The 141,525-nt window shown below is 54.9% G+C and overlaps 1 protein-coding gene across 1 annotated transcript; it reads left to right on the top strand.

Annotated features, from left to right (window-relative positions):
- Nucleotides 1-23,645: 23,645 nt before the first annotated feature.
- On the top strand, nt 23,646-133,397 carry Cacng2 (calcium voltage-gated channel auxiliary subunit gamma 2). Its single transcript, XM_046429557.2, has 4 exons — nt 23,646-24,520; nt 116,898-116,981; nt 131,663-131,803; nt 132,837-133,397. The coding sequence occupies exons 1-4, from the start codon at nt 24,310-24,312 to the stop codon at nt 133,370-133,372; spliced, it is 972 nt and encodes a 323-aa protein (XP_046285513.1). The 5' UTR covers nt 23,646-24,309; the 3' UTR covers nt 133,373-133,397.
- Nucleotides 133,398-141,525: the final 8,128 nt, after the last annotated feature.

The raw sequence follows: 141,525 nt of genomic DNA, 5'->3' as shown, positions 1-141,525 counted from the left end.
AGTGACATCCCGCAGACTGAGGAGCTTAAACAATAGGTATTTATTCTCTCAGGGGTCGGAAGTCAGATCACCGTGTGGCAGGGGCGGCTCCATCTGAGCCTCTCTCCTGGGCTTACGGATGACCATCTTCTCCCTGTCTTCACATGGTGTCCCCCAAGTGTGTCAGCGTCCTAACCTCTCCTTGTGAGGACACCAGCCATTATACTAGGGCCACCCCTGAAGACCATTAATCACCCCTTTAAAGACCTGGCTCCAAGTGAAGTCACATTCTGGGGTATTGGCTTCACGTGTGGATTTAGACGTGCGTCATCGTGAATCTTTGAGGGACAACTGTGATGGTGTGTGTTCCAATAGATTCCCACCCCCATAGGTGACCTTGCCACTCCTCCATCAAGAAAGGGGGTCTATGTCCCCTCCTCTTGACCCTGGATGGACCTGTGCTGTAGGCCATGGAAGGCAACACGGCCTCTTAGAGGCCAGCCCAGCCGCCATACTTGTTCTGCATCCTTTCCATCGGCTCTTTCTGGAATTCGTCGCCCTGTCCTGGTCCCTCCCTGGGCTCTGACTGGTGGTCCCCACCCTGTGAACCCTCCCCCTCTCTGCCCCTCCCTCTTGTCCGCACCCTTCTTTCTGGGCAGGAGCCTCCTCCCGGCCTGGCCTGACTCCTCCTCATCTCTCCTCTGCTGGCCGCTTGCCTTCCTCAAACTGGGTCTCAGTGCTGTCACCGCGGCAGGACACGCTGGAGGGCGGAGGCTCCCGGGCCCAGGGGCCGTTTTATTTTTACAACGTCCTTGGATGGGTGAGGAGTGTGCGGGTGGGGTTACAGCTGGGTGGGAGGGACCAGGACGGCGAATAGCACTTGCCATTAATATAGGTCAGTAGCTGCGCTGAGTCCCCGACGGTCCCTGGGCGGGGAGAGCCTTGTCACCTGGGCCATTTCTGCAGAGGTGGCTGCCACACCCGCTCAGGGAGGCTGCTCAGAGGGACCAAGCGGGGCTCCCTCCCCCTGCACCCAGGGTCTTCAGGGACCCGGCCCCACCCCCACTGGCAGTGGAGGAGGCCACCTGTCACCCCACCCTGCAGGATTTGCCTCTAGCCCTGTCCTGCCACGTGTCCTCCTGCAGACTCAGTTCTCCGGATCTCGCATCCTCATCCGAAAAATGGGAGAAGTGTCCCCAAGAAAAGGGCAAGGACATTCCCAAAGCAGGAGAGGACAGGGTTGTTGAGTGTGCTCGCTGCTCTAGGCGCCTCCGGACGCTGTCACCTCTGCCCTCCCCACAGCAGCCCTGGGCTCCCATTTCACAAAGAAGGAAACTAAGGCTGAGGCGTCTGTGACTCGGGATCTGACAGGCTCTGCAGGTCCCCGGGGAGCCACCGCACAGAGTGCAGGGGACCTGATTGACAGAGGAGGCAGGAAGGCGCAGGTCGGCAGGAGGAGCAGGTGTGGCTCAGGGAAGGCGCATGTGCAAAGGCCCTGGAGCAGGGAAGAGCACCCAGGGCGAAGGCGGCCCCCTGGGGCTTCAGGCAGACTGTGCTGTGCTCTGGCTTCTGCTCTCTCTGCAGGGAGGAGGCCGCAGAAGAGCAGCAACCAACAGGAGGAGCCCCGCAGGGACGGCTCAGCAGGGACGCCGCCCGCCGAGGCTTAGCCAAAGCCCCTGGGCCGCCCCTGGGCCGGGGAGAGCCGTGCGACTGTGCCCATTGACAGATGAGGAAGTGAGTCCTGAAGAGCCGCCATGGCTGTCCACAGGTCACGTCCAGCCGTCCAGCGAGCACTGGTCTCTGGAGTGTGCGCCCGGGTGTCCCCCGGTCCCTGCGCGCCCCTCTCCCCTCGGGTCCTCGGAGGGCTACAGACGTGGGCCGGGGCGGGCTCCGAGGTCACGCCCAGGCCCTGGGGTCAGTGGCAGGAGGAGTGGGTGCCGTGCTCTGGCCTCAGGTCTGTGGAGGACGATCCCACCCTTCAGCTGCCCTCCAGGAGATGCCCGTCCATCCCCAGCCACAGGCCACCCTGAGAGCACCCGGCCGCCTCCCACTCCCGGTTTCCACCGACGGCAGGAGTTTCCTGGGCCCGAGGAACGTGGTGGTGGAGGCTGGTGCTGCCCGTGGGCGGCGTCCTGGTCACGGAAGCATTGCCACTGTCCCTGCTCCCACGGCACCTCACCCCTGGCTGGGGGCAGGGGCATGTTCCCCTCGGGGCTCAGGGCTGGGGGAGGACCGGGGCGCTGGCCTGGCCCTGGGCTCGGCTTCCCAGAGTGCGGGGGACCTGGGTCTGCTGGCCCCTGTTGTACTCAGTGTCACAGAGGCAGCTGGTGCCTGGCCCCGAGGTGCCCAGGAGGGTCAGGCAGCAGCAGCAGAGGAGGGGGAGGGCCGGGGCGGGAGGAGAGGCCCTCGGGAGCAGCTACACCTTTCATCTCAGGCTGCCTCAAATCCTATTTGAAAACGGAGAATAAATAAATGATCAAATAATAAGACGATGTTCCTTCCCGCCAGCCGGTGACCTTGAAAGGGTCTTCATTGCGGTCTCTGCTCTCGGCTGGCTGTGTCAGACTTCGGTCATCCCCGGCTAACAAACACCACCTGGACAACTGCCACAAGCCAGGCCCCGGCAGCTCAGGAGACAGGGCATGAGCCCAGCCTCTGCCCTCAGGAGCTCACAGTCGCCCCCCTGAGATGGTGGGACACGCAGACCCAGGAACACCATTGGGAAGTCACTTGGGGCAGGGAAGCAGGGGTTAAGCATTCCCTACAACTGAGGGGGTGAGAGTGTCTTCGAGGGTCTCCAGGAAGGGATGACACCTACCCAACACTCAAGAGCCCACCAGGCATGTGCAAAGGCCCTGAGGTACGACAGACTAGGGGTCTGAAAGAGCTTGGTGTCGGTGGAGCATACAGTTGAGAATGAAACAAGATGAACCTAGAAGTGGGGACAGGAGCCAAGTCAGCCTCCCCTACCCCAGGATCGCTCGGCTTCCTGGAGACTTGAACAGCACTTTGTCAGTGGGAGGCACCGATGATGCCCTCCTGCGCCCAGCATCAGGGAGAGATCTGAGGATCAGAGCTCAGCCACCAGACTCATCTGCAATGTGCATCATGTGCAAGGCGGGGATTTAGGGACCTGGGACGTGCGGTGAACAGAACGGGCAAAGGGCTTCGCCCCAAGAGCTGAAGGGCCGGATCCCACAGCAAACAGAATCGCCAGCCCTGGGGCCCATTCTCCCAGAGCCAGCCCTTTGGGAACCCGCAGGGTGGCAGAGGGCAGCCCTGCAACAGAACCACGTGGGCCTGGTGAGGAGCCCGGGCGCGGGGCTGCCGTCTTCCTGGGAAGCAGACTTGAAGGGGGGGAGCGAGCGTGTGCACGTCAGGGGAAGGTGGGACTAGCCAGTGCCAAGGCCCTGAGGCTGTGGTGAGCCTGGGGTGGCGGGAGGGTGAGTGGGCCTGCGGGAACAGTGGGCACAGGACGGCCATGGAACAGGGGGCCAGGTCAGGAGGGCCTGGAGCCCCCCAGCCCTGAAGTGGACGTGGGAGGATGCAGGGCGGAGCAGGGCGTGCTGAGAGGGGGTCTCAGGTGTCCACAGGCCCCCAGGTCGGGTGTCAAGAGGGGTGCACGAGACGCATCCTGGGGCACAGGGACAGATGGGACTAAGAGAGAAACTTCGTGGATCCCTGGCTAGCATTCCTGAGGACGTCCCCACTTGTCCCCGAGGATCCAGGCATGCCCAGGAAGAGGGCGAAGGCCCACCAGGAGGACCGAGGCCTCTGTGCTGGGGCGCGTCCTCGGGGCTCCTTGCCACCCACCTGCAGGAGCCATGGGGAGCACGAGGCACCAAGTGGAACCCAGCACATTCCCTGCTCCCCCGCACGTCCCCCGGCTGCAACTGACTCAGGCACCGGCCCCCCAGGAGCGCCGGGATGGCCACGGACTGTCCCCATTACCATAAAGGGCGGGCACATGGAGGTGCTAACAAAGACAGCTGTCACTCTAAGTAACAACGCTGGGGACGATGGGGACAGAATCGGAGGGATGGGACGTCATCCCTTCCAGGCCAAGGCCAGGGCTGCCGAGACAGACCAGAGAGGACAGTCCTGATGACGGCCAGGTCACCTGCTTGGCACAGGCCTCGTCTGAGGGCTTGTCATGGAGCTACAGGACAGGGGACACCACGCAGGGGGCAGTGGCCCATTTTCACCAACACAGCCACCCTGCCAGCCCGGGGCCTGCCGCTACTGCGACGTGGTCAGCTGGGGCCCGCTGTGTGAGCGCCCGTCTGATGGGACATGAGCACCTGCCTCTTAGGAGCCCAACCAAGATGGGTCCTCTCAGGCCACCTGGGGCTCCAACAGGTCTGGGAGGGCGGACGGGTGGCACGCCCCCGCCAGGGCCCCCAGGAAGACAGGCGCAGAGGACAGTCCTGGTGACGGCCACGGCACCTGCCCGGCGCAGCTTGTTCCAAGGCTCGTTCCCCTTGCGCAGGGCAGGGGGCTCCCACGGGGCGGAGTGGCTCACGGCTGCGAGTCGGGGTCCCACAGGGTCATTTGAGGGGAAGCAGGGGACCCACCGCGGGTGACTGAAGCAAAGAAAACGGGGACCAGGGGTCTAATAGAAGGTGTGGCTCAGTTTGCTGAGTCGGCAGGACAGCTGGACACCAGGGTCGGCCACGGGCAGGAAGGACGGCGCCTCCTCGGCCAAGAGGGACCGTCGTCTATGTCGCAGCCTGCGCGTCTCCGTTTGGGAGGTCACCAAATCTCTCTGCTCTAGATGTCACGTCCAGGACAGGGGGCTCCTGAGCGGAGTTGGTCAGGGAGGACAGGTCACCTCCGTGACACTGTCTCAAAGACTGGACCCGAGGGACAGGATAAAACTGCCCTCCAAGAAACCAGGGTGCTGTGGCCAGAGGGTGAGGGATGGCTCTGGGGGCCCAGGGAGCAGGCCTGGAAGGCTGTCCCCACTGGGCCCACTCCTCGGTCCTGCCCCTGCAGCAGGGGCAGCTGCCGATGAGCCATTTTCTGTCTCCGCCTCGGTCTCCTCACCTGTCGAGGGAGGTGAGGGAGTTCTGTGGGCCCTGGAGGTGACTCTAGACACCTCCCTCAGCGCCTCACCAGGCTGGGGCTCAGCAATAGGGCCCCAGGGAGCTGAAGGGACATGAAGCTGGGGTCCTGGGGCTTCACCCCCACCCCGGGATTTCAGAGGCAAGAACCCACCTTCTCCAAGCAGCTCCACCTCCTGGAGCCCTAGCACCCCTCAGACCCCGGGGACGAGGGAACCGAGCTGGCCACTGCGTGTACAGGGAGACTGCAGTCTGTGCCTGCTGCCTGCCTAGAGGTGGCCCTCACCCCCCCCACACCCCCTGTCCCCCCTGTCCCCAACCCCAGAAGCAGGCCTCTGAGCAGCCTGAGCCATGGAACCTGCTGGGCCTCCAGGAGCTGGGTCAGGGCGATGCCAGGTGTGTGGAGAGGCCACCGTGGGTGGCAGGCAGACCGCCTGCCGTGACGAGGACCTGCAGGTTTCAAGGCCCCAGCCCACTCCCAAATCTGGGGCCTGGGAGCCCGAGCTGTGAGGTGGATGCCACCCGCCCAGGAAAACCGAGGGCAGAGCTGCACCTGGAGCTCTCGAGGACACGCGGCACGGGCACAGGGACACGCACACAGGCCAGCTCACGCCCAGAGCGGGGAGCCAGCCGGGTGGCAGGAGAGGCTGCCGCTTCACGAGGAGTCAGACGGAGCCAAATGACCACACGTTCTCCTTCAGTAACCAGAAGTGCCCGGAAGCTTCCAGAATCGGCCTGAGGTGCCCTGATGGAAGCTACTGCCAGCAACCAAGGCCCGAGAGAGTGCGTGGGGCAGGAAGGAGACCAGGAGGGCGGCCTTCCCCTGCCACCTCCCGAGCCCAGGCTCCTCCCCGTGGCCGTCCCCGGGTTTGGGGTGGGAGCTCGCCCGGCCTCCTCGCAGGACACAGAGGACCCTCTGGATTTGGGAGTCTGAGCCATGCTGCGCTGGCCTCCTCCCTCACCCAGGACGGGGGCTGGGACAAGGCTCCACGTGGGAGGCCCAGCTGAGTGACCTGGGACAAGTCACGTCCCTCTCAGACCCGCGGTCCTCACCTGCCCTGCCACCCTAACACCCGGCTCAGCAAATCTGAAGGAAGAGGTGAAAGACCACCTGGGAAAGGTCCCCGCACGTGGCCAGGCCACAGACATGTGACCTGTCACCTCTGGAAATCATCATGTCTCCAGTCACCGTCTCCACACCAGGAAGCAGGTCTGTGCTGCGGAAGCCGGCCACCCAGTCACGGGCCACAGGAGGCCACTGGAAGGGACAGGGCCGGGCCTCCCCTCGGGCTGATAGGGGTTTGTTGAGCACCTATTTGGTGCCGGGCTCCCGCCGGCTTCTCCGTCCGGGGACCCCGAGGTAACAAGTCCTGCCTTCCACTTGCAGAGGGGGCTGGGGGGGTGGCAGCCCACGCCCAGCAGTGCCCCCTGCTCCCGGTGCCAGCGGGCAGGCTGAGCCCCGGCTGGATGGCTGCCCCCGCGGTGCCAGGCGGGCGGCCCCTCTGATCACCGCAGGACGAGCCTCCACTCACTGGCCTCCATCCTGCCTGTGAATCAACAGTCTCTGCCCCCAGCCCTGAGTTTCCACTTCTCCATCAGCTCATTGAACGGTGGCAGCGTTCCCAGGCCCTGTTCAGGGAGGCTGGGTCTTCTGCAGGACACAAGTGACAGCGTGGAGGTGGGGCCAGGGACGGGCAGGGTCAGGACGGCATCGCCCCCATGGCCACCAGGAGGCAAGGACGGGCCGGTGGTGCCTCAGCCCACGTCCTCCTCCCTAAGCCCAAAGTGGGAACCCGTGAGCCCTGGCGGAGGCTTTGGGCCGTGTGAGCCGTGACGCGGGAGGCCCAGGAGGGTCATGCTGGAGAACAGGGGGCTGTGATTCACCCCGCCAGGCACACGGCGTTGCAGGGCCAGGAAGTGGTGCCTCTCTCGAAGCCAGGGGAATGCCGGGTGGGGAAGGTGACAGGCTGCTCCCGGCTGGCCCAGGACATCGGGGCACCCTTGGGCCTCCAGAGCCTCAACCTCAGGCTGTTATTCAATGAGATGGTGACCATGTCCATGGCTTCGTGCCGTTTGCTCCACTGAGTGTCTTGTGAGCCGGGCAACACCCTGACTGCACAGCACTGTCCTCTCCATGCACCAGACCCGGGGAGCAAGGCCACCTTCCCAAGGTCATACCACTGGGCTGCAGTGACCCAGGACCAGAGCCCGAGGGAGACTTCGTCCCCTCTGGTGGGGGCGGGGATGGAGCGCCGTGTCCAGCACACGGAAGTGGCCTCCCTCCACCTCCTCCAGCACCTGGCTTGGCAGGTGGAGAGGCCCAGGGCCCAGAGGAGCCTCGCACGGGGCTCAGGCTCAGCTGACCACAGCGCCCCAGTCTCCCTGAGCATTTAACAGACGATTCAACCATTTCAACACAGAGCCTATTTGTGTGAGGCATTGCCAGAAACCCCCCGCACTCCGCTGTTTGATATATATATATATATTTTTTTTTTTTTTGACAATCCCCTCGGGCTGTCCAAACCCACCAAGATGTCCTAAGGCCAAAGGGGCTGAGAGTTGCAAAGACATGGGCTCTTTTTTAAGATTCTCTAACTTCTAATTGCTGTGTGGCCCTGGGTGAAGTCCAGACTTCTCTGAGCCTCAGTTTTCTCAACCATCAAATAAGGTAGTAGACTCTCCTGTCCTCCCAGGTGTCTGTCCACTCTGGCTTTCAGGGAGCCCAGTCAGTTGTGTCCTGGGCTATAGGACTGAGGAATGCAAGCCTGAGTGGTTTTTAAAAATGTGTGTCCGCCCCTGGGTAGCTTTGGATTATCTTGGAAACAGAAGTAGAGCACCCGATCCTGCAGAGAGGGACACTGAGTTTTCAAGGCATGAGGTCTTTTGCCCCAGGCCCCACAACTGGAATCCTGACCCGGGCTCCAGTTTGGAGCTCCTTCCTGACCCTCTGAGAACAGGCCCTGCCCCCCCCCACAGTGTCCATGGAGGGTGATAGGCCAGTGGAGACCACCTGCCTTAACCCGCAGCCTGCCGCCCAGCCTGCCCCCAGACCCAGCCTCCTCCCTCCGCCCCAGAGGCAGGTCTGGAACAGCCGAGCTTGTCCCGACGAAACTGAGTCTGTGGGGTCCGCTATGCAGCAGCACTGAGGCCCACAGTCGCTGCTGTCAGTCCCCACTTACATTATCAAATGCTGAGGCCCAGGAGACCCAGAGACGCGCCTGTGCACCCAGCTGGCTAGAGACCCAGCAAAGACGAGCCCCCAGCAGCAGGTGGGGATGTCAGAGGAGATGCCAGACGCTCCCTAGTGAAACAAGCCGAAGAAGCAAAGTTCGGTTTATGCTCAAAGTTGCTACAGATTGGATCTTGATGACCCTCCAAAGGCCTGTGTGTTGAAGGACAGTGCCCAGCCCCTGGCCCTGGTGAGACGAAGGTCTACAAGAGGATTAGGGGACTCAGCCCTTCCCGACTGCCTTGAGGGGACAGCCTCATCTGCCACAGGCCTGAAGCAATGGGTCCAAGTGGCCATGGACCAAAACTTCTGAAACCGTGAGCCAAAATAAACCTTTCCTCCTTTAAGTTGATTATCTCTGGTATTTTGTTACAGTAACACAAAGCTGACCAACATAAATGCCAACAGAAGACAGCAACTCCAAGGCAGAGCCGGGCATGTTGGGCAACTCCCAAGGTTGACCTCGTTAGAGTTTAAACACTCTTCCCAAAGAAGGGGTGTTCTCTTGGAAGTGGGCTCCACAGAGGAGTTCAAGGCACAACCGGCCAGCCTGGGCCACAACCAACATGTCTAGGCATCACAGAGGGAGTGACAGCCCTCTGTTAAGATGTCACTGGTGAGATGCATCCTGCCTGGCTCCTGGGGGAAGAGGAGGCCTTGGGCCGGGGCAAGGGGAGGAGGCTGCTGACACAGAGTGGCCATGCAGAGGGGACAGCCTGGATTCCTTTATTGAAAGAACTTTGTGGACATCATCTGTGACCCTCCAGGTCTCTTCTGGGGCCCGGCTGAGCCAACAGACATCAAGGCCCAGAAGAGGGTGGGGGTTCCAGAGGTGAAGCGAGAAGAGTGGTTTTCGGAGTCAAGAGGAACCCAGGCCTCTGCAGGCCCCGGACGGGGTGGAGCTGAGGACACTGTAGCTCCCTGAATGCGGGCCCTGGACAGTCCTCTGAGCCGTGGGGAAATTGAACCCAGGGCCCCAGGCTGGCTGGGCAGAGCCAGACGAGCAAGCCTTCATCTGAGAGCGCCGGAGCTTTGCTGGGGCGGCTTCCCTGTGGCGAACCCCAGCACCCGGGCAGCGCGGAGACGTTTGGCCAACGGTGGAAGCGCCCTGACGACAACGGGAAGCCGACCCCGCTTTCCCAGCCACACGGCCCTGGGGCGGGGCTTTTGCTCTTGCTGTGCTTCTGGAAGATTCTTTGCCCTTCAAGCCCCGTGGTTCCGCACGTGCGGTCGCCTCCTCTGGCCCAGGATGTTCACTGCTGCGGTTTCCGACACCCGCGGCCACGCGGTCAGCACAGCAGTATTTTGAGGGAGAAAGAGACCGCGTCCACACAGGGCTTGCCATGGCGCGTTGTTACAGTGTCCTGTTTTGTCACGTCACTGCTGCTCGTCTCTCATCACGCCTGGTTGATACACTGAACCTCGTCATAGGTGTGTAGCTGGCAGGAGACCCGGGATATGCGGGGTCTGCACTGCCCGCTGTTTCAGGCAACCCCCAAGGTCTTGGATTGTGTGCCCATGGAGAGGGGCCTGCTCCTCTGTCTCCTCCACGTCCGCTGCAAGCTCCTACTCACCTCCAATGCCCAGCTCAGAGCTGCCCACAGAGGAAAATGAGTGGCCGTCCACGCCCAGCCCCTCGCTCCGCCTCGGCATATCCAGCAGAGGAGGAAAGGATTCATCCGGGGAAGCAGGGCCAAAGACCTAGCGAAGTTTTTGTTCTCTAAACCTGAAACCTAACGTCTGGACCTTCTGCCACACCTTCAGCCGTCCTGCCAGCCCAAAAGCTGCTTCCCTGGCACCCAGCTCCGTCACCCCCTGGGCCCCCTGAAGCCCTGAACTAGGTGGTCCAGCCCCAAGGAGGTGTGGCAGTCAGAGCCCCAATTCAGCCACCGGAAGCCGCAGAAGAGCGCAAGCTGCTTAGCCATATTTCTCAGACCCCACAGAGAGGGCCGCGACCTGCAGCGGCATTTCTTAAAACTCACCGCCTGTTCCCATCTGCCTCCCTCACCGCCCCTGGAGTTCCTCCGACTCCTTGAAACATCCCCCCCGCCCGACTCCAAGGGCAGGCCCCTTGTCCATGCCCCTCCCTCCCTGTGTTCTTGGTTCTGCACCCCCAGGCTTCCCAAAACTCGAGTCAAGAATCAGCAAACCTGCCGGGCGCGGTGGCCCACACCTGTCATCCCAGCGCCTCGGGAGGCTGAGGCAGGAGGATCGCGAGTTCAAAGCCAGCCTCAGCAAGGGTGAGGCCCTAAGCAACTGAGGGAGACCCTGTGTCTAAAATAAAATACAGAATAGGGCTGGGGGTGTGGCTCAGTGATTGAGTGGCCCTGAGTGCAATCCCTGGTACCAAAAAGAAAGCGGCACAGGGTGGGGGTGGAGAATCAGCAAACCCTGAGTAGCGGAGAGCAGGGCTGTCTGTTCCTGAACAAATGTGTTCTTTCTGGCGGCTGCTAGAGCAAGGTCTACTTGAGCCTCTCCCTTTAACACAACCTGGGCGATTCTTTGCTTCACTAAGGAGCGTCTGGAATCTTCTTCACCCATACTCCCCCCTCGTCCTTTTCCTCCTCCATGTAGGTTCCAGGCAGATTGTACCATCAAGGGGACCCAGTCACTGCGCATGCCCCAAACCGCCCTCATCCCCGACATCCACACTCTCCACTTGAGTCTCTTGGCCCCGTCTCCACGTTTCCACCTCACCCACGTGCTTGTGGCTCGGGTACGGTCCCTATAAATGTGCCTGGGCATCAGGAGAGCAATGGTGCTCAGGGACAGTTTAGCTACGGAATCCATGAACTTGACCTTGTCAGTAACTTACTCAGGACAAACACAGACCTGCAGGATCCGTGTGGCACATTATGCACCCGCCGTACAGGTGTGACCAAGCCCTGGAGACTCTGCTCTGGGGATGCTCTTCTGGAATTTGGACTGCTTGGCACGGTCACTGCAACTCCTCCGAGGTCAGCATGGCGGGGCCCCCCCACCGTCGCACACACGGCTGTGTCTACACCGGCTCCCGGGACCCGCTAACCAGCCAGCCAGCACTGCCAGTGAGCCTGGCATTTCATAAGCAGCATAGATCAACTGGAAAAGTGAATTACCCTTGGTTAGTGACTAATAATAAGATAATAACTTTATAGCCATTCAAAAGAAGTGTGTAGGAGCTGGAGACAATGTGGCAAGAGCCAAAAAATTGAATTAAGTTATGCAAAAAGAAAAAGAAACATCAAAAGCGGGTGAGTTTGCAAGAGGCAAAGACCCGTCATGTGGCGTCAGAACTGAATTCATCACAGATGAAGTTGCGCCGCAGAGCGCGGGAAACTGCGCTTCAGTGATCTCTGAGCCTCTAAATCCAATAAACGTCATGAAGTGACGGAGACATCTTAGTTCACTTGTTTAAACCTCGAACACCTTCCTGTGTCGTGCAGGGAGAGCTGGGACGTCCACACGGCTCACGCCTCTCTGTCCTCGTCCACGTGCTCCGCCCGCTGGGCTTTTGATCTCAGGGCTCTTGCACATACCGGTTCCTCTGCCTGAAGGACGCCCCCAGACCCACACAGCCGCCTCATCTTCACACAGGTCTCAGCTCCTGGGAGGGGACTTCTCTGATCACCCTCACCTTCCGCCCCACCTTCTCCCATGTCCTAGTCCCTTTCCTGTTGCTATAACAGAATAACCAAGACCAGGGAATTTGTAAAGGAAAGAGGTTTTGCTCGTGTACAGTTCCAGAGGCTGGGAAGTTCAGGATCTGGAGACTGCCTCTGGTGAGGGGCTCGTGCAGAAGTTGGAAGGACAAGTGGGTGCAGGCACAAGAGGAAAAGAGGGGCTCAGACCCCATGCGAGTGAACCTGTCCCCCTGAGAACACCATTCATCCATTCATGAGGGCCCCACCCCAGGACCCAGCACCTTCCACCAAGACCCACCTTCCAGTGCCGTGGCCCTGAGGAATTCAGGCTGCAACCTAGCCAGGCACGGTGGTCCACACCTGTAACCCCAGTGCCTCGGGAGGCTGAGGCAGGAGGATGGCAAGTTCAAAGCCAGCCTCAGTGGTGGTGAGGCGCTAAGCAACTCAGTGAGACCCTGTCTCTAAATAAAGTACGAAAACGGGCTGGGGAGGGGCTCGGTGGCCGAGTGACCCTGAGTTCAATCCCGGTAACTCTCAGGGACACCCCCACACCATGGTATCCCTCGGCTATAGTCCTGCCCTGTGTCCTTCATGGCCTTTCTCCAGGTGACACCACTCTCTCCTGAGCCACTCTCCACCTAGAGCTCATGGGGATGAGAGGTAGAGGCCCAAGACAGCCGAGGTCCATGGCGCTGGAGCCCCCGCCACTGACCGTGGCCTGCGGGTCCCGGATCCCGGGGCCTGTCCTATCTGCCGGGCAGGAATGACAGTTCCCACCCACGCGGCTCTGCTGAGGACTGGGCGGATCCGGGGCGCAGGGCAAGGGGGGCTGTGCTTGTGCGCATTTTAAGAACTTTTTTATTATGGAATATTTCAAACACAGACCACAGCAGAGGAAGCAGGATCCTAAGTCCCCTCCAACCCTCCTCGGAGCTTCCACAGTTACTGAATCAACCACACGCTGCGCCCGTGTCCCCACCCCAGGCCACTTAGAGGCAAATTGCTACTTCCTAGATCTGCATCCCTAGCATTTCACCAGGGACTAGAGGGGACTGTTTCAATACGTCACCACAACATCATTATCACACCAAGAATAATTAACACAGGACCACTGTCACACCCTGACAGCGAGCCTCTGTCTGCCTGGGCCACCCTGTACCCCTGACCCCAGCTCAAGGCCTAGCCCAGGACAGGTCTCCATAAATAAGTGTCCTGTAAGAACGTGGGTCATCTCTCTGCCTCGGGCCTCACATGTGACAACCCTCTAAGGTCTCAGGCCTCTGAAGCGTCCTCCATGCGGGTCCGTGCTCTGTAGACCTTTTCATGCTAACTCCATTATTAATATAGTCCCGGGTGGAGGCATAGAGGGACAGGGGAGGGGAAAGGCTGGCGTCACTGTTCCAGAAACCTCCACTGACAACTGAAGGCTTGACCCCGTCTTAGGCCCTGGGATCAGCAATAACTAAGATCCTCTTGAAGAAAATAACCTAAAGTTCACGCAGAAAAAAGAAGAACGTGGACTTCTAGATCATAAGGAAAAGAATTTGGGGAAGAGCTTGGATGAGGACGTGTTGAGGCGTCCCCAGCCACTAAGAGCTGAGTTGGAAGTGGCACACAGACCAGGGAACAGACAGAGCGCTCAGAGCTGGATCCGAGGATGCTTGAGAACTCGTTCTGTGGCAGAGATCACATTTCGATTCAGTTGGAAAAGGAGCAATCATTTTATTGATGGTGCCAGTACAAGAAGCTATCTTGAAAGAAAAGTTGAAACCTCATCTTACATCAGATGTATAAATAAACCCAGATGGATTGAAGAGTCAACAGTCAAAGAAATTAAAGCAAGAAATATCTTGAAAGACCAATCTCTGGCATTTTTGTAAAAAAAAATCATATTTAAAAGGCATATTTTATTGCACAAAAATGACTTCTGTGACAACAGATACTGTTCACAAAGTCAGTATAAAAACAGATGATTGGAGTGTAAAACCATTTGCAAGGCAGGTGTCAAACAAAAGGTTAATATTTACATATGCAAAGCTGCTACAAAAGAATAAATGGACAAAAAGGTCCATTTATTTGCCTCCTAGTTGGGCAAAGGTAATGGGCGACATGGCACAAATACTGGTCAACCAACATGAGAAGAGGCACCAACTCACTGGTTGTAAAGGCTACTGAAGTTATAGTTACTATGAGGTTTCCTTTTGTCCCCATCGGACAAGCAAAAATTAAAAATAATGCTGACACCTATTGCTGGAGTTGATGCAGGGAAACAGTAGGCTTGTGAATCGCTGGAGAAACTCAGAGTGTCACAACACTCTGGGAAAGCAATCTGGCAACAGCAGCTAAAATCAAAAGTACATATGCCCTTCAACGGAGCAGTCCCACTCCTGGGAATGTATCCCACCAAAACCAAACTCCAACTGGAAAGATGCGTGTTCGAGGGTGTTGACTGCAGCACTGTTTAGAGCAGAGGGGGGAAAATACAGGAAACGAAGGGACGAAGCTATCACCGCACGTCCTCGCCGTGAAATATGAAGCTGCCACTCAGAGACTCGGTCAGAGCTACTGCAACCAACTTGGAGGGTTTCCCGGGTGCCGAGGTCCGAGTGAGTCCGATAGGCTGTGGGGAGCTGCTCCCAGAACCCCACTTTGTAAAACAACGGCAGGAGAAAGGGGTGTGGCAGGACCTCGATGTGGGGTGCCGGGGAGAAGCTAGGCATGGCAGGCAGGGGGACATGAGGGGTGAGCTTGGGGCCACAGGCAGGGCGCGGGGGCTGTGCAGCCACGGGCTGGAGGCGGGGAAGGTGCCACCTCCGACCTCCCCAAGCACCTGCGCTGCCTCCAGGTGCTGGGTCAGATCCACCCACCTGCCCGATGAAGAAACTGAGCCCTGAGAGGGGGACACAGCGTCCATCCCTGAGGTCGCTGGGACAGTGACCCAGTCTTTGGGCTCCAGACCCCGCTCTCTTTCCACTATGTCACTGGCTGCGGCGTCTGTAGGGGACACACTCCCCTGGGCAGCAGGACCGGGCCTGGGTGCAGCCCGGGGCAGACTGGCGAGGAGGCCAGGGCTCCTACCTGCTGTCACAGAGTCACCGGAAGGAGAGGAGCAGGCGACCCCCATCGTGAATTGGCCGGGACTTGGCCGAGCTGTAAGTTGTGGCTCTACCATCTGCTGGCCGTTTAGCTCGGCATGGTCACTCCCCAAGTCTCTGTGTCCCCGGGTTTAGGCAGCATTAAAGGAGAAACTATCCAGCACCCAGAAGGCGATCCATTAACATGAAGCTCCATGGCGCACGCGCCTCAGGACTGGAATCTTGACTATCACAAACTAGCTGTGTGACCTTGGGCACACTGTTTAACCTCTCTGTGCTTTAGGTTCTCCATCTGTAAAATGAGCGAGATGATGGACTCTCCCTCGGGGCTGCTGTGAAGATCCAGTGAGTTCATACGTGGTGAAGCGTTCCTGGCACAGTCTGTGCCCCGAGAATGCCCTGGTACCTGGTCAATAAGGTTCTCCTATCGTTAAAGAGAATGTGAGGTCATCACCAATTTTTTCTCTCCCTCCTCCCAGCCACTCCGACCCCATTATGAGTGACGGGCGGAGGCCTGCTCTGTGTCAAGCTCTACACCTGGTGAGCAGGGGCTGGCCCCAGCCTCTCGGGAACTATTTGCAGCTCAAGGGAGGGACGGAGACCTCGCCAGGCCCTGGAGCGGGGGCGGGCGCTCCCCTTGGAGCACCTGGAAGCTCTGTGCATCCCCAGGTAGCAGTGGCTCTGCCACCAGTGGGCACATTCTGGCACCTGTGTGTCACGGGAAGCCACCTCAGGAAAGAGGACCAGACCTCCCAACCCAGCAGGGACCAGGAGTCGGGTCCTCGTCCACCCGCTACGGCTGTTCCTTCTCAGGCCTGGTGGAGACAGGAGGCTGGGCTGGTCCCCCCATGGGTGCTCAGAACTGATGATAATGACCACTCCTGCAGGTCAGCTGGGGTGTGGGGCTGGCCACACTCGGCAGACCTGGCCCTGAAGCACCCCACGTGAAAACTCACCAGGGAAAGCCCTCGTCCAGGCCCCGTCATGGCAGCCCCCAACACGGCCACCACACCCATTTGACAGATGGACAGACTGAGGCACTGAGAAGTGGAATAGCCCATCCCCATCTCTACTGTCTTGGGAGAGAGGGGCAGACATCACTATGTATGATGTCCAGGGCCCTGGGCCCTCCCACCACCTGGGCCCAGGAGGAGATGACGGTCCCCCGCACACTGGCCTTTGGGTCCACATCTCCACAGGAGGCCAGTGCCTCCTGCACTGTGTCCAGGGCTGGAGGAGGGACTCTGCCAGGCTCAGGACTCTTTGCTACTGAACCTTCAGCCTGGAAGCCTTTGGGCAGGGCAGGTGGCCCTGGAGAGCAGGAGCAGGCAGTGGGTTTGCCCTTCAGTTGGAGGGGATGGCGAAGGTCACCTCCTCCACGCAGCCCTCCCTGCTGTGCCCCGACCTCCTGCAGCAGTCCTTGGACCTGCTGATGGCAGACTTGGTTTGTTTCTCTCTGTGTCGATGGCACAGAGCTTGGCACACAGCAGGCGCTGGGCTGGATTCGAGTCCCCCCGACCAGGTCTCACACAGAGCACTGGCCACCGCCACCCTCCAGCGCCTTAGAGACAGAATCGTCACAGACTCCCTGAGCTTCCATGGTCGCCACTGAACAATCCATCATGCAGGCGATTTAGCGTCTCCTCCCTCTCAAGTCCTGGAGGCAGAGATGCCGCCCGTGACTTCAGCACATAGTAGGTGCTCAACATATTTTAGTTCCACACCCCATATCTTTGGACCCACTGGTCACCGTGCCCAGAAGATCCTCCCCTGGCCTTCTCTGCCTCCTTGGCCTGGGCTCACCCATAAAACCCCAGCTCGGCTGTCACCAGTCCTTCCTGAGCCCCCAGTGGTGTCCCCTGGCCTCCAGGTGCACTCCGCCATGGCCTCCCGCCACCCCCCACGCTGGGCTGAGCTCCCTTGCTGTCCCTCTCCACATCCTTCTCACTTTTGCATTTTATTCCTGTCACATAGCCCCCGAGAGCAGCTCGACATGCAGCTAATATTTACTCAGGCTTACTGTGGAGTAGTCGCTGGAAGTATGTGTCCCACGTCACTTTATTTAATTATCAGAACAGCACCTCAAGGTAGGTGACGCTACCCCCATTGTCAACAGCCTCCCTTGAGGTCACCTCCTGGGGCCACACTGCCTGGGTGCACCAGGGCTGGACCCTGATCCCCAGGGTCCCCTCCCCAGCCTGTGTGTCACCGAGCCCCGCACCCCGGGGGTCGCCACCTTGTTGATGTGCTGGAACGCACACGGAGGGGTCCCCTCTGTCACCTCCTATGTGACACTCTCCAGGCCCCACGTTGCCCAGGGACCTCCAGAGCCTCAAAGAGGCTGGTCTGGCTGGAGGACAGAAAGGGAGGAGGGGGGCTGTGGGTACCGAGCTGGCCCCAGGCCGTCGGGACCGTCTCTGTCCCCCCTCAAGTTGCTCTCCCGGGGCTGCTGCTGGCTTCGCTCGCCCCGCCCGCTTGGGTTTCTTCTCCCCTTCCAGCCAGGGGACCCTCTCCTCCTGCCCTTCTCCCCTCAATGTCCTCTACGTGACATGGAAGGTGGTGTTTTCTGCTCTGGAACCTGGTCCTTCATCTTCTATCATCACTTTCATGGGGCAGCTGGTTCCTGCAGAAACCCGCACCAGCCCGCTGGGCAGCGTGTGGCCACGCAGAGCTGACGGGAGGTGGCAGCCCTGGGGGGACAGTGACTTCTCTGCAGGAATTCTTGACACTCTGCCCGTGGGGCTTTGCTACCTGTTCGCACCTGGCTCAGAGCTAGCCACTCCCCCCCAAAACAGGGCACCCTTCCTGGGCTGGGCCAGCCCTGCTCTATGGTCCACGCCCCTTGCCACACACACCGGGGGCTTCCTGAGGCTTCTCGGGCTGCGTCAAGGAGGGAGACCCACATCTCCCACCATCTCCTTCCTCCTGGCCTGTGGCTGAAAGCCCCACTCAGACCTCTGTGCCCCAGAGGTTCCAGGATGGGGCTGAGCGCTCTGTACACGGCCGATTAGGGCCTTTCCTACTGCACCCGCCTCCCTCAGCCGATGATGGCCGGCTCCTCTGACTTCCACTTGCTGACGCAGGCCTCCCTTTGCTTCATCCCAACGATCTGATTCGTGCATTCAGAAAACACCCACAGAGCCCCTGTGGTGTGCCAGGAACTCTCCAGGTACTGGGGTCCCTGCAGTGAACGAGAGAGAGCTCTGACATCCCCGGGGAGGCAGGTGGGTGTGAGAGACTTCAGATAATCCACAAGAGAACATCAGGCTTCAACCAGCGCCACAGAGAAAACTCAGCAGGCCAATGCCACCTAGAGCGACCACTGCAGTTGTGTGGGCAGAGATGCCCTTCTGGAAGCCATACCGACACCAAACTCATTGATGAGCTCACAAGGACTGCACTGGGGCAGGGAAATGGCACAAACAAAGGAACAAACAAGGCACCATTCCCACATTTACAGTTGAGTAAGTTGAGTCCAGAGAGGTCAAATCGCTGCCTAAGGTCACACTGTGAGTGAGCGGCCAAGCTGGATTCAAACCCAGGTGCACATCCCTCCACAAGCTTTTACCCTTCCCTCATTGCTACGGCCCAGGCAAAAGCCACCAAGCAGTAAGGCCAATGCCCGCCCCACAGCCACAGGCCCAGCAGTCTCTCTGGCCTCAGCTCAGCCTCCCTTCCATCTCCTCCAGCCGTTCCAGATCCTCAAGGCTCCCCATGTACAGCTCCATGCCTCTGCATCTGCAGGGCACACCTATTCACTGTTCATTCATTCATCAAAAACATACCACAGACCTACTATGTGCCAGACAAGCTCAGACATCAAAGAGCAGCTCCAAAGACAGGGAAAAGTGCCACAAGAGGAAAGCACAAGTTCCCCAGGAGCACACAGCGGGGACTGTCAGCCTCCCACAGCTCTCTCCCAGGCTGGCCAGAGGGTCCTGGATTAGCTGTCTGCTTGTCGCCCTCCACGATGTGGGTATTTTGACCGCATTTGCATCCCCAGCACCTCAGCCCAATGCCTGGCCCAGAGAAAACATGCATTTGGGCTTTTATAGCAGTAAAGTAATCCATTTTTATTAAGCACCTATTATGTGCCAGGCATTGTTCTGAGGGCTGGAAATATGAATGAAGCAGACCAAAATCTCTGCCTTCAAGATGCTTGCATTCTAGGGGCACCAGAATGCAATGGCATGAATTAGATCCATTCCTAATTACTTAGCTAGCACCCCGAAAGTGAGAGACAGGAACAGGGCAGGAAGGGGACAGCATGTGGCAGACACTGGCTAAATGACCAAAGCAGAGTCCTTGGCTCTTTCCGGCTCCCTGCAGCGCCCACGTGCCGGCCTACGCCTTCCTCACAGTTGCTCAGCCCGCCTGGATCGATTCTTCCTAAACGCCTCTGACCACCCCCCTCCCCCTCCCCACTGCCCACACCGGCCCCAGGCCTGACCCTCTGGAGCGTGGAGACACAGCACCCGCCTGACAGCCTCCCTGCCTCCGGGTTTGGTTCTCAAGCCTCCGATCCCCACCCGCCTCCCCCAGGTTACCCCAGCCTCCACTCTACGGCCTCCAGGTGCTTAGTCTAGAACATTCTCATCCTCTTCTCAGGATCCACCTGACTTAGTATTTTGTCCCCAAACTGCCAGTCATCTTTCCCACACCTCTGAGCCTTTGCACCGGCAGCTCTCCCAGCCTGGAGCCCCCTCCCGCCCACCTACCCAACCCCCCTTGACCTGGCTACCTCTTCCTCATTCCCACGCGGCAGATTAAATGTCCCCTCCTAAAAAAAAAAAAAAAAAGATGTCCTCCCCACCGCGGTTGGTGTGGCCCCACAACATCCCGCACCGGTTCCGTCTCCTGGGCGTGGACTCCCAACTCTCTGCCCCTCCTGCTCCTCTGCAGAGCCTGGAGGCAGTGATCATGTCTGCCCTATCACCCTCTTGGGCATTGACACACAGTAGGTGCTCAATTCTCTGAATGAATAATGAATAAAAGGATCAACTTTGGACTTGGTGCTAACAGAACTTGAAACCCTGCAGTGTTCATATCTCTGCGGTTGCAGGACTTGATGTATGACCTTGGGATTTGGGATGTGACCTCACCGAGCCTTTGTTTATTCAGCTATAGGAAAAGTCATTACCGAGCGTTTGCAGGATGGTTTGAGAGTCAAGTGTGAACATCTGTGTGAAAATGCCTGGCACCTGGAAGTCACTCCATAAATGCTTGCAAATCTGTGGGTGCAAAGTAAACAGCCCTTTGTAACGTGGAGAGCTTGTCTCCGGGGCCAGGGCACGGCCGTCAAGACAGGCTCTTGAGTCAGGCTGCTGGACAAGGCTCCCCACTCCTCCGGTCACTAACAACACAACCATGTGCCAGATACGTGAACCCTTATGCAACTCAGTTTTCTCATCTGTAAAATGGGAATGATGAGAGTACCTTCCTCACAGGACTGCTGTGGGGTCCAACTCAGGTGAGGGCCTGGCGACTGCCCGTGCCCACTGAACACTAGCTGGTGTCATCGCTACCCACATGGAGCACTGACCACCGCATCCTGACACCCTTATCCATGCTGCTCCTCGATAGGCAAAAAGGCCAATTTCCAGAGGGGTTAAGTGAGGGCCCAAGGTCAAACAGGAAACGGCAGACTTGTGCTTCAAGGCCAGGTCCGCTGCGCCCAAATCCCCTGTTATTTCCACTCCATCAGAGAAGCGGCTCAAAATAGGCCTGTGGCATTTCGGCTAATTTCCTCTAAGCCCTTCCCAAGTAACGAACCGTGGGCTCACAAAGCTGCTCCCCCAGAGCATCCGTTCAGCAGCACTAAGTACGTGTGCCTGGCGGGTCCCAACCTTCTGACGGGCCCATGCCAAGCCAAGTCTTCCCGGGTGGCCTTGCCTTCTCTGCAGAAGGGACCTACAGGGGACAGCTGGATGGGGAGGGGGAGGTGCATGGCACCAGCGTTCCATCAAAGAAACTGAAGACGCTCTGCATGTAAAGTGGGGGGAAGAGGAAAGCTGCCCTTGCTGAGCATCCGCATGTGCCGAAGCCATCACTGTCTTCTACCACCCGGTCCTCACTGTCACCAGCCAGCTTCCACTGGGACCAGCCCTGCGTTAGGGCCCAAAGATGAGATAGAGAACGAGACCCAGACTTGACCTCCAAGGTAATGAGGGACCACACACCCCCAATAAAGAGCCGCAGACATGATCACAGAGGTCTCAACGGGTGGCCGTGATGGGAAGCCGGGAGCCGTTTCAGAACGGGGTGGGCAGGTTCTACGGTACCCATTTCACACACAGTGAGACTGAAGCTCCGGAGGGCCAACTTGTTGGGAGCCCTGCGGGCACCGAGCAGCGGGGTGAAGCTGTGCTCCAGGGCCTGCCCGGTCTCCAGAAGTCTCTGATCTCTCCCTGCAGGCAGCTGAAGAGCTGTCCCCCCCGCCCCCGTGCTTTTCTCAATGATGATCTGGCCAGAAGATTAATCAAATGCTGCTAAAGCTGCAGCCACCATCGGTGGCTTGGGGCGAGCTGTTTCTACAGACAAATGGAGGTTTCAGAGCTCCTGGTTCCTTTTAAGCAGAAGGTTCAGGGGTAGGGGATGAGAAGAAGGGCCCTACCCCCAGTGTGAAGGGACTTCCTGATGGTCAAAGGCATCCAAGGTGACAGGCATGAGTGAGGGCGAGCCTCCCAGGCCATGTGACCTCACCCAAGGCTCTCTCCACCCCCCAAACAGCCCAGGGGACCTCAGAGGCCTGGGTGCCTGCCCCTCCTGTTTTCCTCAAGGACAGCAACCAAGGAAAATGGCCCACTGGGGCCACTGGTGAACTGCTAGGTCCCCTGCCTGGTGGGATCCGCAGACCAGCCCCTCCCCTCCCAGCTCCCAGCTCGTCCTCACAGGACAGAAACCAAATTGGAGCAATCTTTACCCTCAGCCTGCAGGCACTGGGCAGAGCTGAGAGAGTCCCGGTTCTTGTCTCCTCTTCCTGTACCAGAAGCAAAGCCTTCCCAGGAGGAGGGTGGAAGAAAGGAAAGTTCTGTGCAAGGTGGAGAAACAGGTAGTTTTTCCACACTGAAAAGAACGCACGGGCCCTACCTGCCAATCGGCTTGGAGTCAGGCAAAGGGCTTTCCACGCTGAAGAATCGGATTTTAATTCAGTCATTTTATTCATCTACTCTTCCATAACCACCAGACCACTGAGAACTTATCAGGCAAATGATCTCAACACAAAAAGTGGGGAGAAAGGAAAGAAAATAGGGAAGGGTTGAGCTTTGAGATGGAAACATCTCGAACCCTCCCCCAACTGACCCATCAAACTCACGGCTTCTCTCCAAGCTCCCCCCACCAAAAATAAATAAATAAATAAAAGGCACGCACCCACGTCACACCCCATGTGCTCTCATTCACTTAACTATGAAACTGATGGGGGGGGGGATGTCATCACCAGCAGCAGGAATTAGTGTGCTGCTTTTTCCCAGGGTCACATCAGAGGAAAGTTGCACATAGAGAAACAAGCGGTGATGCTGGAGACCAACCCAGGGACACGATTCCGCTGAGCAGGGGGAGGGGCGCTGAGGTGCTCAGCTGTTCTAGCAGCGAGATGCTTTCTCTCTTCCAAGCCCCGTTTATGAATGACAGAGGAAACTCGGAAAGATACGCATCTCGCCCACTCCCCCTGCAAACATGTTTATCCTCGAAATGAAAATCATGGCCCAAGCCCCAGTTACCAGTCACCCTTTCGCACCCTGATCCATGAATAATCTTTCCAAAATGTCTGCTCGTAGAAGCAAGATTCGGGATTTCACGGAAAACTGCCGAGAGACACAGACAGTACAATGCGCACCCCCCGATCGCCGGGGAAAGACAAAGAGGGGAGAGGGGACCGACCAAGAGGAGGTGCATCTACCAAGCCCATAAACCCAAACAGGTCCACCGAAAAGCCGCGAGGACAGAGGCTCTAGAACAACACGGGGCGCGGGTCGGTAATTACCATGCGGGTCCCATTGCCACCACTTCCAGGCAGAGGAACGGCTGGCTGAAGTTTGGTGCCCGTCTGCTGGTGCTGGGAGGGTTGTATTTGAAGCTCTGGGCACGTAGGGATGGCATGAGAAGGAGGCTGAGCTGGAAGGAACACCAAGGGGGGAGGGCAGGGAGAGTGCGAGCGAGGGAGAGGGAGAGGGAGCGAGCGATCTCTGGCTACGCCTTCCTCTGAGCTCCGGGAGCCCGGGAAGCGCTCATTCGAGGCCGGGGGAGAGGAGCAGGAGCAGGCGCGCGGCCCCGCTCGGCCCTGGCCCGGCTGCCCCGCGGGAGGGAGGACTCGGGCCGGCGCCCCCCTCCTGGCCGGCCGCCCTCGGGCCGCGGAGCGCGGCGCGCGCAGGGAGCTGTCCAGTTCAGCACCGCGGGGAATGCAGTAGGTGGCCGCGCCTCCGCCGGGGGCCGCGCGGGCAGCGAGGGGGCAGGCGGCGGCCCATCCTGCAGCAAGACGCCGGCTCCCCGGCTTCCAGGAGCTTTGCAGATAGGGGGAGGGAAGCCCGCCTCGACTCTCCGGGAGAAACCCCCTCCCTCCCCCACTTCGCCAACACTGCCCCCGCCACCAACAACAATACCCGCCGCCGCTGCTCGTCCTGCCGCCGCCGCCGCCGCCGCGCCTGCCCGCCCTGCCGCCGCCGCCGCCGCCCGGGCCGAGCCATGGAAGGCGAGACCCCCGCACCTGTGCCGCTGAGACCAAGGGCTTACCGAATACTGGGCAGCCGGGTCTGAAACGCCAGCGCCCGGGACCCCCCAAGGAAGAGAACTGGCGAAGCCAAGGATTTTCATGGCGCAGGCCGCAGAGCCGAGAACCAAGAGCGAAGGTTGCATCTGGGCTCTTCGGATCTCTAACTGTCCAGGTCCCGACCATGAGAGATGGTGTTGAGCCCTCGGCCGCTGCCTGGTTCACTGTGGAAGCCATCTCCAAATTAGCTATCACATATGGAAACTGGAGACCAGAATTTTAGGAAAAGAGATTAAGGCATCTCACTTGGGGGGGTGGGGGGTGTCTTTTTATTTTTATTTTTTCTTTTTTTTTTTAATCACTGCAACTGGAACAGTTTCTGATCTCAAAAGGCAAGCCTCTCTTCCCGTGTGATCTTTATAATTTACACTCTTCCGTGAGCTTTCTTACCTTCCTTTTTTTTTAATCTCTCCACACTCAATTCACACATCTATCCATTTTATTATTAGTGGAATTATCTTTAATTTTTTTTTTTTTGGCGTTGGTACTCACACCCTCACACACACTCTCCTGAGAACCCGAAGTCGGTTGGGTGTTTATATAATGAAGAATTATGGGGCTGTTTGATCGAGGTGTTCAGATGCTTTTAACCACCGTTGGTGCTTTCGCTGCCTTCAGCCTGATGACTATAGCTGTGGGGACGGACTATTGGCTGTACTCCAGGGGGGTTTGCAAGACGAAAAGTGTCAGTGAGAATGAAACCAGCAAAAAGAACGAGGAAGTTATGACCCATTCTGGGTTATGGAGAACCTGCTGCTTAGAAGGTATTTGATTTCTCATTTCCTCCTCCCCCGCCCCTCCCCTCCCCATTCCCCCTCCCCACCCTCCTCCAAATAAGTCCCCTTTACATTCCACCATTTTCTTACTTCCCTCCCTTCCACCACGGATCAAGGTTGGTCGGGTTAGTTTCAGAGGAAAGAAAATCAATAAGCAAAAACCGTACTCCACTCTCTCCCCTCCACCGCCCCCTTCCCCGACCTCTTCATTGGCACCATCCATGATATGATGGAAACCAGAGAATGTCTTTAAAAGTCAAATGGGCTCTGCCTGCACCGGAATCATTAGGATTTGCTTTGGGTTTAGCCCTCCATCTATGAGGAGGGGAAATAATTGCTTCCCTCAGTGATGCTCATCTGCTGGCAATGAAGAATTCAAAAACGTCCTCCTTCTCCTCTCCCCTGACTCTCCGAAAGTCTCAGACGCATCGCCCTCTTTAAATCTCTTTCTTTTTTAAAAAGAAAAAAACCTGCTATTTCTAAGAATCCTTATTTGGTAAATCCTAATTATTCCAGGATCTCAGGCTGAGTTCAAGAGCATTTCGTAATGTCTATGAGCCACACAGATCGTTCGAGGCGGCTGGCTGCGTGTGCATGTGTGTGTGTTAACGTTTACAAAGTCTAAAAATACATACGTCTCTCACAGGAAACAAGCCCAAGTTCTAATAAACAGCAATTCACTTGCGGGTTAGGCTGAGGACCAATTCCCTTTCACACAGAGTGACATGTCTGTCATCCAGCAGCGAGTGGAGTCAGCATTGTGCAGGGAGGGAGGGGGAGGGAGGGAGGGAGGCGCGGGCATGGGGAGGTTGAGGGGAATGGGGGAGCAGTGAGGCCAGGGAGGGGGTCAGTAGTTGGCACTGACCACTGAGGCGTGTGTGCAGGGTTCTGTCGGCCAGGGGGGCCCTCATGGTGTTGAGGCTGTGAGGCCAGGGTGTGCATGAAGGCGTGTGCCGTGGGACACACAGAAAAAACTCTGCGGGTCATACGAGCTGCATTTAGCAACAGACTTTCATGTGAGCGAGGGCATTTGCATAGCTGTATGTCTGTGTGCATGAGCCACCCATAGGGAGACGTGCACCAAGGTGCATATGTGTCTGCGTGGAAAGCGGGGTTTATGTGCTCTGCTTCTGATGTGAACCAAGACCGGAGGCCGGGTCTGGGAAGCAGGCACCGCAGGATTGTTTGCTAAGCTGGACATGGGATGGCGATGCAGGGAGGGAGGCCAGGAGGTGGGGGAGAAGAGGGAGAATCGGACGGCAGAGGCAGAAACTAATGTGGCCCCAGGGTCTGACCCAAACTGAGCCAAAGCTGCTCTTTGGGAAATGGTTACGTCTGGGAGAGAGCACAAATTCCATGTCCCCTTCCCAACATTCTTGGTGCGAATGGTTGAGTGACGGCTGAACATGTTTTGAATAGCTAAGTGACTTCATTGAGCCATGGTCTGTTTGACGCATACTGCATTTGGTGCCCTCTCTCCATCCAAGCCGCTGCCTTTAACATATTCTGCAGAGGACCTCTATGCTGAATGCCACACGCTCTCCCAGCCAGAGTCGGTTTCAGGAAATTAATAGGGACTGTTTTAAACACACTCATACACACCCCACCTTACCAAAGGAAAAGCCTACATACCGCTGGTCGTCGGCAGTGAAAAGACTGTTTTCCTCTTAATGAAACATTCATGGCAGACTTTTATTCCCGAAGAGAAGGGAAGGGAAGTCAACAAGGAGTGCTTTAGGGAAGTGATCTTAGCGCCGATTTGCCTCTCTTGGATTTTAGTTAGATGGATGGAGATAGGTGGGCAAGATATTAGAGGAAAGACAGGATATTATTTTAGGTGAAATATCATCAGATATTGGTGACTTGGTATAAACAGACTTTTTAAAATCAGGGTTTTATTTACAAATGCTCAACACTGTGATCTTTGAAACATCTTCTAATTCCCAGAAATCGAGGGGTCTAGAGGTGGCTGTGGGCCACTTGTGCATTGTAAGGCTTAAGTATGTTCATTGAAATTCTGTCTGGTTGGCGTCCGATCTCCAAATGTGCTGGCCACCCACTTTAACTCGCTCCAAACCGCACCCCCTCCTCCAGCCTGGACCAGCTGAAGGGTTAGAGTCGCAATCCTTCCCAAAGGTCTTGTGATGCTCACAGAAGCTGTGGGTTTGGCACTGTCCAGTGGTCTTCCCGGGTGCCCAGCCCCAGGCACTTGCCTCCAGGTGGCGAGGGGCGGGCTGGCCAGGTCTCTTTAGGGCTGATATTTCCTGTCCACGTGGATCCAAGGCCTGCCCAAGGAGGGCTGGTGCTCAGGGCCCAGTTCACCTGGCCCTTATTTTCCAAAGCTTCTGTCTGTATTTGGGGCTTTGCGGGCCTGGGACCATCTTAGGAAACTGGATCGTGGCCACTCGGTGAGTCATATTTTCAGGCTGCAATGATTTCCAAAGATTGTAAGTTCACTTATTTCCAGAAGTTGGCGTAGACGATTCTTGGAGATGGTTGGTGTGATTGCTTTTCGGACCAAGCATTCAAGACAGAGCCGGCCTCTGGGGAGGTCAAGTTACCAGCACTTCGGGTTCTCCGACCTGTGATTTTTTGTAGGTAACTAGACTTGCCAAAAAGGTCCCTCCATGGCCTCTTTAATTATGTGTTCTGCCCACACCTGAGAAGTTGTGAATGGATTTCAAATCATCTCTCCGAGACGCTGCTAATAACTGCAGATGAAAAACAAGCCCGTCTCCCTCTGATCTCTTTACCCTTTGGCTCCTACCAGGGCTTTGTTTTTATCTCCCAAGATGATATTTTCATTCACCTCTGGATGAAAATAAGAATTAGGAAATATTTCCTTGCTTCTGTTGCTGCTTTTGAAGTTCATTAGTCTACAGAAGAATCAGAAGGGACACGGCCACCTGTTAGGACAAACGGGGGGGGGAGGGGACAAGAATCAAGAGAAAACAACCTTGGCCCTTACCTTTCCCCCTGCAGAGTAGATACTGAAATGTGAGCATGAACTTGAACTTCCAGCAGGCGGTGTCCTGAGTGGGACTTGAGGAAGGGGGTGAGGCTGGGGGCAGGTGTACATGGGTACAAAGGGGCTGCCGAGGGACAGGAGGAGTTCTCAGACTTTTCAAGAATGCTGCAGTAGGCGTCTAGGTGGGGGGACGTATCGGTGTTTCAGGGAGGAGCTTGGTGCAATCCACAAGAGGACACTGGGACCGGCTGCTCCGAGGGAGCCGTCTCTGGGCCTGTGGTGGCTTGCTGATCAGGGCATTAACCTCTGTTAACCCCTAAAGGAAACTTGGTGTCCAGGGGACAGCAGGTTCACTCGGTTAACTCTCCTGGCCCCTCTCCCCTCTGCCCTGCAGAGGAGGAGCTGGTCACTGGGCAGCAGGGTCCGGAACAGGAACACACCTCCGGGGCCCTGTTCTCTCCTGCCCCTTTGCCTTATGGTCTGAGGGGCAGCAGGAATCATGCTGCCCGTCCAGGCTGACTGGGTCCCTCTGCCCACTTCTCTAGCTCCTGTTCCCTCGGCACTGCCACCGTGTCCCCTTCACAGCTGCTGCTCACAGAGGACCTGACAGCCATTCTAGGTCCTCCCTCTCGTCGAGCAAGCAGTGTCTCCGTCGTCCCGCACGCTCTTTCCCAAGTTCATAGCTGCACAGCCCTGGAGCAGCCTGCACGGGGTGGAGTGTTCTAGACTCTGCTCGGCCCTGGCTCTGCCGCTCCGCAGGGGGAAAGGAAACGGCCTTGGTGTAGGAGAGCCGGCAGCCTCTCCCGGACACTCTGGCCTCCAAGCGTGGACGAGCTTACAGATGGCCCTGCTGGGCCTCCACGCGGCGTGCGAACTGCTTCATGATCCCTGAGCTAATGGGACTTTCTTTAGCAACTCCACACACAGTAGGTGCATCAGAAATAGTGATCAATGGATGGGCTCAGAAATTCTTTTAATTACTGAAATGAATGCAAACATCAAGTGAGAGAGAGAGGGAGAAAGGAGGGAGAAAGAGAGAGAGGGGAGGGAAGAAGTCAGAATGATTTGTTTGTTCTTCCTGGAACATCTTTTATTTAAAAAAATAATAATAATGAGTCATGAGACTATTATTACAAAATAAGAAAATTCAAAAGGAGCTAGCCACCGGTGCTTCACGGATCCTAACTGGTTAAAGTGGGACCAATTATTCAAGGAAAGTTAAAGAACGCCCAGCCTCCGCAGCAAGGAAGACAGCACTAGCCCATCATCCTCCCGTTTCTGCTTTTACACTCACCAAAGCTGGGTTTCATCTCATCAGTACCAGACGCCTCTGGGCAGAGAGCAGGCATTGTCACGGACCAGGCTTATTTAGCTTTTCCAGAACCTTCTATGTCCTAGTGAACCTCCCATCTAATTCTCAGGACCCTGAAACTTTCCCCAGGCCTGTCTGGTTCTAAGTGGCATTTCCCATACAGCCAGGTGGGCACCCCACCCTTCTCACCCCCACCTTGGCCCGACCTGCCCCTTACTTACCTGTGGGTCCCAGGGTTGGCTCCCAGGCCGGCCCTCGCTGCCTCTCCACGTGTGAGTGGGCTGCCGGCTGAGGTCGCAGGCCCAAAGTGTCTGAGCCAGACTTTATGGGGCCCTTGGGACCCCGGACTGTATTTCCCTGGAGACTTCGAGGGCTCTGCGCCATCCACCTGGCCGGTGACTGGGATTCTGCTCTGGGTGCACCCCCCCTGCACCCCATCCCCCAGCTGCCATCTCGAGCACCGGCACCTTTCGGGGTGATGCCCTCTGTCCTAACTCCTCTGTCCCGCGAGCTGAGGCCCAGAGGCTGAGGGAGGCAGCACCCAATCCCTCCCACCGAGCTCAGGTGAACACACCCTCCGCCCCTTCATTTTCTGCCCTTCAGTCTGGACCCGGCCTCAGTGTGAACGATCCGTTGGTTTGGGGTTGGCAAGTGTTTTTAAAACAGCAAATGTACATCCCCGTAACTCATGGAAGTGTGCAGAGAATGTCCTGGGGCGTAGTTGAAGGGATGTCCCAGCCCCACAGACCCGGGCTCACCTGAGGCACCGTAGCCTCTGAGCCATGTGACGTGGGACAGCTGGACCTCTCCAGGCCTTGGTCTCCTTTTCTATTAAAAGAGAGGAAGTATCCTAGTCTCCTCCCAGGGTGGCTGGTGGTTTAGGGATCAGATGAATAGATGTCCTCGCTTCCTGTCCCCAACCATCTTATTTGAAATTGCTCTCAATCCCCCAACCACCCCTCCTACATCTCCTTACCCATTCTGGTGTCTAGCAGGCACCTACCACCTCCTCAGCCTCTACCTTTGCTCATCGAGCCTGTCTCTCACCACTAGACACCAGCCCTGTGAGAGCCAGGTTTTTCCTTTCCTGCCCATGGCTGGGGTCCCAGCATTCATGACATTGCAAGATGGAAACCACCTTTGTTGGTGACCAAGCACATGCCCACTGCCTGCCACAGGGCGTCGTTCAGAAATGGTGGCCCCTCTGGTGCTCAGGGAGGGTTCTTTGAGTGAGAAATGGTGGAAAGATTTCTTTTTTTTTCCCTGATATTCTGAAAAGTAGCAGAGCTCAACACAGGGGAGAGAGGGAACATGGAGGGGAGAGAGAGCTCAGCACACAAGGGGCCAGAATAAAGAGTGACAAATATAGAATGTGCTTGGAGAGAAAACAAGGGCCCGGGGAGGAAGAGCTGGGGGTCCAGGTGTCCCCCCAGGGCAGATCCCGGCCACGCTGTCCTTCCCCACCCAGGGCCTCCACAGACTCTCAGGGACGTCCTCCCAGGACTGTCCACCTTCTGATGGTGACAGTGGGGAGAGAAAAGACCTAGGCAGACTGAGATTTTTTAATGTATCAAAATTCAATGACTCTTTTTAGCTTCAAATACCTTTTTTGCCCCTAAAGCCAAATTCACATGAAACCCGCCCGCGAGTTTCCGCCTGGTTTCAAGCTGCCATCCGGCAAGGCCTGTCCCGCGCTCAAGGAGTCGCAAGTGCTAGGCCAGGGACGGAGACGTCACAGGCAGCAGCGTGGTTCAGGGGCCACTGACTCGGGACCCCAGAGCCTGCTGGAGGCCACAGACCCCGGCTCCAACGTGTCTCCTGCGCTTGTGAAGTGAACTGTGGCCGACACAGCACGGGCTGGGAGGGGCTGGGAGGGGGTGGCATTGGGTTAGGGTCTTCCCTGAGGAGGAGGGACGGGCATGGAGAGCTGGAGGGCCGCCTGGAGTTAACGGTGACAGAGAAAGAAAGAATGTTCCAAGTGGGGGGACATCCAGTGCAGAAGTGAGACCAGTGGTGGGAAGCCAGGCGCTGGAGCCGGGTGTCCTCGGCTGGGGCTGGATGGTGGGACGGGGATGTGAACGTGATCTGAACCCCCGAGACCTTGTTAGTCTTGGTTTCTTTTAAGACCTTGTTAGTCTTGCTGAAGGCTTAGACTTTCTGTCTCTGGCTTCTGGTGTCTAGCTGTGTGACCTTGGACTACTTAATTCAGTCTCTGTGCCTTCCTCTCACCATCTATTCACTGGGGATGGTAACGCCTGTCTGCAGGTTGCTTTGGGGGTAGGACAGCCCTTCTGTCGCCTTTGCCTGGCGCTCTCCTCTTGCGCCCCAGGCTGAATGCAGGGATCTTTCTGCCTCCCAGCTTCCCGGGGCCACCGTGCAGAGGGTGGGACAAGGGACTCCACTGAATTCACTGAATTTCCTTTCACTAAGTGCAAAGAGTGGGGGCGAGGACGGGGACCTGGTGCCAACTCTGGGAAACACAGGAAGGCAGTGGCGACCGCTCCCCACCTCCGGGACCCTGGGAGGGAGCCCAGCGGGGATCCTAAGAGCAGGCTGGGGACCTTCCTCGTCCTCCTCTGCGACCTGTGGCCTCTCCTTATCACCCTCCCACGAATTCCAAGGGTCCCTGGCTCCTTTTACAGCCAGATAGGATCTTGGAGATTTGAGCAGGAATCTGGATGAAGCTCAGTTACAACCTGGAGACTTTTTTCTTTTAATATTTACTTTTTAGTTGACATTGGACGCAGTACCTTTATTTTATTCATTTATTTTTATGTGGTGCTGAGGATCGAACCCAGGGCCTCACAGGCGAGAGCTCCTCCGCTGGGCCACACCCTCAGCCCCATCACCTGGAGACTTTTTGAAAATAGGAACGGGGTGGAGAAGGGCCCTGGCTCCTTCTCCTGGGTGCAGAAGTGGCCGTCTCCTCCCTGTTCCGTCACCTCTGGGTTCTGAGGCACCGCTGATCATAAAATTAAGATCTACCTAAAAACAGCCTGGGGGGGGGGCAGGTTTAATGTTCACGTTGATTACAAGACACATCCTGATTTCAGAAACCTTGAAATTTAAACTACGGGTCTTAGAACAGAAGGAAGATGGAAAGCCCATTGCGGGCAGGGAGACCCCAGGCAGGTGCAGAGGGAGCCCCGGGGTCTCTCCAGCTTGCTGGGGCCCAGCCTCGGCCTCGGGAAGCAGCCTGGGGCAGAGGAACCTGGTTTACCCGCAAGTCTCCTACAGGGGCAGGGTGACGGGGCTCTCTGCTCAACAGCGTGTCCCTGAGCGCTGCCAGGTGCTGTGAGTAGAAGGCTCAGCCCCCGTCCTGGAGGAACTCAGCTGTGGAGGAGCTCTACCAGTGGACAGAGACGTCGGCCAGCACACCCCGAAACCGGCACAGAGGGCTCTGGGGACTGGGGGCACAGAGATTGGGGAACGTGGTACAGGGAATCCGGTTCTGAAGGGTGCAGAGTGTGGATGAGCAGGCTCAGGAAAGGAGGGGCACTTCAGACCGAGGAGTGGCATGCCCCGTCACACAGGAGCCCAGGAGGAAGCCCTGGAAGGCAGAAGGCTGAGGAGGGCCGGGAGGTGACAGGGGACAGGGAGCGCGCACAGAGCAGTTCTGCATTTCAGCGTGGAAGACAGGGAAGCCCAGAGGGTGGTGAGCCAGGAGGGCCACACCGGGCTTTCCCATTCTCCAGGATGAGAGATTTCCTGGGCAGGCGCTGGACACAGAGAGCAGGCCGCCCGGGGAACTGGGTGGCTTCATGTGAGTTACAGTAAACAGAGGGTCAGGAGAGGGGAGGAGGTAAGAGTGGTCAACCACAGGAGCCCATCCAGACCCCCCCCCAGTCTAACTAGCTTTACTGAACTACTACTATATGACAGGTGCTTCGGCTACCAACACGCACGCAGACAGCCAGTGCCCGGACGCCCCTCCCTCAGGAGGCCTCCTGACCACCTTAGCTGCAGCAGGCCTCAATCCTGTGGCCCTCTTTTCATTTTTTCTTTGATTTTTCATTTTCTTGTCTTCTTTCTGAGCATCCGCTTGCTCAGATTCGAGTCCCCTGTAGGACTGCATGCTCCACGAGGGCAGGACCTGTCTGCCCAGCTACCACGGTCCCCAAAGCCTGGTCTAGAACCCGGCATGGACAGAGTGCTCAGGGATGTGACAGTAAAGGCCAGGGGGCTCCCAGTCTAGCCCAGGGGACTGACCAGCTTGGGAAGGGAACCTCCCTGCCACCTCTGACCAGCCTCTTTTCCCGCTCGGCTGGGACAGCCACCGTCTGCAGAGCCCGTGAGACCAGCAGGGCTTCCCCCGGGCATCCTGCAGGGCCCCCAGGCCACCGCCTTGCCCTAAAGCTTCAGGAAGTAGCCAGGCTGGTCTCCTGGACACCAGGCCCGTTCCCCTGGATGAAACCCTGGTGGGTGGCCGCCTGGCCCAGGGACTGGCTTCACAGCCTGGTGTGGCTGAGGGGCGCCACCCTTGCTCCTGACACTCGGTTGGTCTTCCAGCTGCTACGGAGGTGCCGAGGCCTCACCCTCCGGGGGCCTGGACCCTTGCTTCACCTCCACAGTCACCCACAGCTCAGGACCCAGCGGGCCTCACTTGGGCCACGGCCAGGCAGAGCTCCCTGGAGACCTGAGTCCTGGCCCCAGACCCTCCTGCAGCCCGGCTTTGCCCCATGGCACTTCCCCCTGGCTGTCCCTGCTTACAGTGTCACTTACTCCCATGTCACCTCTCCCCCGCCCTGGGCTCTGTCTTCCCCTCCTGAGGGCAGGTCTCATCCTTTATCCTTGTTGAATTTTCCCTAAGATTGAAAACTCTCCCACCCCCATTTCTTTTTTTCTTTTTTGTTTCTTGTTTTTGTTTTTTTTCTTTTTTCCTGCGGTGCTGGGGATTGAACCCAGGGCCTCGAGCCTGCGAGGCCAGCACTCTACCAGCTGAGCTGTATCCCCAGCCCACCCCCATTTCTTTTTGCCCTACAGGACGGCCATTCTGCAGTGCTTGGTGGTAGTGACAAGGAGAAGAGTCACTCACTGAGTCCTTCTTTTGTGCTAAGTGCTGGTTTAGGTGCTTTCCAGAGGTTAGCGCTCATCTAATCTCCACATTTCCTCAGATACCCATTGTCTCCATCTGAAGGGGATCAGAAAAGTTAACCATCATGCCCAAGGTCACACAGCAAAGTGACAAAGCTGGAATTCCAACCCAGGTCTTTCAAATCCCAGAACCTGAATAAGGCTTCTGTTACACTGATTATGTTTACAATTCTTCCTTGAACCCCAAATCTCTAAACACTTTTTTTTTTGCGTAGTTGAGGGTGTGCTGGGTGGAAGTCACTGTTTCTACTCCTGTGCACGATGAACTAGTCGACAGTTAGAAGGTTCAATTGGGACATGCTCCTTGCCCAGGGGGAGGGGGACATCAGAGGGGTGGACAGATTTTCTCATTGCTCCTAACACAGAGGGGGACCTCACAACCTAGGGACATTTGCAGCTTGTGGGTGGGGGTGAACCTTGCTGCTCTCCTGCCTGCTGCCCAGGGGAGGACCCGCCATGCCACTCTGACCCACGGTCCAGTCCCGGGGTGTGCACAGCAGCTCACACTCTCCCCAGCCCCCTCCCCAGCACCCTGCGCTCCACCCCAGCCAGGCCCCTCCTGTCAGCTCCGCCTCCAACAGCTGGGTCCCAGCCCTGCTCACCAGCTCTGTGCCTGGGGCAGGACTCGGACCTTCCAGGTCCATCTCTCACCTGGGAAGGGGGCGAACCCTGCATCTCCCTGGGAGTGGGCACGAGGTGCTGCAGGCTGCTGCCTGCGCCTGGTGCTGGCTGGTGCCACGGTTATTATTTGCCCTCCTCGCGGGTGCAAAGAGCGGTGGGGAGGGAGTTGTGCGGGGCCCTCGAATGCTCATCAGCTCCAGAACTTTCCTGCCAAAGACGCTGTAACCCCGGGCCCAGGCCTGCTGGGCAGCAAGAAGGGGAGCTGGGCACAGATGTCCCTTCGGTGCAGGCCTGCATGTCCCCGAGTCCCCACACTCCAGAGCGTCCTGAGTGGCTGCTTGGCTGGGTGGCCTTTGCCTGGCTCCGTGGGCGTCTGAGTTTGCAAACTCGACTCTGCGCCGGTGGCAAATTGAAGGCAGAGTCTTTGTCTCGACAGCTGAAAGTGTCACTAGAGCCACACCAGGCTGCAGGGGCTGGTGTCACGGAGGAAGGCAGGAAGCCGGGCAGCCGTAGATAAGTGCCCATGTCCACCCTCCTCCGCGGGGTGAGCCTCCTCCACTCCCCTCCTGGGTGTCCCCCGAGCTGGCACTTCAGACAGACGAGTCTCGCCTCTTGGGTCTCTCGGGAGCTGCTCTTCCAGAGGGTGACATTTTCTAACCTTGACCCCAGCCTGGGAAGAGCTCCCTGTTGTACCGACCAACCCCCTGCCAGGCGCCGTTCAATAACCAAATGCCAGGTGCCTGGGAGGCAGTCCACGCGGCCACTATCCCCGGAAGTGGGGGACTTGCTGGGGGACCCTGGGCTTCAGAGAGAAGGGGGAACTCAAGGGTTTCTGAGTAGGAGAACATTGCCCAGCAATGGCCCAGGAGACACTCGAACCTCAAGACACACCGCGTGGTCGGGGAGAGCGCCCAGGTCCAAGCTGAAAGCTGGCGGCTCTGTGCTGCGTCCTGGGTCATAGATGGGCCAGTCCCCGGGGGGACGGCCGCCCCCTCCAGCCTCTCCTCCCTGTTTGATTTTTCTCATTATGTTTATGTTCTCTGGATCCGTCTGTCTTCGGTACCTAGTAACCAGGGCTGAGATCAGCACCTGGGACATAGTAGGTGCTGCATAAATGTTTGCTAGGTGTCAACAGATGTGCCCCAGATCTGAAGGAGTCAGTGAGCGGGAATATTGGCAAAAGCACATGTGAGGCCACATAGAGCGGTGCACACCCGTAATCCCAGCGACTCCAGAGGCCGGGGGAGGAGGATCCCAAGTTCAAGGCCAGCCTCAGCAACTTAGTGAGACCCTGCCTCAAAATAAAACAGAGAAAGGGCTGAGGATGCAGCTCAGTGGTAGAACACACACACACACTCACACTCACACACACACACACACACACACAGGCCAAGGAAGAGGAAAGTCAGGAAAGGGATCCTAAAGGAAGCGCCGTAGGCAGTGGGCTCTGCAGGGCGAATAGGAGTTTGCCAAACAGGACAGAAAAGGCCCTAAGCAGAGGAGGAGAATGGCACCGCCCAAAGCTGCCCAGAGGGTGGGGTCAAGGAGGGCGTGCAGTTCTGGCCCTGGGCAGCAGACTCCCCAGGGACCTTGCTGGCCGATGCTGACTCAGGACCGGGCGGATGCTGAGGTGCTGCGTTCCCAGCTCCCGGGTGGGGCTGGTGTCGAGAAGCCAGGCTGCGGGGCACGGCCAGCGGGGCCTGGGGACGTGGACCTAAATCCCACGCAGCCTCTGGCGAGCGGCCTGTTTCTTGGCCTCGACCCTGAGGACAAGGACCTCCCTCCCAGGCCCAGCCCGTCGCACCAGCGCCTCAGCTTCCCTCTCCCTGGCGGGCAGGGGTGGACCAGAGGTGCGAGAGGAAGGAGGCCTTTCCCCACGACGGCCGGCCAGCCACCGCTCGGGGGCTGCTGTCAGTGTCCCTTACCAGGAGGGAGGGGGAGGGGGCTCTCCTCCGAGCACTGCTGGACCCAGGGACGGTCGCTTAGTGACGTCCAGCAAGGCAAACGTAGGCGCTTGCGGTTCTGGAGGTCAGAGGTCCCAGCGGGGCCCTGGGCTGCAGTCGGGGTGTCAGGGCCGTGTGCTCTCTGGGGTCTCTCAGGAGAACCTGCCTGCGTGGCGGGGGGGCTCCATTACCTTCACAACCAGCCACCTGCCCAAGCCAGCGGCCTCCAGTCCTCTCAGCCTCCCCTCCATGCCCAGGGGCCCTCGAGGTTACACGGGCCCCCCAAGATCACCCAGGATGATCTGGCTCAAGGTCAGACGACGACGAGAGGGCTGATTCCATCTGTGACCGTCACTCACCTTTGCTGTAGAGCATGACCCAGGCACTGGTTACAGCGACTGGGATGTGGCCATCCCTCTCCTCCCACGGGGAGCGGGTTCTTCAATAGCTCCCGAATGCTGCAGCACACCTGGAGGGAATCAGAGCTTGCATCAGGAAAGATTAGACATGACTAACAGTAACAGAAAAATAGAATTGGCAGTGGCTTAAATACGACGAGAGATTCATTCTCTTTCGAGTAAATGGATCTGGAGGTGTGTAGTATAAGGCTGGTCTTGGGGACCCACCAACTGGTCAGCAGTGCAGACTTCTGCAGTATCCGGCTCCACCACCTCTACAGTGTAGCCTTCAACCTCACAGTGCAGCATGGCTGCCAGAGTTCCAGTCACTGCCTTCACATCTCACACATCAAGGTAGAGGATGGCACAGAAGGACAAGGGCAAAGGGCACCTGTCACCTGGCTCCTAAGGAGGCTTCCTGGAAGACATCACGCAACATTTTTACTTTAGTCCAAGGGCCACAGGTTTCCAACATGACCCTACCCTAGCTACAGCCTTTATTCCAGGTGACCACATGCCCATGAAACACTGGAGAGTCTGTGGCTACAGGGAAGGAACGCAGGGAGGGAACTAGCCGAGGGTCCACAGAGCTCCCCTCGCCCAGCCCTTCATCTGACCCTCCGAGACCTCGAGGCCCAGGAGGGAAAGGGCCGGCCATGCCACCGAGGAGCCAAGAGCCCAAGTGCCCAGCCCTGGGCAGCTGGTGGCACAGAGCCTGCGCGGGGACTTTGCCACTCCACCACACCCTGGGGGTCACTCTGGACCACAGGGTCTGTTGCGGCCTCTCTGGGGGCAGATGAAAGCCCCACCTTCGGGAGGCCCTGTCCTCCTGAGGCTCCTCAGCCTCCTTCCTCCTGCGCCTCTGTTGCTTCTGCCCTTGGTGAGCTCGAGGCTCCTCCGTGTGTCCACAGAGTCATCGACTGCAGGGGCCCGTCCATGCCGAGGGGCAGCAGGTCTGGCACTGAGCAGAGAAGGCCTCTCCCTTTCCCTCTGTGACGGGGGACGTCTCCTTGGAGATGAGGCTTTCTATCTGAAGCGGGTTGTGACAGGGACTTTCGATCGCCTGGACTCTCTGCGGGGTTTGTTTTGACTTGGGACAGGGTGGACGGCAGTGCAGAGCCGGGGGCAGGAGCAGCGCCGCCTTCTCCTGTCAGCAGCAAAACCCAAGCGCAGCCGCCGGGCACCCACTGCCCCCAGGCACCAACCCGCGTGGAGAGCTGGGTGCTGCCTTGAACTTCCTCTGTGGCTTCAACCAGGCGAGAAAGCTCCGGAGACAGGGATGTGTCAGATGGGCCTCTTCCCCTGCCTGTCACGGTGCCAGGCACACGGCGGGCACATGGTCCTCCAGTGGGGGACCAGCCGGGGTGAGGTAGCCAGGCGGCATCTGGCATGCAGTAGGTGCTCAGCAGAAGTTTTTTGATGAAAGGAAGAAGGAGTGGAGGGAAGGAAGGGAGAGAGGACCGGAGATGGCCGGGAGACCCAGCTGGTCTGGGCCCCGGCTTCCCGGGAACCAGCGGAAGCTCAGAGCTCGGGCAGCTTCCCGGCCGCGGTCCTGGAACAGCAGAAGCCTCCCCCGCGGTCTGCAGGAGGACAAGGACCTGCCCTGGTGCCTGCTTCACAGAGCACTGAGCCTCTGTGGCTTCTGACGGGCCTCCGTGGCCGGGGCCTGGCACCAGGGCTGCAAGCCGAGCCAGAGGGGTGGGGGGACAATGGGAGGGGCACAGGGCGGCCGTACCTGGCCACCCTGTCTCACTGGGTGGCCTTCAGGTCTTGGGAGGTCAAGAGCCCCTAAGGATGGCAGAGGCTGCCCCGGGGCAGGAGGCCTGGGCCCCAGGGCCTCTCAGAGCAGATGAACAGGCCACTAGAGCCCAGAGGGTCTGTGACAGTTGGTTGGAGCTGGGGCAAGTGGCAGCATGATTCAGGGAGGGCCTGCCTCCCCCTAGGCAGGGACAGTCACCCCTGCCCCACAGATGCACGGCCCAGGGAGCACCCTCTGCCCACAGAGGACACAGAAATGCCAGGCCGGGAGGAAAGGGGTGTGCACTGAGTGACCAGGAGCAGCCTCAAAGCCTGTGGCTGGGACCCAGGCGAAAATCACCCCAGGGCCACACCCACAGCTGCCTGGGACCAATAGATTTTCCCTGGAACCCAACCACTTCCTGGCCTAGTTTCTCTCTGCATTGATTGGGCGGCACCAACCCAGCGGAAAGAGCAGGTCTGAGCCTCAGGCGGGCCTGGGTTTGGATCCAGACGTCCTGAGCCCCAGGCAGGACGCTCCTGAGCCTCGGACTCCTGTCTGCCAGGGAACGGAGAATCGCAGCACTCACCAAGAGTGTGCTAGAAAATCCACTTATGTCAGGGGCTCGCGGAGCAGAGGCCGCGGAGACGGTGGATGTGTTAAAGCCAGACTTGCCTCCCGCCAGTCCTGGGGACCCGGGGAGTGTTCCCACGTGTCCAGACGCTGCCCCTTCTGCTGCTCCCGAACACCTTCTCCACGCACCCAGCTTTGGCCTCCACCTGAGTCGCAGTGTCCCAGGAATCCCGGACCCCATACCCTAGGGATATTTTTAACACACATTTAAGACATTCAGCTTCAGTGTGATCAAACGTCCATCCCAGCACCCCTTAAATTCATCCCGGACACACAGCGGCCACTTCAACAGCTCATTATGACTCCCAGGACACCCCTGCGCAGAGGGGAGAACGGTGGCCTTCTATTCCTACCACGGGGCAGCTTTTCCCTTTAGGTGGTAAAAGGGCTCTGGGGGAGAAAGGGCAAAGGTCAGAGGCCAACCCACAGAATCGCCTGGACTCCAAGAGCCTTCCTGAGGCATGGGGGACACTTGGGGCACAGGTACCCCGCGACCTGTTCTTCAAGGAGAAAGGACAGTGGTGCAGGCGGCTGCCCTGGGAGAGATGGTGGTGTCCTCTGGTGTGTGCTGGGGGCTTTCCCCTCGGCCTCCTGCAGCACCCTTAGGTGATGTCCCCTTCTCAAGACTCCTTCGGGGCAAGGGGAATCAGCTTTTTTCTCTCCAACCCAGCGGTAAAGGGATTTCTTTGCCCACCTGTGAGTCTTTGAAATACAGATGATTCCCCCTAGTCTGAGAAGTACAGTCACCCCGGGCATCCTCAGGAGACTGGCCCCTGTGGACATAACCAAATAAGCAGAGCCACTCAACTCCCCTCCGTGAGATGGCACAGTATGTGCACATCACACGCACAGCCTCCCGTCTCTAGACCTCTTACAATACCTGGACCACGTCGATGCTCTGTGAGCAGTTGTCGTACTGTGTCGTTACAACTAGAGACAGGAAAAGGGTCTGCCGTGTTCAGTACAGACACAATTTTTTTTTAAAAAAAGAAATAGTTTTGATCCACGCATGGCCCACTAAGATGGCCCGCCAACAGCTTTGGCTTAAAAGAGACTTCAGAACTTCTCAGCAATGACGGCACCACGGCGGGAGAGCAAGAGCGGCCATCTAGCAATCACAGTAGAAAGCACTCAGAGAAACCAGGGCTTGGGAACGTGCCTCCAAGTCTAATAACGATGGTCCAGGTGACCAGAATCCAGGTGTCGAGTCCAGAGGGGCACAGGTTACCCCTTCCCTAGCCAGGCTTTGCCACTTCGACCCGTGGGCCTGTCCCCACCCGTTATGTGTGCAGCGAGTGCTGGACCTGGGCCTCGGGCTTCACCCCAGGAGTCTCCATCCTAAAGATCCAGCACAGTCTTGTTAGACCCTCGCCCGCTGAGAGGAGGCGTCGTTATGTCTTACACAGTCGAACGGATCAACACATTACTAAGCAGATAAACTAATTTCTGGACACTAATGTGGGGCCTGGAAATAAATCACAGAGTCTCCTGTCTAGCAACAGTGAGGGACCAAGCTGGGGTGCAGGATGACCCCCAGGAGGAGCAGAGAGCCCTGTGCCCTCCTCTGGGAGAGGCCTGGGCTGCCGCAGGCTGGTTGGCCCCCAGGACCCCCTCTGGGCAGCAGGCGTGGGGAAGCGCGTGTTCTCGAAATGAAGCTGATGGGATTTTAATAGGCAGACAGATGGCCTGGGAAAAACGGGAGATTTTTTTAAATGAGGGAAAACACTCCACTTTCCTTCCATTAAAACAAAGTGAGAGCCACCCAGGCCGGGAAGCTCTATCACCATCATTTGTATTGTCAGTTTGGATGTCTTCTTTTTAATAATTGCACGTGGAGCCTTGATACTCAACTAGGGCAGTGTTTTAAAAGAATTAGAGGCGGGAACTGTCTGTGAACTCTCCATGTGATTCTTATTATTTTGTCTTCATCTGATTTTACAGTTTCATAAATGATCCTAAATAGCGTTCCTTAATTCCTCCCCGTGCACACGGTTTCCACTAATTCAATTCCTTAGTGACTGTCGTGCCCAGATCTTCGGTTCTATACCACTGGTCCTGGAGCAGCAGCACCTTCTGACAGTCTTTATCAAGAGAGCTGGGAAGAAGGGGGGAATGCAAGGAGAAAGGGGGAGACAGAGAAGGAAAGGGAGGGAAGGACATCTAGGCAGGGTCCTCCTGGGGGCCAAGAGTTTCACTTAATCCTCGCTGCAATCGTGCAATATCTGCTTTAGGATCCCCAGTTGGTAGATGAGGAAACCGAGAGGGGGGGAGAGATTCAGTAACCAGGGCAGGGGTGAGTGGGTCTCAGGTGCCCTCTTCTCACTTTCTTTGCTCCATCTCGAGCTCTGAGCCCAGCATCTTCTCCTCCAGTCATCAGCCAGATGTGGGAACCGCCCATCCATTCCTGCAATTAGTAAAAGAACAGCCCGTGACGTGGGAACCCTGCAGAGGAGGGGAGAGCAGGTCTCCCAGGAAGTGTCCAAGTGCCCTGCACACACCTCCCTTGGAGACCTAATTTCATCTGATTCCCATGTAGCCCCAGGTGGCAGGGATTCCCACTGCAGAAGCAAGACCAAAAGAGCTTAAGTGACCTTCTCAGGTTAAGTCACCAGTGGAGCTGGAATTTAAATCCTGGTCCACCCAATGGTGAGCACAGTGACCCATTTATTTCAGCTTCAGTGTCACGGATTTTAATAAAAAACAAAAGGAAGGAGTGGGAGAGATTAGGGGTGTGGCCTGAGAAGAGGTTTAGAATAAAGATGAGTGTCCAAAGGGCCGTGGACCCAAGTCCTTTCCTGTCTGAATGCTGACGCTCAACTTTAATTCAGCAACGTCAGGTGCAGATCACGGTGTGGCAGCCCAGGTGCTGGCTCGAGATCTGCATTTGCTGTGTTGTTTTTTAAAACCTTTGACTCTGAGTAAAGAGATAAACTCCTGAACGTAGGTGCCCTTCTCCAGGCGGTTTCCAGAGGAGAGGTCTGGTCTCTACGAGGCATTTGGAAGCACCCTCTGTACCCTAAAGTGCTGCACCCGTCACTTTGAACCCTCAGTGCTGATCCAGCTGAAATGGGTCAATGAGAACTTGAGAACTTGAAAGGAAACAACAGATAGATACATAGATAGATGACAGGTAGGTAGGAAAACGGATCTTTAGTATCTAACATAAAGAAAACAAAATTCTTATATAAAGATAGGGATTTTCTAGTTTTTATTTTATTCTTTTTAAAGGATAAATAAAGAAGTTGACAGGAAGAAAGTAATTTGAGGGGTAAAAGTCAGGATCAGAATTGCTCAGATAGGATGACCAAGATGAAGCTGGGGATGAAGCTGGAGGTGGAGGTGGAGGTGGAGGTGAAGCTGGAGGTGGAGGTGGAGGTGGAGGTGGAGCTGAGGCTGGAGGTGGAGGTGGAGGTGAAGCTGGAGCTGGAGGTGGAGGTGGAGCTGGAGGTAGAGGTGGAGGTGGAGGTGGAGGTGGAGGTGGAGCTGGAGGTGGAGGTGGAGCTGGAGGTGGAGGTGGAGGTGAAGGTGGAGCTGGAGATAGAGGTGGAGCTGGAGGTGGAGGTGGAGGTGGAGCTGGAGCTGGAGGTGGAGCTAGAGGTAGAGGTGGAGGTGGAGGTGAAGCTGGAGGTGGAGGTGGAGGTGGAGCTGGAGGTGGAGGTGGAGGTGGAGGTAGAGGTGGAGGTGGAGGTGGAGGTGAAGCTGGAGGTGGAGGTGGAGGTGGAGCTGGAGGTGGAGGTGGAGGTGGAGGTGGAGCTGGAGGTGGAGCTGGAGGTGGAGCTAGAGGTAGAGGTGGAGGTGGAGGTGGAGGTGGAGGTGAAGCTGGAGGTGGAGGTGGAGGTGGAGGTGGAGGTGGAGGTGGAGGTGGAGGTAGAGGTGGAGGTGGAGGTGGAGGTGGAGGTGGAGGTGAAGCTGGAGGTGGAGGTGGAGGTGGAGCTGGAGCTGGAGGTGGAGGTGGAGGTGGAGGTGGAGGTGGAGGTAGAGGTGGAGGTGGAGGTGGAGGTGGAGGTGGAGGTGAAGCTGGAGCTGGAGGTGGAGGTGGAGGTGAAGCTGGAGGTGGAGGTGGAGGTGGAGGTGAAGCTGGAGGTGGAGGTGGAGCTAGAGGTAGAGGTGGAGGTGGAGGTGAAGCTGGAGCTGGAGGTGGAGGTGGAGGTGGAGGTGGAGGTGAAGCTGGAGGTGGAGGTGGAGCTGGAGGTGAAGGTGGAGCTGGAGATAGAGGTGGAGCTGGAGGTGGAGGTGGAGGTGGAGGTGGAGGTAGAGGTGGAGGTGGAGGTGAAGCTGGAGCTGGAGGTGGAGGTGGAGGTGGAGCTGGAGGTGGAGGTGGAGGTGGAGGTGAAGCTGGAGGTGGAGGTGGAGCTAGAGGTAGAGGTGGAGGTGGAGGTGAAGCTGGAGCTGGAGGTGGAGGTGGAGGTGGAGGTGGAGGTGAAGCTGGAGGTGGAGGTGGAGCTGGAGGTGAAGGTGGAGCTGGAGATAGAGGTGGAGCTGGAGGTGGAGGTGGAGGTGGAGGTGGAGGTGGAGGTGGAGGTGGAGGTGGAGGTGGAGGTGGAGGTGGAGGTGGAGGTGGAGGTGGAGCTGGAGGTGGAGGTGGAGGTGAAGGTGGAGCTGGAGATAGAGGTGGAGCTGGAGGTGGAGGTGGAGGTAGAGGTGGAGGTGGAGGTAGAGCTGGAGGTGGAGGTGGAGGTGGAGGTGGAGGTGGAGGTGAAGCTGGAGGTGGAGGTGGAGGTGGAGGTGGAGGTGGAGGTGAAGCTGGAGGTGGAGGTGGAGGTGGAGGTGAAGGTGGAGGTGGAGGTGAAGCTGGAGGTGGAGGTGGAGGTGGAGGTGGAGGTGGAGGTGGAGGTAGAGGTGGAGGTGGAGGTGAAGCTGGAGCTGGAGGTGGAGGTGGAGGTGGAGGTGGAGCTGGAGGTGGAGGTGGAGGTGGAGGTGAAGCTGGAGGTGGAGGTGGAGCTAGAGGTAGAGGTGGAGGTGGAGGTGAAGCTGGAGCTGGAGGTGGAGGTGGAGGTGGAGGTGGAGGTGAAGCTGGAGGTGGAGGTGGAGCTGGAGGTGAAGGTGGAGCTGGAGATAGAGGTGGAGCTGGAGGTGGAGGTGGAGGTGGAGGTGGAGGTAGAGGTGGAGGTGGAGGTGAAGCTGGAGCTGGAGGTGGAGGTGGAGGTGGAGGTGGAGCTGGAGGTGGAGGTGGAGGTGAAGGTGGAGCTGGAGATAGAGGTGGAGCTGGAGGTGGAGGTGGAGGTAGAGGTGGAGGTGGAGGTAGAGCTGGAGGTGGAGGTGGAGGTGGAGGTGGAGGTGGAGGTGAAGCTGGAGGTGGAGGTGGAGGTGGAGGTGGAGGTGGAGGTGAAGCTGGAGGTGGAGGTGGAGGTGGAGGTGAAGGTGGAGGTGGAGGTGAAGCTGGAGGTGGAGGTGGAGGTGGAGGTAGAGGTGGAGGTGGAGGTAGAGGTGGAGGTGAAGCTGGAGGTGGAGGTGGAGGTGGAGGTAAAGCTGGAGCTGGAGGTGGAGGTGAAGGTAGAGGTAGAGGTGGAGGTGGAGGTAGAGGTGGAGGTGAAGCTGGAGGTGGAGGTGGAGGTGGAGGTGAAGCTGGAGGTGGAGGTGGTGGTGGAGGTGGAGGTGGAGGTGAAGCTGGAGGTGGAGGTGGAGGTGAAGCTGGAGGTGGAGGTGAAGCTGGAGCTGGAGGTGGAGGTGGAGCTGGAGGTGGAGGTGGAGGTGGAGGTGGAGGTGGAGCTGGAGGTGGAGGTGGAGGTGGAGGTGGAGGTGGAGGTGAAGCTGGAGGTGGAGGTGGAGGTGGAGGTGGAGGTGGAGGTGAAGCTGGAGGTGGAGGTGAAGCTGGAGGTGGAGGTGGAGGTGGAGGTGGAGGTGAAGCTGGAGGTGGAGGTAGAGGTGGAGGTGGAGGTGGAGGTGGAGGTGGAGGTGGAGATGGAGGTGAAGCTGGAGGTAGAGGTGGAGGTGGAGCTGGAGGTGGAGGTGAAGGTGGAGGTAGAGGTGGAGGTGGAGGTGGAGGTGGAGGTGAAGCTGGAGGTGGAGGTGGAGGTGGAGGTGGAGGTGGAGGTGGAGGTGAAGGTGGAGGTGGAGGTGGAGGTGGAGGTGAAGCTGGAGGTGGAGGTGGAGGTGGAGGTGAAGGTGGAGCTGGAGGTGGAGGTGGAGGTGGAGCTGGAGATAGAGGTGGAGGTGGAGGTGAAGCTGGAGGTAGAGGTGGAGGTGGAGCTGGAGGTGGAGGTGAAGGTGGAGGTAGAGGTGGAGGTGGAGGTGGAGGTGGAGGTGGAGGTGAAGCTGGAGGTGGAGGTAGAGGTGGAGGTGGAGGTGGAGGTGGAGGTGAAGGTGGAGGTGGAGGTGGAGGTGGAGGTGAAGCTGGAGGTGGAGGTGGAGGTGGAGGTGGAGGTGGAGGTGGAGGTGAAGCTGGAGGTGGAGGTAGAGGTGGAGGTGGAGGTGGAGGTGGAGGTGGAGGTGGAGGTGGAGGTGAAGCTGGAGGTGGAGGTGGAGGTGGAGGTGGAGGTGGAGGTGGAGGTGAAGGTGGAGGTGGAGGTGGAGGTGGAGGTGAAGCTGGAGGTGGAGGTAGAGGTGGAGGTGAAGGTGGAGGTGGAGGTGGAGGTGGAGGTGGAGGTGGAGGTGAAGCTGGAGGTGGAGGTAGAGGTAGAGGTGGAGGTGAAGCTGGAGGTGGAGGTAGAGGTGGAGGTGGAGGTGGATGTGGAGGTGGAGGTGAAGGTGGAGGTGGAGGTGGAGGTGGAGGTGGAGGTGAAGCTGGAGGTGGAGGTGGAGGTGGAGATGGAGGTGAAGCTGGAGGTAGAGGTGGAGGTGGAGCTGGAGGTGGAGGTGAAGGTGGAGGTAGAGGTGGAGGTGGAGGTAGAGGTGGAGCTGGAGTTGGAGGTGGTGGTGGAGATGGAGGTGGAGGTGGAGGTGAAGCTGGAGGTGGAGGTGGAGGTGAAGCTGGAGGTGGAGGTGGAGGTGGAGATGGAGGTGAAGCTGGAGGTAGAGGTGGAGGTGGAGCTGGAGGTGGAGGTGAAGGTGGAGGTAGAGGTGGAGGTGGAGGTAGAGGTGGAGCTGGAGTTGGAGATGGAGGTGGAGGTGGAGGTGGAGGTGGAGCTGGAGATAGAGGTGGAGGTGGAGGTGGAGGTGGAGGTGGAGGTGGAGGTGGAGGTGGAGGTGAAGCTGGAGGTAGAGGTGAAGGTGGAGGTGGAGGTGGAGGTGGAGGTGAAGGTGGAGGTGGAGGTGGAGGTGGAGGTGGAGGTGGAGGTGAAGCTGGAGGTGGAGGTGGAGGTGGAGGTGAAGCTGGAGGTAGAGGTGAAGGTGGAGGTGGAGGTGGAGGTGGAGGTGGTAGTGGAGGTGGAGGTGGAGGTGGAGGTGGAGGTGGAGCTGGAGATAGAGGTGGAGGTGGAGGTGGAGGTGGAGGTGGAGGTGAAGCTGGAGGTGGAGGTGGAGCTGGAGGTGGAGGTGGAGGTGGAGCTGGAGGTGGAGGTGGAGGTGGAGGTGGAGGTGAAGCTGGAGGTAGAGGTGAAGGTGGAGGTGGAGGTGGAGGTGGAGGTGAAGCTGGAGGTGGAGGTGGAGCTGGAGGTAGAGGTGGAGGTGGTGGTGAAGGTGGAGGTGGTGGTGGAGCTGGAGGTGGAGGTGGAGGTGGAGGTGGAGGTGGAGGTGGAGGTGGAGGTGCAGGTGGAGGTAGAGGTGGAGGTGGAGGTGGAGCTGGATGTGGAGGTGGAGGTGAAACTGGAGGTGGAGGTCGAGGTGAAGCTGGAGGTGGAGGTGGAGGTGAAGCTGGAGGTGGAGGTGGAGGTGGAGGTGGAGGTGAAGCTGGAGGTGGAGGTAGATATAGTAATGGGGATGGAGGTGAAAGTGGTGGTGGAGGTGATGTTGGAGGGGAAAGTGGAGTTGGAAGTAAAGGGGGAGCTGGAGGTGAAGATGGAGGTGAAGATGGAGGTGCAGGTGGATGTAGTAATGGGGATGGAGGTGGAAGTGGTGGTGGAGGTGATGGTGGAGCTGGAGGTGAAGCTGGAAGTAAAGGTAGAGGGGGAGGTGAAGCTGGAGGTGGAGGTGGAGGTGGTGGTGACACGGACCGTGATGAGGCTGGTGACAATTCCAATGACAACAGGGATTCTCATGGTAACTCACGTTTGGAACAATTCTTTGCTGTGCCCCAAACCTCTAACTTGCATTTCTTCACATCAGAAGAAAAACACGATTTTCCCAGACAACCACTGTTTCAATCTGGTGTCGCCCATGCAGCCGCGTTCAGGGGAGGGAGGACTGTAGGTGCTCCCTGCACCACCCCCTGGGCAGGAGAGAGGGATGAGTGGACTGCTAGGGAAACCAGGGTCCTGCTACCTACGCCCCTCCATCTTCCCACATCCGATTGTCCCCACCCCAAGGTCATTCACCCAAATCAGTCCCAAAAACTGACAGTGCTTAATGCCCTTGTCATCTGAAATACACAAATAATTACAGTCCATTTCTGGTGGATAAATAAAATTACCACTGCCATCATTGAAACATATTTACTTTTTAATTAGGCAGCAGCCAAGTAGGAGGCACCTGCGGGAAGCCATCTCCCATCACCTCCCGGGGAGTCACACTGTGGTGGCCAGCGGACTGGGTGGCCTCCACACCCCTGACAGGCTGCTGTTCTGCCTCGGAATAAACACATCACTTTTTTAAAAAAGAGAATCCAAAATGCTGACAGATAGGCTGCCAACGAAATGGCTTCTTTAAAAATAACCTGATAACTGAACAGAAGATGCGGCCGCCCAGCTGCGCGCTCGGGCCTCGCCAGGTGCCTCAATCATCGCGGTGCGGGCCTGGCTGGGGCTGTGATCAGGATGTGGCTGTGTCGAGGGCTGGGTGCGCCTGCAGTGACCCCAGCACGTCCTTGGGAAGGGGACGGCGGTGAGGTGGATGATCCTCTGATCCTCACTGGGGAGGGAGAAGCGGGAGGCCAGGGTCAAAGCCCGGACGCACCTGTCGGGGGAGAGGGGGTGGCTCACAGGTGCACGGTTCCTCACAGCGTTTGGGGAAGGGCCTGGTTCCATTGCGGGGACGAGGAGGAACAGGTGCGAGTGAGCAGCCTGGGGGCAGAAACGAGGTCAGGTCTGTAGTGTGGGGGCTGTGGGGGGAACTCGTGGGGGAAGGATGGAGGCAAAGTGGGTCACGTCTTTGTGGAAATGATGAGAGAATTGGGTCAGAACTGTGGGGGAGAAGGCTTGAGAATTGGGTCGAGTCTTTGGATAGAAGGGGGAAGTGGGTCAAATATGGACGCGTGTGGAAGGGGACAGGGGAAGGTGATCTTGAGAGTGGGCTGCTTGCCTGACATCAGAGGGCAGCGCGAGCGGCTTTGGTCCCCACAGGGGCTCCACAAGGAGCTGCCGGGTTCCGGCCCTTTCCTCCTGATTCCGTCGACCTGCTGGCTCAGGTCATATTAGAGTTCAAGTCCATGTCCCTACTCCTACCCCAAGTTGCGTGACATAAATCTCAGGCAGGACAGGGTGTGCTTCACTCTCCTGGCACTCCGCAAGCCAACCCAAATTGGCATTTGAGGAGGTCACGATTCCATAACTTTATGTGGCCTCATTTTACGCAGGCTGTCAGTCCAGCCAGAGGTCCACCCGCTGTGGTCCCAGCAGACCAACCAATTCAGCACTGTTTCTCTCCCCTCTCTGACCGCCAGCATGGCTGGGCGACTTGGAGCCTCAAAATACATGTTGTCAATAAGAGCCAAAAAATAAGTTCATTTTCACGCCTTCCAAACTGGCTTTGTTCAGATCCGCGCCACCACAACAATACTCAAAATTACACTTAAAAGGAGTGTATGGTCCTTAATCAGCTCCTATTGGCCACCCAGCTGAATGGAAGGACTCTCAAAGCAGACACAGAATGCGCGATTGACAGATGTGCTAAACCCACAGAACTTCGGCAGCAGCTGGGGTCAGCACGTGCCAGCGCACATCTCTCTGGGGATTTCAGCCCGTGTGGGTTAAAGAGGATTTCTATGAGAGCATATGCTCATGACCTCCCGGCTCCTCTTGAGACCTATGTATGGAGTTATAATGAATCTGATCAGATAAAGCCACATTGATTAAATGTGCATTTGGGCTTCTTCCGAGAATGCCCTTCTACTGACATGAATCACAGTAATTAATGAGATCAACGCGTACTTGGCATCTGGGGTGTGTGGCCCTCTCTGAGAAGCACATGAGACAGTGCGGTTTAGGAAACCCACGTCGTTTCTTGCACACCGAAGAATGCCTCCGTCTCCTTGGAGAGGAAATGATCAACCAAAACAGCAACGCGCCTTATTCTCCAGGTGACATTGGTTAATGTGCTGGAATTACTGGGATATATGCTGGTAAATAGACTTTCAGATCAAGTAATTGGCTCTGGCTTTTTCTAGACTCTCAGAATCTTTGAATGTAGAAGAATCTGGTAGACGCAAAAACCTTCTCCAGGAAATGCAGGGAGAGGGGCACTAAGCAGGCATCATTGCCTCTGCAATTCAAATCAGACCTTCATTTCCTTCCACAGAGTTATTTTGAGCCATTCATTATTATCTTCCCTCTGAAGCGGGGGCTGTTTGATACTGTAAGATTTTGAGAATCAAAGAGAGTAAAAAGAACACTGAAGAATTATTCTTGCTGCAATTTCAGATGAATTTGGTGCTGACAAAAGATTTTTTCAACACACACACTTTGTATTAGAAGCAGGAGAGAGAGAGAGAGAGAGAGAGAGAGAGAGAGAGAGAGAGAGAAACAGTTCCTCAGGCAGCTCAGGGAGATTTGATCCCTGCCATTTTTCCAGGGCATTCTTGGAGGCCAGACCTGCAGATGTTCCCAGGCGGTGGGGTGGACTAAACAGCCCCAGATGTGGAGGAAGAGAATCTGGGCTGGAGGCTTTCTGTGTCTTCCACTTCTGAGCTCTGTGACCTTGGCTGAGGCTCTTAACCTCTCTGAGCCTTCCTTTCATCCTCCACAAAATAGAGGCAGCAGATAACACCTCACACTTCAACAGCAAGGTGCAGCTCACAGCCCGGGGAGGAAGGCAGTTTATGCTGACTCAATGCTCCATGGCCGGTCGGCCAGTGCTCCACAGGGAGGTTCCAACAATCCAGTGAGTTCAAATAGAAGTCAGCTGAGGAGCTTAGGCAGAGCTTTAGCCTCTCTGAGCCTCACATTTCTCGTCTGCAAAATGAACGATGTTGCTTTTCAGTGAGATCCTCAGTGGAGACATCTGCCCAATGCACAGGAGGATTCCAGACCTGGTAGCCACTTGCCTGTGTCCCAGGTGGTAAATAGAGCTCCCCTAAAGACAGTCCCCACCAGAGAAGCCGATTCTGCCTCCAAGTTTCTGGCGAATCTCAGTAGTCATTAAGGAAAGGTTAAAAGTGTCATCACAGGCGGGGCACGATCGGGTGTCTGTGGACACTCCTGTTGGGACAGCAACATAGCCTACAGCTGGCCTCGCCAGCAGGGAGTGGGGAGCCCTCGCTGGGTGTGGAGGAGCTGGTGCACCCCACCACTTACCAGCCCTGTGTCTCTGCACCTCCAAGTTAGGAGTGGCACCAGGATGCCACTCAGCAGTCCCGACAGAGCCCTCAAGGACCCGCCGTACCACAGGCTGCTCCTGCCCTCTTGCTATTACTGATAGGCACTGTTGGGCGGGGGGCGGGGCGGGGGGTAAAGAAGAGCAAACCCAGATTTTTTTTTCCTTCCTCCTTCCCAAATATCTCCCCACAGAAAGTGAAAGGGGAGGGAACATCGAGTCCCAGTAACAAGGAGACGGGTTGAAGGCAGGAGGAGGGTACAGCACAGGGCACTTAGGAGCCAGGACACTGCCCGGGCAGGCCAGGCCTTCAAGGCACAGGATGGCGTGGAAATGCAACCTGGCCGGCAGGCCCACAGTGATAGAACCCAATTCCAGGACGTCATCTTGGAAGTCCTCCAGGCTGGCGGGAAAAGTCAACACAAAAGGAGAACTATGTGTAGGGCAGGGTGGACGTCAGTCCCTTGTGGCTTAGAAAATGACCAGAGGCCACCTGTTGAGTCAGGAAAGAAGAGGGGAGGGACTAATATTTCTCGGTGATGACCCGCCTTGTGTATTACCTCATTTCATCTTGCCAACTTCATGAATACTAAGAGCCAGGATTTAATGAGCACTTATTATGCGCCAGCTGTTCTAAACAACTTATTTGTATTATCTCATTTGGATCCTCACAATGACCCTTTGGGCAGCTCCTATAATCAATAAAGTCAAAACTGAGGCTCAGGGATGTTTAGCCACTTGTTCAAGGACACACAGCCAATTAGCAGAAAGCTGGGGTTTCAGTCAGGCTCAGAGCCCACACTGAGCCCCTTCCTCTCCTGCAGTGTGGCGCAGCGGGTGACAACATGGTCCCCGACTCACACTGCCTGTGTTCAGCCCAGCTCTCTCAGTGGTCTCCAGTAGGCCTCAGTTTCCTCGCTGTAAGAGGGAGTGTAAGAATTCTCGTCTCTGGCAATAGTTAAATTAAGAGAACATGAAGTGAATTTGCCCCCAGTTCCATGCTGAGGGTGGGGGAGCAGGGAGAGGTGAATAGTCGCCCCAAATTTCCCACTCCCAGTGGTCACCCCTCTCCCTGGGGAGAGGCAAATAGAGCAAGATGGCGGCCTGGGTTTGAGCCGCTGTGTGGCCCCTGAGCCAGGACGGTCCCCTGCAGGCAGCAGCTGCAGGGAGGACGTCCAGTGGGCCACCTAGGGCTGGTTGGCCAAGCTTGGTCACCCCAGGCCTGTCTTGCCATCATGATGGCTGCCAGCTGCCCTAAGCCCCCAGTGATCCTGTGCAATAGACGGAGGTGACGCAGGCCCCGTGACCAGGTGGCTCTGGCCCTCCCTTCCCCACTCGCACTCCTACCTGTCTAGAGAATTTTCACTCCAGGAAGAACAAGCGTTGTAAACTGTGAAGTGCTCTCCACGAGAGGTGGAGGCCCCACACAGAGGCTGGAACTTGTGCAGAGAGGCCAAAGCCCTCCTCCCCAGCCTGTGGTCACCTGCTCTGACTCTCGTGGCAGTGGTGGTGGCGGGAGGTGGCTGGCTCCCATTTGCTCTCTCCCACGACGGCGATCCACACCTTCTTGACTCTGCCCCTCCCCCAGAGCCTCCCGGTGCCCGCGGTTGCCTCCGTGTTTCCTTCCCCTGGAGCGACCCCATCCACAGAGACCCATCTCCACATCAGAAAAGAGGGCACTGTGTGTGTCCTGGGGGCTTCCCCGTGGGCAGGCCGCTGTCCACATAAAGCTCTTACCGAGTTCTGACATGAGGAGGGTCCAGAGGCCTGGCTTGCAGACTCTTCCACCCCCTCCTGGCCCCCTGCCACTCAGACGGATGGACTGGCCCTTTCCCTTCTCTGGACCCCTCCTGCCCACATCGAGTCTGTTCTCCCAGAGACTCTTCCCTCTCTCCCATGCGTGTCTCTGAAGGCCCATGGGGTGTCCAGCCGGAACTTAGGGATACAAACTCAGCATGGTGGGCGCCGTCCCCAGCCCTGGCCTCCAGCCCTCAAGTCTGCTTCCTAAACGTCCATGCGCACAGGGCATCTGGGTCTGGAGAGAGCACAGATGGGGTTCAGGAGGTCCAGGGTGGGCATCACGACGGGGAGCCCACACCGAGAAGAGTCTCGTCTAGACAATGACAGGGACCACGGGAGCCGGAGAAGGACTGGCCGAGTGAACTGGGAACTGGAAGAGAACTGCTCCCAGGTTCAAGGTCACCCCAGAACAGGCGGGGCGGGGAGTCTAGCACCCCAAGACCCAGCTACATAGAGTGGCCACTCTGCAGAGCCGAGCTGGCCGGGGGTCAGGAAAACTTGCTGCCTGAAGTTCCTCAGTCCACACCACCCTGGCCTTCCCCCCACCCTGCCGAAGGTGGCCCACCTGGCCCGTACCTGGCTCTCTCCATCGCACGTCACTGTGACCGCCCGGTGCCCCAAGCTCTGCGTTTACCTGATCTCTCCTGCTCTGGTTCCCCAGAAATGTTTGACCCTGTTTGAGAATGTGACCCGATTCTCTCTTCCCATCACTCCTAATCTGCCCTCTTTTTATTGATTGATTGATTGATTGATTTTTTGGTGCTGGGGATTGGACCCTGCAGTGCTTAACCACTGAGCCACATCCCCAGCCCTTTTTTATATTTTTAATTTTGAGATGGGGGTCTTGCTAAGTTGCTGAGGCTGGCCTTGAACTTGGGATCCTCCTGCCTGGGCCTCCCAAGCTGCTGGGATTATGGGTGTGGCCACTGCGCCTGGCTCTAATCTGCCCTCTTGACTGCCTTCTATTGAAGTGGTCCGTCTTATCCCGCCTATCCTCATTCCATCCCTAAACTCTTAGTCACGGGAATATATCACTTCTCTCTTTAAGGGCCGCTGCTTTGCCCAAATAGAAGGAGAGGCTGAAGCACCCTTTGCTCTGGGTCCCCAATGGACCTGGAAGGGTAACGGTGACAGGCCCAGGCAGGGGCTCTGCCAGACCTCCCAGCCGGCAGCTTCGGCCCAGGCCTGTCACTGAGAAGCCAGGCGCCTCCCGACCAGGTCCCGGAACCGCGGTCAGGCCACTCCCTTTGTCAGTAGATACCTGGGGTGCAGGAGATCTTGAGCACCCCAGAAGCGGCCCACCGAGGATTCAGGGCTCTGCAGAAGGTTGGAGGCCTGAGGGCCCTGGGGGTGTCCGTGTGGGCCTGTCTCTATTGCACTGGGGACTGTCACAGCCCGTAATCACCCGTCCGTCACAGCCCATCAAGCCAAGGCCAATGGGAAGCAATAGGCTCACAGAAGGGCATGAGTTATCGAGGCCAATCAGCTGTCGATGGGGAACCACTGTGGGGTCAAATTCAAGGGGAACACAGAGTGGCATTTTTCAGGCTGCTTGGACATTGTCAGTTTAATTTTTACTTATTTATTTCTGACCTTACAGAAAATGCATTACCACAAGGTCAAAACATTTCTCTCTATATATATAATTTTGGAACTTCAGAAATAGAGAGAGAGAAAGCCACTGAGTAAAGACTGTAGGTTTGGACCTGGCCTGCGGTTCCAGCTGCTCTGCCCTTTGGGCAAATGACTTGCGCACTCCAAGTTTAACAGTTTGTCAGTTGAAAGGAGGGGGACTGGGGAATGACATTGATCAAATCACATACATGCAGGAGAGTGTCACGATGAACCCACATTATGTACGGTCCTAATGCAGCGATTGAGAAAGATTGTATCAGTTTCCCCTTCAGAAAAATTCCGTATAATGAGGCCTTTCCTGCAAGGGCGTTGGGGACATTAAACAAATTGCAAGTGAAGTCTGAGACAAAGACTCAATTATCTGGCTACAATGATAATCATTATTTTCATAACGACCCAGCAAGATTGTCACATTATAAAGACAATAGCTTAAAAACAGACCCCTCCACACTAGCCAACAGTGACAAGATGCTCAGCTGTATCTATGTTTACATTTTAGATTTATTTGTAACTGACATCTTAATTTGTTAAGTCAAATATTGGAATTATGCAGCTGTGGGTTTGGGAAGGTGACCCGGCCAGGTCCACTGGTCTCCCCTTGATTCTCTTCCACATCTGCCCGAAACCAGCAGTCCGTCGGCAGCTAGCCCAGCGGCCAGAGCTATCTCGGAACCTGGTACACAGGGGGTGATTGATACATGATTGCTGTCGATGTTTTGAATGAATGAAGTTTGCGAGCAGAATCTTATGGTTAGATGGATGCTCTGTGGAACCTGAGAGACAGACAGAGAGGGGCCGCGAGAGGGAGAGAAACTTGACCCCTGCATTCAAATAATCTATCATCTAAGTATGGGAAAGAAGAAGCCTCTGGAGCACACACACACCCGTGCAAATCCGTGCTCGTGTAAATGTGGCCGCCAGATGTTCAAGCGGGCAGCTTGGACTTGGGGTGCGCCAGGATTCAGGGAGAACCTCCTCGCAGAGTCTGGGCCTAGCCAGTACCAGGGTGTGGGGATCAGACCCAGGTGGGCAGGCGGCAGGGGGGCGATGTTGTGGTTCATTTCTGTGTCCCCTGGCCTGGGCTAAGGGACTCCCAGAGAGCTGCAAAGACGTCCCTTCTGGATGTGTCTGTGAGGTGGTTTCTGGAAGAGACTAGCATCTGAATCAGCAGATGGAGGAAGGTCTGCCCGCTTCAGTGTAGGTGAGCTCCCTGTCCACAGGGGGCCCAGAGGGCGAAAAGCTGGGGAGACGTCCCTGGCTCTCTCCTGGGTGGACCTGGGACACCCATCTCCTGCCCTGGGACCTGGGGCTGCTGGTACTCAGGCTTCAGACTCAGACCAAGACTCGGCCTCCGCTCTCCTGCTCAGACCAGGTCCTCCCACGGCTGCAAACGCAGATTGGCAGCTCGTGGGACTTTGCAGCCCCATAATCCCATGAGCATTCCCATAACAATCTCCTCTCATAGCTGTGTGCGCCCGTGTGTCCCCGTCCCGTCATTCTGTTTCTCTGGGGACGCCGACGGATGCCAGTGGGCAAGAGCCCGGGAGGAGACGGGCCCCTGGTCACCTGGAGCGCCCGCCTGTCCTGGGATCCAGGGAGCTGGAGGCCCCCCTCGGACCTGGGGCTGAAGCTTCATCTGCTGAGGGTGGCGGAGGGTCCAGGGGGTCGCTGTGGCGCAGGTGCCCAGAGCCACGCGGGCCGCAGGCAGGCCAGGCAGGCGCCGTCGGAGGCGGTGGCGACCCCAGAGGAGCTGGATGAGCTGCTCCAGGAGGCCGAGTGTAGCAAGGCCAAAAACCAAGATAATTACCAGATATTTAGGCCAGGGAGACTGATGAGCATCGCTCCGTGGGGCACACTTAACGACACCCAGTGACCTAATTTCTCGAAAGAGAACCGCAGATCCTTGCTTTATACCTCCCTGTCCAGAGGCCACGGGGGCAGAAGGGAGCAGCCCCTCCCCCGCCCCCTGACACCACAGTTGTCACCAGGGGAACAAACAGCCTTCCAGGGTCCTGCAGGGACCTAATACGTCCCCACTGTCTGGACATGACAATCGCAGGTCATGAGAGCCCCTCCCGCTGGCCTGCTCTCCTTTATTTTATTTCTATTTTCTTATTGTCATTATCTTTAGGAGTCAGGACCTCGAGAGACCCCCCTGCCTCAGCCTCTCGAGAGGCAGGGTCCTCAGGTTCACGCCACAAGCCCAGCTCCTGTTCCCCTTGATCCCCTCCACACTGGGCCAGCCTGAGGTGGTCAAGAAGATAAGGCCCCGACAGTCCAGTGGGCAGACTGGCCACATAAGCCATCCTGAGTGATAGGTGACGAGGGGATGGGACCGAAATCCAGCAAGGGGCTCTGTGGGGGCAGGAGCAGGGGAATGGAGCATCCAGGCCAACAGAGGGCTCGGGGAGTTCTCCCCAGGATGGGACTGAATTTGCAATCCAGTCCCACGTCACACACGCAGGAAGGAGGTGGCCGCGCAGAGGAGGAGGGCGAGGACCAGAGGGGCAGGGGCCTGGTCCTCCGGTCCATGGGCAGCATGGGGCTGGGGGCGACAGCCATGGTGCAGAAAACCAGGGGGGCCCAGCCAGACGAGGGCAATGAGGCTTCCTAGGACAGTGGAGAGCCCTCGTGGGATTTGGGGGTGTCTTCCTCAAGGTTTTATCGTAGCAAATACAAAGAATGTAAAATTCACCCCCTCAACCACCCCTGAGTGTCTAGGTCAGGCGCATTAGAGAGCTTCATGTGTAGCTTTCACCTTCATCTCCAGAACTCTGTAGAACTAAAACTCTACACCACTAAACACCAACTCCCCCTCCCCCTCCCCAGCCTTTGGCCACCATTTTGCTTCCTGCCTCTGTGAATGTGACAATTGTAGGCACTTCATAGAAGGGGAATCACACTGTATTTATCTTTTAGTATCTGGCATAATGTCATCCAGGTCCACCCATGTTGTAGCGTGGGATGGGATTCCTCCCTTTTCAATGCTGACTAATATTCCACTGTGTATGGACATATCACATTTTGCTTAGATGTTCCTCTTTTGAAGGACACTTGGGTTGCTTTGGGGTTTTAGCCATTGTGAATAATGCATTGTGAATAATGCTGCTGAGAACACAGGTATAGAGATATCTTTCTGAGACTCTTTTGATTCTTCTAGAAACACAAAATGAAATGGTTAACTCATATAGTAATTCTACTTTAAATCCTTTGAATAACAGCACATTGTTTCCCCCAGTGGCTGTACCACTTTACATTCACACTAATTGTATAAAACACAGGGTTCCAATTTCCCCCTTCCTTGCCAACACTTGTTACTTTCTGTTTTTTCAACAGAAGCTATCCTAAGGGGTGTGCGGTGATATCTCATTGTGGTTTTGACTTGCATTTCTCTGATGTTAATGACGTCCAACATCTTTCCTGTGCTTATTGGCTATTTATGTATCTTCCTTGGAGACATGCCTGTTCAAGTCCTTTGCTCATTTTTGAAATGAGTTTATTTTTCATACTCATGGAAATTAAAAAAGGGGAGTAGTATGAGCCAATTTAAAATAATGGCAGCTGCTCCCATTAATTGAGCATCTACTATACTCCTATACTCCAGGCACTGAAATAAGTGCTTGGTGCACACTGGCTCACGGATTTGGATGCTCCCGACACCCCTGAGTCTGGCACGACTTTGGTCCTCACTTAGAGAAGAGGAGGAAGCCAAGTGGATAAGTAAGCTGCCCAGCAGAGAAACAGTCTTCCAATCCAGGCAGCTTGGCTTGGTTAGAAGCCCATCAACAGGCTCTATTTTGCTAGAAAAATCCCTCTGGCTGCATGTGAGGGTGACCCGGGAGTGATAATCTGGAGGCTTGGAGAGGAGAGGGGAGGCGTTGGAAAAATCCAGTGGCCTGCCAAGTCCTCTCTACCACCGGCCACCAACTCTTCTTCCTTTTAACAAGACTCTTTCCTCGACCTCCCTCCCCCATCCTGGTGTCCTTCACGCAGGATCTTCCGGCCTCACCAGCACCCTGTGGGTGCCAGACTGGCCTTTCATGGGAGCCAGGGCCACTCTCCCAGGGCCCCAGGCATCCCTCATCCGAGCCAAGTTACAAAACCAGGGATCGATTTCTTCTGGGTCTGTTCTCTTTGCATTTCGGCCTTGAACACATGCTTTTCTACCTGGAAATTCCTGTCTTAATTTTGCTTCCTGGTTCTGTCCACACTAGAGACGAGGCTTCTCGGAGAGAACTCTGTTTTATGACCCTGTAGTCTAGCAGCCCTAATGGAATCAGGCAGTGTCTTCGAGCCGGTCCCCCTCCCCGGATGCACCATCCCTCTCAGCTTGGGGCGTGGGGTTGGCTTTGAGCAGTGAGTAGAAAGAAAGTCGGCCTCACATCTCCTTCAGATCCCAGGTCCGCGTCCTAGCATGAGGCCCTGGACGGGCTGTTCTCCCTGCAACTCCAGAGGGAGGGAACAGGGAGGGGGACAGGGAGGGTGGCGTCCTGTCCACTTTAATCACGTTGCTTTCAAGCAGGGCCTCCGTGAGATCAGCCCCCGTGACTGGCCTGGCACCCGGGAGTGCGGAGTAGATGATCAATAAGCACTTTGAGTGGATAATGAATGAGCCACCACTGAACACTTCCTCAGCCTCGGGCCTGTGCGCGAGACCCTGCGATCTGGGCATGTTGTCCTTCCTGTAAAGCCGTTAGTGCTATGGCCCTCGCCCTCACCTACCTTACAAGTGCTGGGGCACCGCGTCAGTGGACAGCGAGCTGCTGACAGCAAGTTCTAGATTTTCCTGGCCACTCTCCTGCATGTCCAGCCTCCAGGAAAGAGACCGAAAGAGGCCCTCAGCCAGGCAGGGGGAGGAGGGCGCCGCGAATGGGAAGCTGGGCCCTGGTGACCCAGGGTTCTCCTCAGTGAACTCAGGTGGGACCCCTCCCAGGCATGATCTGTGCTTGTCCCTGAGACCTCCAACCGCCAGCCGGGTCCCTTCTGAGCCTCTTCAGGGCATCAGTGCCCTTGGTTGGAAGCGGGCCCACGTGACCGAGGCTGTGTCCTGAATTTCCCTGCCTTCCAGCCCCCCCGCAGATGGGAGCCGGGTTAGGGCGGCCTTGTTCTTGCCCAGGACACAGCAGGTCCCCGTGACGCGCGGCCCTGCTCCACTCTGAGGGGCCTGAGGACGCGGAGGACTCGCAGGCCATGTCAGCCCTTTGGTCGCCTGCCTCTGGCAGCGTGTGGGAGAGGCCCCCTCGCGACGCGTTAATACGGATTAAAGGTCCCTTCAGTCCCTGTGATCTTCGCCGTGTCACAGGGAAAGAGCCGTTTCTCTGGTCTCCTCTCTGTCGCTTATTAATATTACAGGGTTTTGCTCTAAAAAGCAGAGGTGCAGTGGGTCCTCCGAGGGCTCTGACTCCAATATCGCTTTGTCATTTCTTGCTTATGCTTGCAGCAGTCACCCGAGATCCAACCTCCCCGAGTCTGGGAGGGACAGCCCTTGCCTCTGGGCAGCCCTTGGTGTAAATCAAAGACGCTCAGGGGCCCCAAGGAAGCCTGGGCTCATCAAGAGCAGCGCAGCCCGGGTGATCAGGATCAAGGGGGGAAGCACCCGCCAGGGCACTCTGGATTTTCTGGGCACGTCTTATGCCAGGACTGGGACGGGCCCCGGCGGCCACACGTGGGCAGGCTGTCCTCTCAACAGGCTCCTGCTCTGAATGAGAATAGGTCTTAAACCATGGCGGAGGGTGGGAGCCCGGGAGACTTCATTGAGCGCTTTTTGCTTCTGTTTAACTATTGCTTTTACGTGTCATGAGAGCTCCGGATTCATTCAGCAATGAGTGTTGCAATCCCTACCTGCAGGGCCCTGGGGGTCAGAGATAAGTAAGCAGGAGAGCATTGCCCGGCGCCCCACGGACAGCGGGAAGCCCTGGGGTAGGACAGAGTTCAAATCCCAGCTCCTCAGCTGAGGGCGGAGACACACAGGGCAGAGTGGGAGGATGAATTGCAGATGCGTTGGCAAAGGACCTAGCACTGTGCCTGGGAGACAGAGCAGGGTCTGTGTGTTCCACCTTGACTGCTCCGCCGTGCATGCTGGGTACAGGCGCGACCGGGCTAAAGCGTCCAGGAGGGAAGGCTCCCTGGAGAAGGAGGTGCCTGGGGCACAGAAGATACACCCCTTGAGTTAGGCAGAGGCCAGGAGGGGGACGCTCCAGGCCAGGGAAGCACACAGGTGAGTTTGAGGTTCGGTCACTGTCCCTGTGCGGGTGGGTGGAGAGAAGGTAGCAGAGGCCGACCCTGGATGAACGGGCAGGTGACTGACCTCTCCATGCCTCCTTTTCCTCACCTGCCAAGTGAGGTTGTGACAGCTGTAACCACTTGTCCAGGTGACTTAGACAGCACCTGGTCTGGGGGGAGTGGGAGCTATGCTAATCTCTAGGCTCCCAAGTCACCTGCGAGACGTGACGGTGGCCCCCTTCTCCAGGTGAAGAAACTGAGGCTGGAAACGCTAAGGAACTTGCCTGAGGCCCCACGAGCAGCAAGGGTGGGAGCAGCCCACAGTCCGCGTGTCCAGGCCCCTCAGGCCGCCCCGACTTTAACCCCACAGGTTTTTGCTCTATGACAAGTTCTGGACCAGAGTCCCCACAGCTGGGGACTGTCAATCCCCGTATCCCTTTCATAGGTGACATACAGAAGAGCTAGTTACAGAACAACTCTGTCTTCCACGGTGGACACTGTGGTCTCTGACAAGACCCTGGACATGGAGCAAGGCAGGACCCTCCCTTGGGAACAGAACTCTGACTTCAGTGGCAGGCCTCGGCCCACGCAAGCCCCCTGCCCCGTGGCCCACCCAGGACGCCTTTGAGAAGGTGCCTTATCAACGCCGTTCTGTGATGTGGATGAGGGCACGAGACGCGTGGCTCGGCCAGGAAGGGGAAGTGCGAGAGCCAGCCCACACTCTGTCCCCTTCACCAGCCTGAGGAGTAAATAGGTCTCGGTCTAAAATGCGTCCTCAGGAACCTGATGCTTAAGTTTGGCCCAGTGGCCTGTGCAAGGGACCAAAGGGCCACACTTAGGCCAGCAATGCATCCGCCCCCATGCCATTTCCTGACCTGCGGGGACAGGGCATGTCTGCTCCCCTGCGGTGCCCACCGGGGCCGATTTCACAGTCCTGGGGCTGATGAGAGGACACGTCGCCCAGGGAAGGCTGAGCCCAGGGGGCGTGCACATGCTGCTGTGATCCCCAACAAGGTGGTCAGAGGCACTGACAGCTCGCTCTCACCAAGCACCGCGCTGGGCACCTGACTCTGTCTCATTTCATCTTCCTAAAGGTCCTTGCCAGTGTCACTTCCATTTTCCAGATTTGAAACTGAGGCCAGAGAGAGTCAGTGACCTCCCCGAAACCCCGTGGCTGATAAGCTGGGCAGAGGCCATGATGTGGCCACGCTCAGCGAGCAGGGAGTCGGCAGGGACTTGGTGCAGGACGGGCCCAGGCCATCCCACCCCACGCCCACGTGTGCCCCAGGCACCCTGTGGGGGACACCCCCGAAGTGGGTGGCCCTGTGGCCCCCACACCAGCCCCGCCAGACACACATGCGGCCCTCCTCTCACCCGGGCAGGGAGGGGACCCAGGCTGGCGGGAGGAAGGAGGCCACCGTGCTGAAGTAGGTGACAGGGCCACGTGCTCCACCCAGCTTGGATGGTGCTGGCAACGGCTCCGGAGCAGCGTGGGGTTCCCTTGTGATTCTCCCAGGCGGGAAGTGAGAATGGGCTGGAAGGAACCCAGCACCCCAAGCACCTGGAGGAGAGCGACTCTGGAATGTGACAGATGCCCTGTGCGCAGGGGGGGCACGGCCGTGAAAGCCACCGCAGGGTCACGGCCCGGCACGCGACGGGCCTCGGGCAGGGCGGGGGCTCCCGTTCCGTCTGGAAAGGAATTGAGCAGATATCTGCTGAGCAGCCCCTGGGTTGTGCCAAGGCCCGTCACGAGCACTGGGGACAGGAGATGACTCAGGCAATCCCTGCCCTGCAGGAGCTCTCGGGAGTAATGACACAAACATGCAACTCACACAAGAGAGCAGCCGGGCCCACACTGGGGACAGAGCGTGGCCTGGGAGGCTGAGGCTTCTGCAGGTACCAACAGCAGAGTCATGACGGGAGCGTCCCCATCTGTTCCCAGAGGAGGCTGGGCAGTCAGACGAGCGGGGAGGTAGCAGGCCACTGGGCCACTGTCCTCCTGCAGCTCCAGTGGCCGGGAGCCAGGGCAGATGAGTCAGGGCTTCTGGGGGACGCACACTCAGGCTGCCCGCTGCAGGTGGGCCGAGGGGCCTCCTAGGGGGCGGCATGGGAGTGGGACGGCGCAGGGTTCCATCTGCTGCTCGGATCCTAGCAGGTGGCAAGGCCGGCCTCAGCACCCAGGCTCTCCATCTCACACACGACCTTTGCTCCTTCGCCATCCCAGCCCTGCTGTCCCCTCCCTCTTCCAGGTCCTGCTTTCTCCCCCACCCCTTCCGGTCCTACCTCAGGTGCTGCCACTCAGCCAGGTTGACAGGAAGGAACGAGGGTGGGGGAATCAGGGAGACACTGCGCATGCTCACCAGCTGAGCCATCTTGGGCAGGTGCCTTGACCTCTCTGAGCCTCAGTTTCCCCATTTGTAAGGTGGAGAGGGGAATTGGCCTCCGTGAGGTGAAGCATGTCAAACACGCAGTGTTCATTGCACAGATGGCCCCGAACTGAGGTCAGCTGCCTGCCCCCTCGCCTCCTCCTCCCTGAGAAATAACATCAGGTTGGCCATGGGGGGTCCGGCCGCCCTCTTCCCCTCCCCTGCCCCCTCATGGCCCACCCCAGCCTTCGTGATGATTAGGAATCTCCCAGAGGCCTGGCCTGTCCTCATGGGAAGCGGTGCTGTCCCCGCCTGTGCTGTCTGGACTCCGTGTGTAAAGTAGACCTCCTCCCCGCTACGCTGCCCACACGCCCCTCCCCTCTGCCGGCACCTTGTATTCTAACCCTGCAAACCCCTTCCCTCCCTGGGACCTGGCTGTCCCCACCCTTCCCACAGGGACTCCATCTCCTCCACCTCTACACGGAGCCTGTGCGGCCCGCACCTCCCAGCCCCGCCTCACTCACCCCTTCCCGTCCCCGGCCCGCCAGGTCCACCCGCTGAGAAGTCCCAGCTTTGTTACTTTTCCCTTGTGCAGGACCCCCAGAGCCTGGGCGCTCCAGGAGGGTGGGAAGACCCCTGCTGTGGTCACTGGGCAGGGCGCAGAGGCGGGCAGTGGGTCCCAGGTCCACACCTAGAAGCCACGGGTTGGTCCAGAACTCTCCATCTGGCTTCCGAGCCTCATTTTCCACATCTAGAAAGTGGGACTAAGGGCAACCCTGCAGGAGCTATGTTGAAGGTCTCTCACCGTGAAGCACCCAGCAGGTGGTGAGCGCTCCTGTCTGTCCCTCATAACCACCTCCAAGTCCGCCCTTCAGGGCCCACCACTCTCCTGGCCTTTGGCGAGGGCACAACTGTGACTTAGCGTGAAGATTCAGTGTGCCCTGGCCTTCGGGCTTGGAAGGCACAGTTCAGGGCCCGTCTTCCTCCAAAACAAGGTCAGGCTACTTCCCCTGCGCCTGCCCACTCCAAGTCCACAGGCCATTCTTCACCTGTTTGCCCCAGTGGCCTTATAAGGTCTTGTCCATTATCTGTCTCCCCGGATTTGTTCCTTAAGGAGTCCCACAAACCACACAGCAGCCCTAACGCAAGCGGGTGTGCGCTGTGCTACTTCAAGGCCACACTCCATGTCTGCCAAGTCCGTAGGCACATCCCCCAAATGGAGTCTGGGCCACCCCGGGTCAGGGCTCTCCTCAGGCCCTCAGAGCAGCCTGGAGGCGGATGTGGGCTTGAGGTCGGCTGTGTGCAAAGCCTCAGGGATGATACCAGGAGCACCTCAGGAGCCTCCACAGCCTGACTCCCAGGGCCAGGCCCTGTGCCAGGCCCACGTTCTGGAACCAGAAGCCTCCTCTCCCTGGGTCACGGCAGGAGAAATGCGCAAACCTCAGGACCTCCTCACCACACCACTGTCCACTCAGGCCAATTCACTGTCCCCAGTTAAAAAGAATTAATAGCTGGGCGAGGTGGCGCAGGCCTGTAATCCCAGTGGCTAGGGAAGCTGAGGCAGGAGGATCACAGTTCAAAGCCAGCCTCAGCAACTTATCGAGACCCTGTCTCAAAATAAAAAATATAAAAAGGAATGTGGCTCAGTGGTTAAGCCCCCGTGGATTTAACCCTTGGTACAAATAATAATGATAATAATGACAATTTATAAAAATGAAAATGGTACAGGTTAAAGAATTGTAAGAATTGAGAGTAAATCCTTGAGATTTAGGAAGGGAAGCTTTAAGATAAATCCTCGGTTCAGAGGACACTTCACCACATAAAGGCCGCTCCAGCCCCCGGGACCTGTAGCTGGCTCCAGAGCAGCCCTCACGCCGCCCTCCCCCCCACACCCGCTCCCTGTGAGGCTCCCAAGGCCCCTCTGTCCTGGCTCTGGGGGTGCAGCGTGTCTTCCAGGTCTGAGGCGCTTTCCTTCAAGGCGAGCTTCCCCGTCCTCCCAAGTCCACCCAGGAAACATCCTCCACAGGGTTTCTCCTTCCGTTGACTGCAGACTGGTCCCTCTCCCTTTGGTCCCTTGTCCTTCCACATCCAAAGCCCCCGACCTCTCCTGAAGAAGGAAAAAAGGCAAGACATGTCATTACTCCTCAACAGCTGAGCCCCAGATGTTCCGTCCTCACCGGATCCTCTCGACGCCGTCCCAACAGACATTAGGAGCAGAATCACAGGCCCCGCGAAGCCACCACCCAATGCCCGAGAGTCCCCAGTGTTGACACCACGAATCACCACGGAGCGTTAGGAAAAGAGCTAATAATAATAATAATAATAATAATAATAATAATAATAAGTTCTTACTGCTCTGGGGCCAGAGCAACAGGGGTGAGCTGGGTGCACGGAGGCTAGTGTCCCCGGAGAAGGGCAGTAGGGACCAGCTTGGAAAGACTGGCATTTTGCTCTGGGCATGGCGGGAGCCACTGGAGGACATGAGGAGAGGGAGGTCATGATCTAGCTGGGGGATGGACAACAGGCCACAGGGACTGGGGTGGAAGCGAGAGCCCAAGTACAGGCCACTCCAACAGCCTGGGTACGAGAGGGTGCAGCCTGCCCTTGGGGTGGCGGAGGAGGGCCTGAGGAGCGGTCAGGTTGGGTTTGCATGTTGAGGGTAGAGCCAACAGGATTTGTTTGTGGCTTGGTTGTGGGTCATTAGGGAAGGACAGAAACCAAAGATGAGTGTGACTTTAGGGACCCACTTAGCATGTGTCATCCACAAACTTGCCAGTGCTCAGTCTTTCCCTTCCCTGAATCATTTATAAGAAAGATAACTACAGGAGCCGAATACAATTTCCTGGGAACATTCATTTCCTAACTTACGCGGTTCCCAGAAGCAGTGAAGCAGTCTCGCTGTGGGACGTCTCCAGAAGCCCTGGGTAGAACCTGGCTAAAGAAACCTGTTCGAGTCCTAATCCCACCCTCGGTAGCTCATTCATTCATTCAACAAACATTGACTGGGTCCTTGTTCGGGCCAGCCACCGTGGTCTTAGTCCTGGGATGAATCGAGAAAGAGCAACAAAACACCTTTGATCCTATTCTACAGAACCTTGTGGCCAAGGAAGAGCGATGAACCTCTAAATAGGCAAATTGCCACAGGACGGACGGTGTGGCATGGTGTGGGGACATCCAGAAGCTAGAAGGGCTGGAGGGTGGAGGGAGGCTTCACCAGCGAGGTGACACCTGGTCCAACTCCATTTCTCAACCAGGACCTCGGGTGGGACAAGAGCTATTGTGCATCTGCTGAAGGCTGACCTTGTGTAACCCTAACACAACGTACAGCTCCAAGTGGCTCCGTTGGTCACATACTAAGAGGCCAGTCAAAGAGTAAGGAGGAAGCACTTCCAGGCCAGACTCTACTTTCGATCCTTAAAACAAGGTTCAAAAGGACCCCATTCATGGCCCACAGAAGCATGTCTCCCTTCCGGGGTCCCCCTCCACCAGTGTGGGGATTCCCCAGCCGTCCCCAGTGTCCTGTTGCCATCCGTCCCGACCACAGCTCCCCGCAGTCGTGACGCTGTCTGTTTCCTCCTCATCTGTCCCCGTTGGTCCTCCCTCTTCTCTTCTCAGCCCTTTTCCTGGTTCCACACAACAGCCATCCAGAGACCAGCTTGGCCAAAACTAAGTCAGGATGGGGTCGCGTTAGGATGGGGAAGAGACGGGTCACGTCCAGGGTCATGTGGTGACACTAGGTTGCCTACCATGGAAAAGAATCTCAGTAGCCAGAACTTCTGGAAGATCCTCTTGAAACTCTTGTCCACAAAGATCCCTCTGACATCCTAACGGGGGTGACTGAAATCGAAGCATTTCCCAGAGGCTGACATTGGGCTGTGTCTCTTGCTGGACTGGCACATGGGGCTCCTGACCTTGAAAGGCTCGCCTCTCCCAGGGTCTCTCCAATCGCTGCAACCGTGAGCAGCGTGAACTGCGAGAGCCGGGCTTGAAAAGAAGAAAGGGTACAGACAGAATGGGCATGTGCCTCTGCCCCGAGTCCTGCTCCAGTAGGTGGAGACCAGCAGACGAGGTCTTCCCAAGAGAAAGAGGGACTCTCCCTGACCTCTCCCTGCCCCTGAGCATATGGGAAAGCTCACTGATGGGAGGCAGGTATGAATTCTGTCCACAGTTCTTGTATGTAGGACCTTATTTATTCTCAAAAGAATTAAATTCAACTCTGAAAATGTGCCCCCCCTCCAGTGCACATGTGTGTGTGTGTGCGCACACACACACACACACTTCTTATTGGGGTAGCCAAGAAAAATAACCTAACCTTTATCGGGTTCTTGGAGCCTCTTTCTCTTCCCATTTCGTGTAAGAATCCTGGCCATCTTACAACAAAACCCTAGAGAGGAGCCTGTAGTCTTGAGACCATCTCCTGCCGATGTCCTCCTGGTCCTGAAGCGGGGTAGCGCCACTCCTTCTGCAAGCTTGGCCACAGGGAGCCGAGCTAGGGTACCCCACAGAGCCCAGCACCTTTAGGGTGTGCAGAGACCTCTGGCCTCTCCAGATGGCTCTCCCTGACCTCTCCCTGCCCCCCCCCAAGTCCTTCTTATTTTAGATAATCTCCCTCTTTTGTCACCATGGTCAAGGCTGGACATCAGAGCCCCTGTGCCCAGAGTGGCCGGGTAGCAGATGAAGGAAGGAGCATTCCATGTGGACAGCGGGAGCCCAGGCCCCGGTGGGCAGCCCCATCCACTCCCACAACTCACACTGCAGGCTAAGGCGGCTGGATGCTTCCATTTTTCAAAAGAAGCAAAAGATTCAAAGTTTTATGTGAATCCTCCCACTTTTTCAATGTTAGCAACTCATCCAAATTAAAAAACAAGAAATATCATGTGGGCCAACTCTGTATTTGCCAAACAAAACATCTCTGGTGGTGCACGCAGCCCAGGCCCTTCAGCTTGGAGACTGTCCTCTGACACCTGGTCCTTTACATCTTGGTCTTTCTGCCCTCATGCCACTAAAGTACCTGCCTGCCTGGGGGCAGAGGTTGGTAAATAACCATCAAGGCAAAGGTGAGGCCTAAATTAACTGCTCAGCAGGGGGGCTGCCCCACGGGCTCAACCAAGCAGCAGTACCCAGCACCTTATGTGCTTGGTGGCCACTTGCTGAATAATGGCTCAAAGATCTCAGAGTTGCTGTCCTGCCCTCTGACCTTAGAGTCCCACAGGCAAGAAGTGTCAATCAAAATGACACCTGGTAACCACGCAGGGAAGAGGCGCAGGAGCTGCTATACAGACGAACCGAGGGCGATTTAGTTCTGGGGGTCAGGAGAGGGGCTGAGGTTGAGAGTGAGCAAGAATCAGAGGCTGCAAACAGTGTCTGAAAACAGGACAGGCAGGTCACATGCGAAAACCACAAAATACGCTGGTCAAGTCTGCAGGAGGCCAGAGGGGGCTGGGCTGCAGAGAGGGGGCGGGAGGTGGCAGAAGGGCCAGCTGGGCAGGCCTTGAAGCCTCCTTCAGGACCGTGACCTTCATCCTGGGCTCTGCAGATAGGAGGCTGGGGCTGTGGGAGATGGCTGAATGGGCAAACGGGGGACATTCAGGAGGCAGGTGATGAGGAGGCACCAAGTAGCTCCTCCGAGGTGGTGAGAAGACGGGGAGTGGGGGGAGCAGGTTGAAACGCACTTGAGAACCTTCTGGAGGGCCAGGAGGAGGGGGCAGACCCAGGTGATGACCGTATTAACCCCTAAATTAACATGTCCCAAAGGGACGGAGGAACAGACCCAGGGGACGAGGAATCACTGATAATACCTGGGAGAGGGAGGAACTAAAGCAAACTCCAGGGGAGCTGCGAGGGGGCGGGGGGGGGCAGGGGCTGGAGGCGGAGCAAAGCAGGAAAGGGGGTGACGGAGACATGTCACATGGGCCAGGACCTTGGGTGAGGCGGGAGCCCCAGAGGCTTTCAGGAGGCCTGGCCTGACTCAGGGCCGACCTCAGCTGGGCCGAGAGCTGGGGGCGGGGACCAGAGCAGCCGCACAAGGGCAGGTTAGGCCACTGCCGCCTGCGGGCAGGAGCTGGGCGGCTTGGGCCCTGTGCTGCAGGGAGGTGGTGGCTCCAGATTCGGGGCACATTCTGGAAGCGGAGCTGACAGGATTTGCTGGCTGCCTGGGAAGGAGCGGGCGTGGACTGGGGAGGAGTCAGGGTGACCGAGTCTCGCTGCCCCTGCAGCTGCTCTTCCCTGGGAGGGAGAGGCCAGGGTGGGGGGCGCCCAGGAGCTCATCTGAGCACATGTGACATGTGAGATGCCCGAGGGAAGATGTCCAGTGGGGAAGATGGAAATGAGCGTGGGGCCCGCAGGTCCTGCAGGGCTGGGATATGCCCGGCCTGTGAATAAGGAAAGACGGGCGCGGAGGCCCATCTGATCTCCTTCTGGAAGGTGGCACAGCCACAGGGGGAAAAAGGCCAGCTGCAGGAAGACCCTGGGGAGGGCGAGTCAGGGAGGCAGGGCCAGGAGTAGGGCGGGCCCATTGGAGAAAAGGGACAGATGGGGACAAGGCTTGCTGGTGGTGGGATGTGAGCGGGGGAGGGCATGGGGGGCCATCTACTGAGATGGCAAAGGGAAAATGGAAACGTCAAGCAGGTGAAGGAACGCTGTCGGGTAAGGCCAAGTGGGGACAAGGTGGGGACAGCAGGAGGAGAGAGGTTGGGAGTTCAAGGCAGAGAGAAGCTCATGTTCCCAGGGTAGACACACTTGGGACACTCTGAGGAGGGTGGCGCTGGCCTGGGCGACCTGAGGGTCAGGCAGCGGGGCAAGCTGGAGGCAGCAGGAGCTCAGTCACGTCAGGGACAGCAGCAGGTGTCGAGGACCCGCCAGGCTGATGGAGTCCGGCTTGTTCATTTCACTGATGAAGAGTCAGCAGGGCAGACACGTCACACAGCCTGTCTGTGGCTAGACTCTGGGCCTCTGGGACACTCGCCACAGGCTGATGGGATCGTTTCATAAAGGGCTGAACTTAACAGTGGGGGAAGGACAATGGCGTCGTTTCTCGGGTTGTAACCCAGCGTTTCCCGTGGCAGAGCTGGGGGATGCTGTTGACCGGCACGTGCCTGCTCCGTGGCTGGAATGCAGAGGTTTGGGCATAAGGGCCCTTGGTGCTTGCTTCAGTAGACAAAGATCTTAGTTCTTCCTCAGGGTCATTCACTGATGCAACAGTATTTTTAAATGTCTGTTTTGTGCCTGACATGCCTAAGGGATTAGAGTGGGAAGCTATGGCCCAGTTCCTGCCTGTGTTCATGGAACTTACACACATTCACACACACACACACAGAGTACAAACTGTGCTAAACATTGTGAAGAAAACACATGGAGAGCCAGAAGAGTGTAACGAGAGGCTTAACACCCTGGAGGAAGACACTGGCATGGTAACTCAGTGAAAGATGAGTGGATAGAGTGGTCCCGGCTGAAGGAACATCATATGCAAAGGTCCAGGGGCAGGAAAGCAAGTTGAGATAATTAAAGGCCCCCCCAAAAAAGAAACCTGGAGTTGAAGTCATCAGATTTGCATTGTAAAAGACCCCTCTGTCTATAGTGCAAACAGTGAAATAAGAATAAATTAGAGGGGTTGAGGATGGACCTCTGAGGAGGCCACTACTGCTATCCAGGTGAGAGAAGGAGGTAGCCTAGACTAGGTGAGGACAGAGGGAAAGCAGTAGAAGGTTTTAAGAGGGTCATCAAGAGGCCTGACACAGCTAAGTAAATGTTGGAATCCATCAGAGTTTAACAAGATATGTCAGGGTCATTGTCTTATTGATGGGGTGCGGTATGACCAGCCCACGAGGAGCAAAAACCCCCCCGGAGTCGCTGTGAGCTGACGGCAACCAGATGATTGGAGTAAAGAGTATCACTGCCTGTCCCCTGCCATCAGACCACCACACCACCACAGGAAGAAAATGTAAAATAGGGGTCCCCACCCAGGATAAGCAAGCTCCACTCATCCATTCATTCTCTCCTTATTCACTATCACATGAGAAACCTCATCCCATGTGAGAGATGGTGGGAGAGAGCATCAGAGGCTGCGTCTGGGAAGGGTGGGGCAGCCGACACGGACCCCCAGCCGAATCAAGAGCATCCATCTAGAAAATCCAGGTGCTGTGTGGTGTGGCTGGAGCTCCCAAGAGCTGGTGGGAGATTCAAAGACGGCCATTATCCCAGGTCTGGGTTTTACTGTTATTTGTATAAAAGAGGCAAGTGTCTGCTCAACTTGACAGACTAAAATAGGCTTCTTAGATGTTCAGGGATTTTAAAAACAAACATAGCTTGATTGCAAATCAATTTTTTGTGCAGCTCTCGATAAAACCAGGCTGAGAATCTGCTGGCGGTAGCAGTGATTGCATTCTGATCTCACATCAACTCTGGCTCCACGGAGCAATCGGAGAGGCTGGCCTTTCTCCTCTGTGTGGGGCTACATTTTAATTCCAGCACACAGTGTTTCCAGAATGCCAGGATCAGTGTCATTATTTCAAACCTGGGCTGAAAAACAGGCATGTTAAAGGAAAGAGGCTAAGTCTCATCCAATAGTGGTCCAGCAGACCCGGAAGATAGGCGTTTCCCTACAGAACTGGGGAAAGTAGATAGTAAGAGAAAACAAAACTAAAAAATAAAAGAAATGTGTAACCACAGAAGATATTTCCCAAACGTAGGATTCTACTAATCATTTTTTAATAAAATCTGTCCTTTTTTTTTTTTTAGCAGCAAAGTACTGGGGATTGAACTCAGGGGCACTCGACCACTGAGCCACATCCCGAGCCCTATTTTGTATAGACAGGGTCCCACTGAGTTGCTTATCGCCTCACTTTTGCTGAGACTGGTTTTGAACTCGCAATCCTCCTGTCTCAGCCTCCCAAGCTGCTGAGATTACAGGCGTGTGCCACCGTGTCCAGCTCTAGTAATCATTTTGCACAAATTTTTACAAAATTAAGCTAAGCCAAGATTTTTGGTGGTTTTTTAGGTAGAGGAGTTCAAATATCCTTTTAATTATTTCTAGACCTACCTTCCTTTGTCTCTGCTTTGAATTTTGATTTTTGACCTCAAGTTGCTAATTTTTTGTATAAATTAATAGATGGGTTCTAGCCAAACACATCGAGTCTGTGTAGGAAATTTCATACTGAAATATGCATTTGGGCTTTTGAGGCTGGGTTGTACATGGCTGTCGTCGTAATGTTTCTTTTCACATTTGTTTGTGGGAATCAGAGTGGAATGAAGGGGAGGGCGGAGAGTAAAAGAAAAAACCTTCAGGAGATCCCTGTATCTCTGGAGATACAATGTCTCCAGAAAGTGATTTAACATCCATAAATGCCAACTTACAGGATGTCATCCATTACCATCCAGGAAGAAAACATATTCTCCCTCTTTCCTGCCCAATGAGTAAACTTTGAACACAATTACAAACACATGCAATAATAATACATCCACCTGCATTTCTATCGCAACTTGCACTAGAAGATTTCTCAGTTGCTTTGCAAACAATAATTAATTAGACCCTCTGACATCCCTGAGAGGGAGCTGAGATGTGGGTGACACCAACTTGCTGTCACCTCTGGGGTTGTTGAACAGCTGTTGTTTAAAGACTGCACAGCACACAGAATTCAAAATTCTAGAACATGATTGAAAGACTTAGGATACTGAGAGGCAACAGAAGATTGGACGTGGGGCAGGCTTCTGTCTCAGCATGTAAATGTGATAGAGGGGGAGAAGAGGGAGCTTCTATTTTCTATGTCACCGGCCATCGCTCACCCCCTCGGGCTCAATTTACCCTGTGACATGACATAATTCTTCTGGGCTCATCATCCTGGAGCTGACCCCATTACCAAGTGATTTTTCCTTAAGGAATGTAACCAAATTTTTTTAGATATTTACTTATAGGTGGACACATATCTTTTTTATTTTATTTTATTTTATTTTATGCAGTGCTGAGGATCAAACCCAGGGCTTCACGAACGCTAGGCGAGCACTCTACCTCTGACCACAATCCCAGCCCCATGTAGCCAAATTTTTTAACAAACACACAAATATATAGGACCTATTGTTTCCCAGGCACCATTAAAGTGCTCAGTAACTTGTAACTCATTTGATGCCCTTATCGACTCTTTTCGGAATGGTATTGTTATTATTGTTGCCTATTATAGTTATTATTATTGTCTATTATTATTATTATTATTATTATTTCCCTTTTACAGGTGAGGAAAGTGAGGCCTAGATGCATTAAAGTCACTCGGCTACACTACCTCCCCGGGTTCCATTACTGTTAATAAATTTGAAAGCTTGCAAATTGGTACCTGGCCTCCACTTGGCCACGCAGGTTGTTTCCCTCTTCAACCTGCTAGAATGCTAACCTGGTTACTAGGAGCAGAAAGCAAGGGTCAGGAGCCAATCTGAAAAGATAGGGGGTTGGGAGAGCGCCATCTGCTTCAGCACCCTGGACAGCACCCGTGGCCGAGTGGCCCAGCACCAGGGCGGCCCTGAGGGTCCCAATCAGGATCCATCTGACCTGGAGGGAGGCTGAGGACAAGGGGAGCCGGCCTGGCAGGGACTGTTCCCACTCCTTCCTTTTACTAAGGCTGTGCCCGTATGACTGTGGGATTTTCAGGCCCACTTAGGCCAGGACAGCTCCAGCTTTCCCACTGTACTTTCCCACGCCATTGGGATGCCATCGGCCTAAAATCTGACCAGCTTTGTACTGTGTGCTTAGTGCCCCCACTGGATAGGGATGGGCCTCTCTCTTATTATTTTTCCCCAGGTCCCTGGCAGGAGACTGTCTTCCAGGACAATTAGGCTTTCACCCAGGGACCATGAGGGCACTTTCTGGGTTCGCCCTGCAACAGTCCTGGAGAACATGCCACGGAGCACAGGCTCTGAGATCAGACCACCAACAATCCCTCCAGCTCAGCCACTGTTCAGATGTGACCTTGAGCAAGGCGCTTAACCTTTTTAAAGACCTGGTTTATTTCTGTGTGTAAAATAGGGCCACCAATGGTAACTGAACCATGAGATTGCTTTAAGGCTTAAATAAGGTAATATGATTGGATAGCACAACTTATCCTGAGAAAAATCAGGGGAGGCAGTGATATCACCTTATGAACACGAAGACTCGTGCTCCTGCCCTTTCTGCCCCTCTGCTTTGACCATCAGCAAGCTTTGGGCCAAAGCTCAACTTGGCATTATCGACCCCTTGGTGTCTGCGCTGTGGCCTGCCCCCCCGAGTGCCTGCCTTCTCCTGTAGCCCAGCCTTCTCTCCTGATGGCTGATCCTTTGATCCTGACTCTTGTGACTTTTGTTGCCTGTGTCATTTCAGGTCACTGCCTGAGATGGAGAGACAGATGCAAAGCATTAGAATCCAGTCCCAAGTCAGGAAAAGTTCTGTCTGTCTTCTTTGTTGCTGTCCCCAAATGACTAGGGCAGCACAAGGCATGTGAGAAAGGGCCATGGGAAGTATTTATTGTAAAGTCTAAAAGTTGAGGAGAAGGAGGAGGAAAATAGATGGCAGAAAGACAGGTGTAGATAGAGGAAAGAGGAATAGAGGAAGAGAACAAGGGTAGAAGAGAGGGGGAAGGAAGGAAGGGAGGAAAGGGGAGGAGGAGAGGGAGGGAGACCTCTCTTGCCAGTTCTTTCTGAGTTCTGACCACACTCCTGTCTCACAGCTCACTTTGCAAAGGTCGCCCTGGACACCCCATCTCCCTTCTGACAGCTGCCCATCAATGATGCTCAGAAGAATCCCTTTCCTTGGACTCGCTCCACGCTCTCACCCAGTACCTTTGGGCAGGTGCCCAGCAAGCTGGCCACCCCTCTCCACTCATCACCCGTGACAGTGCGACCCTTTCTGGCAGGAGGGTGGCAGTGGCAGTTTCTGAGCCGGATGCCTCGAGGGCAGTCTGTCTTGCCCCTGTTCTCCGAGGACAGGAGCTGAGGCGTCGGGGTAGAGGCTGGCAGGAGCCATTCCGGTTTTCAGGATAAGCAATCTGGAGCTCTCAGCTGCGCCCACCCCTTCCCTAAAGATCTCACAGGGTTTCACCATGTGGTGGGAAGAGAGTAGCACGATTAGTGGGAGCCAAAGCATGGCCCTGTGACTCAGAGCCAGCGTGGGGGCGGAGCTGCGCCACATCCGACAAGGAGGTTCCCCGGGAGGGCTGGAGCCTTCCCTGTGACACAGCCAAAGGCGTGGACGCTGCTGGGTATCAGTGACAAATTATTAGGCAATATGACTGCCCTGGTGGGGGGCGGGGGTAGCTGGGCAAAGACTGGTCACACCCCATCCAGAACGTGGCAGTGATCGCGGCTCCCAGCCCTCTCCAGCTGTCTTCAGCTCCAACGGCTCTTGGGTTGGAGTGTGTGCTGTGTGCTGAGGAAGAGAGACCTGGGAAAGGTGCCCCCACGTGCCCCCTTGGTCCCCACCGGTCTGTCTGTCAGCCTCGGTCTTAAGATTTTAACACCCGCCCGAGTCAGAGTCAGCCTCCTTGGGATTTCTGGAAGGAGTCCAGTCTCGCCTCCTCTCTCTCCCAGCAGGGGCGGCACAAACAGCAATTGCAAGCAGCTGGGAGCGGGGCCTCCTCCCCCTGCTGGAGACCTTGCGGCTCTGGTCTGGTCATGAGAATCCCGCATCTGAAGTCTCCCTGGGAATAAACACACATTTCTGATACCTCTCAAGATTAAGCCAATGAAATAAAAATTCATTTTTGAGACATAAACCGTACATGGCCAGGATTTTCCAGGGAAGCTTGGCACTTCGGTGGTGGCACAGAGGCCCTTGGGTTGACAGTAATTTGCTGCAGTGAGCCAGGCAGACGTGAGCCACTCAATAGACAAGACATCATCAAACGCCACATCTGAGTTCTGTTCATAGCATTAGAATGAAAGGGTAAAGCGATCCCACCGCCTGGAGGATCGGGGACCCCAGGCACACACAGACCGGGCCAGAGACAAAGCTGCTCAGGAGCAGTCGGTCTTCCAACCGGCTCCTCCCTTCTACAGGAAACCCAGTGAATTAAATCAACCTGTCGCCCCTCCCAAGGGGGTGTGTTTTTTCAAAGTATTGACAACGAGGGACTTAAAACACAATTATAGAACACCCATCCCCGGAGCAGGCACGTTTCACCAACATTGTTAATCCCGACAGCACACTGTGTGTGTTCATTCATTGGAAAATATTTGTGACTGTCTACTCTGAGCCCAGAACAGTTCTAGGTACTAGAAATCAGCAGATTCAAAGAGACACAGACCCTCCCGCCTGAGCTCTACAGACAGAGGAGAGAAGGAGGCATCCGCAAACGCATACATGTTTGTCAGGTGATAAGCACTCTGCAGAAAAATAAACCAGGGCGAGGGGACAGAGAGTGACAGGAAGGGGACACCATACAAGACAAGGTGGCCAGGTAGGGCGTCTCACAGGGGATCATGGTTGAGCAGCGTCCCCCAAGGAAATGAGTGAGCAAGCCATCGTAATACCTGGGGAGAGCATTTCTGGTGGAAGGAATGGCCGTGCAAAGGCCCTGAGAGCACCCGGTTGTATCAAGGAGGTGAGTGGAAGGGAGCACAGGGAATGAAGGGAGAAGTGGAGGGGACAGGGACAGAGAAGACATGGAGGAGACACAGAAGTACACACAGGCTGGTGAGGACTCTGGAAATGACACTGAGGGACGTCAGGAGCCATTCAATGTCCAAGCAAAAGAGTGACGTGGGTGGCTTGGGTTTCCAAAGCTGCGCTGGCTGTGCCACTCAATGCTCCGAGGCCAGGGCGGGGGCTGAGACCCCACCCCCAGGGGGAAACACTGAGGCAGGGACAGGGATCGAGGCTAACCAAGGCCCGCAGAGCTGACAGCCTGCTCTGCAGCGGCCCTGGCTCTGTCCTCTGCCACAGCTTGGTGGCTCTTCTGTCCCCATGGGATGAAAGCCACCGGTGCTCAGGGAAGGAATGTCACTCCTGAGGGAGCAGGAAGTGGGTTCCCGGAGGCTGGGTTTTCCTGGCTCCTTAATCTCACTCCAACCCTTCTACAGAAAGAGCGTCACCAGCAGTGGGACGACTGTCAACCCTCACCAGCTGGCCCATGGTGCCCAGTCTTGCAAGGGTTCCCACTGGGTCCTGCAGCCACCCTAACCCGGCTGTGACCCGGTTCTCCTGCACAAGCTCCTCAAAAGCTGCCCGTCCTGGCTGTGCCACACGGGGCGGGCACACTGACACTCACGTGACTGGCACCCACTTCAACTGGCACTGACGTGAACAAGGGGGCCGCGGAGAGCCCATGCGGGGGTGGGCAGCCTCTGCTCAACGTGCTACGGTGCCTCCTCCCGGGTGGAAGCAGCCGAGAGGGCCTGCGGCTCCCCATCCATCTTGAGCAGCCAAGCACACCCTCAGAGTATGCAGCAGCCTGTCCGTCCTGGGCACCAGATTCCCAGATGCAGGGAGAGAACGGAGCTGTCATTAACAAAACCACGGCTGCCAACTCCCGATTGGATTTGATGGATGACAGGGACATCCCCAACCTTTCATCCTTCGCAGCTTCGAGGAAGAAAGGGTGACCAGAGGCACAGGCTTATATGGGAAGGAACAGGAACGAGATCTGGAGAGAAGGAGAGGGCAAAGGGATCAGGGTCCCCAAAAGACACGCCGGACCATTCTGGAAAGGAGAGGAGTGCCTGTCCCTGGAGGCAGAGAGAAAAACGGGGAGGACAGAGTCTCAGAACACCACAGTCCCAGATCCCACACACAAGTCCCCGAAGGCCTGCCCTTCCCGCTCCGCCTGCCTCAGTTGGGGGCTCACCCACCTTCATGCCCCACTCAAGGAATAAGTAAGAAAACTACAGTGTCTTCTCTCCACAGAGTGCTGCTTTCACAACCTTCTCATTCCGTCAGCATCAAGTTGACCCTGAAAGATGAGTATCATCGTTTTCATTGTATGGATGAGATGCCCAGAGCTCAGAGAAGTGAGGTGACTGGCTCAAGGTCACACAGTGCAGCCCTGGAGGGTCAGTGTCGGAACCTGGGGTGACCAGCTTTGCCCTACCTATTTCCATGTCTCCCCCGCCCGCCCCACCCGAGTTACTGGAGGGCTGGGGCGCCCTCACCCACTCTGCCTCCTCACACCCAGTCGGTACTTAGTAAACACCCATGCAATGCGTCACGGAGGAACACGGAGCCAGGCTCTATAAACACACGCAAAACACGCTCACACACACTTACCCCGACACAGTGAACACGGCAGACCTTGAGAGCCACTTATTCCCTTGGCGAACTTACCAAGTGCTTTGAGTAAAAACCCACTGTGTGCAGGGCAGACAGAGGTGAGGTGCTGGGGATCCACCTGATCTGTCACCTTGAGCTGATCATAATACAGGGGAGAAGAAAGACCAAAAAGAAACAGCCAGTCATGTCGCAAAGGAAGGGATCGTTGCGCGTCATTGAAGGGCGACGGGGGCTGGGGGTGGAGTTCAGAGGTCAGGCACCTGCTTAGCCGTGCAAAGCCCGGGATTCTCTCCCCAGAAACAAACAAACAAAAAAATGACGACATAGGTAAAATATAGGATACAGAGGAGCAGGGTATGATTCAACAGCAAGCCCAGAACATTCTTTGAGGAAGAAATATTTCAGGTTGAACAGAAATCATCCAGGTGAAAACTGGTGGGGAGTATTGCAGGCAGAGGTAACAGCATATCGCTGAGGCCCTGAGGTAGGACCAAGAAACTAGAGACTTCCGGAAAGTACCAGAAGACAGGTGTGCTTAGAGCTAAAGTGGGGGAGATGGAAGGACAGGCCCAGAGGCATGGGCAGCAGATGCAGAGCCTCGTTAAACATGGAGCACTCGGGCCTAATACACTGGGGAGCCTTCAAGGGCATGAGGCAGGGAAGGGCCCCAGTTGGGTCTGTTCCTGCTTAGGGACATGGGAAGCCATGGAGGAAACACGAGGCAGGGACACTAGCTCCAGGGTAGTGTCGGGAAATGCCCAGTTTTGAGATCTCTTTTGGAAACAGGGTATTAAGTACATACTGTGACGATGGCTCAGCCACATCCACCAGTGGACCTGGGATCAGATAAAGACTGTGGGGACTGAGAATGGAGAGATCCTAACCCACCGTCTATCTTCAGGACAAAGTGGCTTTAGGCAGGTCCCCCAGCCTCTTGGAGTCTTTCCTCATCTAGAAATAAGCTTCAGAGAATCGGCCTCCCTGGCCATGTGGGTGACGATGTGGCACATCGTCAGCCTCCCCCAACAAGCCAGCATCCTCTGCCACCACCGGGTCCCTGCAGGCCCGCTTCCCCTCTGCTCTCTGCGCCACTGGGCTCTCTCTCCCGCCTCAGGACACACTTTAAAAGAAAATTAACTCCTATGACTGCGCCAAAGAGGAAATGCAGAGTGACCTGCTGCCACCTGCCAACCTCGCACCGCTAATACTTGTCTCTGGCCACAGCCTCTCGTCACCTTAGCGGTAACTCAATTACCAGTCCCCAGGAACCTCCAGGCAGGGCGTCTTTCCCATGGGTCTCACTGCTTTCCCGAGAAGCCCAGGTGCAGGTCAACGTCTCAGCTCTAAGGGGGCTTTTCTGGACCTGACTTCACTCTTGCAGTGTGCTAACTGCAGACTTCGCGCCACCCACACTGCCTCCCAACCAGAGGTCCCAGCCCGCCAGGAGGTGCCGAGTGGGCTTTGGCACGGGAGCCAAATGTAGCAGATGTTGCCACCTTCAGCGCTGGCCCAATTATGATGTTAACACCCTGGACGCTAATCCCTGGGCCCTTGCCAGCCAGGACCTGCTCTGCTCTCTGCTTTAACAACACGAGTCCTCTGGGGGATCAAGCAAGAGTCTTGGGAATGGCACACTTTTAACTGCTCAGATTCAAAGCCTGGCTTCTCCCCCGTATCACATCCAGGCTGGAGATCTCCACGCATCTGAGCAGCATGGAGCCGCCCAAGTCAGCACAGGACAGCCAGGAAGGACTGGTCGTGTGGCCGAGACCCAGAAAATTAAATGTCTCACCCAAGAAATGAAACCCACTGTTTCAGGAGCACCTTGAATACAGAGATGCTCTCCTGGTCCCCAGGGCTTTGCCACTTGTTAAATAAGTGGCGAGTTCCACCAGAGTAGGGGAGATAGCCCAGTGTCTGGCAGAGCGAAGAATTTTGGTAAGAAAGATGAGTCCTGATTCAAATTCAGCATCCCATCTATGACCTGCAGTCCCAGGCCCAGACTCTGAAGGTGGAATGTCCACTCTGTATGATCAGTGACTTTGTGAGCATGTGACCCCTCCCTACCCAGAACGAGCCTCAGCCACCTTTGCCCCATCCATGCTGGGAGTAGAGGTCCTAAAGAAGGTGCTGGCTTCCTGCAGGACCACAGAGGGCTTCCCCAGGTGGTCAATCTGGGAGAGTCAGGATACACAGGGGTGGACCTGGCATTGGTGCATTTGCTGGTGGGAAGAAGAACAGGCCTTGGAAACGCCCTCTGAGCAGAGAGAAGAGCTGAGAAGTGTCCTGTGGGTTGTGCAGGAGGAGAAGGAAAGGAACAGGATGAAATCAGGGTGGAGAGAGGCGGGGCTCAGGCAGAGGCTCAGTGGTCACCTTAAGAATGTAGGTCGTTGTTCTCAAAGCAGTGGGAAGCCACCAGACAGTTTTGGAGGTAAGGAACAGCAGGGGTAAAGTGATCAGATGTAATGTAATCTGTCCTCTGATCTCGTACTGACAGCAGAGGAGCCCAGCATGCTCACAGGAAGCCCCACTGGGAAGCTAAGTCCTGACTTGGCAAAATAAGATGGCGGCATAGACCAAGGAGGCAGCTAACGGGGTGAAGAGAATGGATTTAAAAGATGTGGGACCTAATGGATCATCCACGGGGATGGAGGAAAGGGAAATATCAAGGAGAGTTCTGGAACCCTGACTCCCAACTAGAAGGTGTTGGGGGGCCACATAGGAGGGATGGGAGGTGGTCTGGGGAGCAGAGTCCGTCAGAAGCTCAGATCTGAAGTGGCTGAGGCTGAGATGCCCTGGAGACATCCAGGTGGTGACATCCTGTGGGGAGATGGAGTGTGAGAGTGGAGTCTGGAAAAATCAGAGCCTGAGTAACCAATGTGGGGATCAAGAACCTGAGGTGGAAACAGAAGCTGTGGACTTCGCCGGGATCTCTTAGGGACGCATTACATCTATCGCATGTGCCGTGAGTTGCTGAAGCATTCTCTCACTATTGGATATTTGGGTTGTTTCTGTCTATTGACATTATAAAATGGCCCAGAAATGAACATCCTTGCCCTAATTTATATAGCTTTTTCCATATTCTAGGTTAATTTTCTAAGCAGCCTACATTGCTAACGTGGTTAGCAACGAATGTCTGCTACAAAGATGAATACATCATGTTCTTCCGCCCCAAAATGAATCAGAAATTCTTTTTTGATTGCCCATAATTCGTAGTGGCCTGGGTACTGCTGTCTTCTAATATCTGAGTGATTTATTGTCTCCCCTAACTAGCCAAAGGAACCTCCTTCCTTTGAATTCTAAATGCTAACCCGAGGACACTGGCTCTGATCTCAGGATCTGTCCACACAGGGAGGACAGTTGTCCTCCTACCATAAGGATCTGGAACTCAAAAGCTGAGACTATGTTTTCTTTTCTTTGAATCTCCCTCAGAGTGTGGCAAAAACCCCTGCAAAATTCCATGTGTAATGATTATTTTTTAAAATTTTTTATTTGTTCTAGTTAGTTATACATGACACCCCCCTCTACCTAATCTAAAGTACCTCTATTCTCCCATAGTCCCCTCCCACTTATTGTGAATGGGCACCTGTGTATCAGAGAAAACACTCCACCTTTGTTTTTTGGGGATTGGCTTATTTCACTTAGCGAATTCTCCAACTCCATCCATTTACCGGTAAATGCCGTGATTTCATTCTTCTTTAAAGCTGAGTTATTTCATCGTGTATATATATACACCACATTGTCTTTATCCACTCATCTGTTGAAGTACACCTAGGTTGGTTCCGTAGTTTATCTATTGTGAGTTGAGCTGCTATAAATATTGATGTGGCTGTGTCCCTGTAGTATGCTGATTTTAAGTCCTTTGGGTATAAACCAAGGAGAGGGATAGCTGGGTCAAATGGTGGTTCAATTCCAAATTTTTAAAGGAATCTCCATACTGCTTTCTAGATTGGTCGCACCAATTTGCAGTCCCACCAGCAATGTATGAGTGGACCTTTTTTCCCACATCCTTGCCAACACTTATTGTTGCTTGTATTCTTGGTAATTGCCATTCTGACTGGAGTGAGATAAAATCTTACAGTAGTTTTTATTTGCATTTCTCTAGTTGCTAGAGATGTTGAACATTTTTTCATGTATTTGTTGATTGACTGTATTTCTTCTGTGAAGGGTCTGTTCAGTTCCTTAGCCCATTTATTGATTGGGTTATTTGGGCGGGGGGGGGGGTTAAGTTTTTAGAGTTCTTATATATCCTGGAAATTAATGCTTTATTTGAGGTGCCTGTGGTAAAGATTTTCTCCCAATCTGTAGGCGCTCTCTCCAGATTGTTGATTGTTTCTTTTGCTGAGATTTTTAGTGTGAATCCATCCCATTTATTGATTCTTGATTTTACTTCTTATACTTTAGAGGTCTTGTTAAGGAAGTCCGATCCTAGACCCACACGGTGAAGATTTGGATCTACTTTTTCTTCTATTATGTGCAGGGTTTCTTTTCTACTGCATAAGTTTTTTTTATCCACTTTGAGTTAAGTTTCATGCAGGATGAGAGATAGAGGTTTAATTTCATTTCGTTACATATGGCTTTCCAGTTTTCCCAGCACCATTTGTTGAAGAGGCTAACTTTTCTCCAGTGAATGTTCCTGGCACCTTTGTCTAGTATGAGATGAGATAACTGTATTCATGTGGGTTTGTCTCTGTGTCCTCTATTCTGTACCATTGGCTGACATGTCTATTTTGATACCAATACCATGCTGTTTTTGTTACTATGGCTCCATAGTATAGTTTAAGGCCTGGGATTGTGATGCCTCCAGTTTCACTTTTCTTGCTAAGGATTGCTTTGGCTATTCTGGGTCTCTTATCTTTCCAAATGAATTTCATGATTGCTTTTCCTCGTTCTAGAATGAAGAATGTGGTTGGGATTTTAATAGGAATTGGCATTCAATCTGTATAACCTTTTTGGTAGTACAGCTATTTTGACAATATTAATTCTGCCTATCCAGGAGCAGGGAGGTCTTGCAGACTAGCTAATTGGATAAGAGTAGATATTTAAGCCGATATTTAATAAACCCTGGCTACACAGCGAGACCTGTGGCAGGAGCCTCAAATGCAGTGTATTTCAACCTTTCAAAAAGGTTTTGGAAGCCCATTTTGCAGAGCTCTCAGAGTCACGCTGTCTGATGAGGCAGCTGAACTCCCAGCCCCAGGGGCCCAACACACACGTGTATTTCCCACTCCTTTTAAGTCCACGTGGACAGCGCCTTTCTAAACGCTGTTGCAGGAACTCGACTTACCAGTCTGATGGCTCCACTACCTTTAGCATGGGGCTTCTAAAGCCACCATGGTCCTCTGACCCTAGCCAGGAAGAGGTTCTCACTGACTAGGCACAGGGGTGGCACAGGTTGCCTTCGTCAGACCAGGTTTGTGCCCCACGTTTCACTGTCTCCTCCCACGGCCAGAACTCAGTCACGTGATCTTACCTCGCTGTAAGGAAAGTCGCGAGATGTAGTCCTGCTGAGCGCCAGACCCCAGGTTTGGTGGATTCATAAAAGTCTCTAAAGGCAGAAACCAAAGCCGAGAAGTTAAGTAACTTACCTGGCGCTGCTCAGCTGAACACTGCAGAGTTAGGATTCACTCCCAAATGCGCAATTGAACGCCTCTGCTTTTCCACTACATCCTGGGGATGGGCAACCCCTGGGGGGGTCCCGTCCTTCGGGGGGCCTCTGAGAGGCATCTCTGAATCACCTTGGCAATTGCTTAATTTCACAAATCACCCAGCTTCAAACGGCAGTGAGTGACAGATCCACCCTACGCCAAGCTCCCGATGCAGTTTGCAGACTCGGCTCCTGGAGGAGCCCATCAGCTCCCCACGTGCCCCCGCATCAGGCCGGTGCGCGCTCCTGTTCGAGTCTGTGCCTCCCGCACCGGACATATTCAGATGCACCGCTTTTATCGTGAGTGAATTAAAGCTCTTAAAATGTCAGAATGTTTTTGTTTCATTTGACATTCTCACCACAGGTCAAACTACCTGCGAAACAGACAGGTCTCAGTGGATATCTAACTGTGTGGCTCAGGGTGGCGCCTTAGGAGGTCGGGGATGCCCAGGAGCATCCGTGATCCTGTTAGGATCCATTCCCGTGGATGCCATGGGCATTCCTTCCCTGTGTTTCGGACCCAGGCTTTGGAAAACCCAAAGGATCCTGGAGGTCACCGACGCTGCCTCCTGCTTTGTAAGCCCCGACCGCAGAGCCTTAAAGTTGGAGAAAGCAATGGCCTGAGTGCTGACAAGAGCCGGTGGCACAGTGAGCGCACTCATTCCGCAGCCCCTTAGGAGTCCCACTCTGCGCCCGACGCCATGTCAGAGACGGAAGGCACAACTGTGCACAAAACAAGGTCCCCCGTGGAGCTGGCACTTCAGTGGGGACAGGGGAAGAGCTCGCACAAATGAACACACACAGCATCACGTGGAGACGAGAGCCATGAAGACAGAAAAGCAAGGGGACGGGCTGGGGCACTGCTGGGTCAGCAGGGTGGCCGGCACAGGGGTGTCCCTGTGACATTAGGAAAAGACCTGAAGAAGGGAGATGGTGCTACCCTGATGGCTCTAGTCAGTGGGAATGGTGAAGAGAGGTTTGAGGGCCGGGTCTCGGCTGCTCCCCCACATTAGGGGGGAGGTAGGGGGCGAGAGGGTGAGAAGGAGCTAGACCAGCTGAGAGGGCAGAGCCCATGATGGGGAGGAGACCAAGGAGGCGGCCATCAACCAAATTAGATGCCACCAGTTGGTCAAAAAAGATGACAGAAAATGGACCATCAGATCCAGAGGTCACGGGTAACCACATGAGCTGAGGACGCTGGAGACGGCAGGCTGGGGAAAGAGAGAGCTTGGGAGGGGTGGAGAGAGGGGAAGAGAAGGGATCTCTCTCTCTCTCTCTCTCTCTCTCTCTCTCTCTCTCTCTCTCTCACACACACACACACACACACACACATTTGGTAGAGTCTCTCATACAACTTCCCCATGTAACCAGGGCACCACCCTCCGGGGCCTGGTTGTCTCCTCTGTTTTATAAACGAGGTCCAGGGAGATGCCACAGCCCAGGTGTGAAAGCCAGTGCCACCTTCTCGTGTGCCAGCCCCGGAGCTCCCTCTTCTCTCCCGAAGCTGGTCTCTGTCTCTTAGAGGTCACCTGGGCAAACAAAATGAATTCCTACTTTTAAAAAATCTCGGAAAATAGGTCACTCAGCTTCTCTTTGAACAGCGGCCGGCTCCTTCTAAAGATGAGCATCTTCTTTGATTTTAATTATGGGGGCTCCATAAGCCACCCGCAGACACCAGCAGCAGGTAGCACGTTCTCCAAGAGACTTCTTCCTCCCGGTGCTCCCCTTCCCTCCTTTCTTCAAAACAGAAAGGCACATTTAAATAGGAAAAAGATCCTGTTGGCACCAAGGAAAGTGTTGAGACTTTCCTCTCTGTGTGAGCGACAGAGGTCTTTCCCCTCTTGGATCCCACCCGAGCTGCAGCCCCAAGGGGACAGAAACCCTGGCAGCTGCTGGAAAGGGCCCCTTTGGGCGGTTCCACTGGTCCCAGGATCTGTTGAGCTGCCTGGAGAGTAAACAGCTGGAGCTGGCAGGAAGGAAGGAAGGAAGGAAGGAAGGAAGGAAGGAAGGAAGGAAGGAAGGAAAAGGCCCGCACAGGAAGCCAGCCAGCGGCTCCCACACGTGTGTGGCCTGTTCCTCTTGCTGCCCTCAGGGAAAGCACATGCAGGGCTTTGGGCTGCACCCGCAAGAACCAGAGGTGTCCCCAGAAGCCTCCAGAAAAACTCCTCTGGTCCTCTTGGCATGACCACTCACACTAGTCATTGGCCAGGGCGAGATCGGCAGCCTGAACAGCAGACCAGCCCCAGAGCCAGGATGGGGTCAGCTTCCCCTGAAGGACGTGGCATAGGAAGGGGCAGGGAGGCGGTCGCTGAACAAGAACAGGGTTCTGTGAGGAAGGAGGAGGTGCCGCTCTGTGCCTGTGGATGCCAAGGCAGCAACACTGTTAGTGCCACACCCAGGAGCGCCTTGGCGTTGCCTCCCACCCTGCCCCGCGCCAGGCTGTGCCAGGTGAAAGACGCGCCTGGGGACTCGCAGGCCCTAGAAGCAAGGGTCATCTCTCATGAGCCGCCCACACTGCACTTGGCCTTCCCCCTAGGAAGCAGCCCGGGAATGTGTCCAGCCCTCTCTGTCCCACCCTCCCCAGGCCATGGCCACTCTGCCAGGCTCACCCGGGGCACCTTCATCTGTGGCTTTAGTTCCTAACACCCACTTCCAAATACGTGCCCTGGAAGCTCATGCCTCCAAAGAGGACCCAAGGGTTGTGCCCTGCTCCCTGCGAGCACTGGCAGGACCCTACTGCCTCTGCCTGCCTCCTGGGCACCTCCCGCCCCTCACTGTAGCCACCATGCTGAGCCAGCTGTGGGCCCCCAGGGGCTTGGTTTCCCCCTCCAAGCAAAACTCCTCTCCCAAAATTCCTGAGTGATCCTCGAGTCTGCTCCCCCTCTCATCACATCTAGTCCCTCCACTGACAATGCTGACCCGACAACACAGCACAGTCCCAGACTGTCACCCTCTGTCCCCAGCCACAGCTCCCACCTCAGCCCGAGCCAGCTTGGGTCTGCTGCAGCAGCTGGCCTGCCTGCTCCTGCCCCTCTCCAGCCAGCCCGCAGGGACCGCAGGAGCTGGCCTGCCTGTCCGGCCACGTCACCCATCTGTGTCTCCTGCCTTGCTGAAGCCTTCTGATCCCATGGATGCCAAGCTTGCTCCTGGCTCACACTCCCCGGTCTCCTTCCCCAGGTCCTGGCTTTGCTGGCCCATGCCCTCTCTGCCCAGCGCCCTCAGTTCCCAGCGTCCTCTCTGATGGCCCAGCACTGTGGGAACCTCCCCTTCACCAACGCCGTGCCCACTCGCTCATTGACTGCTCCCCTAGACACAAGCCCTGGGAAGCCAAGGGCCTTCCCTGTCTCATCCGCTTGGCCCTGTGGACCCTGGGAACTTGTGAGTGGTACACAGCAGGCACTCAATATATGTGTAGAATGAATGAGGGGACAAATGACTGCTCTGTTTGTCAGGTTTGTGTGCTTCTGGGAACCTCTGGCCTTCGTCTGCCTGTCTCCTTCACATCCTCACGCCAGCTCTGCCCACTACCATCCCAGGCAGGCGAGGGCACGGGCACAGGTAGTCCCTCTCCACCTCCACAACGACACCCAGTGACACCCAGCGTTGCTCTTATCCCTGGACGTCACATGCTGCATTATTGCTACGGCCCCTCCCCCATGCTCTGAGCTCCCTGGGGACGGGCTGTGTCCTTCCCTGCCCCGGGGAAGGCAGGGGTGGTGCGGAGCCATTGAGGGAGTGGGTGAGCCTGTGGACACTTCCGGCTCCGGTTCTGCCTCAGGAGACAGAATTAGACCCAGTTCTCCCCATCGGCCTCCACGTTGGAGATTCGCAAGGCGTCCTGCTTCCCTCTCCGTGTCCCTTTAAGTCCTTACTCTCGTTGTAACGAGCTGACCCCACTCTGAATTGTCTGGAACCAGAGCTTCCCTCGCCGTCGTATTTCTGATGGGCTGCTATTTGTTTTGACAGTTGTCGGATATTTTTTTTTATTTATACCAAGCTCTCCCTGGGGCTTAGTTGACTGGATGCTCTCAATCTCACACCTAGAAAGGAGAGGAAATGACTCCCTGTAAATCTCCTTTATTGAGGTGCTCTATAAAACAGGCCCGCTCTCCCCTCTCGCTCTCCCCTGAGATTTAAGGATTCTGGGCTTTCCGCTTGTCTTTACCACTCGTTCCTACAGACAGAGCAGCAGGGGACTGGAAAGGCTTCTAGCCCCACCCAGGAGGACCCCTAGGATCCGCACTTTCTGCCAGGGGACCCAGATGACAGGAGCTTTCAGGAGGGTTCTTGACAGTTTCATAGCATCCACACACACGGAGCTGAAGACTTTGATTTAATGGCGCACAGCCACACAGCCGAAAATGCGGGCAGTTTTCTCCTACCTGTCCCTTCTGTTTGATTTCTGGCTGATGTCCCCTGGGAGAAACTGCCAATTTCCCCTGGGAAAGCAGAACCCTAAATAGAAATAAGAGGATTCCAGAGGCTGCTAACAGAGAAATGCCCCCTGGCTCACTTCAACCATGCGCCCAACTCTAAGGATTAGAACCGAACTGCGGCTTTGGCAGGAAAGGAACATTCCAGAAACACAAGGGCTCTGCCCTCCCGGTGCTCCCCCGCCCCACTCCAGCCAGGCTAGATTGTTGGTTAAGGTCGACAGGAGATGGCTTCCTGTCCTGTTTTGCTGTGCCTGCCCACACTAGCCACCGTCCACCTTTCAAACAATCTCATCCTCAAGTATCCATCCATCAAATATCCAATAAATAGTGTGTATTATTCTCTGATTGTATAGGCAGGATACGCTCGTTATTCAAACTGTAATCAATACAGGTAAAACAATTCACAGCATTCTCGCCTAGAAATAAATAGTGATAACACTTTTGGAGAAATACTGGAAGTTTTCTCTTTTTTTTCCTATGGATTTCTATTTTAAGATTTAGATCCTATTGGATCCATAGTTGGATGTTCTCTTTCTTAGTGTCACATCAAAATTTTCCATGGCCTGTGGCACACGCCTGTAATACCAGCAGCTCGGGAGGCTAAGGCAGGAGGATCTCGAGTTTGAGGCCAGTCTCAGCAACTTAGTGAGGCCCTAATAAAAAAATAAAAAGGGCTGGGGATGTGGCTCAGTGGTTGAGCACCCTGGGTTTAATCCCAGATACAATAAAAAAAAAATCCCATGCCCTTAGTCTTGGAAAATATGACTTCAAAATTGTCATATGTTGATACACTTAAAATCCACCTAATATACAATAGACCCAAAGAATCCTCAGATGACAACAACCCAGCTACCCTGAAGGGACCAGGGAGCCCAAACTTTGCAAATGAGTAGCTCCTGGTCACTGCTGTTGGGTTGTCTCCATGGCAACTGGCCAACAGGCAGGACTGAGTTTCAGGTGGGGGCTGAGGACCGAAAACCCCCAGCCCAGCTAAGGATCACCCTTCCCTCCAGACGGTAGACGATGGTGGTTTTCACTTCCTCTATGATCCCTTTCTGTGCTGCCTAAATCTGTCGCCATGAGCACGCCTTGCTTTACAATCAGAAATAACCATAATGCTATTTTCATTTTGGAAGCAAATGACACCTAATTATATATTTATCCTGGTTTTCTCTCTCCCCCTCTCACGTCTCCTATGCACACACACACACACACACACATGCACACGTGTCCCCACCCTGAGCCCATTTCCCATGCCACCCCTGCTATCCAGGCACACAGCCTCCCCTCCCCCGCCTTGGTCCTGGGCGAGCGAGGTGGGAGTGGGGGCCTCTGCCCCCATCCTCTTCCGGCCTGGCTCTCGTCCATCTGTCTCAAGCCAGGAGAGGACATTGCTCAGCAGAAAACAGGTGAAACTTTAGTGGAAATAGACTTTGACATCAGAAGAGCTGCGTCACTTCCTATCTGTGTGGCTCTGGCCAAGTCACTGAACCTCTCGGAACCTCAGCGTCCTCATCTGTAAAATAAGGACAAAGATACCCAACTTGCAGGTTTATAACTGATGAACTGTGGTCAGCTGGCCCCACGTGAGTGCCTGGGGACACCCTCTCACTGGCCGTTTGAGGCCTCTGGCAGTGTAGAGGTCAGGCCGAGCTCCCCTTAGCCACAGCTGAGGCTGGACCTCTCTGTTTGTATGAAGCTGCCTTTTACTGTGAGAACCAGATGCACCCGCAGAGGCTTCCAGAGCAGTCCACTGAGTAGCCGGGAGTGAACTATTCCTGGGAGTCCTGAGGGAGGCCCCCCCGGTCGGCGGAAACACAAAGACCCTCCCTCCATGGTGTCTTCACTGATAGAAGGAACTAGACCCACGAGAGCCCAAGGGTCCCCACCTCTGAGCCCAGGTCCCACCAGCTATAAAATGAAGAGGAAGAGGAGGGAGGGAGAGGAGGTTACAAGTGGGAAGAGTGGCCTGGGTCAGGTGACACTGTCTCAAAGGAAAGGAGCTGCAAGGCGGGTGCAGGATGAATTAGGTCACTGCTGCTGTCATCCTTGGCCAGAGAAGCAAGCTGGGGTAGAGCAGGGAGGTGACTCTTTCGGAAGCTGAAGCAAGACAGCGTCCAAAATAGGACTGGAACTTGGAGCTGGTGGTCAGTCCGCCACCAATCCTCACGTGGATGGTTCCAACGTGACCCGGAGCCGGGGTCTAGGGGACTAGCTTGGCAGCTGTGTTTTTCGTGCCTGTGCCTTTAAATTCCCGAGCGGCCTTGCCTGTGCTGAGTAGTATTTTTTTTTTCTTTTTTCCAAGAAAATGACTAGAGGTAGAAAAGCCCATATAGTCAAATTACTGTCGGAAGGTTTTACTAAAAATTAGTGTTTTTTTTTTAAACTGCAGTTAAAGATAAACACGGCTGAGCTCTTATATCAAGTCAGACAAAACATAATACAGTTTCTTTTCTTAAACCCAGATTAGCTGCTATCGGCGGCGATTATCTGGGAGTCTTACGTTACCGTTTGCAGAACTGAGCAGCCTGCCACATGCTTGGCGGCATTGCTCGTTCATTCAACAAACCCAGAGTTTGTGAGAGGTGCAGTCTAGACCCTGGGGACACCCGTCAAAGTACACAGAGGTGCCAGTCCTGAAGGATTCCACCCTCCAGCAAGGGCCTGGGCAGACACACAGCAGCCTTGAAACAGTGTAATCTCCAAATTCTAAAGGCAAGAAAGAGCATCTCAGCTAAAGGTAATTAAAAATGAGGCCCAGAGAGGGGATGGACTTGTCCAAGGTCACAGCAAGTTGGTGCGAGAACCAAAATGAGTTTTCAGACTCCACACCTGGTGTTCTTTCCTTGGCATGGAGAGTCAATTTGGTTTAATTTTTATATGGCCCACTGTCCCCACGCCTGGCACCATGCAAGGCCGTGTGGAGCTACAAGATGTTTTTTAGCACATTCTAGGACACTCAGTTCAAAGAACAGTACATCTGGAAGGGAACCCCAGGGTCACCTGGTCCTTTGGTTCTTAATCAAGTGGCCGTTTTGCCCGAGAGACACAGAATCAGTCCCAGGGTGCCTGAACCACTTGGTCACCTGAAGGCATCTGTCTAGACCAACGGTACGAGGAGCGGGCCTGGAGGGGCCAGCAAGACCGAGGGACAACTGGGAATCCAGAAGAAGGAAGAAACATTGACACAGTCCAAGACGGTCTTTACTGGCATAGGTCTGGGGGACAGAGAAACTCAGGTCAAGACCTGGCCTAGCCGTCTAGCTGGGTGGCCTGAGTGGGCAGCCTGACCCCTCTGGGCCTGTTTCCTCATTTACACAAGGAAACTGCGCATTCCCGAGCTCCCAGGTTTGCTTCAGGGCTCAGGGAGCTCAGGAGCAAGCCCTGCGACTCTGGTCAAGGCCAGCGCTGTCTCCAGGAGTGGCCTGAGGGAAGCCCCTGGCTCCTGGCTTGGCTGGGCCCCTCTGCCTCCCACGCAGACCCACAGGGTTTGCAGCCTCGGTGGTTTGCAGCCTCGGTGGTTTGCAGCCTCGGTGGTTTGGGCATGGCCCGTGGGTGCCTGGAATCCCAGGGAGCCTGGTTCACTTGACATCTGAAGCTCAAGGGCAAGAAGGCCCTCACGCTGGGGATCCCCAAGGCCCTAAGAACTGATCCTGTCCCCAGACCATCAGCCCTTGGGAACTCATTAGGCAAATCCTCTGGCTTCACACTAAACCAGTGAAGCAGGAATATCGGGGGCAGGGCCCCCCAATCTGCGTTTCCACAAGCCCTGCGGGAGGCCTGGGCACACCAGGAGACCTGCTGGTTTTCTATTTTGTGCCACACCTAGCATGTGCCTAGCGCATAGTGGGGCCCAGAAAATGTTGGTTGATCCAACTGGCCAGTTCTGATTCCTACCCCACCACTCACTAGCTGAGCAACCTCAGGCAGGTCACTTAACCTATCTGTTTGAGTTTCCTCATCTGCAGACAGTGAACGATGGCAGCACCTGCTCTGCGGTTGTTGAGGGTTAAATGAGACCTCAGGCAGAAGGTAGTGAGCAGGGGACAGCAGGCATTTAGAGGTCATCTGCTGTCCAATTGTCATTGTCATGGGCCAATACAGAAACCAACGCATGGACCTAACAGGGTCTGCAAGGCAAGCCACGCCCCATCGGTAGCTCTCCTGGCAAACCTGGAAGTGTGTCTAAAATGACTGAAGCTCTGGTTGTTCGTTTGTTTGTTTGTACATTTTGTGGTCCTGGGGATTGAACCCAGGGGCACTTTACCACTGAGTCCATCCCCGGCCCTTTGTATATTTTGGGACAAGTTCTCACTAAGTTGTTGAGGCTGGCCTCAAACTTGCCGTCCTCCCTCCTTAGCCTCCCAAGTCGCTGGGATTACACGCGTGCGCCCCACACCCGGCTTCTGGTTGTCTTCTTAATTCAAGAAATATCTACTGAGCAGCTGCTGTTGGCCAGTGCCCTTCTCATTCTGTGACGCCAGGACATATAAGACTCTGCCTGCCGAGCGGCAGAGGTGGGGAAAGGAACGTACCGTGTCACGGAAACTGTGTGAAAGACTCTGGAGGTGTGTGTGCACACACGTGCGCATACAAACACCCTGATGTATGCACTCACACTCTCTACCTAATCTTTGAATTTTTTTTTTTTTAAGTAAAAAGCTCATCTGGGTTTTAGGGATGGAATTCATTCTATTCTCCTAATTTCTTTATCGGCTTCAAGATCAAGTTCAATGCCTGGAGATATCTGTTAGTCGTTCATCCAGGCACCAAGCTCATCCAAAACAAGGCATCTTGGCTCTCAGCCGGCTCCGGTCTTGTAAAAAGTAAGATGACTGAAGACAAAACTCAGGACCAGAACAGTCAGACTTGGGCGAGTGGCAAACCAGACAGCCAGGGGCGGCTGGCTGCCCAGAGGAAGGTGGCCTGCTCCAGACACCCGGATGTGGGGAAGGCTCCCGGAGGAGGCACAAGCCAAGCCAGGCAGGAAGGCCAGGACCGGGTTGGTAAATACACATTCCTACCGAGCCCCACCGGCCTCAGGCAAGATGCAGGAGGGAGGGTTGACCCCGCACGATCCCACACAGGCTCTGGACTCTGCAAGGCCCCACATGGGTATTTAATATATGCATCACATGCCAGCCCCACAATGAACCCAGTAGGAGGCCACACATTACCACCAGCACCATTTTACAGATGAGCATGAAGAGGCACAGAAAGGTTCACTGATCCATCCAAGGTCACACAGCTAAGTGCTATTCCAATCTGGGAAGCCTAATTCCTAAGTCTATGCTCTTAAACACTCTGCTGTATCACAGACCAAGTGAACAGACAGAAGGGACCAGAAGTGGTTTTCTATGTGGCAAATATTTATTTAAAAGAAAAGGCAGAAAACATTAGGATCCTTTTTCTTCAAATGCATCTGCGCGAACACATTTCCTTCCCTACTGTAAGCCTCACTCCCGAGCGTGGATTTTGCTATCACTTATTTGAGAGTCATTCAATTGCATCCCAGAGGACTTCCTGCCTTAAGCTCTCCTGCCATAAAGGAATGCGTCTCTGAGCCACTTTCCTTCTGCAGACAGATTCGGAAGATTGGTTCTGAAAGGTGAGAGTCCAATTACTGGTCTTTTCTGGCCTGCTCGGCTTTAATCTGAGCGAAGTCACAGAAGACAGGCAGGATTTCCCAGTCTCTTCGTCCTCCCAGACCCGGCAGTACCAGCCCTGTGTGTGTGTGTGCACGTGCCTGTGTGTTTTCTAGTTGATGATAATCTTTTAAAATCCACTTAAGCATAACTGGCTTATAAGGATCTGTAGAGGCGCCATCCGACCCGGCTCGGCTGCGCCACCTCAGTGCTGGAGTCTGTCTTTGTGTTTACACAAAGCAATGACCCCCAAGTGACAGCATTTAACTTTTAACAGATTGATAAACATGTCCAGCTGCCAGGAGGGAGGCACGCACTTTCTAGTGATGACAATTGGCCCTCAGATTGAAACCCGCTGCCTTATAAAGGCGACACTTCTCTCGCGCCGTCTGTGTCTCTGCAAAGTCGAACTCAGAGGAGACGCTTCCTCTCCCGAAATTGTTGCGCTGAATCGAGACTTTGATTTTCCACCACGAAAGTAGCATCACGGAGCGGGAAATGTACATGGGTCCCCAGCTAATGAGAAAAAAAAAAAACAGGGACAAATGCAGAGATGGGACCACTTTCCTCTGAGGGCAAATGACATTGTGGCAATCTCCATGTGGGCGGGTCTTGAGTTATCTCCAAGTAAACACAGAAATTCCAGCAAAACAGCATCTCCGCCCGGTATGGTGGCGCACACCTGTAACCCCAGTGACTCTGGAGGCTGAGGCAGGAGGATCTCGAGTTCAAAGCCAGCCTCAGCAAAAGCAAGACACTAAGCAACTCAGTGAGACTCTGTCTCTAAATAAAATACAAAATAGGGCTGGGCGTGTGGCTCAGTGGTTAAGCGCCCCTGTGCCCTGAGTGCAATCCCCTGTATCGGAAAAAATAAAAATAAAACACCAGCATCGCCCATTGCTTTAGCTGCTGCTGCTCATTTGAGTTGGTGTGACAGCTCCGAGGCTCCACAGTAATTCTGTTTACATTCCACAATGCATGAGAGCTATAAACATAAGGAATTTGTACCTAGTGATGTATTTGCATTTTGAACATCAGAATCTTATCTGTCACCCTGCAGTGCCATGATCATCCTCTTCCCTTGACATGTCCCTACCCCTCTTGGTTGTGGGCAAGCCCAGTCGAAGGGCTGAGCAGGGAGTTGGGCACCTGGTGGAGCAGAGCTGAGATTCTGCCCCTGCCATAGAGACACTGTGATCTCGAGCAAGCCCTTAACCTTCAGCAGCCTCCATTTCCTTGTCCAAATGCGAATAATAACCTGGCTTCTCGAGTGAGCCGAGAGGGTTTCAAAAGCTCTCTGATGGACAGTGCCAGGCACACAGTAGGCATCACAACGAGACCATGTCCTGCCCTCTCCTCTGGGCTCCCCCCCACCATAGGACGCCTGTGTCCCTCCTTCCTTTCAAACGTGGAGAAGAGGCCAGCAGCAGCTGCAGCCCTTGCCTGTCGTGATCATCTCCTCCTTGCTGGTTGAGGACCTGGGCGGGCGGCGCTCCAGGCCAGCAGGAAGGCAGCGATGGGGGTGTTCAGCTGCCACAGGCTCCCCAGGAAAGGGACAGCCATGGTTCCTGAGAGGGCAGCAAGAGGACCTGGCAGCAGATCGGGGCCACTTCTGCCACCGGGCTGTTCCAGAGGAGCAGCTGCCTCCAGGGCCCCCGCAGGCACACTTGGCTGCTCCTCTGGGCTTCACCCAGTCTCAGTCCAGCCACAGACATGGCCATATGGCAGCAAGCTCCCCCTTGGGAAGAAAGTGGAGGTCAGTCTCACCAAGATCCAAGGGGCAAAGCCACAGAGGGGAGGGCAGCAGCCTCCTGGACCCAGAGTCCTGGAACCCATCCAAAAGCTACCAGGTGTCACCAGCAGCCAGCTCACAGTTCACACCTGTCCTTCCCACCTCACCCCACTCCACCTAGGACGGAGTGTAGCCACAGAGAAGAAGTCATTCTGTGCATGTTTATTGATCAGCTACTACAACCAGGAAGACACCACAGGGCCCTCTTGCTCACTCTCTTGGCAAGCAGCTGAAGCTACAGGGCTTTTCTGCTTTAGATAGATGGCTAACAGTTACCAGCCCTGAGAAGGTGGCAGGTGCTCGACATAAATTATCTCAACTAATCTTCCCAGAAATCTTCAAAAGCTATTACCCCATTCTGCTCATAAAGGTGAAGCCCAGAGATGATAGAGCCAGAGTCTAATCCCTGGACCTCCTGATTCTAGAGCCCAGGACATCTTACCAGACCATATCACCTTTTGAATTTCAGATGGGAAACGATGACTGGTGTTTTATTGAACACCTACTAGGTGCCAGGGATAAGGATTTACATAATTTCTTCTTATTTTCATAAAAAGCCTATGAGAGGGCTGGGATTGTGGCTCAAGTGGTAGAGTACTCGCCTAGCACGCATGAGGCACTGGGCTCGATCCTCAGCACCACATAAAAATAAAATAAAGATATTGTGTCCACCTAAAAACCTAAAAAAGTAAATTTTTTTAAAAAGCCTATATGAGATTAATACAATTATACATCCTCTTCAGATGAAGAAATGGAGGCTCAAATGGCTTGAGTGTAAACCCTGGTATGTGACAAAGTCAAGGCCCACATTAGTTCCACCTTCGTCCAGAAGGTGGGTATTTCCAAGGTCTCAGCTTCCACATGGATCCCTCGGGAAAGATTTCGCTAAACACCCAGACTAGGTTACACCTGAGCTACTCATCTCCAGGAGTCCTGGGCTTCTCCTTTCTAATCCCCACCACAGAAATGAATAATGAATGAGTCAGGAAGGATCTCAGGATGGAGGGGTTTTAGTTGTGCCTTGAAGAACTTGGGAGACTCCAGGGGATCATGAGAAGGTAAAGGGCAGTTGGGGAGGGGAGGCTTCTGGGACAAACAGAATAAAAGGGCATGGGGCCAACTGGCTACTCTTGTGGGGAACAAAACGTATCTCGCTCCCTGCCTCACACCATACAGAAAAAAATCAACTCCTGATGGATTGCAAGTACAATGAGAAGAACCCCAAAGCTTTGCCCAGATCTCTGCTAGCAATACTCTCTCATCTCCAGGGTCTCATGCCCTCAGGGTGGGGACAGATCCATGAGCAAGTGGAGTCAGGAAGGCCCAGTGATCCTGAGGCCCTAGACTAGGGGGTGCAGGCTTCCCGGGGCCAATCTCAATATAAAAGATGGATGTTTAACGAAAGTCCTACTTCAAAAGGCAACCCCATGAAAAAACTCAAGGATAGAGTTCCAAAGAAGGCAGATTTCCATCATCACTCAGTATTTAAATGATCCAACAATAGCTGACACTTACAGAGTTCTTCAAACATGCCGGCCCTTGTCCAAGTGCTTCACCAAAGTACACTTACCTCCACATCACAAAGGAGGAAACCAAGGAAACAAGAAGTTAAGTAATCAAGGACATTGTCACTTGAAGGACACCAGACCTGGAGTCAGAGTACCTGAGTTTCTTAGTTGGGAGTCTTTTTGGCAGATGATTTTATTTCTCTGGGCCTTGGTTTTGAAAGATGGGGGGAGTGAGGATTTTACCCATGGTGCCTGTGGTTGGGAGGAATAAGTGGGGGGGGGGGGGGTGGACATAAATACACTCTCCTACCTTGAAATGCAAGACATCTTTCTTTATTTTAACTAACATGACCGTGACATCAGTTCTTTGAAGCAGAAGCTGAATCAGACAGTGTTCAAGAGATGTACTCAAACACTGTACAAATATTTACTGAGCACCTGCTAGTGCCAGCCATCGCTGAGAACACTGGTGCTGTCAGCGGTGACCAAAGCCAAGCCCTGGCCCTTGTGGCTCTTCCATTCTAGTGGCAGGGATGAGAGAAGGCACCCAAGGAAACTGTGGCCCAACATCAGCCAATGATGAGAAGCCATGAAGACCAGCTGAGGAAGTAAAGGATCACAGTTGGCTTTTTATTTCTAAATAAATACTATCCTGTGTGAGATCAGCTGATTTAAATAAAAGCATCCATAGCAGCGGCAGTTCTGTAAATGATCAGATGGTTTTTTATCCGAGACTTGAAGGAAGAAGGAGACAAGTGGATTCAGGGCAAGAGTAAAGGCGCAGAGACCGCCGCTGCCTTGGGGTGTTGATGGGGAGACAGGAACCCGGCACCGCAGGCTGAAGTAGGAAGACCTGCCTGAAGGTGCGGCTCCCACACCCCTGGGGCTCCCCGTCGACTCCAGCCAATCACTGCCAACCTTCCCCTACACTTTCCCTCCTGGCCAATCAGAGCAGCCTTGTATGCCGTAGCCCGACTGAGAGTGCGTTCATTCAGTCCGTTCCCTCCCTGACGTCGCACCTGGCTGGGCGACGGAGACACGTGTGGTCCAAAGACACATAGTGAGTCCCCTTTCCCAAAGCAGGAGTCCCCTAGAGAGGAAGACAGGAAGTCCACGGAGGCATGGGACCTGCTGACAGGGGCCGGGAGACGCTGGAGAGGAGAAAGTGGTTCTGCCTCCAGACTCCATGGCCTCCTCCTCCTCCTCGGGCAGCAGGCTCAGGACAAGGGTCACAGCTGGTGCCAGCGAATGGGTCACTGCAAACTGCGGCAAACGTCTGACCCACGTTTCAGTCCGTAGGCGCCACCTCCTCCCGCCACCGCCTTTCACCAACTCTGCTAAATCAGCCCAACTGATGGTGGCATCTGGTCCCCGCACTGAGGGCTCCCACCGCCCCGCCGCTCTCTGTGGACACGGTGGTGAGGGCTGAAGGGGACCAGGAGGAGGCAGGCAAGGAGACAGACCACCAGGGCATTCCACTGTGTCGTGGGACACCTCACGGGAGGTGGGGTGCTGTGGGAAGCAGTGCGGGCCAGCACCTTCTTTGGGGTGATGTGGGGGGAGCACTCTCCGGGGAAGCACCCTGGAGGAAATCTGCGCAGAGAGGAGAGAATGGAAGGAAGGACAGACTGGAGCACATGGAAAGGTTGGAAGATGGGGTAGAAAATGATGGGGCCCGGGGCTCAGCTTCTGAAGAGCAGGGCATCAAACTGTGATGGGTCCTGGGGGCCTTGCCACAGTTTGCACCCATCCTGTAGGAATGGAGGCAGCTCAGGTCTTGCCTTTTATAAGTCATGACTAGCCAGGTGCAGTGGTGCACGCCTGTAATCCCAGTAGCTTGGGAGGCTGAGGCAGGAGGATCGTGGGTTCAAAGCCAGCCTCAGCAACTTAGTGAGGCCCTAAGCAACTCAGCAATACCCTGTCTCATAAAATACAAAAAGGGGCTGGGGATGAGGCTCAGTAGTTAAGCACCCCTGAGTCCCCCCCCAAAAAAAATAAGTTATAACTGGTGCGCATGGCTGGTCGAGGTTGGAGGTTGTTACAATAAAACAGAGAAACTGAACAGTAATCCAGACTAAAGAGTGGATGGTTTGGAGCAGGGAGAGTGGAAATGGGAAGAGAGAAATCGAGGACAGCCTCCAGACTCGTAAGCTTGGAAACGGCTGGATGAGGCATGGTGTGAAGAAAGCCTATGGGAGGACAATCTGTGGGGCAAACGGACATCAAGCCCAGGTGGAGGTTCAGACATCTGGGCTGTCCACGGGGAATGGCCGGTGCACCCAGGAGTCTGAGGCGGAAGAGCAGCCTGGTTGGATATAAAGGCAGGGGGGTCATCGGTACACAGGAGAAGACTGAAGCCAGCAAATGGGATTCTCCAAAGTACATGGTGCAGAAGGGGACGAGGGCCAAGGGGAAGCCCCAGGACACAAATTACTCGATAGTCAGAGGAAGAGGAGCTCGCACAGGACTCGGAAAATGAGCAGGAGGAACTAGGCAATAATGGGGTCCCAGCTGCTCAGGGAAGAGGGCACAGGAGGAAGCCAAGGGGGCAAGCGGGTCAACTGATGTCAACTGTAGAAGCAAGCGGCTGTAGTCGTAAGGACCTGTGTGGCAGTGCCGCCCTCTCTGTGCTCAAGGGGAAAAGGTTAGAAACCTTCATACCGACTTTTTCATTACCCTCTGCTCTGCGTGAAAGTACAGGTGCGAAACCCGAAATTCATTTAGTGCGTGTTTACCAAAGGGTGATTAAGGAATTGTGCTCCATGAGATGAAAGACACACATACACACACACACATGCATGCACAGAGTCTGTGGCAAAACGAATTTTTGGAGAGACTGTGCAATGTATTCCCATGTTAGAGTTTGATAATGCAATTAGCAAAGTCAAAGCCCAGCCCCAAGGAACCCTGTTTAACCTCATTTAACCTAGCATTGCCCAAACTCATTTGGCAATGGAATCCCTTCATGATATATCTCCTACCAGCATCTCCCGGGGCTGGCACCAGCAAAACACACTTTGGAACTCGCAGGGTTAGTGGGAGGGGAGAGTCTAACTGGTGAGGTGTCTGCAGCTATTAAGTCTCTGGCAAAGCCATCCCTGCCAACCTTGAGAGAAAGCTTTCCTTGGGTTGGGTTCCTTCATTCATTGATGTAAAATTTATGAGGTACCCATTAGGTGGTGGTATAGCCTGGAGTTTCAAAGGTGGCACATTTGAGGAAAAGAGAATTGCAGAGACTGAGGAGATCATTCTTTGGACATATGTGTCTGTTCGTGGTGGAGAATATGGTTAGCCAAATAACCAGCCAGATGCTGGCCTCTTGGAAGGGAGAGGGAAGAAGCACCACCATGAGACAGACTTCTCTCCTCTAGGAAGTTGGAAGATTTGGAAGGACTTTAAACTGTAAGCAAAACACTGGGGGATAAGGGCTATAAAGAATCCTGGGACTTAGGGTCCCAAGGACTTAGGAGCCTGGGGGCTCCTACTGCCAGCAGAGTGGAAGACCATTCTCAGTGTGGTTGCAGTTGTGGTTGCTACCATTTATTTAGTACCTACTATATGCCAGACAATTTATATACTGATAATACGAATAATAAAGCAATAGCTAAAACTTACTGAGTTCCTACTAGGCACCACATTCTCTTCTAAATCTTTTACAAATGCAAATTACTGACTTATTTAACCTTCTAACAACCCAGTAGATATTTATATTAGATTTCCATCGTCATAACAAAAATACTTGATATAAATTACTTCAAAGGAGGAAGGTCTGTTTGGGGTCATGGCTTCAGAGTTTCAGGGCTTGGTCCCTTGTATATGTGATTTGGGGCCTGTGGAGGGGCAGAGCATCATAGTGAGGAGTCCGTGATGAAGGAGGCTGCTCGCCTCACAGCAGCCAGGAAGAGAGAGTTGGGGGCTGGGGTCCCAATGCCCCAGTGACCTGATTCCTCCCACTAGGCCCCACCTCTGAAAGGCTTCACCCCCTCCCAATAGTGCCACAGGCTGGTCACCAAGAGCATGGTCTCTGGGGGACATTCAAGGCCAAAACTGTAACAATACTAACCATCTCAAGAAAAGTGAGGCACTGAGAAGTGATGTTCTCGCCCAAGATCATGACTAGTAAGTGACAAAGTTGAGATCTGAATCCTGCCTGGTTCCTCCAGATATTACACTCTTAAACCTGACACTTCCTGCCCCTTAAAAATGTCCTACTGGTACTTAATTTGGATTGCTGGAGTCTGAACCTAATCTGATCACTCCTAACCTGATCACTCCCTGCCATCACCCACAGTGTTCATGTTCTTTAATCTTCTCGTGTTGATGTGTTGTTAACCCAGTTTACAGAGGAGGCTTGGTGTGTTGTTCACACAGCCCACAGAGGGCAGCACTAAGACCCCTAAACCCAGGGAGTCTGAGTTCCCAGGTCTGCACTTTCCCATCACACAGACGACTTCATTTTTCAAGCCAGAATTGAGGGAATTGGGGTCAACAGATTTCATGGTTGCTGAGACCTGGGACCCACTCACTGGGAGAGGGAGGGGCACAGGCGCTGGCCGTGGTGCTGACCCAACCAGGGGGGCTGAGCGCTGGCCGAGGTGCTGAAACCGCTTCCCAGAGACACCCTGCTGGGCAGACTCAGTCCTCTAGGTGATGGAGAAGGCCAAAAGAGTTCAGGCAGGGGACTGGGTTGAACCAGCAGTGGGAAGGAGGAGGTTTGGGGTGTGTGGCCAACAGGCATCTTACCAACCCACCTCTGACAACTGGCGTAGCCATAGCTGTACAACCTGTGGGACGTCAGTCTGGCTGGAATTGAAAACAGTTATTTTGCAGTTTGCAGCAGCCTTGACCTTTAACGCCCCTGGACTCAAGGCCGAGTAGACTTAGAGACAGTTCCCCTGTCCAAGGTTGGCCTCTGGGAACCCTCACCCGACCCAGGGTCATGGTCTTGAACCTTAAGTAGGTCAGGACCATTTGCATCATGCTGCAGTCACAAGCCGCAGCCCCAACGCTAGTGAATGCAGATTTCCAAGCACAGAATGGGCCAGGACCCTCCGCCTCCACTGCCAGGACTGCCAAAAAGCAGTGTCCTTGAGCCAGAATCTGCAGAGGACAGGCCTCCAGGCCAGGAGGCTCCATCCCAGCCCCCACACCTCTCAACAGAGCTGAAGATCCTCACACTCAAGACCCTTAAGTAGCTCCTAATTAAAGGGCTTGCCAAGCCCTCTGTGCATTGTGGATCTAATTAAGTTCCGACATCATATCAAATTGAATCCTTTTATTAAACGTTTATCTTCAGATTCCAGAGTGTCACAACACCATTGTTTTAAATGACAGAAATGCAAACAGCATTTGCCTTTTCAACAGCCGGCAAAGTGCAGACCAGGGCAGTGACAGGGTGCCTCTTCCCAGAGCCACGCTTCCCCAGCAAGGGTGGCAGAGACCTGGGCCCCAAGAGCTTGCCTCCAACTCTTCCAAACATGCAATTACCCATACAGCCAGCTCAGCCCCCTGGCTTTGCAATTTCTCACAGTGACTTTTCTCATCTCTTGGGAACTCCTTTTATCTTGGGGGCTTTGGTAGGGAGGTGGGAGATGATCCTGCTCTCTCATCTGCTCCCATCTGGGCATTGGATCCACAGCTCCTTGGGTCCACCCCTCTGTCCTCCCCTCTGGGATGGTGAAGCCTTCAGAAAGGATCCTGACATTCTCACCTCATCTGCCTCCCTAGCCAGTGACTGGCACAGAGACAGCTGCCAAAGTGCATTGAATCAAATAATTAATTAATAATTAAAGACCAAGTCTTGTTCTCCTCTTTGTAGTCCCTAGCATGTGTCCCAAAGATGACCAAGTCCTGAGGGACCAATTCCTGCCAACTAGACTCATAAGAGACCCACATTTCTGTGTGTACAAATAGCTGCTAAGGCAGAATACTCTCTCCTGGGGAGGGGACAATACTTAGGGAATCAGACGTTCTGCAAGTGAAGAGTCCTTCTCCCTTCCATATGACCAAACTGGGTCTTGCCAAACACCTGGAAATGCTAAGGCTTACATTCTGTTTGTTCTTTTTTTTTTTAATTCAACAAAGTCCCCATTCTTGCCATAGCACAAGGATCATGACAGCCTATCTTGAGAGCTTTACACGTACAGTAACTTCTTCACCCTTCACAAGAAATCACAAAATATCTAATGGCATCCCACTTTACAGTAAGGAAACTGAGGCTCCAAGGGGGTACACAACCTGCCAAGACCATGTGCCCAGACAATCGGATAGTATTGGTCCTGGGTCTCTATTAAAAATAGTAGCCAACATGCTGGGGTTTCGGTTCAGTGATAGAGCGCTCACCTGGCACGTGCAAGACCCTGGGTTTGATCCTCAGCACCACATAAAAATAAATAAATAAAATAAAGGTATCGTGTCCAACTACAACTAAAAAATAAATATTAAAAAAATAGTAGCTAACATGCATCGACCCATATGGGCCTCCAATTCTTCCCCTACAGCATGGGCTCATGAATAGAATCTACCTGAGGGATTGATGTGATAATTAAATCAGGTGATAAGTGAAGTATTGGCACAGAGAGGGTTTTTAATAAACATTAGAGTCTTCCAAACCCGCTGAGAGAGAGAGAACAAAAACTCTGTAGTTCAATTCCTGTCCTCGATGCAATTCTATTAGGGAAATGACACATGAAACTTGAAATAACAAGACAAGATAGCAATACAAGAACTGTCATGAGGTCGCCGGTGGTTAATTGCCAGATGAGTGATCTTGGAGGTAAAATCAGAGATGAGAGGAGGAGGAGGCAGCCCTGGACTGTGGGGACCTGGGAAGGCCTCTTAGAATCCCAGCTTCTATGGGATAGAAGAACCTTGCAGGCCCAGCCCCTGTGGAAATGCCTTCTTCAGCGTCTGTAAGAAGCAGCCAACGCTCTGCTGGAACCGCTCCAGGGTGGGTGGCTCCCTGTGGTGGGAGCCGTTCACTGCACTCACCCAAGTCCTGGCCAGGCATCTCCTCCCTATCCACCGCCAGGCTAGGGTGACATTACAACTGGAAGGTGTTCACTGCACCCCTTGAAGTGGGCACCCAAGGGCCCCTCGCCTGGTCCCAGCCCTGCCTGTGTATTCCCACCCACAGCCCCCATCTCTGCTCCTCCAGAATGAAATGGGCATTGTCTTAGATGGAGAAGAGGGCACACTTCACCAGCTGGGAGAGAAGGTGCTGGAAGAGGCAGAGCAGAGCAGACGGAAAGCTCTAGGCCTGGCTGGGCTGCCTGGCTCTGTGAGGCAGGCCACAGGAATCCTGAGGGCCTGGGAGCAGGAGTCTCTGGCTCAGCAAGGAGGGTGGCTAAATGGGCATCCCCAGGACCCTGCGCCTCCTGCATGAGACAGTTCTGCCTGCGTGGTTCAGGCAGAGGTGGTGTTTGAGGGCCCTGTCCAGCTCTCTGCAGCCAAACCACCTGGGACCAAGCAATGAACACGACCCAGCAGGGGTGGGCATCTGTGGCCAGGAATCTGGGCGGATCGGGCCAAGCAGTAAAAGCCACTGGTGTCTCCTCACTTCATAGAGGAGCCTGGACTAATGGCTCCTGGTCTTGTCCCTCCAACCCGTTCCCCAGTCAGGCACCAGGATGTCATCCTAAAGCACAGATGAGGTCACATTAGCCTCCCACTTACCACCCCTCAGTGGTTGGTCCAAAGTTACACTTTGAATGACTCCTCAGGCCCAGAACAAACCACCACTGCTAGCTCTCCCTACTAACACAGACACATGCGTGTGCACACACATGCACACTCATGCAATGCACCAAGCCAATCTTCTGGTTCCAGACCTTCAAACAGGCCAAGACACTGGCCCCAGCCCTGTCCTCCCCTGGGCTGGCCCTTGCTCTCCTCCCCAGGGCCTTCCTGCCCCCACCTTCATCTGCCAATTTTGCCTTCCTTTCCTGGTCATCTGACATGGTGCTTCCTCCAGGAAGCCCTCCTGGCAACCCACCACCCCCCAGGCTGGGCCATGTCCCCTCCCCACTCCCAGCAGCCTCTACCCTGCTGGATAGCAGAGGAGTCCCCTGGAAGCCCCCGCCCAGCAGGCCTGGCATCAGGACCCAGCTCTGCACTGGCCCTAGCAGGGGGTTCTTAGGGGGTCCTTCGCCTAGCTGAAGCTCCACTGCATGTCTCTAGAGTGGAGGGCACTAGAACCTTCCCAGCAGGCTTCTGGGGACTCAACGGCTGTGCTAAGCCCTGGCTCATGGCAGCGGCTCTGGGGCTACATTGCCATGGCCTGTGGTTTTCACCTCAGGTCGTGTGCACTTATTATTTGTCCAGGGCCCTCATCTGACCCCAGTTCTCAGGGACAGGGACTCCTTCTGCAGCCCCTCTCTATTTTGGAACCTAGCTCAACGACACCCACCGAGTAGGCCTCAGAGAAAATCCAGGACTAGTTGAAAAACTGAACTGAAAGACGAACAACTAGTCCAAGAATAAGGGTCACAAGCCAACAGGAAGAGGACTCTAGCTCCAGCTATCTTATGAGGGGCAGTCACTACACGCCGGGATGATGAATTTAGAACACACGACAGCATTTCTCCATTATCCACCCACACCCGGGACTCGGTACACAGAGTCCTTTGGACAATTCTGTTCGTAGGATCCAAGCATCGACGGCTGCTGTAACTGCCTGGTGTGGTCTCTGGAGTGTGACCCTGGTCTCTCCCCTGCCCATCAGTGCGCTCCTCTGTGGGGACTGTATGTGATCTATCTGTCCCAAGCATGGGACCCTGCAAAGGGCAAGGACATGTGCCACTCACAGGGTATCTGCTAGTGGCAGGCAGGGCACTCGGCCCTCACAGTGCTGGGGTTTATGCAGTTCTACCAGCCCTCCCAGGTAGGTCGCACTCTCCCCCCGTCCGACAGCCGAGGAGACCGAGGCCCAGAGAGTGTCCCTAGTAGGCCTGCATGAAGCCAGGCAGCGGTCTCCACACCCGTGACGCTGACCTCAGATTGTCACTGCTCTCTAACACTAGGAGTTGAGCTGAATCAACTGTGTTCCCTCGTGGCCCAAGACCACCCCCAGGCTTTAGGCTTGCTTCATGGGTTCCAGCTGGGGTTGGCCTGTACCCTGCACAGAGGCCACCAACCTCGTCAGTAGAGCTTTGGCTTCCACTGCAGTGTGGACCGATCTGAGTTTTTCCTGGTTACCGTGAAACTGCACAGGGTGTATGTTCACTTCTGCCCCTCGGGGGCCTGCTCTAGTGTTAGTTCTACCCCCCCCCCCCGGGAGGGAGTGAGCTGTGAGGTTGTGACAAGAAAGACCTGAAGTTCAGAACCCAGAGTGAAGTCCTCAGTCTTGGTGAGGTCAGGCACACGTCAACCCACCAACCAGGGAGAGCAAAGCTGACTGAGGCCAGACACTGCAGCCCCCTGCCCAGCCCCATGGTGTGGCCCTGACCACCTTCTCTGGGACCACACCACAATGGCTGACACCCACAGATCTTGGTCCATTGACCTTTTCTGGGAGCTAGATGTTCTTCCTTCGGCTGAGGTCAAACCCACCATCTTGAGCCCCTTCCTGGCTCCCTGGTTCCCTGGGTCGAGGCCGCCCCCCCACTTAGCCTGTCTCTTTCTCAGACACACCCCTCCTGCCTCTTCCTGCCTTCACAGCGACAGTTGGCACTGAACACAAGTAAACTTTATCCAGAACAAGAGGTCATGAGGAATACTGGGACCCCTTTTATTCATTTCATTGTCAAATAGTCAGTAGACATTAGTGAGCACCTACTACACGCCAAGCATTGAAGGGTCAACTGATCATCTTCTTAAGAATGTTTTTTAAAATGTCTTAATATTCAATACACACAAAAAGGCTGTTTTAACCATCAACAAAATGAAAAGGCAATCTAAAGACTGGGGAAAATATTTGCAAAGTATCTATTTCATAATATCCAAGGCTGTAAAGAAAATCCAGGGTTAATATCCAACATTAATATCAAACTCATATAACTCAATAGCGAGAAAACACACAACCTGATTTAAAAGTGGGCAAAGGACTTAAATATACATTTCTCTAAAGATGACATAAAAATTTCCAATAGATACATTAAATAGTGCTCAGCATCACTAGCCATCAAGGAAATGAAAATCAAAACCACTCTGCAACACCACCTCACACCTTTAGGGTGGCTGTTCCCGTTAGCTGTTTCACTGCTGTGACTAAAAGACCCAACCAGGACAATGGAGAGGAGGAAATGGTTATCTGAGGGCTCACAGTCTCAGAGGTCTTAGTCCATAGAAGGCTGGCTCCATTCTTCGGGCGCCAAGGTGAGGCTGAACCTCATGGTGGGAGAGTGTGGCAGAGGGAAACAGCCCACAGGGCAATCAGGAAGCAGACAGAGGCTCCACCCTCCAGATACAAAATATATACCCATAGCCACGCCCCCAGTGAACCACCTTCCCAGCCATACCCCACCAGCCTCCAGTTACCGCCCACCTACTCCCACCAGGGATTAACTCACTGATTAGGTTAAGGTTATAGCCCAATCATTTCTCCTCCAAACCTTCTTCCTTTGTCTCATACGTGAGCTTTTGGGGGACACCACATCTAAACCATAACAGTGGCCATTACAAGAAATCATAAGAGACAAGACACAATGATTGTGTGTGGACGCAGAGGAAAGGGAATCCTGGTGCGCTGGTGCGCTGTAGCTGGGAAGTAGACTGGCACAGCAATCCCTGAAAACATCACAAAGGCCCCTAAAGAAATTAAACACAGAACTACTACAAAGCCAGCAATGCCTTTGGATATCCCCCAAAGGAAAGGAAATTAGCACCTCATAGAGGTATCTGCCCCCTCGTTCATTACAGCAACAGCAATATGCAGAAACAACCTGGGTGTGCGTCCATGCGTGGACCATAAAGAAACTGCGGGATGCGCGCGCGCGCGCACACACACACACACACACACACACACACACACACACTGGAATAGTATCCAGCCTTTACAAAGGAAGAAATCCTGCCTTCCATAATGCAATGAATCTGGAGGACATCATGTTAAGTGAAATAAGCCAGACACAAGGGGGAAAATATATATAAATATAAATATAAATATATCACATGCTTTCACTAAATGTATAATTTAAATTTTAAAAAATGTTAAATATATAGAGAGAATAGAATAGAGATTATTAGAGTGGGAGGGGATGGGGAGGTGTAGACAGAAGGATACCAAGTAGCAAATATGTAGTAGGAACTAGTGGAAAGATCTAATTGGCAACAGGAGGGCTGTCCTTGGGAACAGTGTGTTGCATTCTGGATTTTTGTTAAATAAGTAGGGCATGGCTGCTCTTGCCACAAAGCCTGAGAAACGGGTCATGGTGAGATGATGGGTATGCTCATTTGTTCTGCTACAGTAGCTGTTTTCCTGCAAATAGGCATGCATCCTACAACAACACATAAATATACACAACAAAAATTTATTTTAAAAATATATAAGATGAAAGACTATTTTACAATAGAAATGGGGAGAAACGGTGGGCCCTCCACATCTGTGGAAGTCACATCTGCAGTTGGCTGAAGGGAGTAGAGCACCCTCAGATTCTGGTACCCTCAGAAGACCCTGGAACATCAGTTCCCCATGAGTAATGAGGAACAACCTATATTTCTAAATGATCTATAATCTGGTTGAGGGCCAGGGGTACAGCTCAGTTGATAGAGTGCTTGCCTCGCATGCATAAGGCCCTGGGTTCAATCCCCAGCACACCACACACACACACACACACACACACACACACACACATGTTTCCTCAGTCAATATAATCTGGTTGCATCTGTTCTTAATTTCATAAAAATGAAGTCATGCTGTGTGTATTTTTCTGCAGTTTGATTTGTTGGTTCAATGTTATGTTTTGGGAATTCATCTGTGTTGAACAGGTGTACCTGTTCATATACCAAAAGTAGCTATCACTTTTCTGGCGATAGAAATGTGGCTGATTCCCAGTACGATGCTGTTACAAGCTTTCTCATGTACATCTTCTTATGCATGTGGGTAAAGGTTTCTCTAAGATACATTTCCAAGAGAAATTGCTGAGTGGTTGCATATACATATATCTTGATGTTGTCAAATGACTTTTTTGTTGTTGTTTTGTTACTGGGGATTGTACTCAGGGGCACTCAACCACGGAGCCACATTCCCAGCCCTACTGTGTATTTTATTTAGAGATAGAGACTCTTAGCACTTCACTGTTGCTGAGGCTGGCTTTGAACTTGCAATCCTCCTGCCTCAGTCTCCTGAGACACTGAGATTACAGGCGTGCCCCACCACGCCCAGCTTCAAATAACTTTTAATAAGAGAAGTACAGAAGATTCTGGTGCCCAAGGGATTCTAATATTTGAGTTCATCTAATATTTGATGTTTAGAAGCATGGAAACATGTAGCACACTCTGCCCTCACGTGTGTGTGTACATACACACTGACTAGTGTACTTGTTCAATAAACTTTTGTCAGGTAGCCATTATCATTGATTAAAAGGCATAGCATCAATGTAATAATGATTTTTCAGGACAAGAGACATACACCGCTGTAAATGAATAAATCAATAATAAGACAAATGCCAAATTCAGAAACATTGAAGTGTGCATCTAAGATTAGAACTGGGGAAAGTGTGGTATCTTCAGGACACTCTCTAGAAGAAATTCTATCTTTGAGGAGTTTGCAGACTTGCAGTTGTTTGTTCTCAATCAACAATACCAGGAGGAAATGGCATCACAGGCAATGCAAAGTGCAGGACAGCCTTGCTGACCCAACCCAAAGCAGGGTCCATGGAGGAGCCTGGAACTTATGAGAAATGCAGAGCCCTTGGGCCTTCTCCAGACACATTGACCCAGAGTCCAGCTTAGCATGATTCCCAAGCACTTCTGTGCCCAGGAAAGTCTGAGAAGGCCTGCACAGGAGCACGGGGAAGAAAGAGTCTTTCCAGCTGAGGCAATCCAGAAAGCCTTCCTGCAAGAAGTGTCCATTAAGCTGGGTGCAGTGGTGCATGCCTGTAATCCGAGCGGCTCAGGGGGCTGAGGCAGGAGGATCTCGAGTTCAAAGCCAGTCTCAGCAACTCAGCAGACCCTGTCTCCAAATAAAATATTTAAAAGGGCTGGGGATACGGCTTAGTGGTAAATCACTCCTGGGTTTAAATCTCTGGTACAAAAAAAAAAAAGTGTCTATTGAAAAAAGAAATAGAACTACATTTATTGAGTACCTGTTCTGGGTTAGGAACCCATTGGGCCATTGGGACCTTCACTTCTGTTATCTGATTGAGTCTTCAGAATTAACCCCTTGTCAACCCTGTGCAAGGATTAATACCATTTTCTTACCCAAAGGACACCAAGGCAAAGAGAGGCCTGTAACTTGCTCAGAGCCACACAGCCAATAGCGAATAGCCAGACTCAGATGTCATATATTTTTTAGTTTGGAGCCCATCTCTTCCCTGGCAGCAAATGAAAAGAACTAACATCACTATGGGGACAAAGATCAGGAGCAGATACATCTGAACATTGCATGAGCAGGTGCTCCTCGTGGTCAGCCCCAGCACCAAGGACTTCTGAGAGGTCAGAGGGTGGAGAACAGAGGAAAGGGCAGATTCAGGGCAGGCAGGTGGAACAGAATGCCACCCGCTCCAACCCTACCTGGCGATTGTGCGGTACCTGGAACCCAGTAGACATTCAGAACTAGCCGCAGAAGGAAGGAAGGGAGAAGCAAACTTACACACTGCCATGGAGCTGTCCTTCCAAACACCCAGACCAGCTGGTGGCAGGCGGTGCTGGGGCTGGGGTTCCTGCGAGGACAGAGGCAGGCGTGGCCCATCCTCCGCAGGTCTCTGGAATCCCCGCAGTCAGGGAGGGCCCTGCCAGGAAAGCAGAAAGCCAGGAGCAGAGGAGGTTTAAAACACAGAGAAAGCAGCTCCCACCAAACCCTTCATTTGCTTCACTTAAAAAATTACTTAGACAACGTCCTCCCTGCAGCTCCGCGCTCCGCGTGCCCCCCCTGGCTCCAGAGCTGCGCTTTCAGCTTCTCTGAATGTGTGGAAAATAAACAGAGGCTGTGCAGCCCCTAATGACCAGGTTTACGAGGAGCTTATTGTATCTAAAGAAACAAGGCCGCTGTTGGTGTTGTGAGATATTAATGTGCCTTTGACAAAGCTGATGAACCGCCTTTTAAGCTACTTAATACCTGCAAGCCCAAGTTCCCAGGCTGAACCAGGAAATTCCTGGAGGCTGAACTCCAACAGCCACAGGCGCAGTCATTGGCCTTTTCAATTCCTGGTGGCTGGCCTGCAGTCCCCAGGCTTTGGGGCTGGGGCTGGTGACACAGCTGCCCTGCTGGGGTGGGCGGGTCAACGGACAGTCAAAGTGGTCAGCGGACAGTTGGACAGTCGAGGTGATCACATTTGTTGGAGAATAATCCTTCCTAGTTCCTGGTGGGCGTGCCTCCACCCCACATTTCTCCAAGCTCAAAGCCCTTGACTGTGGGGGGGAGTGGACAGAGAGACCCTGCTTGGTTCGGCCTGGCCGCTGTGGGATCTGGCCCCTGCCCCTCTCCAGCTGCCCCCTCCTTCAATCCCACCCTGCAAGTCCTGTAAATGGGACAGATCCTTTTGAAGATCTCCAAAACCACAACTCGTTGTGACTTTGCACTGCTGATCCGTCACATAGGCTTGCCCTCCCTGCACTGGTGTGCTGGTAAAGCTCAACAACCGGCTCTCCGGGGCAGCAGGTGGGTGGGGGCCAGACTCGGTTTGTAGCCTTTGCTCATCCCTGTGGCGTATTTCAAGTTAGCAATGTCAGCCAGGAAGAACCCTCTGCCTTCCGCTCCCGTTCAGGCCCTGTGGCCCCGCAGTCTGCTCTGGGGAAACTTCTCTAACCCCAGACTGTTCTCTCCTGTGGCCAGTGTTTCCTTGGCCGCCCGGTTGATCTCTCTCCTTAGAAAGCGCTTCTCACCCCTCCACCATTTTCTCATCATAGCCCAACAGATGTGGGTGTGAGCGTGGGCAATGCACACAGTGCACACGCGCAAGCTGCTGGCTCCTGCTCCAAGTCCTGCCGGGCTCTGCCGCCTCCTCTTCAGGAGGACCCCGTAACATCCACGCACTCACAGACCCGGATGTGCGCTGTGCTCCAGCGCCCTGTCTCCCTGTCCCCGCAGCCTGCCTCCCCGGCAGTGGCTCTCTCTCCACCTGAGAGAGGTGAGCTCCTGGAGGACAGGCAGGGTGGTATTTTTCCTCTGTGTCCTCAGCAGGTTGCACAGCGTGGCATACAGTTGGTGCCACATAAACGTTAGCTGGACTGTGCTCCCATAAGGCCTTGCACATCCCTCTATATGGCATGTGAGACCTTGAACTCGTCATCACCTCGGTCAACCTAAGGGACTGCTGGGACCCATCTCATCATGACCAAGTCTCACCTTACCCCCGTCACACACCACTACTTGCTTGTTCCTGGGGGCTGTGTTCATCCCCTAGGCTGACCCAGTCTCCCAACCCCGTGCTCTGGAGCCCTCTGGAATTTGTTTCCCAAGGTCAGCAGAATTCCCCGCACTCCCAACCTCCTCTCCTCCTGCTGGAATGGAGGCCTGGCTCTGCCCCGGGACACTTCCAGCCCCGCCACCTCTCCTAGGAGGGCCTCCTCCCTAACCCTGCCCTCTCTGAAACTCACCCCCCAGGTCTGCCCCAGCCCCCTGGGTGCCTTCATTCACAGATCCCTGGCTCCCTCCAGGGCGCCCCCTCATCCTCTGGCTCGCTGCCTCTGCCTCCTCCTGTAGTCATCCTTGGAGATGCCACAGCAGCCAGGCAAGGAACAAGTTAGAAATCCTGCACTCCAGGACCCAATGGCTGTTCCTCCCACAGGGAAGCTGGGGAAGCATCTGGTGCCGCTCCCCTGTCAAATCGAGGCCAGACAGGGCCATCATTTAGTTTGTGCGGCCTCATCATCAAACGATCACACCAATAATTTCTAAAAACCAACCAATGATTTGGGGCTTATTAGAATAATTTGATGAATCATTTGCACTTCAACTTTTTAACTGGGTAGGAGAGTCCTAATTCATTCTTGATATACGGGGAGCGTAAGAGCGAATGTTTCAGTCTCGTCTTTATATTGATTTGTACAACCTTTCTGGTTGCCAGATACTTTCAATACCACCCCTGCCTCCACCTGAGCCCCCACGTTCATGGTCTTGCCTTGACCTTGGCATTGCCAATAGCCACAGCCCCCCACAGTCTCTTTCACCTCCCGCTCTCTGAACATTACATCCCACTTCTGGCCTTCTCCCCGAGCCTGACAATTCCTCAGCCCCCACCCACCCAAGATTCCCAGTGCATGGACACCCCTCCCTGGCTGTTCAGCACCCACTTGCCCCTCGGGTCCTGTCTCCCGCTGCCCAGCTCAGAGGCTGCCGTCCGTCTCCTTACTGCTCCCTGCCCCTCCCATCTGGCCTCACCTCCCAGCCGCCTCTTGGCCACACTGCAGCTGCACCCCGAAAGGGCTGGAGGAAACCACAGAATCTCAGAAGGGCCTCAGGCCACCAACACACACACGTGAGCGTGTGCCTGGCCCTCTCTCTCACCCTCCACTTCCTTTCCTCCCCTCCTCACTCTCAGCTAAAGGCCCTGCTTCCCACTGTGTGAGGGAAAGGAAAGCAACGAGAAGAGCTGTGTCAGTGAGGGCCACCGTCATGGGTGCCCCAGGGCTGCCCGCCCTCCCTCCCCACACCAGCCTCCACCCTTGCTCTCTGCAGGTCATCCCTCCTTCCCTCTCCACTGGAACCACCCCGTGAGCGTCACAATGCCTTCCCCTGACACAGAGCAGCCAGCACCAGCCAGCGAGCCATGGACACCCCTGAACACAGTACAGGAGGCTGGAGGGAGGTTAGGAAAGGGAGACGGCAAAGGAGGTGGTGCAGCCCAGAAAGGAACGCCAAAGGTCCTGTGGTAGGAGGGAGTATAGCTGGAGAAGGAAGAAATGTAAAGAGGGGGCCAAGGTGGTTGGGAAGTGAGGCCAAAGATAGAGAGGGCAACTGGCTGAAGATGCTAGAGATGTTGAGATTTCCCCTAAAACCTGGGACGCTGCAGCATTTGAAGCTGGAGCTCGCATGATCAGACAGGGACAGCTTCGAGGGATGCTGAGGCCCTAAAACAGGAAAGCTGTGGTGATGGATGGGAGCGGCAGTTGGGGGAGATGGCGGGGTGATGAGCTCACTGGTACCTCTGAGGACCAGGCTCCAGGGAGACCCGTGAGTTGGGGCTCAGAAAAGTCAGGAAAGTCACCAGACTGAGAATGGCAGCCCCCACCCAGGTACGGGCCTCTGAGGTAAGACCTGAGCTGCTCATGACTTCCACAGCCTCTCCACGCACATCTCCTGGGCCCCTCTGTGCCAGGAGCCACCTACCCAGGCACGAGTAGGGCACACTGGGTCCCGGGAGCAGCTAGGATGGGTGGGGAGCAGGTGTGGGCGGTGCCACCCACCAGGATGGAGGTGGGGCCCTGGAGAGAGATGGAGGCGCCACCCTCCAGCCCTCGGTTCCAGAGCTCTGTCCCCAATTTGCTGGGCGCCTCAGGGCACATCAGTGCCGCTGTTCGCCTGCTGCGCCCGATTCCTTATAAAGACGCCTGGCACCGAGCTGGTGCTGACGGAAGATTTGTCAGACTGAATTGAAAGAAAATGAAAGTGCTTTGCAAAGTGCTTTTCAACTACGCTGATTTGTAATTTCAACAATCAGGGGAATTTTTTATCTTCTTAACAGCTGGTAGGAGGACTCTTCTCCTGGGGGGCGGGGGACCAGATGCGGACATGGAGGGAATAGGTGCTGGGGGTGGCCAGGCCTCCTGTCCATGCCCAGATGCCAAGGGCAGAGGGCTGCAGCAGGGGGTGAGCAGTTGTGCCAGAGGATGGACTGCCCCAAATACTTACACAAAAGATCTGCCCCTGGGGTCCATTTTGACCCCACAAAGCTTCAGTACAGTGACTGGAAGTCCCAGCATGCTCTGGGGAACTGTTTTTCTTGAAGTCAGAAAAGAAGGTGAATTTGGTATGGGGACAGCCCATGTGTGAATGGGGTCCAGGGGGTCTTCTCTGTAATAGGTAGCACATACTAAGAACCAGAAAGACCTCAAATGCTGCTCTTCCTGTCTGAAGCATGACACACGCCTGAACACCGCGTTTTAAAGTACAGGCTAAGTGTCCCCTACCCAAGACACTCAGCCCCTGAGGTGTTTTGGATTTCAGACTTCTTCAGATTTGGGGATATTGGCATATACATAATGAGATCCCTCTGGGTGTCATCTGCACCACGCACACGTAACCTAGAGGTAACTGTGTACATAAGATGCTTTCTGTGGCCAGTGCTTTGGCCTTGACCTCTCATAGGAGGTCAGGTGTGGAGTGCCACTCAGGGTGTCATGTGGGTACTCCAAAAGTTTTGGATTTGGGAGTCTTTGGGATTTGGATTAGGAAGGTCCGAGCTGTATGGATTCGATGTACAGGGCTAGATACCACCGTCTGAAAATTCTTGGATGCGTGGCACATGAGGAAACCTGCACCCACCTAGTCAGATATGGAATCTCAGGAATCTAAAAGAGTGAACCACTGACGGCTTCTGAGAACTGTTCTCATTAGGTAACACTGGCTCCTGTCATAGGAGACCCTCCTCAGTGGCTGAACAGTTAAACTTTGTTGCTCTCTCACACCTGTGTCCCCAGGACTGGATAAATGCCCCAGGCATGGTTCCGAGCCCCGTGTGTACCTTCAGACAAGAAAACAGTCAGGTCCAGGAAGCTGGGCTTGACCAGACAGTTGGACCACTGAGCCTGCATCTGGCCCTGGCCATCCACCCCAGCTCGGGTCCGTTCTTTTCTCATTCAGAGGACATTAACAGGCATTAGTGGCCCCCGCTGATGCTGAGAGACCACACGCATGCAGCAGACCAAAGCTCCTGCTGTCCGGAAGCTGACACTCTGGTGATTATAAATTGGATTCTATTCATTGATTCGTATGACGGGTTGCTTCAATGGTTTGCTGATTCACTCAGTGAACCCTGATGAGAGCCCACTGGGGCCTTGCCTTGGAGTTTGGCCCTGGGCAGGTTCTCAACTGCTCAGCAATCACCGTGGAAATATTTAGAGTCAAAAGACCTTTGTTTGGACCCTGATTGCAGCTTCTTCTGGACACAAGTACTTATTCAGATCAGGGAGCGTCCCTGAGCCTCAACCTTTATGTCTGGAAAATGGAGTGGCAACATTCCTCTTTAGAATGAGCCAAATGAGCTATAGTTTAAGAAGGTGAGGGGAGCCCAGCCCCCAGTGGGGCCTCAACCCCTGGATGCCTCAGAGCTGCTGGGGCCCAGGGTGAATTTCACATAATTACAGATGGGAATGTGCTCGAAGCTCCGGGAAAGGGCCAAGGGAACGTCTCCACATCACTCTGGGCTCTGCCTTCTTTGGAGAGCTGTCTACGTGCGGCCTTCTCACATACAAAATGCAGGCTGACTCCCCGCCAAGCCGGGACATCAAGTCAGGCCACTAAGCAACCAGCAGCATCCCCAGCACAGTCCCCAGCCCAGAATCAAGCCCCCCGCCACTGCCAAGCTCCAGCTAATCCTCAGAAGCTGCATCGCAGGGACCAGGGATGGAAGGCAGGGTTTTGAAGTTTAGCTTTAGATCCTCTCCGCAGAGCTACGGGTGGGTGTGTTTTGATCCACCAGGCCAATGTCCAAAACGACAAAGCAGCAATACCTTCCTTGGAAGGAGGGGGAGGCTTGGGTGAGCTTCAGAAGAGCAAGAAGTCGGAAGGGGCAGGGGCTGAGCCTGCACACTCTGTTCTCATGCGCTCCTTCCCCTTGCTTTGCAGGGAACTTCAAAGGCCTGTGCAAGCAGATCGATCACTTCCCAGAGGATGCAGATTACGAAGCTGACACAGCAGAATATTTCCTCCGTGAGTCACACAATTTTTCAATCTCCCTCCAGGTGGTGGTCCTGTGCTTTGAGCCGTCAGAGAGCCAAAGGTCTATCTAGAGGCCCTGGTTACAGCAGAAAGCGGAAAAAAAAAAAAAAAAAAAAAAAGATCTGCACCTGGCTCCTTTCCAGCTTTTAGGAGGGCAAAGTTTTGTGCATGCTGTTCCCTGTGCCCACAACACCCTTCCCTCCCCTTCTTTGTCTGGCAAACTCCTACTCAATAATCTCCAGGTCTCAAGGGAAACACCACCTTCACTAGGAAGTTCCCCTAGGCCTCTCCCCAGGGGTTCCCAGAGCAAGCACTTTATCAAGCTGTAGGTTCCTTTATGTGAGTAACAATCCCCCAGGTCCCCAGGAGGAGGGACCCTCCCTTCTTGTCCACCTTTATAGTCTCAACCCAGTGCAATGCGCACATTAAGAATTCAGTAAATATTTCTTGCATAATTGAATGCGGAAATCAGACCGTGCCAGATTGGAACTTCTACAAAAAGAAAAAAAAGCAAAAGAGAGACATTTTTTTTCTTCCCCTGCAAGTCAAATCAAAGTTAAATCCTGATGTAACAGCTGTGATCTTAAATCCACCTGAGACATATTATCAAGAGAAAGCATTTTGAGGCCCCAAGGGGCCTCCAAAGCTTCAAGCATCAGCTAAAACTAACAAGGCTGCCAACTTCCCGAGAAAGGGATTTCCCGGAGAGGAGCTGAGGGTCCTTGAGACCTGGGACGGCACAGCCAGAGGCTCTCACACCAGCTCTGAGGTTTGGTGTCCTCCCCCGGAGTGACCTGCCTCTGCCTCCCAGGCCTGGCCTCCTCCCCTCCCCCACAGCAGAGTGGTGACCTTCCCCCTCGGATCCCTTTTATGAAAAATGCAGGAAACATTTGATAATGTGATCGGCCCTGTCTTTCAATAATGACTCCTTGCATCAAGCCCAGCTCACAGGTGAGCCTGGAATCGGGTTTCATTGGAACACTGTCAGCCAGGAAGCTGGGGACAGGGAGGAAGGGGAAAAAGAAAACCTCATACCACACTCGCCACTTCCTTTTCTGAATTCCCTCAAGACAGTATTCTTAAATGGAAGTCCCAAAAGGGCCACTTGGTCATTGTTACCTGTTACACCTCTGGAGCTCTTGCCAAGCCTGATCTTAGCAGAGGAGCCCAGGGGGTGTAGTAAATGTGGATTGAGCACCTGCTGTATGCCAGACCCAGTGCTCAGTAATGAGGAGACGGAGATGGACAAAAAAAGACAGTCCCTGGCCCAGGAAGAGCAGAACCAACAGGGAGGATCCTCAGAAACAGCTCGACTAGGAGACACAGCCTGGCAAAGATGTAGAGGTGACCCAGGGCCCGAGCCACAGTGCTGGACCCAGCCTCACCTGGTGGAGCACAGTACCCTGTGACACTCTATTCACCAGGAAGTACCTTGAGGTAGGAAATTTGTCTCATTCATTACAGCACCTAGAACCAACCCTGGAATCTAGTAGGTGCTCAATAAATGCTTTTTATTAAAAGAAAAATAAAGATTCAGGAGTCTTTCCATAGCAATTCCGGCCAGCTCTATGCCTCAGTTTCCTTAAAGAGAGAAGAGCTTCGAGTTTGGTTTATCTGGGTATATAGACTGCACTCTCATTAGCCACGTGGGATCCCCAAGGTCCCATTGGACTTAGCTCGACAATACTTCTTGAGCATTTATAACAGGGGTCAGCGTGCTTTTTCTGTAAAGGACCACACAGCAAACATGTCTGACTTTCCAAGTCACACAGTCACCTCCCCATCACTCAATCACTCAGCTCTGGCAAAAGCAGCCATAGGCAACACAGAAGCAAATGAGCATGGCGTGTTCCAGCTGAACTTTATTTACAACGATGGGCAGCAGCCTGTGTTTGACAGTTTGCTGACACCTGATCTATAATATGCTGGTGTTGGACTAGATGACAAAAATGATTTTTTTTGGGGGGGGGGCGGGTACCAGAGATTGAACCCAGGGGCGCTTAACCACTGAGCTGCATCCCCAGCCCTTTTTAATTTTTATTCTGAGACAGGATCTTGCCAAGTTGCTTAGGGTCTCGCTAAGTTGCTGAGGCTGACTTTGAACTTTCGATCCTCCTGATCCTCCTGCCTCAGCCTCCCAAGTCCCTGGGATTACAGGCATGCACCACCGCGCCCGGCAACAATAATTTTTTAAAGCCGAAAGTGCCTATCATTCTCCAAAACTCTAACCTGATTGGCAAGAGAAGAGGGAAGAATGGCATCATTTTTCCAGGAGAACCCCGATCCCGCTGTTTATGCAGACCCTATCCGACCCGCCACTTTGATTTGGAAGCCCGTCTGTGGGCTTCCCCTGCACATGACTCCATTCCACATTTGGCTGCAGTATTGCTGGCTCCAGTTCATCACCCCCTAAGACTCTGAGCACAGAGCCCAGCAAGGAACTGGGGCCCAATAAAGCACTTTGTTGCTGAGCAAGGAAGTAAACGTTTGAGTGAATAAGTAAGTCTAGGTCAAATGCCATGCGTACAATGCAGGTAACAGGGGCTTCCAGAGGAAGAAGCAGATGGCCCAGAGGTAGGCGGGGTTTCTCCCGAGGTGGGTGGGGTTTGGCACAAGGAGGTGGGTGGGGCTGCTCCTAGAGGTGGGCGGAGCCTGAGTCAGCCCTGTGTTCAGGTGTGTCAAACCCAGGGGCACAGTACACCTGCCCTGCCTGAGGCCACGAAAGGGACAGAAGCAGCTACTGCCCCTGAGCCATAACCTTCTGGAAACAGATCCTTGGATCTAATTATGATTCACACAGGAATTAGAGGGAGCCTGCCCCCCAACTCTCTCGGAAGAGGTCTTTCTAAAAGGGCTCTCTAAGAAGATGTCACCAGAGCTGAGAGTTAGACCCCAAAAGATTCACTCATTTATTCACCCACTCACAAGGTATTCAGCAAGCAGTTACTATGTGCTGGCACCATTGTCAGTACTGGGGATCCCAGGGTAAGCCAAAAAAGCAAGCTCGTGCCTCCAGGAATGTTGCAGTCCCAAGGCAGAGACACAGTAGGCGAAGTGCAGGCACAGCTCCCCCGAGGTGGCTCACCTAGACAAGGCGGCCAAGACTGCTTCCCTGAATAAAGAAAGAGGGCAAGGTAAAAGGACTTTGGGGAAGGAGTGCTGGAGGAAGGCAGGGGCAGAGGCCTTAGAGAGGAGCCATGCACCCCATCTGCGGCCAGAGAGGAGCCAGGCTGATCGGAGCACAGCCCAGGCACTCGAGGGCCTGGGGACAAAATCAGACCCCCTTCTAGGTGTTGATGGGGATGGATGTAGCAAGCGCAGCCTGGCCGCCCTGGAGGAGGGGGTGATAAGAGCAACTGAACCCTCAGGGAGGCTGGAGTGCTGTTCAGTGGTCCGAGCAAGAGGCAAAGGTGGCGTGGACCAGACGCTGGCCATGGCAATGGTGAGCCCAGGCAAAGCTGGCGGGAGCGGGGATGGCCACCAGTCAGGGTAGGTGGTAGGCAAGGAACTGCTGGCAGAGGGCAGTGCATTGGGTTCCAGAGGACAGTAGAGGACTGGGAGGAGGACAGGGGCCAGGAAGGCAGGGACCCAGTACAGTGGAAAGGATTTCAACCGAGAGACCCTGTCTGCCCACAGCTCCACCTTTGACCTTCCGTGAGTAGCCTGCCTCTGACTCAGAGGGGCTGCAGGCTGGCGGGTGGGCTCAGAAAGGCCGCTAGAGCTCCTGCTGCTACCAAGGTCAGGGATGACCTTCAGTGTGATCTGCGAAAATTCCAACCCCTGTGCCCTGGGGGCTATCACCCTCTGAAATGGCCCAAGGCCTGAGGTGTGCAGGCATGGGACATTAGGCCTTGCCAAATGTTCTGTGGCTCCTAGGACCCCTTGGCTCCTTGGGGCCCAGCGTCCTGGTGCTGGAGAGGGAGAGGGAAGTCTAAGTAGAGTGAGCCCAGCCCTGAGCTGCTGCCCCTGCCCCTCTCTGAACCTAGTCTCCCTGACTGGAAAAAGTGGGACATCACCCACCAAATAGCATCATCATGAGAAAGAAGGTCAAGGGCCTGGCACAGGATCTGCATACCCGCTCCTCCCGCCCCTGCCCACTGTGTCTGACCTCAAGTTTGAAAGTCCACTAGAAGCAGAATATATGTAGTTTTAAAAACAAAATTGTGATTTTCCCAGGAATTCCCAGGCCTGTGTTCTTTCATTCACCCGCCACATGCTCACTGAGTCCGCACCATGCATCAGGCGCTGTTCTAGATGCCCAGGATTGAGGAGCCACAAAGTAGATCAAGTACACACTCAAATGCAAGGAGACAGAAAATAAATAAATCAGCAAACATAAAACCTCTCAGGTGGTGCTAAATGCTCTGGTGAGATGGAGCAGGGGCAGAGAGGGCCGGTGGATGCTGACGTTTGTACGTAGGACAGCCAGAGAGAAATCTTGAAAGACATGACATTCATTCCCCCCAAGATGTTGAATTCTGTGGCTGTGCACAAAGGTGTGGGTTTCAGGATAGGGAGGAGCCATCAGGCCACCTTCTGTCTCCCCAAAGAGCCCGGCTCAGTCCGTGCACAGCTTCTGAGGGGAGTTGGGCCCATTTCCCATGTTCCCCAATGTCTCCGGAGCTTCTCCTCCCAGAGAAGCGGAGGTGTGACATGCCTGTGGCCCCCATTGCTGGCCTCTGGGGTGGTCCCAAGCTCTGTTAAAAGAAAAAAAAATGGACAAAACAAATGGACCAGGCCAAGTCAGGCCAGGAGTGCAGACCCAGGGCCCTTCAACTTCTGATGAAGTCTGGCGTCTGTGAAGGGCACAGCCTCTTCCTGCCCTAGCACCTTCCTCATGGAGTGGGGCCTCCTGCATGTCAGGCCCTCTTCTGGCTGAGGACAATAACAAAGCCTGTCCTCCAGACATGTCAGTCTACAACGAATGAAATGACCAAGTTCATCATATAGTATGTTAGACCGTGAGGAGTGATCGTTGAGAATCAGGCAGGAGAGGTGTGCAGAATTCTGCGTGGAAGTGGGGTCGAGAAGGTTTGAGCAAAGATCTGAAGGAGGTAGAGGAGTGAGCCAGGTAGATGAGGGGGGCGGAATGTTCCAGGCAGAAGGAACGAGGGTGCAGATGCGGGCCTGAAATGCTTGAGGGACAGGACCAAGGGAGGTCCTAAGACAAGAGTGAAGTGAGCGAGCCTTTCCCAAGTGTTAGCAGGAAGAAGAGCAAGTGCTGTAACAAAGAAGTAGAGGTTCCTCCGAGGAGGGACCCATCTCATTTGAGCAGGGCGCTGGTTGCTGCATTCAGAAGAGACCGCAATAGGATGAAGGTAGAAGCAGACAGGAGCCTGCTGTGGCCATAACCCAGACGAGACCCTGAAAGGGTGGACCCAGGTGGCAGCAGTGACGGATGGCAGGGGACAGATGCTGGAAGCCCTGTGGGGGGCCTGTGATCAGGACTTCCAGAAGCCTGGTGTGTGGGCCAAGGGCAAGGGCAGAGTCAAGGATGACTCCCAGGAAGTGCCCTTGGGTGCCTCAGGTGGAGACTGGAGCTATGTTCTGGCCACCTCAAGGGAGAGGGGCGTGGAGACGGTCCAGGGAGGTGTCAGGCCCTCAGGGCAGGCTGCATCTGGGGCTCACAGGGGAGGTCCCAGCCAGAGATCTGGACTTACAAGTTGTCAGCACACACAGGTGCCATTTAAAGCCAGAGATGCCACAGACCCACCAAGGGAGTGTCACCGCGAGAACAGAGGAGGCCACACACTGAGCCCCAGGATACCAAGACTTAGAGGCCAGGAAGAGGAGGAGGCCAAGCAGGCATACCCATGCGTGCGGTGTCCTGATGACCTTGCCCTCCTTGTTTCCCCAGTGGGACTGGGGAGGTGGGGCAGATGGCAGGAAAGAGAACCAGGCGGGCACCCAGGGTGGCAAAGAAAGGGGGGCTCACTTGCTCTCGAGCCTCAGGCACTGCACGGTGCATCCTGGAGGACCTGGAAGGAAGGTCCCCAGCTTGTATCCCATGGACGAGGGAAGGAGTGAGCTCCCCTCCGCGTCCCCCAATGCAGGAGTCCCACGTAGGGTCCTAGGGCAGGGAGGACAGCCACAGCATCCCCTGGTCACCACCCTGAGGCCCCGAGACTGGAGCCCAACAAAGGTGTGGCTGGTGGGGTCTCCATCTACTGCTGCCCACCTAGAAAGGGACGGTGACCACACCTTGTCCCCTCCCAGGGCTGTGCCTGTCACGGCCCTTCCCTCATTCACCAAGGCTTAAGGAGCAGAGACAGTGGGGACCAGGAGCGCCTTCACGCCAGCATGCGTGTCTCTGAGGAGTCTGTGCTGCTCTGCTTTCTGTCCCTGCCTGTCCATGTGTCTGTCCGCCCCAGGTGTGTTTTCACGTGTCTGAGCGTGTGTACGTAGGTTGCCGTATGTCGCGTGTGGTTTTTGCCCAGGAGATGGGAGTTGGTATTTCTTAACTGTCCTAATGTGATTTGGAGTCAGGGGGGAAGGTTCAGAGGAATTCCGTTCCTTTCCACAGCCATATATTAAGCATCTGCTGTATGCTAGACCCCCAAATCCACTGCCTTGTGGCCATTTGTGTTGATCAACTTTCCATCTCTGTGACAAAGTGCCTGAGAAAATCACCTCAAAGGAGGAAAGATGTATTTTGGCTCATGATGTAAAAGCTTCAGGCCGTGGTCGCTGGCCCCATCACTGTGGGCTTGGGGTGGGGCAGGGCATCGTGGCAGGGACCATGTGAGAGAGTAAAACTCTCACCTCAGGGCGGCTGGGCAGCCAGGGAGAGTGGGGATAAATACACCCCTCCAAGCAGAGGCCCAGTGACTGCCTCTTCCCTACAGGCTCCCCCTCCCAATGCCGCTACCAACTAGAGACCAGACTTCAGCACATGAGCCCTGGGGACACTCCAGGTCCAAACCATGCGCAGTGCAGAGGGCAGGGTGGGCTTGGCCTCCACCCCACCGCCTTCAGAGCCTGGAGCTAGAGGGTTGGTAGGGGCCGTACTCCCTCCCAAGGGACCTCACACAGAGCCACCACACAGGCCTGCTCTGCAGGTCACACACTTGGGTCACATTTTCTCCAGAAAAAGAAGTGAGCAGATGGCGGGAGGGAGGGAAGACACAGCCTATCCCCCAGCCCACCCCAGGCCCCCAGGAGGGAGACCCTGATTACCCTGGAGCCGCCCCTTCTCAGGGACTCACAGACCAACTGGCAACAAGGACAGGAGACCAACGCAGCAGGTGTTCCCTGGGGAAGCCACAGAGACACCTGTGAGGGAGAGAGGTCGTGGCCGGCTGCCACCTGTCTGGGGGCTCCTGGGGTGAACCCACAGAACCTAGCCACCCATCAGAGACTGGAGGACATGATGTGGGGCTTGGCACCCCTGCAGGGACTCGGATCCAGCCCCGCCACCTCCTAGTTAAGGCCCCTGGCCTCCGTGTGCTCCCAGGGAGGCAGCCATCAGGTTATCCTCCCAGGTCACAGGTAGAGGGAGCCAGCTCTCGGCAGGCGCCACCATTGTCCTCACCTGGTGCTGCGTGTGTAACGGCAAGGAGCCCGCGGGGCGAGGAGCAGGCGGGAAAGGACAGGGGCACCAGGATGGGGTCAGCCAGGTCCTCCCTGCAAAAGTGGCAGAGACCCGACGGGGCGAGGGGCAGAGGGCAGGGCATTGCAGGTGGGGGACAGTAGTGTGAGGTGTGGCAGGCTGGGGACAGCCAGGGGCCTGGTCTCCCTGAGGTAGGAAGTCCCCACAGGGTGATGAGCAGAGGACAGATGGGGTCTTACATCCAGGCTAGCAGTGTCACTCTGGCATCTGCTGGAGACCTGACCACAGGGCCTGGGCAGCAGGGAGACCAGTCCAGAGACTGATTTGAGAAGGGGCCAGATTTGGGATGCTCTGACAGTGCAGCAGCAGGATTCACTCACAGCCTAGAGGGGTGCAAGAGAAAGAGAACCCTGGGGTGTCCGGAAGTTGGCTGGGAGGATGGAGGACAGTGCTGACCCTCTCTGAGTCCACGAATGTAGGGCAAGGCTGGATAGGCGGGGAGGTGACCGCTCTGTAGCCCTGTTTTATCTTGGTTTCTGTTATGGATTCTTCTCCCCACTGGACCGTGAACAGCTCGAGGACAGTCTACAAATAGAGTGTCCTCCCCCAACCCCATCCAGGGCAGAGCCGTCCCCAGCTCAGGCCAGGGAGTTGGCTGGGAGAACACACTAGGTGCTGCCCTCCCTGGGCCACCCAGAGGGTTCTCCTCCCTCTCAGAACGAGGGCAGCAGCGAATACCACATCCCAGTGAGGAGGCATCCTCTGCGCTGGTGCAGCCACAGAACAGAGCAGAACATTCCCCAGAAGGCGCTGCTTCCTGCCCTCCCGGCCTCAGGTGCTGGCCCTGCCCGTCTGTTTACTGCTGGCTGGTCGCTGCCACTCCGCTGGGTTCAGGGATGAGTGGAAACGTGTCCTTGAAGACACACCAACCTTGGCCCAAAGCCAGCGGAAACAGCGACACCAAGCTCTGCTGTCCTGATAAGGGACACCTCCTGGGCTCCTCAGGGGCCAGGCCCGTCCTAGCGGCTCAGCAGTTAACTGTCCCTCCCCACAGGAGGCCGGGAGCTGGCCGCACTCATGACTTCCAAACAGCAGAGGGGAAACTGAGGCACAGGAACTAGGCAGCACGACTGGGAAGGGCGCTCAGGTGGCTCCCTCCTGAGCCTGTCACCGCAGACAGCAGGGAACGGCGAGCATTGGGCACCCTGCACAGCTGGGGCTCCCAAAGCCAGGCACTTTCCATATGCAACAGCAGAGCCACAAAGGCTGGCGGGCCCTTGACCTGCGCCCAGCCCCATGCCTGAGACACCATCTGACTTCACCCTCACCACTGCCCTCTGAGGTTCAGATGGCCTGTGTCCCCCTTATGCAGATGGGAAAGGTGAGGCACAGAGGCCACGCAGTCAGTGGGGGACCAGGACCCCACCCCAGCAGTCCATCTCCGAGCCCAGGATCCTGGCAATCACCTCTGTCTTCCTTTTGGTTTTTGTGGTGCTGGGGATGGAACCCAGGGCCTCGCGCACACGAAGTCAGCCCTCTGCCAGGAGCCCTGTCGCGTCCCTGAGGACTGCCTCCCTCTCTCTCCCTCCCTCTCCTCTCCTTTCTTTTCCTTCCCTCTCCCTCCCTCTCTCTCCCTCTCTCTCCCTCTCTCTCTCTCTCTCTCTCTCTCACACACACACACACACACACAGTGTGGCTACACCATCCAGCAGAGCAGGACTAGAGGGAGGGTGCGAAGCCCAACAGTCTAGAAAGCTCCTCCGGCCCAGCCCATCTGCGATTCTGTCCCATTGGAATGGATCAAATCCCAAATGGGACAACAGACATAAAGAGCAGAACACGGTGCCCAGGACTCAGGACCTCCCTCCCGTGCTGTTGAGGCCGCGGAGCTCAGGGTGGGGTGAGACACAGGTCGTTCTGGAGCACTAGTCTGAGGACACAGGACCAACCAATGAACAGGGCCCTAGAAATCCCCTCGGCCAGCTCCCCTGGAGTGAAGACCGGAGGCCAGAGAGGGGGGAGCACAACTCCTGTCGCACGGAGAGCCATCCCAACCCAGGTCTGCTGACCTCCCCATGCCCACCCCACTGGCCACACCCACCTCCTCTGCCAGACAGAGAGCAAGAACAGGGTGGCCTCGTCCCTGTGGTGTAGCCGTCTACCAACTGTGCCCACCCTGAAGAGCAGTGTCACAGCCTGGTGGCCACAGGGGCTGGACCTCCTGGGACACAGATCCCATGATTTGCCAGTGGAACTGGACAAGAACAGGATCAGCAAGGAATGTGTGGCCCTGGCCACCCCTTTCAAAGGGCAAGAGGTCACTTCCTTCCTTCCTGGGCACTCTGCCTACTCCTCATTTTGGTCCCCAACATAGAGAATCATAAATCCCAGTTTACCAACATTCTACACTCTCAAAACTTCTTCGTTCTTATTTAAATACTACAACCCCATAAGGAAAACCTGGGTTAAGATTTTCACCCCCATTTTGCAGAAAAGGAAGAGGAGGCCAAGGGACACTACATGACTTGTCCACAGTCTTCCTGAGCCAGTCACCAAATATGGGGGCTTCCTAAGCCTCAGGCCTAACCCGCTCCTCCCTGGGCAAGCCTTCAGGGCTCACTGTGTGCCCCTGAGTCCCAATGTCCAGCCTCAGCCCAGACCACAGCTCTGTGCCCACCCCCGACACTCAGTGCCTCTCCACACTCCGTGGGTGCATCCCCAGAGCATCTCCAACTCCCATGTGCCAAGCTGCCCCCCACCTCCCCCGACTCCTGGCCTGAAGCTCTTCTAGTCTCAAAAACTGCTTTATCCTCCAGCTTGCAAGTCCAAGATCTAGAAGTCATCCCTGCGGCCACCTCTTCTCTCTCCATTCTCCATCCACAGACCTTAAGCCACCTCCTAACACCTCCCAGACCCGCCCGGCTCTGCCCATAGCCTTGCGCCCCCTGGGCCCAGCACGGTCATCTCTCAGCTCCAACATCTCTGCCTCGGGGAAGCCCTCCCTGATCCCACAGGAGCTCAGAGGATTGCTAAAGACAGCAGAGCACTGTGATCAGACACGGACCTGAGTTCACAAACCCTGGATAAAAGGCTCTCTGTGCCTCAGTTTTAATCTCTGTATAATGGATGCGATTGAAGGACTTATTTCACAGGGCTGTAACGAGAACCAGCGAATTGATGTACGTACAGTGCTTAAAAGTCCCTGGAATACACTAATTCTCTGTACCAAATACACAGGGGAGTGTCACACGGAGCTCCTTGGGAATTTGTGGGGGAGTGATATTTGGAGGAGCCTGAGAAATAATCAAAATTGTTGCCTGTCACTGTCCACCTCCAGCGTTGTTCATGGTCCCAGTATTTCCCGGTTTGATCCTTACAAAGGAATCTCTCGCACTTTTATGCATGTACAAACCTTGTCATGAGCATATCCTGAAAACAGATTCTGTGGGGCATGGTGTCACATGCCTGAAATACCAGCAGCTCGGGAGGCTGAGGCAGGAGGATTGCGAGTTCAAAGCCTGCCTCAGCAACTTAGCAAGGTTCTGAGCAACTTAGCAGACCGTAAATTTAAAAAAAAAAAAAATTTAATGGCTGGGGTGCAGCTCCGTGGTTATATACCTCTGGGTTCAGTCCCTGATACCCACCAGACCTGGGATCTGCATTTCCCCAGCACCACAGGGACGCAGATGCTGCTGGTCCACAGCCTGCGCTTGCGGGGTGCGGCTCTCCAGCGCTCCCGGGAGCTGGATACTATTATTCCCACTATTGCCATTTTACAGGATGGGAAACTGAGGCTCAGACAGGTAAAGACCCTTGTCCGAGGGTCACCCAGTGAGTGAAAAGCCAGGGTTTAAATTCAGGTGTGACACTCCCCAAGCAGAAAGACCTGGCTCGAGAGGCTCCTCCACACAGAGGTCCCCAGGCACTAGCTCCAGCCCCTGCCCAGCCTGGGTCTGAGCCCTGGGCACAGTGCTGTTTACTGGCTGCTCCGGCCTCCTCTTTCCTGGTGAAGAGGCCTCTCTGAGAGAGGCTGGCCTGGCTGGATCTTCCGTGTTCCCTGCTGGCCGCCACTATTTAGAGCTAGCTTCCTGCCTCCCAAAGCAGGTCCGTGTCCTCTACATTGTCCTCTGCTGGCTGCAACACAACCTTCTACCTCTGCCTCCCTCCATCTTTACCCACACATCTGTGCCCTCACTGCACACGTGCACACACGCACACACACGCACACACCCATGCATACACACAGGCAGCACCCCGGCTCCCTCCTCTGCTGGCAGGAGGGCCCAATTGGGACCTCTGGATCCCACAGCAGAAGCAGCTGAGCTGGAAAGGTGGGCCTGGGCTGCTGCGAGGTCCTCTGCACTCCCAGTGCCGTCCAGCCTGCCAGACACAGGCCCACCACGGGCAGGAAGAGCCTGCTTTCCTGCAGGGCTCTGGCCTCCCTCTGCCCTGCTCATCTGAGCAGGCACTGCTGCCCCTCAGAAGTCATGCCATGTCCTCCTCTTTGTCCTCCTCTTTCTTCTCCCCAGCCAGAAGTCATATCTACATGCAGAGAGAAGAACCATTGGAAATCACCTAATCATTTACACCACATCTCACATATGAGAAAAACAGAGAGGGTGAGGTACCTGCCTTAGCCACACAGCAAGTGAGCAGCACAACTAAAATCAAAACATGGCTCTCCAGACCCTTCGGCACCTTTTCCATGTTCCTTAGAAGTCATATAGGGAGAGCCCAGAGGTCATCTAGATTGGAATCCAGTCTCACTGGCTGGGTAGTCTCAGACAAGTTACTTCACCTCTCTGAACCTCAGTTTTGTCATCTCACGTTGGGACAAAAAACACATTCTGAGGGTTGTTATAAGATGAAAATACAGAATATGTGTTTGATGACTGCTCAAGACCCCACATAGAACGGGTGCTTAACAAATATTCCACCTCTTCTCCTGCCATCGCCACATGCTCGTAAAGGTGAGCGCGTCTCTGCCTGTGTGGGGTGCGGGGGTGCTTGTGCTGGGGATCAGGCTGGGGGCAGAGCACACTGTCTTAGAAATGACCTGCAGGACAGACCATCCCACTAGGACCTGGGGTGCAAGCAGCCACGCCCCTGCAGGCACCAAGACTGCTCCACAGGCCAGCTGCCCGCACACCTGGCCTCACACTAGCTTCCACAGGTGCTGCTGGGTCCTGCCCTTTGCAGATGTGAGTGCAGAGCTCCACCCTCCTTCAAGTCTCCCCCCTCAACAAACAGTCACACAAACACACACACACACACACACACACACACATTCTCTCTCTCTCTCTCACCAATAGCAGTAGTGAGCAGCGTAGACTTCACTGTAGACGGAAGGGAGGGGATGGAGGATCTTCACAGCACGTGTCACATAAAACTACCTAAAGCCATCTTTGAAAAGTCTGGATAGGCTGGGCGTGGTGGCACATGCCTGTCATCCCAGCTCCTCAGGAGGCTAAGGCAGGAGGATGGCAAGTTTGAGGCCAGCCTCAGCAACTGAGCAAGACCCTAGCTCAAAATTAAAAATAAAAAGGGCTGGGGATGCAGCTCAGTGGTAGAGCGCCTCTTGGTTCAATTTCAGGATGGAGGGAGGGAGGGAGGAAGGAAGTCCGTCCATCAGTCAGTCTAGATAGATGTGGTCTTTCACGGATCCCTCTTGATCATTTTGCCACCCACAGAGGGGATGGGGGGAGTTCTTGTCACTGTGGCCTGGGCTTGGCCAAGAGCCCTATGCCTAACATGACTCAGTGTCCCCAGAAGCCATGGAAGCCACAGAGGCATCTGAAGCAGATCCTTCCCCACACCATAGCCTCGGGTGGGCTGGGATCGGCTCTGCCCTGCCAGGCCACAGCCCCGGGACAGGGAGTCAGCCACCATCCTGTGGTCCCTCACTGCCTATTTGAATTTGGATAATATATATAGTTGATTTTGCAGAGACACTTTGTGGAGGTCCCCACACTCCGGCCCTCAGTCAGACACTGGTCCTGCCAGGGCACCCCAACCTGGCCACCAGCCACTGTCCCCTCCACCTCAGCATCGGCACCCTCTTCCCACAGGAGCTGTGGCCTTTGCCCTCTGTCGTTTCTCCCTTTTTATTGAAATATTCTTTGGGGGCTGGGGTGCAGCTCAGTGGTGGAGGGCCTGCTGAGCCTGAGAAAGCCCCTGGCTCAACCCCAGCGCCTCAAAATAAACACAGAACTAAATATCCTTTTCTTCCCCATCCTGTCTACCAGCCCTTCCTTCTTACCTTATCCCCAAGGATTTGCATTTTGGGTGTTACTCCTCTTTTCTTGAAATGTGTCTGTTTCCTCCTCTTTCTGGACCATCCCACCTTTATTCACTTGACCAGCTTTTTCTGAGAGCCTGCTTTGCCCTTGGGTGGACAGAAGAGTACTGGGAAAACAAGCCAGGGTAGTCGCTTTGTGAGGCCTGTGGCTGAGGGCGGGGCGTCAGTGGTTATGGTCACAACTGTCACTGTTTTCCCAGGGACTTTCTCTCATAAATGAATTACCCGAATCAGCTCATTTAATCTTCACAACCACCTCAGGAGGCCAGTGCTCTTACCATCACTGTTTTATAGACAAGAAAACTGAGGCACAAGAGGCCAGCTCCCTCACTTACACAAGGCTAGCAAGTGCCTCAGCCAGATTCCAGACCCAGCCACGTGGTCACCTAACCCTACCTCATTGCCCCTCAGTGTGCCCACGTGCCCCAGAGCACAGAGGAAAAGACTAATGACTTGGCCTAAGGAAGTCAGGGAAGGCTTCATGGAGGAGGGACTTGGAGCTGGGTTTTGATGGATGAATAGAAGTTCACAAAATAAAGACCAGGAGAGACGTTCCAGTAAGAAAGCTTGGCCTGTGAGAAGTCGGCAGCACGTGACGCCATGGGGACCTGGAGCATGCAGCCGGGGGCAGGCGGCGGCCACCTCACACAGGGCCTGTGTCTGGAAGTGCTGGAGTCTGGTCCTGGAGGCAGCGAGGAGCCCCTGGGGACTGGCCAGCGCTCACTCTCCTTCCCACTCCCTGGTGTGGCCGCCCTCCCACGGCTCCCCACGGTCCCCAGACTCACAGCCTGGCCTATCTCCCCCCATGACCCTCCTGTTCCGCAGGGGCTGTGAGGGCCTCGAGCATCTTCCCAATCCTGAGCGTGATCCTGCTCTTCATGGGTGGCCTCTGCATCGCAGCCAGCGAGTTCTACAAGACCCGGCACAACATCATCCTCAGCGCCGGCATCTTCTTCGTGTCTGCAGGTAATGGCCACCGAGCCAGGCAGGCGGGAGCCTGGGCCCAATGGAGGGGAGAGGACCCCCCCAGCCCGGGATGGGAGGACCTGGCAGAGGCACTGAGAGGGCAGGGCACCTCGAGGCCTCGCTCAGGGGAAGGCCCGGCTGGGCACCACCTCCAGCCCCTCGGAGTCCCACAGGAACACCCCCTCCCTTGGCCCAGAGGCCATCGTCCTCCCACCATTTTCCAACTCAAATCCTGGGCCCTCTCAAATACTGGGCCTGTCCCCACCTGTCCTCTGCCCTCCAGTACCAGCAAACTGAAAAGGCCATCCACGTGATGCCCAGCTCCAGCCTAGAAGTGAAGGGAGGACCGGCCCTCAGGGTCCCAGCCAGGTGGTAGCAGGCAGGTCCCCAAATCCGACTTCTAACCAGTCACACTCGCCTCAGAGGCCAGAAAAGGAGCATGTCATGAGCCACTTAGTAGAACTAACATCTGAGGAGCATTTACCATGTCCCAGGAGCCAAGAGCATCCTCGAGTGTTCCTTTATGTAATGCTCCCCACGGCCCCTCAGGGGTCAGGTCTGCTATCACCCCCAGTTTACAGAGGGGGAAACTGAGACAAAGCTTCACTTGCCAAAGGCTTTGAACGCAAGCAATGGTTCCCAGAGCCAGTCAACCTCCTATTATACCAGCTTCAAATCCCTGTGCTGCCTTGAGCAAGTGGCTTAACCTCTCTGACTCCTCATCTGTCAACTGTTCACGAAGCACTAAGCAGAGAAGGCTGCTCAATAAACAGCATCTATTGTTATTCCCGATCCGATGACCAGCACCTCTCTCCTCTCCACTCTTTCCACCTGTCTGTCTCTCCGTCCTTCCCCTCTAGATGGTACAATATTAAAGTGAAGTCCGCCAGTGTCCCTCTCTACCCATCCACCTGTGCATCACTGAAAGGGAAGGCTACCCAGCTGTCCCTGCCTTGTGATCCTGCCTGGTGGCCCACATCCTCCGGAACTAACCCATCCTCTCTGGTCCCCCGCCCACCCCTGGTGCCCGCAGGTCTTAGTAACATCATCGGCATCATAGTGTACATATCTGCCAATGCCGGGGACCCCTCCAAGAGCGACTCCAAAAAGAATAGTTACTCCTACGGCTGGTCCTTCTACTTCGGGGCCCTGTCCTTTATCATCGCCGAGATGGTCGGGGTGCTGGCGGTGCACATGTTCATCGACCGCCACAAACAGCTGCGGGCCACGGCCCGCGCCACGGACTACCTCCAGGCCTCGGCCATCACCCGCATCCCCAGCTACCGCTACCGCTACCAGCGCCGCAGCCGCTCCAGCTCGCGCTCCACCGAGCCCTCGCACTCCAGGGACGCCTCGCCCGTGGGCGTCAAGGGCTTCAACACCCTGCCGTCCACGGAGATCTCCATGTACACCCTCAGCCGCGACCCCCTGAAGGCCGCCACCACGCCCACCGCCACCTACAACTCGGACAGGGACAACAGCTTCCTCCAGGTCCACAACTGTATCCAGAAGGAGAACAAGGACTCGCTCCACTCCAACACAGCCAACCGCCGGACCACGCCCGTGTGAAGGGCCAGACGGCGGCGGGCGGGAGGACGGGGCGGGCGGAGGGGCCGCGGGTGGGGAGGGCCCCGGGAGACCTCGGCAAAAAACACAAACAAACAAAACAAAACAAAAAAAGAGAAAAAAGAGCAAGTAAATTAAAAAAAAAAAAAAAGAACAAAATACAAGAGGAACAAAGAAGCAAAACAGGCAATGCGGGAAAAAGGTAAACTAGGAAAGACAGACTCTAACCTAAAGCGTGAGGGATACACAATTAAAACTAGAAATAAATCTAAAAGAAAATGCATGATTTCCCATGTACCATTATTTTAACATTTAATAAAAACCAATTTAAATGAAAAAATAAAAGGGAACCAAGATAACATTAAAGCAAAGAGAGAGACAGACAGAGAGAGGAGCGGAAGGAAAAGGAATGCCCTTTGTATTTATTAGGGGTTTTTGTTACCTTCTTCTTTTTCTTTTTAACTGCAGGAGAATTTAAAAAATCAAAAGTATTCAGTTCCCTTTAACCCCAGCGGGCCCTGCCTCCCTAGGAGAGTGCGGGGTGGAGACTCAGGGGCCCCCAGGGGCCAGGGGAGCCTGTGGTCACTGCCAGGTCCCTGGAGCCCCTGGGAGTGTGCCCTGGGGACGCTGGGAATGCTCAGTGGCTCAAGAGCCGGCTCCGCCCAGCACTGATGGGGCAATTGTAGGCCTCCAGGTGACCAGAGCCCTTGGTCCCTCCTGTCCGTTAGGTGCCTGGAGGGGGTGCGCTAGGGGCTCGCCCAGCCCCAGGTTCCCAGTCCTTAATGGTCCTTAACCCACTGTGATGACTTCTAGCCTCGAGGAAAGGGAAAGAGAAGGGACGGCTGCCTCCCACCGAGACACCGAAACCCCGGAACCCTCAGGGTGAGCCTTTTGGGGTCACCACCCCCAAGCTCCTGTCATTGGGGTCAGGAGACACCCACCCACCGGGGGATATAAAGCAGCTCTCCCTCCTCGCCCCTCCCCTCAGGGCCACCCTGTGACCCTGGGGCGATAGTGAACCCCCAACTCATAGGCCTCCAGACCCCTGGGAAAGGGGCTCTTTGACCCTTGGGGGTCCTTAGACTCACTGGCGCCCCCTTGGGGCCCAGCGGGTCCAACAGTGACACTGCAAAAAGGTTTCTTTTTACAAAAGAAAAAGGAAAAACAAGTGGTGATTTTTTTTAATAAAAAAACCACAAACTATAAATAAATGTAAATATATAATAAGTGGATTTACTTGCAAGAAAATCAGATAGTATTTTTCTTTTAATTCTTTTCCAGCTTTAAACTGTGAAAACAAAACTGGGGTGGGTGGGGGACTTAAAATTTAGCAGGGAACTTGTAAAGACAAAACAGAAAACAAATATACAAATCCATTAAAAATACAAAACTGTTGTGTGAGATGTGAGCTGGGCTTAAAGCCACGGGAGGAGGAGAAAGGCCCCAGTGAGCGTCAGGGAGTTTGCTGGAAAGATCTCTTCCTTCCACCAGGAAGTGCTGCTAATGTGGGAGAGAATGAGGCCCCACCCCACACCTCCTCACACACCCATCCAGTCCAGTTGGCTAAGCCTGGCACAGCCCCTGTGCACAGGGACACACACTCAGACCACACCCTCCCAATCTGCACACAGCCAGGGAGAAAACCAGCCCCCTCACACACAGAGCCATGGACAATGACACCAGAACCCCACGCTGGCCTCTGTGCTTCTGCATGCCCACCCACTGCACACACCACACACACACACACACACACACACGCTCACATGCATGGAAAGGGCACTGGTCTGGAACCCAGGACTGGATTCTGGACTTCCTTGTTCTGTGGCCTCTCTGAGCCTTCACTTCCCCTGAGTAAGCATGTACACTGACCAATGAGCTCCAAAGACCCGTTCTTGTCCCATGTATCTGACTTTTAAGATCGTTCCAGAGGAACACGCCAGGGATGATAAAACAGCTACCACTGTGTTCCAGTGACATTGAGAACATTCCCAAATTGTCAGTCAGTCTCTCTCTCTCTCTCTCTCTCTCCCATCCCCTGCACACGTGTGTGCACGCGCGCGCACACACACACACACACACACACACCATATGCCTCCTCACTGTGCTCCCCAGCCCCCTATCCCACATCCAATGTCAAAGCAAAAATATATACACGAGAGCCAATGTATCCTGCCATTCAATGAGAGAAAAGACAAAGAGGTCCCCAAAGCCACTCTTCATCTTGTGTCCCTTTTCTTTAATGCCATAGCCCCTTTGTAGAGAGTGAAGAGACTCCCTTGAGGGAAGAAGTCAGCCACCAGAGTCCTCCAGTGTCTTTGGGAGTCAGTAAAAAAGAGGATCTCTGAGGTTTGCCAGGAGGGGACAAGAATCTCCCTCTATGGAGACAGTTTCAACAGAGTGCCATCCCTGTCCCCGGGAGAGCCCCAGACCAAGCTTAAACTTCACTACCCACTACAGCAGGGGGACACCCAGATTTCTCCCTTTTCTTGCCCAAAGCAACAAGGGCCAGTTCAGACTGAGCAGAATCCAATAGCTTTTCCATGCTAGAAACTTACTTCCAACCAGCCTGTGAGCCAGTCCACAGACTGTGGCCCCTGCCGCCTGCAGCAGCCACCTCTGTCTGCACGTTCCCCACTGGCTGCCCCGAGGTCTCCCAGGTGGATCTCTGAGGAGCAGGAGGGGAGACTGGACGGGTCCTTGAGCTTCACACTCCTAGCTGCCCTTCCTGCCTTTTGTCTGTAAGAGAAGGTTCTTGCCCCAGCTCAGCAGCTGGAGCTTACAACCCAGCCCCAGCACAAGGCAGACCATCTGCCAGCTTAGCCCAGAGTGCAGGGGGCAGGCATGGGCCCCAGGCCCCGCAGTGGGGGCCACTTAGTTTGTGATGACAACAGAGTATCTCTCAGAGTGGGCAGGAATGGCAGTCTATCCCTTCCCCACCCCACTTGCAACCACCCCACCAGATTCCAAAGCAGTACGGATCAAGGCCTGGAGAGAAGGAGGGGCCCAGGGCGCACGGCCAACCAGTGGGCACAGTCCAGCCAGAGAGGCGAACTGGCCCCGGTTCTCAGAGTTCTGTGGAGGACTGGGGCTGGCAATCACACTTCTCTCCTGGCCAGGCGGCAAGGCCTGGGGCCTGAGGCTGCTTGGAGAAGGCCATGGGGGTGGGGGCGTGGGAGACACCAGAGTGGCCAAGAAAGGGCTAGGGGGCCAGGAGGGAAGGAGCTGGGACTCGGACTGCCGGGGCACTGCTTCCCAGGGTGGATGACTGTTCGTGTCCAGCTCCAACCAGTCCAAGAAATCAACCTCCATTTTATTTTCTTGGTGGGTCCTTTTTTTTTTTTTTCAGACTGTTAACAGAAAAAAATTTTAAAAATCAGAAAACTAAAAAAAAAAACAAAAACAAAAACAAAAACAAAAAATCCTGGTACATGAAATAAAGACTTTTTTTTTATAGCTTGGTCCTCACTTCAGTGGATTTCTTTCATTGGTTTCCCAGTTCTTGGCATTCCATTTGCAGCAATCCAAGGCCACGGATTCTCAGAGCTGGGGGATGGGAGGCTTAGATGCCATCATCATGAGCCCTCTCTGAAATATCCCTTACTGAATCTGCATGCCTCCAGGGACAAGGGGCTCACCTCCCCCAAAGGCAGCACCAGCCAACGCTGGGCAGCACCCAGCAGCAGCCTCCTCTGCATGGCCAAGGTCAAGGCCAATCCACATCTTCCCTCACACTCCAACAACTCGAGCAAACCTCCCCAGTTTCAGCATGGCAGCCCAGGTGGGCCCATGACATCCTTCAGCTTCCTCTTTCAGAATAAAGGAGCCCCACTCAACATCCCAGGCATGGCCTTGGGTTTCTGTTTTCCCTTGGAGAGCTGCACCCCGGAGTGGACATGACCTTGACCTTGCCAACTTATTCTGCATCCTGCCTAAAGAGAGAGATTGCTCAAGGGGACCACGAGGTGGCAGAGAGTGGAGAGGGTCTTGTGGGACTATCTGGAGCTCTCTCAACTTGAAGAGATGGGACACCAACGAGAGAATCTGACCCTTGACATTGGAAAAAGGCCCTATTTGAAAGCAGTTAAAGAACTAGGCCACCACCACCCAGCTGGACCAGCAGACTGCCAGGGCCAGTGATTTGAAGGAGGGCTTAGCACCTCTGAAAATGCTCTGAATACATTTCATTAATTCATTTGATCCTTAAAAAGCTGTCATGCTGAAGAGGATGGGGGTGGAAAGCCAGTGTTTCAAAATCAAATCAACACGTAAGCAAACAAAAACTTGATGCATCTGTTGGCAAAAAATTTTTTTTCTTGGTATCAGGGATTGAACTCAGGGACACTCAACCACTGAGTCACATCCCCAGGCCTATTTTGTATTTTATTTAGAGACAGGGTCTCACTGAGTTGCTTAGTACCTCACAGTTGCAGAGGCTGGCTTTGAACTCGGATCCTCTTGTCTCAGCCTCCCCAGCTGCTGGGATTACAGGCAAACATCACCATGCTCGGCCTGTTGGCAAATCTTAAAACACCCACCTGCCCTCCTTCCAGTGCTTTCTTCACCCACCTCCCCATTTCCTTACTGAATTTATCATCCTGGGTCTTGAAGGTCAGGTAGGAGCTCACCACAGATGCCATGGTGAACCACAGGGAAGAGAGCAGCCCAGCGGCACTGTCAGGGCACAGTGCTCAGGTCAGAGGAACAGGTTGCCTCCCGCCCAGCAGACATCAATTGGCACACACCAAAAAGGCTCTGAGGTCTCGTTAGTTAGGATGATTGGGACTCACTGACCTGGTTATTTTAATATTGTCATTTGGAGGTCCAGAAAAGTGACCAATGGAGGGCACCAAGTCACCTTAGAAATAGCCAGGGTCAACTGCCTAGTAGCAGGGCCTGGGGAGTACCACACGCTACAGTCCCAACCCTGACGCCAGGGCTGTATCAGAAGCCTGAGGGAGTAGGGGTCTTGGGGAGGGGAGAGGTTGTCTGAGGTTAGGGAAGGAAGCTCGGCCACCATTCAGCTGTCCTGGGGCTGAAGAGGAAGGAGATGGCCTTGGGTGAGACCTGAGAGAGGAAGCTCAAACCACAAAGCCCTGAAACAGTGTACCCTAGAACTGACCAATGTTCAAATCTCTCTGCTCGATTCAGACCCAGTCTCTGGGGGGTCACAGTGCCAAGCCCTCCCTCCCCAAATCCCAATCACCTCTTTTTTGGGCTCACCAGAAACAATTGCAAGGCCCAGAACAAGAGGCCAGTGGAAGCTCAAAGATCCCGAGTCTAAACACTAACAGCAATGAATCAAATTAGCAGTATGTTCTATCCTCTGTCCTGACACTGTTTCTTTGTGACAACCTCAGATGCTAGTTTTGGATTTCGAGTTCTCAGCCTCCTCTGAATTCTGCCCTGAGACTGACAGCACAGCACAAGCCCACCATGGTAGCCTGGACCCTAGCTTCTCACCCCCAGCCTGTTCCTTCCCTCCCTGCCCCAGCCGCATTCAGCATGTGAGGGGCATCTCCCAAAAAGGGAGCACACCCCAACAGCACAGCCAAGTTCCCCAAACAGCACTCGTTTGTCAGCCCTTGGGCCTGTCTACCACAAATGGTGGCCAATCGTGGAAGCTGGCTTGGTGGAACCCTTTGGGCAGAAATCTAGAGTAGGCAACAGAGCAAGGTCCAGAAGGGCAGGGGTTGGGGGAGCCCATCCCCTTGGCCTTGGTCTATTCCTCCTATGGTCTGTGGAGGGCCACAGCAGGGTGCCCTAAGACCCAGGGTCCATCACAGGCCTCTCTCCATCTAGTGACAATAGAGCCTTTCTCTGTCTGGCTTTTGAATATAGATTTCAATACTCAGAGCCCAGCCTTAGGTCTCTGTTCCCATAGAATCAGATAAGAGACCGTGGAGCTCCGAAGACCTGTCCCTTCATGGAAGGAACTCGAAATCGGAGTCCAGAGAGGGCAAGTGATATATGTGCCCTGAAAATCCCTCAGGAAGCTCAGGACCCCAGCCTCAGCCGTTGTTCACAGCCACACCCCCTGCTGGAGCCTGGAAGTTCATTCCTCCTTCATTCAGTTCCGGGATGAGTCCTGCTGTCCTGCTGTCCTCACCCAACTCCATGAACTCTCAAAGCATCTGCAGGGTGAGGCAGGTGGGTCTCTCAGAGAGCATTTAGACCAACCTAACAAGGAGCATCAGTTTGGACTGGTTTCCAAGTGACGCGAAAAAGCTGGCTGATGGCCAACAACTGCCTGCTCCCCTCATGCCCGGGTTCCCCAAAGAAGTGGCTCCCAGCCAGCTTGCAGCTTCTCCTCCCTGATAAGGACTTGCCCACCGCCCTCCCTACTGCTCTCTGTCACACATCCCAGTCCCAAGGTGCGCCAGGCTAGCTCCTAAGGGCCCCTGCGAGCCAACCATATGCCTTTCTTCCCAACTTCACGTTCAGGTACATCACATAGGCAACTTGAAGTGGCCATGGCTCAGATGCCCAAATGCTATGAACAGGGCGGGCTTGTTTTTTAACGAAGAGCCAGTGTTAGACATTCACCAGCACCCAGTGTGACTCTGCAGGCCTGTGTGTGCAAACAGTCTCACTCGTATGCACCTGAGAGAAGTATCCAAACTCCAGCGTGTGTTCATATGCTCTGTCCACGTGCCTCGTCCTATGTGCACACACATGCACACACCCCCTGACACACACACCCCCCTCTGGAATTAGATCCATTTACATAAACACATTCGTTCGGCCTCAGCACTTATTAACCATGTTTTCTCCACCAAGCCTTGATTTGCTCTGGAGAGCACACAGATGTCAAGGACATGGTATCCTGAGGACGCTCTCAGGAGAGGGAGAGACAGACACAGATGGGAACATGGAGACTACCAGAGATTCCATAATGCCGGTGCAAGTGGAAAAAGGACTAACCCAGGGCGGAGCTCAGGAGAAGGACACCTGGCCCGGGGTGTGCCTGCCCTCCCCCTTCTCTCCCCTGCCCTCCTAAGGACACACAGAGCCACAGACACTCGAGTCCGTACTCCAGGGGTATTCCTGTGTGTGCAGCAAGACTGCACTCAAGCCCTGTCAGAGCAGAGGAGCACAGTGCCAGGTCAGATGGCCCAAATTTGTCACCAGGTGCACCAGCCCTGAAGCAATGAGTCCAGTCTTGCCCCACCCCCTTTCAATCCCTTCTTTCTCAGCTTCTCTCTCTCCCATCCCCCTCCTCCCTCCCTGAGGAACTACTGTCCCCTCAGTCCACCTTACACACACCACTAGGGAAGCATTCCAAGGGACAAGAAGTGGATGGTGACAGGACCCCTGGCACCTCTGTCACTGGTGCTCAATGTAGAGAAGGAAATGAGGCCACGAATGGAACTCTGAAGTGACCCTCTGAGACTCGATGAGACTGGCAGGACCAAGAGGCCTCGAGGGAGAGAGGAGAGCTCCTGCCCTGCCCTCATCTCAGGAGCAGTGTCTGGGGGTGTGAGCCCAGACCCCAGCGTCAGGCCAGAGGCTAGTCACTGGTGGGGGTGGGAAGCAGAGGGGAAGGGGAGGGCTTGAACCGAACCACTGTTTCTTTATGTCACTCGGTCAGAAACCGTCAGAGGTTCTGCAGTGCCTCACAGTAGAGCCCGCAGAGCCCTCCCGAGTCGGGCCCTTGTTGATCTATCTTGCTACACAAACTGGGATTTACTGAGAACCTGCAACACACCAGGCGCTGCCAAAATATATTTTATCACAGTTCCATTAAGCAGATATCATCTTCCCCTTCACAGAGATGAAACCTGAGGCTCAGAGAGGCAGCATAGTGTGAGGGTTAAGAACAGGGGCTCTGGCGGGGCACAGAGGCACACGCCTATAATCCCAGCAGCTCTGGAGGCTGAGACAGGAGGATCACAGTTCAAAGCCAGCCTCGGCAACTTAGCATGGCCTTAAGTATCAGTGAAACCCTGTCTCAAAATACAAAATAAAAAGGGCTAGGGATGCAGCTCAGTGGTAAAGTGCCCAGGGTTCAATCCTTGGTACCAAAAAAATAAAAAGAAAAACAGGGGCTTTGGTACCACATCACCAGGGTTCAGACCCCAGCTCTTGTCACCCACTATCAGGAGTTCGGGCCAATAGTGAAGCATGAGTTGCCTCATCCATGAAAGAGGGGAAATAAC

The sequence above is a fragment of the Marmota monax genome, unplaced genomic scaffold, assembly GCF_021218885.2.
Source record: "Marmota monax isolate L192 unplaced genomic scaffold, Marmota_monax_Labrador192_F-V1.1 WCK01_AAM20220418_F8-fsc00051, whole genome shotgun sequence".
Classification (NCBI taxonomy): Eukaryota; Metazoa; Chordata; class Mammalia; order Rodentia; family Sciuridae; genus Marmota; species Marmota monax.
The sequence above is the reverse complement of the archived record's forward strand: the minus strand, read 5'-3'. Positions and strand labels throughout refer to the sequence as shown.

Excerpts from the sequence above, each read along its gene's own strand:
- Cacng2 (XM_046429557.2), top strand. The coding sequence starts at position 24,310 with ATGGGGCTGTTTGATCGAGGTGTTCAGATGCTTTTAACCACCGTTGGT. Across the intron at positions 24,521-116,897 it reads GAGAACCTGCTGCTTAGAAG|GGAACTTCAAAGGCCTGTGC; the intron begins GTATTTGATTTC and ends CTTGCTTTGCAG. Across the intron at positions 116,982-131,662 it reads CACAGCAGAATATTTCCTCC|GGGCTGTGAGGGCCTCGAGC; the intron begins GTGAGTCACACA and ends CCTGTTCCGCAG.